A 144,179-nucleotide genomic window follows, 5' to 3' on the forward strand; every position below is an offset into this window, starting at 1 on the left:
TACCCAATTTATTCATTCAAGACTGTTCAGGTGAAAATAACACATTTATATTGCATGAAAAAACCCTAGTTTTTGCCCCAAACTGCATGTGATTATCATAAAGTGGGTATGTCTGTAAAGGGGAGACTCGTGGGTACCCATAGAACCCATTTGCATTCACATATCTTGAGGTCAGAGGTCAAGGGACCCCTTTGAAAATGGCCATGACAGTTTTTCCTCTCTAAAATTTAGCCAAACTTTGCAGCGTTATTTAACCTTCTTCCTGATATGGTAGTATGACATGGTTGGTACCAATGGATTCCTTAGGTTTTCTACTTTCATATAATAGCTTCACTATAGCCCTAAAATTTAACCTGTTAGAACCTCTGAAAGACAATAAAGTCAGTCGGGATCGCAGATCTCAGGGCGTTAATCTCAGAAGTTTGACTTGTTGTGACCTGAAGCTCCTTGAATTTTCAGGAACACAACGTTCTGCATGCAACACCTCGTTCATCTGAACATCGAGTACAGTAGTGCAGGTAGAAACTAAGAGAGTGACAGAAGTCGGTGAAGTGAGAGAGAGCAGAGCCCTTATAGGAGAGGCTGCTGATTAGAATTAATAGCCGGCGGTGCATTATGGTGCATTATGGTGGCTGGTCATAAACAAGTACGGAGTCGAGGACTGAGGTGAGAGCGCTTTAACAGGCTCCCACCATCTGCACGTCAACGTTTAATGACAGCAGAAACAGGCCTGGGTGACAGCAGCCCTTCTCTGCATTATTAAAGAAACACACACACACACACTAAAAACATTTATAAAAATTATTTCTCAATAATGATTCCCAGGGGCTTGAATTACAATAACGGGGAATTTTATTCTTTAACATTTCTTATCTTTTGCATGCTCTTCTATCATTGCTCCTCATCTTTTCTCCTCTCCTTCCTTTATTTTTACTCCTCGCATCTCCCTATTTTCTTTCTTTAATTATTTTGCTTCGCTAAAATAAACTCCCCCACATCCTCTCTCTCTCTCCCCGGCACATCTGGAGGTGTCATTTGAAACACCCATCCCTTCAGGACCTGACACACACATACATACATAGCATCAGCATGGACACGCATTACCTCTGGTGTCATTACTATAATGTTATTTTTATGCGAATTCAACATGAAAATAGACGGGGGAGGACAGGAAAGACAGAAAGGAACACCAGGAAGAAAAAAGCTCAAAGCCAAAGGGACACACAATGCCCAAGGAGCAGAGAGCAATCTTTCATTTATTCAATTAGCTAACGAGGCGAGGGAGCCAGACGCCGACGGAGGATTGATGGTGGGGAAAAACTTCTCTCAGCAGGCGACGCTTACTCAGGACTTTTACTCCTGTCTCTCTTTGCTTCTCTCTGTCTTCCTCTGTATTCAGGAGGGAAGTTCACCAAGGGGAAAGAAAGGCAACTGAAGGGAGGAGAGCTTGAGGGTGACCTTGACCAGCTGTTTTCTGCCTCGGAGGGAAAAATAGAACAAATAATGAATATGCTCTAGAGTAACCGTATCATTCAGTACGGTATATATTCATTCATATGAGGTTATCACTTCATGGTCTGATAAAACTAACCATGTAAGTGTCCCCCATAGACTGTATATAACAAGTGGACATAGTCACCAAACTCATTCTGGTGCTGCTGAGTTTTGAAGTCGGGTAGGCCAGCTTCGGATGTCGTAATACAGTGTTTGCCTTCGGATTTTGAGAGACTGCGGTGTGCGTCCTCCCCCGGAAGAAAATTTGGAACGTATTAAAGTTAAGTGCATCAATCTGGAGCACTTTCAGAGCAAAATTACAAGGCTAGATCTATGAAGAACTTGGTGCTCTAGTAAACAATTTAATCATAAAGGTTGTACGGTTATGAATGCTGATGGCAAGAAGTGACACATCAAAAGCATGGTAAACGAGACGGGGTGCCGGCGTTGCTGCAAACCCCTCGCACTGAGTGAGGACAGTCCGCCTCAGTTGACAGTCGCGCCACGGGGTGGCGCACGGCGCAGTGAGCACTCCACGGCCCCGGGCAGCGGCGAGGTCCGGGCGAGAGGTGCTGTTAAACTCCACGGTCGGACTTTTCCAAGCAGACCTTGGTTGCGGCATATCGAACATTGCGCCAGGCGAGGGCAAGCCCACCAGTTGAGAAGTGTAAAAATATTTTGGGTTCATTATGAAACTGTAGCACGCTGCAGCCTCAATTTTGGCATTTTTTTTTTGCGTCCAGAAGTGACAAGTGAGGCTGGAACTAAGTACAACCGAACGCAGAATTTTTAGGCGACGAAAATGTTACAATTAACTTTTATGAGCTGAAAACACACTGTGAAAGAGTTAAAGCTATAAGACAAAAACACGGACAACTACGAGACCAGACAACGCCGTGGTAGTGACCTGTCAATCACAAGGTAGCCACGCCCTAAAGCATCCCCTGCTTTATGGTCTATTTGACTCTAAACGGGACCATAATTTACTAAATGAACATCGTTCTGTATTGAAGAAGACTTGAAACTAGCGATTGAGACCATAAACTCATGTTTACAATGTTTACTGAGGTAATAAATTAAGTGAGAAGTAGGCTCATTTTCTCATAGACTTCTATACAATCAGACTTCTTTGTGCAACCAGAGGAGTCGCCCGCTGCTGGCTATTAGAGAGAATGCAAGTTTAAGGCACTTCAGCATTGGCTAACTGCATCTAACTCACAACAAGAAGGTGAATAAGCCTGTCTCCCAAAATGTTGAACTCTCCCGCTCTAACATAAGCAGTGGAGGTGGGTGAGAACGGAGTTTCTTCCATGTTGTAGTTTTCACAATCGAGTGGAAACACTAAATGGTCGCTGATGAAGCAGCCGACTGACTGTCTGAAGGCGGACTGGACGCCTTCCTGGCTGACGAATGTCAAAAGCAGCTTTTTTTAGCCACAATCTAGTTCTTTGGGGGGGTGAAGTGTTGACCCTTGGCCTGAGGTCATGCCCTGACATTCAGCCTGACATTTCAGAAGGACTCCGCTTTCACCGCTAGTAAAGGTCAGCATTGCTGTCCTGTCAGCAGGAGGTCGTGAACTCCGACCCCGAGGGCACACCAGGATGGAGATTGGAAAAAAAAACTGTGTGCGCTTCCGAACTGTTGATTAAGAGTGTAAAGAATAGTTCTTCCAGACATCTGTGTTGATCGAGGCATACAGCCACACACACACACACACACACCAGTGGTCCCAGTGACCTTGAGGGGTGCTAGATTTGGGTCAGGATCAGAAAGTCTCTCACAGCCCATCTGTGCTACTCTGGAAACAGGTCCAAGCAAATCCACTGGGGGAGAAGAGGACACCTTTACTGGTGTGACTGAATGGACCAATAGGAAACCCCTGTGACAACCACAATACATCAGAGGACAGAGTTTGTTAGAGTCAAAGAGAAAGACTGATGAGTGGGCAACAAAGAATTTTGAAACAGAAAAAGTAAGAAGGAAACAGAAGTAAATTTTCAATGAATAAAATGTGATGTAGTTCAGTTTAGTGCATTTGTTGAAAAAAACCTTTGCTGGACATCCAAGCGTGTGTGTGTGTGTGTGTGTCAGCAGACCGATGCTGGAAGGCTTCATACTCCCATGACAGCACTTGTGACTTCTAATGGATTCTCCAGCCAGCATTAAATCAACTTAGCCCTACTTGGGCTGGAGTTATGAACACACGCACTTAACTCTACACTTAGAGACGAAAACACAAGCTTCGGGTTGCCATTAGCCTCGCCGCAGTGGTCGGTGTTACTGGTGTTACAAAGTGTTTGGGCACACAACGATTACATTGCTTGCCCACCGTCTCTTTGCGTTTTTTTTTATAGAAATAAAACCCATTTAGTTATTTTAGCGTATCGGCAGTGTGTCATCAATACATAACCCTACGACGGACGCTTACAAACTGAAAGTTTATAGTTGGCTCTAAAGTTGAACAAACTCAGGACAACTTGCAACTAGTTACCTTATTTCATATTTCAGTGACCTGACAGTCCTGCAGGAGATCAACCTCCATGTAATTTCACCTTTGCATCGCAGAGACAACAGTTATTACACTCTATACTCTCTTTTCCTCCCCCCGTCTCACCTTTATAGCAGCTCTCCCTTCTCTTTATCATCCTCACTTCCACCGCTCTCCCTCTCTCTCTTTCTCCTTCGTATTCTCCCCTCTGTCTCCCCATTACTTCTCTTTTCCTCTACCTACCTTGCTGTGTTCTTTTCCCTTCTCTCCCTTTCCTCTTGTTCTCTCCCTCCCACCATCTCCTCTCTCTCTCCTCCTCTCCTCCTCTGTGATCCTGCTGTGTTTCTTCTTTATTTACCACAGGAGCCGCTGAGTTTTCCAGCAGGCCCTGACACTTTAGGCTCTGATGGATAGGCCTGCCAGTGGACGAGTGTGATAAACGGTAAGGTGATGGATAGATCTGCCGGGGCGGTGGAGACATCACAAAGCAGTTTTGCAGTTTCGCAGCTCCTCGCCAGGCAGCGGGAGGGCCTGAGGGTGGCCATTTTGTGCCAAGCCACGGGCCCCTAATGGAGGAGCCGGGGCCTAATGAGGCCAGATGATTAGACAGCAGAAAGACGGGGGGAGGAAGGGGATGGAGGGGGGGCCAGTAATCTGACTCTCGTGAAGTAAAGTGACTTTACTGCAGCAGTACGACGGGTGGTAAAACGTACGCCATTGAAATCACACTTAAAGTTTAAATGTGATGTGTTTGAGTAAAACGTTAATACTGTACACAGTATGAGACAGGCAACTCGGTCTCACAGGAAGGCGTATAAATAGCACAATATTACAAGGACATTCTGCACGTCATGAGGACACATTTTTGGCTTTTCGTGTGTCATTTTTACGCCACAAAACAAAAGTACAGAAACATCCGCAGCTAGGTTTAGGCAACAAAAACACATAGTTAGGTTTAGGAAAAACATCATGGTTCGGCTTAAAATAAAATAAGTACGTAAACTAAGTAAAATACGTACAGAAACAACGTAATATAGTACAAAAAACAAGTCACTAACGAACACTGGTCTCCTGGTTAAAAGTCCTGTGTTTGTTGGACCTATCCACCTCAACCTCCAACCTGCCATAAGTGGTCTTTTTTGCTTTTTATTTTACGTCACCAGCTCTGAGCATTACATTGCAGTCAGTACAGACAACATGTGACAAAATGACACACCAAACGCAAGAAAGGCGTTGTTATTGCACGCTAAACACCTTGCGCATTATCGTGTCAGAGACCGAACAGGACAATACGAACCTCACACTACTCCCTGCATTGGCACAAATACATCACATAAATCACTAATGCATAATAGTGGAATACAAATGGGATTATTAGAAGGCTGATTTTGGTTGGTTTTCTTTCTTTTCTTTTTTGAGCTGTGAGGGGGCAGAAGCATGGTGGATCGCAGTAATACACCAGCCCTGCATTACAATACTGGAATTTCTTACCTCGATACAATACCTTGAAAAATATCGATATTTGATACCATTATCGATACCACAGGGAAAAAGGGCATACAATTTTAGATTTTAATAAAAGATGAATAGCGGTGTGTGTGCTGTCGGAGAGAAGAGAGAGCAGAAACCGTTTCAGATATTCAGAACCAATATGTATCGATACTTCAATATTTTTGCCAACACTAGCGACTACACTCTCGAACATTAATTAGTAAAAGAAGAAATGAAACCAGGTTTCCCAGCATCATCAATAATTCTGTTTTCAGCACCCCTAAATAAAATGTGTACTTTTACTCCAATACATTTCCCCAAAGCATCTTCGTTACTCGTTACTATTGCAAGCAAGCAGGTTTGGCGAATCAGTGGTCCTAGCTTGCAACTTACATCATTCTTGTGATGGGCAAATAAAGTGCTCTCAGAGTAGTTAAGTTAAGTTTTGATTTCTGCTCAAGTCCAGGCAGGCTGCATGTCAGATCATGCTACGTGCGACTACGATGGAAGGAAAAAGTTAAGTTAAGTTGTGAAGACCTCATTTTTCTTCAAGTGTAATGTAGCCTCCATTTTTTAAGGTGGTGTACATGTACTGTAAATCTCAAAATTGTGACTTGCTTTTTTATTAACAGCATTTACTTGTACTTTTACTTTCAATACTTAAGTACATTTAATATCAGAAAATTACTTTTGATACTTAAGTACAGTAAATATCAGACACTTCAAGGCTTTTACTCAAGTAATATTCTAATAGGTGACTTTAACTTCTACTAAAGTCATTTTCCGGTTAGATATCTGTACTTTTACTCAAGTGTGGCTTTCTGGTACTTCATCCACCACTGCTAGAGTCACGTCCTAAACTACGTCCTCATACAACCTTTACCAAATTTACTGCCAGTCAAAATGTAAAATGTAGTCAAAATGTAGTAAATTTATACAAATAATTCATGCTTTATAATGTGTGTTTCTCCGTGAATCTTCTCAGAACAATGACAGCCGGCTTCAGAGAAAAAAAGAACTGGAGCACATTGATCGATTTGCAGCCTTTAATAATGGAAAGGTGTGTTTAGTAATACAGAGAGATAACTGATACCTTGGATTATCACACTCAGGTGGAAAGACTGCTGTGGCCAAAAAAAAAAGATACAAAAGATTTTATTTGTGTCACATTGTACACACCTAATTATTTTGCTTTTATATTATCTGAGGTTTCACAAGGAGCAACGTTGTATTGACACTGAATGTCCAGAAGAGATCGCTCTTGTTCTGCATTTGGACTTAAACTGTGGCTGTTAACTGAGGCATCAGTCAGAGTGTGTTTGTGCTTTCTGTGTTTTAATTGCAGAGGTATGAAAGAGTGAGAGAGAGAGAGAGAGAGAGAGAGAGAGAGAGAGAGAGAGAGAGAGAAAAACAAATGTCACCTTGTGCAGTTGGAGTGACAAAACTGTCAATATTTGAATGTAGGACCCGAAACTCAGAGCTGTCTAATTGCCTGATCCAGATAGACCAGCGAATTCAAATTGGACTCTCACTGTTTCTAATCATACCGAAGATTGTAGAAGAAAACAGAATTGGCCCATTCAAAAACACAATCAAATTATAATCCACCTATTATGATGATCAATAAACAATTAACATCTTTCTGAGCGGAGCCATATTGTAAATGAATCTGCACCAATAAAACATCTCCAATCTAGAAAGTAACAGATGCTCTAAAATGATCAAATCTTCAGAAATATCTCGACGCCAGGAAAACGCTGGACCTGATTTTCATATAAAAGTCATGCTAGAAGAAACATTAGAATAATTTAATGCTCAATAAATTTAGCTGATTGCGTTTGACGTAGAGACAACAAATTCTTAATAAACCTCCACTACTTTGTGGACACGAGTGTCACTCAGCGTGCTTTATACATCACCAATTCCGCCTATAAAAAGTCACTTTTCCAAACACTATGCTGATATCATTCCTATACCTCTATGGATCACTTATGAGATTGAATGTTGGTAATATCTAATAGCACTTCTTACATGTCACAGTCGTAAACGTGTCAGTCACTGGATGCTTAATGTGATGATAGCTCGGCTGCTGTAACAGGAAGCTACTATCAGCCTGCTAGATTTAGCATTCATGTTCTCAACTGGCCACTTTATTAAATAAGCAAACCTTACAGATACATTTTACACACTGTGACCTTTATTAATGAAAGGAACTCTTCAAGCACTATGTCATGTCACTTTGGAGCTCTTCAACTACAGCCTACAATATTGCTGGCTACTGAGTTGGTGGGGGTCAGTTGCCTTGCTCAAGGGAACATCAACAGTTGGTGAATAGTTCAACATTTTGGGAATTATGCTATTTTGCTTTCGTTCTTAAGGCCTTTACACACCGGGGGTGTTTTTGTCAGACCGTTCTCATTCCCAGGGCATCAAATACCAAGGCTTTGTCACGGTTGTCGGCGTGTGATACCACCACACAAGGCACCCATTAGCACCGGTGTGAAACGCACCAGGCGTTCCATTAACTGCAATGTAAACCCATCCACGGCAACAGTAAACGCTCAGAAAAAGTGCGCTGTGAGTGACGTAGTTTAAAGAGCAAAAACAAACACTAAGGGCGGAGGGGAGGGGAGGTTGAGACAAGACAAGACTTTCAACCAGGAGAGTTAAGTTTCACTTTCATTCGTGTCCCGTGTTCACATCGTTCAGTGTCATTTTCAATGTACAAACGTAGTAGTTTTAAGCCCAACCATGTAGTTCTTTCCTAAACCCAACTATAGTGGTTTTGTTGCCTAAAAAAAAGTGACGCTAATGGGCGTGACAAAGGAGCGGTATGTGACAAGTTGGGCTGAGAAAGTGTTGTTCAGACCCGACGCTACAGTGGCACCACTGCGCTCTGAAACCCATTATTTCCAATTGGCGTGTGCCGTGGTGCCGCGACAGTTTTTTGCTGCGTCGAGCAAAGCCCAACTTTGGGCACTGCGTTCTGTGATGTGCGGCGAGCACAGCTCAAACCACGTGTCAACATTTCGTGTTGTTTTATTGTTGTCCAGGTGGAAACAGGAAGGCTAAATCGGGAGAAATACGTGAGAATTGTGACCCCGGGAAGAAAACCAGGAGAGGGTAATGAAAAACAGGAGTCTCATGGGATAATCGGGAGGGTTGGCAAGTATGTCGGCAATATTGCCGGCTTCTGGGTTGGAAACATCAAGAGTTGACAGTTTTGAATAGTTCAACATTTTGGGAATTATGCTGTTAGCTGCTAGCCGCCAGCTCAGACATCAGCTCTGCCTGCACACGGCCCGTTCAGAGCCATGTGAAGGCAGGCAAGTCCGGCTGTATGGGCCGTAGCTGCTGCGATAGTGGGCCAATCACATGTCAAAATGATCGAAGAATACTCGCGGTGATGGGCTGCGAGCAAAACAGTAATCTTTTTCTAGATCTGGGCACAAAAAGGATCGATTGCAGCTATCCTGTGACTGGAGAAGTGTTGATACTTCTTTGTACTTTTATTTCGGTCGATACCTTAAAGGTGTCGAGTACCAATGCCCAGCCCTAGTCAGGCGATACCGTTATATATGCACAGCACTGTAGATGTGGGAAAATGTTTGTTTTCCTTCTTATTTAGGACCTAATTCCAGTGGAAAACTAAAAACTGTACTGAAATATACAGATAGATAGAGAGAGAGATAATTAGATGGATTAAATCATCATTCTAACACCTTTCCTTTATTCTTCTTGCTGTCACATTTTCCCTTCTTTTCATCATTTTCCCTCCTACCAACCCCTTCCCCCACATGAACACTTAGAAGACACACACACACAGAAATCACACACACACACACACACACACACACACACAGTGTGCGACACGGAGGTAACTTTTTGTGGCGGCTAGCTGTGAAGAGAGCCGCCTAATTAAAAAGATCATGAATATTCATGAGACACTTGTACTGCTGCAGCTAATTACATATTCAGAGAGGTTTGGTCGCCGGCGCTGGTGTGAGTGGTCTGATTCAACTCCGACACACTGACAACTCAATAAAACACAAGCAGCCATGTTTCAGCCCGCTGCAGATGTCATTAGTGTCTGGACATAAATTACGTCTACTGGCTACATAGATATACTGTATATATACTGATGTGTCTATAATAGTGTGACAAGGTGTTGCACCGAGCCATGCTGTGAACGGTCACAAGCAGTCAAGCTGTGGCGGCACAGTGCAAGTGTTTTTTTCCACTACTCCGCACAGCAAGGTCAGGTTGTTAACCTTGATGACTTGTTGGAGGTGTGCTGGTCACAGACCACAGTAAGAGCCTCTCACATGCTGCCCTTTTCAGCTCACTGTGGCTGTTACTGTTTGTCCTATTCCTCCCTGATCCGGTGACCAAATAGCACACAACATGTCCATATCTGGTTGACCTGTTTTTATTGAAGAATAGCACAATAGAGTGCTGCAGGGATGACGTATTTTTGCAGGCCAACCTGGACGTTAGCATTGCACTGGTTCGCTGGACAAAAAGCCAATGGGATATTTCCATTCAATTATTGCAGAAAATAAGATCTGTGGCAAAAGTTTATGATGCTTACACATTTCGTTACTCGCTACGTCTAGGATTATCAAAGTGTGAATGCATTCGCGAGAAGTAAAAAGCTAACGTTAGGCTATACAGTAAACGAACTACACCACAGTCGCATGAGTATACACAACAATGCTGTAAAGGCGGACGATGACATTTTGTTGTCTCATTTAGCCGCTTGTTAGCAACCGCCCTTTTTTGAGACATATAAAAGCTTAAAAATTCACGAGTGGGGTAGTTACTGACGTATTTTATATCGTAGAACAAAACTTTAAAATCTTTTAAGCTTGTGTTAACCACAGACGTTATATCAGGCGTCTATCTAAAAACCTATTGACTTCCAGACGAGGGAACAGGGAGTGCTAAAATGCTAACTAATTTCCGGGTTTTAGGACTCATTCTTGCACCACTCTATAGCCCGTAATGAAGATCGGCTAACTTGTTCAAAAGAACAGCAACACCAGGAAAAGTTTGCTTTCCATCAGCAGTAATTTAAAAGCAGTTAACCGGGGGCGTGACGAATAAATGGCTAAAAAATGTGAAAAACTCGCCTGCGAATATTATATATCTAGGGCTTTTATTGTGAAAGATAAGAACAGAACGAGGGGATATAGTCTGCGCTGCCTTCGTCAAGGTTGAAAGGAGTAATAAAGTTTGCCGTCCTGGTTCGGATTACAGAGCCTCCGTGTTGTTGTTTTATAAATATAGGCGCAAAATTTAACGTTCAGCACAACGTGATTGGTTGATTTCTCTATTCGTGGGGCGAAAGCTCAGAAAATCCAGCTTGTTCCGAAAAAACATTACGTTGCTTTTTCACCGCATAATATATTTTAATAAAAAAAAGTGTGTAAAGGCCTTAACACATCTCCAATACAGCTGCGTCAATGGAAAAAACAGCCCCATGTCATTCTAACAAATACCAACCCCTTGGCCGGGTTGCTTTTGTAGAGCAGTTTTTTACTCTAGTTAATGTAACTTAGTATAGTAGTATATACAGTGTATAGTATGTAATAAGAATGTAAGTTACATAGGTGGATGGTGTAACTGGTGAGCTATAACTTGATGTTTTTAACTCGCTCAAAGGTCAGCACTGTCAAGATGGTTGGCTGTTGGTTAACGGCGCTAATTCACAAGTCAATGATCAAGTTGTACTTGACATGAAAGATTTGCACGGATTTATTTCCCCATTCGTGGTCATTATGTTAAATGAATTGATTTGCTCTGAAATTCCACTGTTTTAAATGCTGGTGTGACCAGGCCTTTACTTTCTATACAGTGTGGAGACAAAACTGAAGATGAGATGAAGAAAAAGAAGTGTAATAGTCATCGTTATTCTGCAGAATAATAGAGAGAAACATAAATGTAGCTGTTTACTGAAAAAACATTAGTCTAACTCCAGTGAAATCTACAGTGCACTATTCACATTTCCATTCATTAATTCACACATATATCACAACATAATTTTTGGTTTCAAACACTAATATTATCAAAACATCACAGGACTGCCCTGAACTCAGTGCTAAGGTACTCGGACACTGTGAGCCTCTGTGAGAGGATTATATAACAGCATGAAGATAATTTTAACACATTACCCAGTGGACAATCGCTAAGGAGGGATGATAAAAAGAAGAAGAGGAAAAAGAGGGCATGAATATAAAGGACTACAGAGGTGGAGAATAAAAAAAGAGGGAGTGAAAGAGGAAAGATGGAGGAAGTGGTGATGGGAATTACAGTGCAGAGTCTGATGGGTCGGCTAATCACCACTTTGCCCTGCCTAATGTGGAGCCCCTGTGGCAACAGAACATGTTTTATTCACTAACTTATTACATCCCAGTCCACACTCACTGATAGTTAGCAGTTAGCACAAGATAGCACTGGTGCCAAGCAGGAACGGCTAAACACAAACTGGAAGAAATCTTAGATAATAAAACCCTAGCCTTAGGGTGACCTGATCCAAACAAAACAAATGTGGGACAAAGAGTATGTTTGTGTGGGACAATGTGGGACACAAGGCTGACAGGTGGTCTACAATTTTTATATAATATCTATCTAACTTAAATAATAAACATTTCTATTCTGCCCCTTATCTTGTAACATCTCTATGCTTTGCTCGAATGCATCCATAGATCGACACGTCTCTTTTTGAGCCACACGTTTCTTTTGAGACTCACATGAACTGTGTCGCTTCATGTCGTATTTCCCCTGTGAGAAATTGAAAAATAACTGGCAAATTTCAAGAAAAAACTCAGAGAATCACCTTCCACCGACATACTTATAACTAGTTCAACAGTCTTTGTTGTAGCTGCTCTTCCTTTTCTTTGCGGTAGTTTCCATCATATTCCGCCTATATTTACTTCTGTTACGTTACTTACATACTTTACTTACGCCACACGAGGTACGTAACAAACATACTTATTTTACGTAACAATTGTACTTATTTCAACCCAAACCACAGTCTTTTCCTAAATATTTGAACTTTGTAAACATGAGTTTATGGTCTAAATCGCTAGTTTCAAGTCTTCTTCAATACAGCATGATGTTCATTTAGTAAATTATGGTTTCATTTAGAGTCAGATAGACCATAAAGCAAGGGATGCTTTGGGGCGTGGCTATCTTGTGATTGACAGGTCGCTACCACGGCGTTGTCTGGTCTGGGAGTTGTCCGTGTTTTCGTCTTACAACTTTATCCCTTTTACAGTCTGTTTTCAGTTCATGAAAGTTAATTATTACCTTTTTGGTCAACAAAAAATTCAGCATTTGGTTGTACTTGGTTGCAAAAAACCAAGATGGCGACGGCCAAAAGGCCTCAAGGCTTCAAAACGGCAGTCCACAAACCAATGGGTGACGTCACAGTGACTATGTCCACTTCTTATATACAGTCTATGGTGTTTCCAAATGTTGGATATTCAGTGTGAAAAACAATTGTGCTCGTTATGTATTTTTTATCATATATTACTTTGCATTTGTTTTGAAATGTTTTTATTGGCACAAAATTCAGTTCCTTTCGGCATCTGTCTTCAGAATAGGTACTCAAGGCTTTTAATTTAGCATTAATCAGCCAATGCTGCCACCCTTTGTCCCTGTTTTTAAACAGCCTACTCCTTACAGATGCATTCAGTGTTCTGTTTTATAGGCATCACCTACCGATCTTTGTAGTGCGACCCACAAAGTGGAAAAAATGCTAATCACACTGCAGCTTTTCAGATTCAACGCTGGACCTATGACTTTAATGTGTAACAGAAACTGCAGGTTGAGCTGCAATATGTTTTTAAAACCTTTTGCGAGAGATGCTGCTGGCTGAAAGCAAAGTCCCTGACATAACAGAAATGTGCAGGACGGGAGGAAAGAAGTGGAAAATGGGCAACTCTGGATTTAAGATGAGCCCTCACAGAGCGATCCACATTTGAGCATGCACTAATTATTTTAGCTGTTAGTGGTGATGTGTGTGTGTGTGTGTGTGTGTGTGTGTGTGTGTGTCAGAGACTGCATGTCTGTGTGCTCACTGGGCATTTTGAGGGGGACATGCTGGCCATATGGAAAAGACAATGAAGCAGAGTAATTAAAACAGAACAAAGAAGAGAAGCGCCGGCACCATAATTAGAACACTGATTAATCAGCTGATAATTTTATCTTGATTAATGTGACTGATTTTCTCTTCATTTTGACCCTAGCCAGTCAGGCCCGCTCCAATTAAATTTAAATTATGCGTCGGAATCTGTCCAGTCCACCTCCCCCTCTCCCTCCTCCATCCCCCGAATACACCCCAAACACACACACACACACACACACACACACACATACAAACCACTGCATGGAGTAAAGTGTATACAGACACACACTTCTCAAGCTGCAGCTAAAATCTCACTGTTTTAAAAATGAAATGTGTAAGAAGGAAGCTGATGTAAGTGACAACAATGAAAGAGCAGGTGTGATGATTAGCTCTTCATGTTAGGCGTGAAAACAAGTGTAAGTGTGTTGTGTTGTTGTGAGTGTTCATAAAGAAATCCTTTTCATCAAGACAGTAGGGCTGGGATGATTCACCTTTCTTTGATGCTATCACGATACTTTGGGTGCCGATTCAATATGTATTGTGACTCGATATTGCGATGTATTGCAATTTCTATTAACTTTTTTAACACTAGACTGTGGGAAAAACTTGAATCATACACTTCTAGGGACTTTTAATTTGGAAAATATCTAAATTAATACAGTAAGAATTGATTGATGTGTCTCCAGTGTCCACATTGAGATCTGATTGCTCTGTCTTACAGGGCTGAGCAGAAGTCTCCGGAGGCTGCTTGAAGCATGGGCTTACAGTCGGGCACTGCCAGAGAGGCGGTGCGTAATGCGTGGACACATCGGCCTCAAAACGCAGCCGTTTAGGGGGAGAGGGCACGCAAACATGACTTTGAGGTACGTTTACACTGCACACACAGAGGGATGAGGAGAGGAGACACTGCAGACAGAGCGGTGATCTCTCTGCTCACGGCAGTCCAGTGACCGAAGGAGCACTGAGAGTGCAGGTTGAGCCAAAGCTCTGGAGCCCAAAAAAATGGTACTTGGGACAGCCCTAGCATTACGCTTTTCCGCCCACGTAGTTGTTGTAATGGTCACAATGCGTCCCTGACCACCGGCTGATGGGATCATAATCCATCCTCAATGCATTTTGGGTGCATTTACACCTGTAATTTCATGTGGTCAAGCACTATCCGATTGCAATCCGATCACCCAAAACAAATTTTAATTCCATCACTGGAAAGTCTGGATGTGACCACCAACTCTCTGAAGACGCTAATAATTTCACTGTAACTGCATGTGGCTATCAGCACTGATCTTTGTGAATTGGACTGTTTTTGCTATGAGTGTAATTTACATAGAAATTTTGCGGCAAATGTCTGCATATTACTTCATTTAAATACGCGCAAATAGCACAGGAAAATCGAGACACTATATGCTCGGCATTGTAGTTAGGGATGCATTTCACCGTTTGCGGGTGCTTTTGAGAATTACACCATTTCTTTTCTTGTCTTAATTGTCAGCTTATTCGCGCAAAAAAGGCATATGAATGCCATGATAATGTGCAAGGCGTTTAGCAAACACCTTTCTTGCCAGAAAATATTCACATTTAAGAAGCTGAAATCAGAGGACTTTATTTTCTTAAAGGTTCCATATTTTAAAAAGTGACATTTTCATGGCTTTTATATTATAAAGCAGGTTTAAGTTCTATATAAATACTGAGAAAGTATTGAAACGCTTAATCCACAGAGAAATACACACAGCCCGTATTCAGAAACTGAGCTTTTGAAACAAGCCGTCAGGATTTCTGTCCATTTGTGATGTCACAAATATACAATATATTTAGACCATTTCACAGTTTTAAACGTAAACATTCTTAATGGGTCCATGTTTATTTCCTGTTGCAGTGTATATGAATGACATCAGCTGACAGGAAGTAAACATGGACCCAAGCTGTTGCCTAGCAATGCAATTCCATTGCAATTCCATTGAAATGTACTAAAACGAAGCATTTCAGACAGATGGTAAATACAGGTATATTCAAGGATGTTCTAGTAGAAACCCAAAATACAAGTATGAACCTGAAAATGAGCATTATATGGGACCTATAAAAGACTACTCAAACTGATTAATCAATTATCAAAATAAGTAAGCGATTCATTTAATAGTTGACAACTAATCGATTAATCGTTGCAGCTCTAGTACTGACCTTATTAAATCAGGTGTCGGCCAAACATGACTTATCCATATTCATCAGCCATCATAAACTGCAGCCATACTATGTAATTTATGACCATGTGACTCATGTCTAATTGTTGGTGTTTGAGACAGTTGGGTCATAGATCAGAGACAGTAAGGAAACGCTGCCAGAAGTGATCAGAAATACCACCACATACATTAAGCTCACAGTAACTCATTGAGTAAAACACCTGCGTTGTAGTTGTAGAGTTATGTAAATGAAAGAAACGTGGGATGCACCGGAGCAGTTGACCCTTGATTTGTGCTCTCGCAGCCAACTTTCCCCCTCTGGTGTCTCTACAGGCGCCAAAACTCATTTCTGTGATGCCCCACAATGGCAGGTGCATTTATTCTGTCAATTAGAAGAAGAGGGAGGAAACAGTTGGACGGCTAACTGAAAGAGAAAATGCTCCTCTACTTTTCCCTCTCTTCATCCGTCCCCTGTTCCCTCCCCTCCTCTCTGGCTGTCTTTTTTATTTTTGGCCTGGGCTCAACTGACTGGCTCCACGCCAGGGCCTGCCGAGTGACTTTGGACACGGCTGCCAACGCGTGCGAGCCCGCGCCACGCGGCCCCGCCGCACCGCGCCGCGCCGATCCTCGTGTGCCAGCGCTGGCGGGGGCACGGCGGTTGGAGGGCAACGCTGCTGTCGCCCATGGCCCGGGTTCCCGTGGGAGAGAGCACACAGGGCGAGGGTGTTAATGCTTTCAGATCTGGTTAAGAGCAGGGTGACAGCTCTGTTACCTGGTGGGAGGTGGGAGGTGGTTAGGAAGGAGGGGAGGGGGAGTAAAGGGCATCTGCTTCCCTTCTAACACTCAGACATCCAACGTAAACCGCCGCACACAGGAACAGGCCGCGAAGGAGACTTTTATTCAACACTATATAAGCATATGTTTACACATCCTGTATGCTTGAAACTATATGACGCCCTGCAGGCTGAGTTTGGAGCTAACGTGCTGTTTACAGTAGTAATGTGTATATTAACTGTTTCTGTACTCGATGTTGTTTTGTCTAATTGACCCACATATAAGAAATTGGAAGGGAATAAATATTATCTACCTCTTTGGTACCACTTCCTCATAAGGAACCCTTTGTAGAGGGATTATAAATTGTAAGTAAAAAGTTAGGTTAGAATGCTAACACGCTAGACTTAGAGAGGTAAACACTGATGAAAACACTGATGATGTTTAAACTGTACAGAAAGGACAACCAGTACCACACTATTGTAAATAATTTATGCCCGTCATGTACATCTTTCATGCTCACAACATGATAAAGCATTCTGATATAGGTTGCCAAAAGCGTTAAAGGGGCAGTTTGTAGCATTTTGAGGGATCTATTAGCAGAAATGGAATATAATATTCATAGCTATGTTTTCATTAGTGTATAATCACCTGAAACTAAGAATCGTTGTGTTTTCGTTAGCTTAGAATGAGCCCTTCATATCTACATGAAGAGTGGGTCCTCTTCACAGAGTCCGCCATGTTGCTCCGCCATGTTTCTACAAACGGACAAACTAAACACTGGCTTTAGAGAGAACCTTTCATGTTTTTACGTTACCTGAAGGCCACCGTAGTTCTCCCGACGCGCTTGTGAAACTGCAGTAACGTGAGCCGCAGAGTGCAAAACAGTGTTACCGTCAGCCGCCATCTCCTAAAGTAGTGTGAGGCGGCTCACGTTACTGTAGTATTGGAAAGGGAGAAGTGAGCAGAGGGGCAGTCAGTTGGTTGCAATCTGCAACCATACCACTAGATGCCGCCGAATCCCAAATTATTGACCACAAGTTTGGGCTGACCTGAATGCTTTGAAGCTTTGATTGTTGCCATGGTTATAGACCTTCAAATCACTATTCGAATGCTTCGGGTTTTTTTGGGTTTGTTTTTTAAAAATATATAAATATGTAACAGTAATGTATAAATCCCAAAATAGCCCATAAAATAAGGAATAATCCCACAACATTATTCATTATTCATGTTCAACATATATCAACATAAGTTCACCGGATATTGCTGTTTGTTGTGTGCACAGTTTTGCAGCACTGAAACGGGGGAGATGGAGACAGACAGTCAGAAGAGTTAAGCTTCGGATAACTTTGAATATTTCTTACCAAAGCTTTGAAGCCCAAACAGTGGTATTCGGTATGGCCCCACCACAAGTGCTCAAGATCAAAAACAAATATGAAACCTCAACTTTTATCTAACAGTTCGGTTTTCTTTACAATGACCATTCCAGCCTCACAGATCCGCTAGTGCGACTGTAGACTCTTGTTTCGTGTCGCACCATGCTACCAATCAAGCTAAAATCTAATCATCATATTAGCATGGAATGAAATCAGATCCAGGACACTGACGGCGTCTGCATGGATCATGACGATGCCTAACGTACCGACACATTTAGAACGGTCTCACAGTTGTGGGAGGCTATTTGAAAAATTAGAAATCCTGAGGAAAAGCGATGTTGCTTCTCCTCCGCGGCTGCTGCCTTCACTGTCAGTGGTCAGCTAGTTTTCTAGAGAAATAATGTTGTCTTCTGTCAGTTCCTCCCTGTCCGAGGTCCTGGTGTTAGTGTGCCAGCCGGGCTGGGCGATAAATAAATGATGAAATGTGAAATGAATAAAAACATGAATGACTGTGGCGATGACACTGTGTGACAGCCCAGAGATGGGAATTAGGAGCCAAAGCAGTGCTAAAGCTGGGTTATTGGGCAGGGGCCCCGCTAACGAGCCGTGAGATTGAATTTGACACGTCGAAGAACAGGTGCTCGTTTATTTTTCCCAAATAAAAGGGCCGCGCCAAAACTCGCCCGTCCAAAATAACACATGACAATGCAACGCCACCAACTGTTACAGTAAGCGCGTGTGATTACAAAGTCATTTAAAAGATTTTTTTCCTTCACGTTTGTGTTTATATCCATACTCTAACTGAGCTCGATGCCATCCGTGACATTCTTCAGATGTTGTCGGAACGCCTTCCGGCGCTGTACCGGCATTTTGCCGGGCGCAGGTGTGGTAGCGTGGGCAATAACAAGCGCTGAGTAATTACCAGAGCCATATCCATAACAGCCCTAAACCCCCAAAGTGTGCTCAGGGTACCCCTCTACCCCCTCATCTCCTCCACCACCTCCCTCCACCCTTTCCTCTCGCCATCACTCTGTCTCCAGCTAAATCATAGAACTGGGCTCGGGTCCAGGGGCCTCGCTGCCGCTGCCCGGTTTTCTGGCGGGCAGGGAAATAAAGCCGGACGGGCCTCTGGGGATGCTCTAATGTCAGCGTTAATTGTGAGTTATGGGGAAACATGGCGAGAGCGCAGAGGTCAGGCCTGTCAGCAATCACACTCTTCAGGCGGAATTTACCACAACGCTTCCTGTTTATCCCCCAATCAACGGGGAAGAACGCGAGGAAATTAGCATTAGCACACCGATCTGTTTCTATCAACCCCCCCCTTTTTCTTTTTTTTTTTGTCCTGCTCATCTCAATCTTTCCTGGCTGGCTATGTCACCCTCTTGGTTACAGTACGAGCTGGAGTGGACCGAAATTTGACAGCGAGTCCTTTTATTTCAGCAGCTTTGGGAAATATAAGATTTTATAACACCTCTGAACAGGGTAATACTGTGATGTTATTCATTTAATGAGAAAAACTAAACTCTCTGGCTCAAAGGCGGAACGGGAGCAGTAACGGCTCTCATGATGGGCCATTTTTCTCTATGAGTCATTGCACACTCTGAACCCAGTGTCGATGTCCCAATCTCTCATTAGTGCGCCAGTACAGAGCCAGATTAGCTAAAACAGACGGTGTCAGACCGTGCAGAGAGCCAACTTCCATGTCATAGACATCAGGAAGAAAGCCAGTTAAAAAGTCAGTAAGTGAGGGATATTCCCTCCCCTTTAAAGTAGTCTATGCAAAGAGCGGTGTAGATTATAAGAGGGGGCTTCGTACTGAACAATATATGGCTGTAATAGTTTCTCCATAATTTACAATTTCAATTTCAGTGGTCCTACACTTACCAAAGGATAAAAGAAACACAATTTTGTACCTATAAATTTCTCAAATCTGTATAACTATCTCATATTTTGCAGTCGTCGTCCACAGTAAGCTAATTTATTTCTCTGGTTGGAATATTAGCTCTACTTTAATGAGAAAAGGTAGAAAGAAGTAATTCTGTGGACTGCATACTGGCGACTGCTTTGATTATATTCTCTAAATTATAACAAGACCATGCAACACTTGGACAACCCAGTGTTACTTAGTTTCCAAATAAAAGGAAGAAGGCTTCAATCGCCTCTTTTGGGCAGGTAACATAACAAGAAATATAATCTTTTTACAGCAACAACTAGTAGATAAGATAATAGATAATAGATAGGCACATGGGAGAGGCTTCAGTTGGTTGCAATCTGCAACCTCACCGCTATATCCATATCCTACACACTTGACCTTTAAAATGTACTTAAAGCTGCAGTATATGTTTTTTGGCTACTTGGCGAAGCAAAACAAGCTGAAAACACAACATCCTTAAAGTTATGTCAACCGTTTTAGCGAACAATTGGCTATTTAAAATCCTGCAGACCAACCGAACTTGCAAAATTAGCTCTCATGTGGAGTTGTGTTTCCGTTCACCTGGCGAATTAAGTCAAAATTTCACTCTCCTTTCAGCTCTGGTTTGGTCTCCACCATAAACTGCAAATAAGAAGTGGACGTAGTCACCGTGACGTCGCCCATTGGTTTGTGGACTGTTGTTTTGAAGCCTCGAGTTTGGCATTTTGGCCTTCGCCATCTTGGTTTTTGGCAACCACAAGTGTCACGAGAGGGTGGAGCTTAGTACAACCAAACTGAATAAGATATTTTTTGGAGACTAAAATGTTAAAATTAACTGTCATGAACTGAAATCACACTGTGAAAGGGTTAAAGTTGTAAGACGAAAACACAAACAACTCCCAGACCGGACAATGTCGCGGTTGCGACCTGTCAATCACAAGGTAGCCATGCCCTAAAGCATCCCCTGCTTAATGGTCTATTTGACTCTAAATGGGACCATAATTTACTAAATGAACATCATGCTGTATTGAAGAAGACTTGAAACTAGCGATTGAGACCATAAACTCATGTTTACAATGTTTACTGAGGTAATAAATCAAGTGAGAAGTAGACTCTCATAGACTTCTATACAATCAGACTTCTTTTTGCAACCAGAGGAGTCGTGTCATTGGCAGGTCCTGTACCGCCGATAGAGCGACGAAAAGCAGAGGAAAAGTTGGAGTGCTAAAAGTAGTCCTTTAGCAAAAGTAAATGATTGAGGAAGAATGCCACAGCTAAAATAAGCCAAATACACAGAGAAAAAAGAAATGGAAGGACTGAAGTAACGAGAGCTCCGGGAGGACAATGTGCTATCATCCTTGCATCTTGCAGGCCCTGCCTCCGGAGCGGAGGAATGAGGTAGCATTACTTTAACAGCTGTGCAAACACAGCTAATGCCTGCTACTGCTGGTTCCCCTCTCAGTCTGCAGCACATAGCCCCTGTGACTTTACCTAAAAGCCCAAAGAAGCAAACCAATGTACACCTCCAAAAATAACGTCCTCCTCCTCCGGCTCCCACCAAATGACTCGGGCTTTACAGAGAAGATTAGACGGGCCTAAACCTGAGAGGGTTTAACTGGAGGTGCTCAGTTAGGGGACTGCATATCAGGTCAGATACCAACATCTGATCTACAACCCTGACCATTGCTCTGACGTTATGCTATAAGCACATTTTAGTTTTTTAAATGACAAACGTTTTCAAACCTCATTATCTAAAGGTTGTAATGTGACATCTTTGACCCCTGAGAGTTGGAGTTAATCAGTATTCTGAGATGCAGGAGTGGACACAGTACAATATTATTATACTGCGTTTTACTATATAGTAAAAATGTTGTAGTTGATTTTTTTGTTATGGACACACTTGATCTGAACCTCTCTAAACCTCCAGTTCTTCTCCTCCTGCTGTTTCAGTGGGTTTTTCTGTTATGCTTTTTCCTTGTTTCTTTCATTCAGTCATTCATGTTTAGTGTTAACTGTTTTATTTTGTTTCTTACGTACCTCTCAGTCATCTCTTGTTTTACTTTGTTTCACCTGTCCCTCCTTCCATTGGTGTATTTAGTCCGTGTGTTTCCCCTGTTTCATTGCCAGTTCGTACTTTTTGCTCAGAGTTCCAGCTTGTTTTTTCCAAGTGGTTTTGTTATACAAGTGTTTAGCGTTCCCTGTGTTTTGGATTTTCCTAGTACCTGTAGCGGTGAAGTACGGCGAGCTGCCATGCATCAATGAAAAGATCCCAAAGAATTTCTTCTCGCCTTTAACTCATGAATACGCCTCCCGGCCGCAGAAAAATTTTAATTATCATTATCTCAACTCTAAGTTGTTGAGTCCTACACATTTACACCGCACATTGCAAAAAACAAAAACATATTTTAAAAAAAAAGATAGGAAAAGGTTAAATCATGAAAGACAGGTAGAGTGATACATGTTTCGGGATTTCTGATATACTGGACCAATATTTGCCTTTTGAATCCTCAAAATATCATATATTGTCCAATCAGCACATTGTCCATCTGACATACGATGAATATGATGCCGTTTGATATTTCTATTTGCATCGATCGATACTCTCAGTGAGGAGGCCTGGATGTGGACTCTCACCAAGTGGACACTGACACTGAGTCTCGTACGCAGAGATACAGTATGTTAACCAGACAGGGACGCTGCAACAGTCATGAATAATACACAAAGGACATCATAGACAATACTGCACACACAACTCCGCTGCCCCCCCCCCTGTACACTCCACCACCTCCTCCCTCTCCTGTTTTCCATAAATAATGCATTTAAAGGAGGAAGCGCTTGTTTACTTGCGGTTTCTGCGGTTCTTCTCAGGCAAATTATTTTCCTCTGTTTGACTGATGGGTCAACATAAGGCGAGGAGGAGACTTCATTTTCAATCTCCTTCTCTTTTTTCACTTTTATGGTGTTTTTTTGTGTGTGTACTATACTGCAAAGAAATAAAAACTAAAATAAATAGCCAACGGAGACTCCTCTGTGTTTCACAGATCCAGAGGCAAGACTGTCAAACTAACAATGCTAGACAAGGTATGTGTGTATAGTAGTGGTCTTTTGACATTGCAAGTTCATAATGTGACAGAAATGCCCACACAGCCGTACCGGACTGTTAGTGTAACAATCAGCAGGCTGTCAATTGTTCTTTCTCAAAAAAAAAAAGCAAACACTTTCTCAGTTTGTTTAACTCACCAGATGCCACACCAACTAGTGGGAAAAGTCCTTCGTCGTGCAAAGACTTTTTCAAATAAAATCCCACCATTTGTCTCCCAAGCAAAGTGTTGACGCAAAGCAAAACTCCACCAGAAATGCAATATGTGTACAGTACCTAGAGACAATTAAAACCTCAATCTATAATGAATGAAATGGAGTCTAATGAAGAGGCTCAGACAGAGCATCGCTGATCCTCTGACCCTCACATGAAAAGAGACGCAGTCGGCAGAATGCCTACAAAGCGTCGTCCCTGCCTCTTTGAAGTGACATGGAAAACTCGCCATCTGGCGTGATCATCACATTTTCACTTTGTCAATCCTCAAATTCTCACACTTAAAACCAACCGGGCTGCAGCAGCAGCAGCTCCGCTCTGCCTCGCTTCCCCTCCATAACGCCTCGACTGCAACACAACGCGGGCCCGCTGCTGTATTTCTGGGGTATACAGTCGTGTAGCTCGGCTTTTTTTGTGCTGAAAGGATGACACTTTTGAAATTAGTGTTTTTTTGTGTGAACGGCAAACTTTCCTCTCATAAGAGACTGCAGACATGAATAGAGAGCGCTTCAAACAAGGCCCTGAAATGTTAGTAAGCCTTGACTTAGAAAGAAGTGTTGCATTGCAAATAAGTCCTATTCTATAACAATATAGTGGCTCCCATTCAGCGCACGGTACTAACAGTGCAAGGCCGACATCGTGATCAGCTATTCGATCCGAGTAGATATACAACAACACCACCACACAACCTGACATGCTATAGGCTATGAAAAAAATATGAGAATACAAATATGAAATGTTGTTTTACGCATTGCAAAACAACTAAACATGAATGTAGTCCGAGCACACATGTCTCTTTAGTGGAAAACAAGAAATGTAGTTTTGCATATGGTTTGGTTTATTTGGACTGGATTTTGAAGGCTTTTAAAAAAAAGAAATTTTCGGCACATGAGATCAGCTCTCTTGCAACACATTCTCAGCCCCAACTCGTCAAATCCCGATGTCAGTGGCCCTACGCTTCAAGCTATGGCGCTCTAGGTAGCCCTCGAGCGTCAGTTTTGGACGTGTCAGGGACGGCGTGTCAGTTTCTGCTTGTTACATGCATACAATCTCTTTTCAAAATAAACTTCCACTGTAGGTTTACTCAGTTTGTAGGTTTACTTATGCAACAAAACTACTTGTTTAGGTTTAGGAAAAGATTGTGGTTTGGGTTAAAATTAGAGCTGTCAGTCGATTCAAATATTTAATTAATTAATCGCAAATTAATCACACATTTTTAAATATGCTCAGATCATAACGTGGCAAACTCCAGCCCAACAGGCAACAGCAGCTGTCAGTGTGTCAGTGTGCTGACTTGACTATGACTTTCCCCAAAACTGCATGTGATTATCATAAAGTGGGCATGTCTGTAAAGGGGAGACTCGTGGGTAATTTGGAGCATGGTTGGTACCAATGGATTCCTTAGGTTTTTGTAGTTTCGGTGATACAGTGCAGACACTGTAAGTTTAAATATATCCACATTAGCATGGAGATGACCTAAAGCACATTATCAGTAGAATTAGCGGCTCATATGTTCCTGTTGAAGTATAAACTGCTTCTTAAGTGTGAGTGATGCCACACCTCAGTGCATCTAAATATGGACTGGAACAGTGTTGAATCCAGTAGTGTTAAATATGCACAGCGAAATCCATCTTACACTGTTAGTGAAGGTGCAACCGTCACCACCACCACCCTGTCCACCCAACCTGGCAACACACAAGTGTGAGCCACATCGCCAAGCCCTCAACCTGGCAACACAAGACGTGTGATCCTCACTTCAAGGTCTATAAATTATTCAGGTCAGACGGTGACGACAACCCCATCAAGTTTCCTTTCTTGACAGCGATGCTTGATGCTGAGCGGCCAGCAGCAGACTGGAACTCTCAGCAGGTCAAAACAATGACGTTAGTGGTGTTTTACAGGCTGTAGAGTGCTGTTCCTGTATCAGCGCGAGGTGTTTATTTCATCTACTTATAATTCAACCCTGCGACTTACAGTGATCACCTGTAAAAGCACCCTGCTCCAACAACGAGACATAGTTTGCAGATAGTTAAGAAGAAACTTGAATAATCTGTGAACTGAGCTATTGTGACTGACTAGTGAGTGCTACTTAAGTTCACCAACCATCCAATAAGGCATCATAGGGCCTTTTCACACCTGAAAGTCTGAACCAAAGTTTGCCTTTTTGTTAAACTGTATAATAAATAATAAATAATAAATAATAATTGTATGTCCGGTAAGTTTTAGTTTCACTACGTACCGTCGTCATCACCTAAGTGAGCTGCGTCTCCTTATACTTTCCATAGATTGATAGACAGGCGCACATCCAACTCGTCACATACTGACGCTTTGTCGTGCCCCTTGGCAATCGGAATCCTTAAAAAGGATTTCGATCAGCCTGAGCATTAAGACCTCTGGGTATAACACATGCGCAGTGTAACTGATGACGCGTTGATGACGCGTTGATGACGCGTTGATGACGCGTGACCCCGCCTTCTTCCTCCATCTGAGAGCAGAGAGATACGTGTGTGGATGTGTGGCAAGGATCCGAGGTGTGGCGGGAGCTGCTGGCCGTCCGCGGTGAGAAAGAAAAAAACGGTAGATGACGGGATGACAGACAACGTAGTGTAACGTCATACAGACATAACAAGGCTGCTGAATGAGAGAGACATCTGCCGATACGCTACACGGAAACACACCGTTAATAATAAGCCAACCACCTCACAGTACCGCCAGCTGTGAGCTGTGATCTGTTTTTAAAGTCAGGCACCTTGGCGGAGGTTTGTGCTCTCCAAGTGCCATTCTAGTTCTGTTTTGTTGTTTTTCCTTTTCTCCAGTTCTGACGGTAGCTTGCCAGAACTTCCTGTAATTGGTCCGAAAGTCTGAACCATCCACACCAGTTTGATACGGACCGAGACCACCTCTTTTCGTTGGACCAAGGTTCAGCTGTTTGTAAAAAAAACGAGGTATGTGTGAAAGGGCCCTTAGACTCCTGCTCCGCTGAACTTTCTGCCACAATTCCAGTAAACGGGTTATAATTCATAAGAACGACATCCATGCTAACTGACAGCTAATCTCTGGGATGTGCAGCACAAATACACAGTACTCTGTTTAAAATACAGTTCTCTTTCATGTTTTTGATCTCCGTCCAACACCACCTTGTTTGTGTCCCTGCTGCCTCATTTTACCACACACACACACACACACAGCAGACTTATTCTCACTATTTTTCATTGCATGAGAATGTGCTCGTCATATTTTACTGATATTTCACTCGCCTACTGGGTGTCATTGGAATATGAATGTCTGTGGCCATCTTCCAATAGATATTGCCAGAAGGAACTTGGGGATTAGTTAGGAAATAAAAAACTTCGTGACAAGAGATGATTGCGTACGTGCGCGTGAATGTGTGTGTCTCTCATTTCCTGGTGCATGTGTGTGTGCATGTTTAAAACTTATGCACGTTGCTGAACACGTGGCTACGTGCACAGTGTGTGTGTGTATATATGTGTGTGTGTGTGTGTGTCACGTACGCCGGCGGTCACAGGTGAGTGTCATGTGTGATGATCATTATTGCCATACACCTGCTCCGCTCCCGCAATTAACTTTGCCGATGCAAATGAGCCTTATTGCATCACCGAGGCCTCGCCTCCTCCCCAACAGACTAGACGATGTTCATCTGCTGGATCTAATTAAGGTAATGAGAGAGGGAGGGAGACAGAGGGATGGATGGAGGAGTGGAGGAGCAAAAGAGAAAGATGGAGGGGGAGTGGGAGAGAGGCGGAAAGGTGGAAAAACGGGGGAAAAGGGGATGAAAGAAGCTGGCACAAGAAGAGGAAATACAGGGAGACGGTAGAGAGCGCTGCAGGTTTAGCTGGGTGTGTGTGTGTGAGAGTGTGTGTGCGTGTGTGTGTGTGTGTGTGTGAGAGTGTGTGTCTTTGGTGTGTTTGTTTTTGATGTGACAATGTATGGTATGGTGACTATATACAGTAGTGACAACAAGGGAAGTCCACTACAGTGTGTGTGTGTGTGTGTGTGCATATATGTATGCAGAATTACATGCATTTGTGGTTCCAAGGGTGTATAGGATCTTTTTATAGGGTGTGTGTGTGTGTGTGTGTGTGTGTGTGTGTATGTGAATGATGAAGTGTCGGAATAAAGGACGGAGAAGAGAGAGGAGGGGAGGAGACAGCAGGTGTTCTGACAAGGACAACAGCCGTCACACACACACACACACACACACACACACACACACACACACACATGCATATACACACACACACACACTTGCACAAAACACAGATAGAATTATGCACATGTACATACAAGCAAACACATACAGAAATGCAGTGACACATTCATTCATTCATGTGACCTCCATGTTGCACTGGTATGGTTGTTTTCACAAACACACACACAAACTCAAAATACCTCCTTTTCACACATATTGCACACCTTACTTGTCATATGAGAATAGAGCTGTGCTTCTATTCGGATATTTCCGTTAATACACTTCCGTGTAGTGCACTGTGCACACTACGTACTTACTTGCATAGTGTGTGAATTTCGACAGTGTAGAGCAATTGCGATGAAGGAATTCCCCCTGTAGTGATAATGGTTGGCTCAACAGTACGATATTCAGTATTATTGCCTTTTTTGTTTTTGCAAATTACTTCATTTATCCTGATTTTTAGTGCCATATGAATAATCTTTATTGTTAGGCGAAATGACAAAGATGACAGTTTTAAAACTATTTAAATACTTGCAGTGTTTTTTTTTGGCTGAGACACTTTGGTTGCGTCTGCTTGCTATGATACGGAATAATCGCGGAGGTAAAAATGTCGGCACAGGGTAGAGTACTTATATGCGAAATATGCGGCGCTCCCATTGCAAAGAATTTAAAAAAGAAAAACAGGAACATAGCGGTTGTGGCGGTTGCTGGCTATCCCCTGTGGTTTGCTTGTCAATAGCGCGGTGTTACAATATTGCGGTTTTTGCCACAGCCCGAGGGTAGTGTTGCCTCAAATCGCACACAGCTGGTGGACATCACGCCTTATCATCAGTAATTCAATTCACAAGGATAAATTAACCAAATAATGGCTTCTGTCCGACTACAGTATAGTGGTAGTTACTGAAAAAAACATGTATAACTTAAATTTGTATAGTTAAGTGTTCGCAGTTTCAATCGCAACCGCTGCAGCTTCCTCGCCCGCCATTTTCACGAGTTTGAAAAAGGTTGTTGGCTCCTCCCCTTCCACCACGTAGCAAAGATGGCGACCGTTGAGGGTGAGAAGTGTCCAGCGTTCCACAGTCAACGTTTTGACCGTTTTGAGTACAACATCAAACGAACGGTCATGTATCGAGCTATGCATGATTGGAATTTGCTACCTAGACATATCACACAATAAAACAGAGAAATTTGAATCAATATTTTAGTAAAACAGCATCTTTTAATTGGAGACGGCGAAAAAAATTATCAATTTTTCATGTAGGCTACTTGCTTCTTGTATGATGTATGATTTGCAATAACTGGGAACACCGGAGTGTAACGGACTACTTCAAATGTTTCTGATTATCTGATTGTCAGGAGCTTGTCTTGTCTGTGTTTCAGTCTTGTCACATTGTAAGTGTATTTGTGGACTCCAAAATGAATAGTTGCTGCAATGCTGTAGCTAATGGGGATCTTAATAAACTAAACTAAACATCCAGGTACTTAGAGTGCACTGCATTTTGCCAAACTTCTCAGTGTGAACGCATTTATGCACTCAAAATAGCAAGCGTAAGTATGCAAATTGAGACACAGCAGAGGAAACATGCTGGTGTCTCTTTGTAGCTGCTTTTGTGTTGAAGTTTGAGTTTTGTGGGATGTTAAGTCATTCCTTTATGATTTACATCAACATTTGACACTAAAACACAGTGTGCCTTGTTGGAAATTGTTGGTTCTTTTGCAAAACACAAGATAAAGTTGTAATAGTATCCCCTGTAGCATAAATAACTTAAAGATTACTAACTATGTGGCAATAATAAATAAGCCTAAAGGAACACAAACATATGCATCGTAAACGCATTAATTGGTACAAAAGATGAAGTAGAGTGAACTTCGGCTATCAAGAATGATCAGTATTTATACGGGATAACAGAATTTAACTTGCATTAAATTCACCTTGAGGGGCACCACCCATAGTAAAGGGAAAATGATGGCCAATTAATTAATTCAGTCAATCTGGAGGTTGTAAAGTGATTCGTAAAGTGGCTGTAATACTTCATACACGCAAACCACACAATCAACTGCTTACAAATGACAGGTTTATTGAACTACTAACTACACAGACAACTAATAACTACTGACGTACAACTGAATCAATGCAATGAATACAGTGATAGACAATTAATTAGTGAATGAGGACTTCTGTGTATCAGATCAAGCAGATAACTTGACGGATGAACTTGTGGAAACACAGGAGCCCAAGTGGATGAAAACGTTAAAGACCCCGACACACCAAACTGACATCAAAGAACCAGCAGCGATGAAGGCCGACTCTTGCATCGCCTCCTATCGCCTGTGTTTTGGCCAGAAAGTTTCACTTGAACACACCGTAAAGACGACAGCCGACGGCCAACTACCACGTACGTTCTGGAGAAAATAACTCTCCATACCAGTAGGGATGTGACGGTGAGGAAACCTTCCCAACCGGTTAATAAACTCTTGACAACACCGGTGTTACCGATTACACCGGACATTTTACAAGAAACGATGACGGTCCATATGTGTAGTGCGCTTACTTTGATCTTTACCGTCGGGTGGCTGTGTGTCTGGCCTCTATAATTATTTGGTTCATATAACGTACTCATCCGAAGACAGAACATCCTGCACTGTGTGGGACCATAGACTTATATAAGAAGTGGACGTAGTCACCTTGACGTCACTCATTGGTTTGTGGACTGCCATTTTGAAGCCTCGAGTTCGGCATTTTGGCCTTCGCCATCTTGGTTTGTGGCCATTGCCATCTTGTTTTTTTGAAACCATTAGTGACACCAGAGGGTAGAGCTATGTTTTTAGGCTTTCATGAACTGAAAACACACTGTGAAAGGGTTAAAGTTGTAAGACGAAAACACAAACAACTCCCAGACTTTCATGTGGGGTTGTGTTTCTGGTCACCTGACAAATGCAAATACAATATTCACTCTCCTTTTAGCTCTGTTTTGGTCTCCACCATAGACTGTATATAAGAAATGGACGTAGTCACCGTGACGTCACTCATTGGTTTGTGGACTGCTATTTTGAAGCCTCGAGTTTGGCATTTTGGCCGTCGCCATCTTGGTTTTTTGCAACCAGAAGTGACACAAGAGGGTGGAGCTAAGTACAACTGAACGCTGAATAAGATATTTTTTGGTGACCAAAATGTTACAATTAACGTTCATAAACTGAACACACACTGTGAAAGGGTTAAAGTTGTAGGAAGAAAACACAGACAACTCCCAGACCGTGGTAGCGATCTGTCAATCACAAAGTAGCCACGCCCTAAAGCATACTTATGTTCATACAGCTTTATGGTCTATTTGACTCTAAATGGGACCATAATTTACTGAATGAACATCATGCTGTGTTGAAGAAGACTTGAAACTAGCGATTGAGACCATAAACTCATGTTTACGATGTTTACTGAGGTAATAAATCAAGAGAGAAGTAGGCTCATTTTCTCATAGACTTCTATACAATCAATTTACAAACAATTTTGCAACCAGAGGAGTCGCCCCCTGCTGGCTATTAGAGAGAATGCAAGTTTAAGACACTTCTGCATTGACTTCACTTTTCAGACCCAGAGGTTGCCCGCTGTGTAGGACAAATACACTACTGTAAATATACAGGAGCTATCTGTATTTCTTCTGAAAATATTTCAGGAAAGCAACCACTGCACAATGATTTTCATCTGTGCCTTGTCGCCGTACTATCACCAACTGCTTTCCCTTAAAATAAGTAGTCCCTGCTGAGTTTCCTAGTCTTGTATACAACACTGACAGATTTAGCAACATATGATTTATGATTTTGCATTCAGTTTAAAGGTTTATTGTTGCGTCCTGTCATTACAAACAGCATTGTGCTATTATACAGTATGTTCTAAGGTGTTAATATGAAACACTACCAGGAGGTGTTCTCATCACTTACCTCGTGTAACAGGACCAAATATTTCACATGTATAGTATTATCGTCTTTGTTTCTTTGTCTCAGCTGTTTCTCCTCTAAACCTCGTCCTCCTCTGGTTTTCTTTTCTTTCTGTCAACCTCCGCTGGGTTTAATCTGACTAGCCGCTGTGGTGACTGATTGACCGGTGAATGAGCTGTTTATTGGATGCAAGGGAAACAAATTGCAGTTTGACGTGTTCCCCGAGTTGTCTAATGAGAGCCGGGATGAAGTATATCACTCTCTGCTCCTGCTCTCCTCTCTCAGCATGGGCTAAACCCAAAACAAGGTTTGGACCTCTGCCAGGGCAATCTCAATCATTCTGATGCACCAAACACTCTGTCCGTGTGTGTGTGTGTGTGTGTGTGTGTGTGTGTGTGTGTGTGTGTGTGTGTGCGTGTGTGCGTGCGTGCGTGCGTGCGTGCGTGCGTGCGTGCGTGCGTGCGTGCGTGCGTGCGTGCGTGCGTGCGTGCGTGTGTGTGCGCGCGTGCATGTGTGAAGATGGAGGAATAGTCTTGTGTTTTAACTTCAGTGCACGCTCAAAGCAATATCTGACCAGTGCTGGCCGGCCATCTCTTATACATAAAGATTTATTTCTCATTCAAGGCTTTTCTACTGTAACAGAGAAACAACTCATTGAATGAATGAATGAATCGTACAATTCATTAAATCAATTTCTTCTTTGTTACCTATCTAGTTAACGTTAACGGTTCGTACGATATCTTACGAAAAGTTTTTACAAATTTTTTTTCTTTTCAAAATAAATCTCTGTCTTCACAGGAAACAACTTGGTTAGGATTAGGCAACAAAACTACTTAGTTAGGAAGGTTACGTGACAAATAGATCAACGTTGACTTCTGGTTTCACACAGTTTACGAACACCGGTCTCCATGGTGAAAGGCCAGTGTTGTTTTTTTTACCCACCCATCCACCCGACCTCCTCCCTATTGAAGCAAATGGGTTTACATTGTAGTTAATGGAAAGCCCGGTGCCTTGTGCGGCGGTATTGAACGCCGGCGGCCGTGACAAAGCCTCAGTATTTGACGCCCTGGGAATGAGAACGGGCTGGCCCTTCATATCTACATAGGGAACGGGTCCTCTTCACAGAGTCCGCCATGGTGCTCCGCCATGTTTCTAGAGGTATTCAGTTGGTTTCAATCTGCAACCACACTGCTAGATGATGCTAAATCCTACACACTGCTCCTTTAAGTGAGAAGGTGAGTTTTTGTTTGTAGTTTTTGGTCAACTAACCCTTTAAAAGTTGTCATTTTCCTTTGAATCCATGTGGAGTTATTTTTCCCCGTGTGTATTACTGCTTGCTTCAGTCCCATCCCGTCACGGTGGCCATGCTGAGCGTGGCTATTTAACAGTAAAGATTTAGTATTCATGCGGCGTGCTGCAGGATCGCAGCACACTCATAAAAGCTCAGCCTGAGTCCATCACCAAACAAACGGGAGCTGCGTGTTTTTCTGATTTATTAGAGGAGCCCTCCCTTCTTGTTCTCCTTCTCCTCCTCTTAATCTTTCATTATTGTCTCTCTCTCTCTCTCTCTCTCCCCTCCTCTCCTTCTGTGTTACAGTGTGAGGGCGCCACACGTCTACTCTTCTCTCTCTCTCTGTGTGTGTGTGTGTGTTGCTGTCATTGTGATCATGCGTGCATGAGTGCAAACATGACGAGCGTGTGCATGTCGCGAGGATGTCACATGACGTCCTTAATGACAATCTGTCTGTGATCTCACGTTTCTCCCTTTAGCTTCTCCTGTTGATGAAGCATGATGCTTTTCCTTTCTGTTGCCCTTAATGGAGGCTTAACGTCTCTACTCACAGATCAATATGACTTTATGAATTATTTGCTCCGCGGCTGTTTTCTTTTCTTTCTTTTTTTTAACAGGGGCTACACTTGCTCATTAGCATGCTGTCTTTATTAGCCAAGGCCACCGGTGTCTACTTCCCCTCACATGTGTGTGTGCATGTGTGTGTGTGTGCACATGAAGCGTGTACTTTAGGTGTTGTGTGTGTGTGTGTGTGTAAATCGTGGTGTAATTAATCTGCTTGCCCTCAGCTCTGATTAAGCTCAGATTCTTCCACACAGCTGAACACTCTCCACCTCCCGTCTTTTTGGCTGCTGCTCGTCAACACGCTGAGAAAGAAATACACAGTCAGATGTGATGATTTATGTGTCTGTGTGTCGGGAAATACAAATACTGAGAAAAAAAACAATGAAAGTAGGGCTGGGCGTTATAGAGGAAATCAAATATCACAATAGTTTTTAACCAAATACCTCAATATCGATATTGCGATGATATTGCAGGGTTGACTATGAGATTTTTGATAAATAATCATCAGTAATGTGGATATAATGACTACGTGGGTAAAGATGAACAGCTAGAACAGTCTGGTAAGTTCAGAAAATTACATCATTTTAAGTTTTGACCAATTTGTTGCTGCATTAAAAAGGTTTACATTTGAGTTGTAATCCCTGTTAATTTTGAAGATTTTTTTTACCAAGTTACTGGTGTACCATTTATTACTTTAATAATGAATAAAATTCTGTTAGTTTTGAAGAATTTTTTACCAAGTTACTGGTGTACCATTTATTTTTTTTTAATAATAAATTAAATTCTGTTAGTTTTGACGATTTTTTTTATCAAGTTGCTGGTGTACCATTTATTATTTTAATAACAAAGAACAATTAAATAAATTGATATGTATTTATTGAATTATTTTTATTATTAAATTATTTAGTTTTTACTGTTTTACAAGTCAAGCCTGACGTTGCCTTAGACATAAAAGAATGATCCCAGTCATTTCCACACAGTGAGGCATACAGATTATTAATTAAACACTGGTATCAGATCGGTACTCGGAATCGGACGATACCCAAAGCCCAGGTATCGTATCGGGACTGAAAAAGTCAAATTGGTGCACCCTTAATAATATTGATATATTGCCCATCCCTAGAAGCATGTGTGATTTAAAAAGAAAAAAAAGCAATTTTTAAAAAAAATAAATTAAAAATATTTTTCAAAATTGTCCCTGTCAGAGGTCAAAGCATGTGGAGAAAAGTGAAAAATATGTAATTCATTTCCCCTAACAGCTTCTATAAAAATTGTGTATAAAATTAGCAACAGCAGGTGGAAAAAGGGGGGAAGCAATTCCCACATGCATACTCAATAAAAAAAAAACAATAGAAATATAATTCCCCTATTTCATGGGTGTTGCCCTTTAGGTGATATGAGAAGTCAATACGCGCTATTGTACAGATCTAATAAAAAGCTGCCTCATGTGTGAATGTGTGTGTGTGTGTGTGTGTGTGTGAGTGCACTCACGCAAACACACACACATACACGCACACACTTCCCTTGGCGTAATCTGTAATAATTGTAGCCGTAATAATCTTGCAAACAGAGGAAAAGGTCAAGTCTGGGAGGTGAATATGGGAGGAATGAGGAGGAAACAGCAGCAGAGTGATTGAGAACGAGAGGAGACGTAAACAAAGATGACGAGAATGAAAGGAAAATGGAAACAAGTCGGCGCACGTCGCCGTCTTTCACCACTAGTCTCTGCTGTTGCATCAAGGATGAGTGATCCTCTCCTTCATTGGATTGGACTCCGCAACACTTTTTCACTCCCTCTCCTTTTGCCTTTATTTCTCTGTTTCTTGAAAGCCCAAGGTCTCCCAGGCAGCGTTGGATTCCTGTTGAACTACACATCCGAGCACTGCTGCTGCTGCTTCAGCCCGCGCTGACAGCTGTATTGTTCCATTGCGGGGGGAAAACAGCACGTTGTTCACAACAATCGAGCTCCACTAAGCACGCTTCCTATGGAGAACAAAAGGTGACACTCGACTTAAAGCGTTACGTGGAGCATTATGCATTACATAATGTTTACAGTGCTCTCATTATGTTCTCGTAGTGGGCCTTAATAAGCAGGGATGGAGAGCAGGATGAAAGCACCTTTATTCATTTTACAAACCTTTTTAGACTCGCATAAGGTGAAAGATTTATTTTTAAATCAATCTCTAATTGACTGTTTGTTTGAATTTTACAAGTGAAGCATTTTATTCCCACCATGACTTCATCTTTTTGATTCATTTTCTGCACAATATGAGAGTGGTATATTTGCAAAATCACACAGTAAAATAGTCGATGCAGTTTCAGGTCAGCGTGTTAGGGCCCAAAAAAATTACACCAAATCTGGCTTTTGCAGTAGAAGGTTAATAGTTTATATTAATCCTACCATTTAGCCTTCATAAAGCAATATATAAACAATTAATTAATGGGTTATTAACACACAGTATAATGTAGTTAGAAGCACAAAAGAAGAACAAATGACTGGCAGCTCAATTTTAATCCTATTCTTTAGATTAATATGAAATATTAAGTATTAATTACCTTTATTAATGTAGTATTTATTTATTAAATTAAAACTTTATAAAAATCCCACCATTTAGTCTTTATAAGCAATGAATAAACAGTTAATTAATGGGTTATAACACATAGTGTAATGTAGTTGGAAGCAGAGATTAGGACATTTTTAAGTGTTAATTAGACATTTGTGAATAATAATTAAAGACTGGCAGCTCAGTTGTAATCCTATAAAACGTCATCAAATTAATATTAAATAATAAGTATTTATATTATATGTATTAATTATATTTGTAAATGGCGTAATTATTTATTAATAAACACTTTTCACTTTCCATGCTAACTGGGCAAACACTATCTGCCGATGAAGCCCATGACATGAAGCTGAAAGCTAAAAGCTACAGGAGAAATCAAGTAAGCGGACCTTGAGTTAAGACTTTATATTAATCCCACCATTTAGCCGTTATAAACAACATATAAACAAGTAATGAATGGGTTATAACACATAGTATAATGTAGATGGAAGCAGAGACGAGGACATTTTTAAGTGTAATCCTAAAACATCTTTAAATTAATGAAATGTTCAGTATTCATGTAATAATTATATTGTTATATTTGTTAAAGTATTTATTTATTTATTCATTCATAAACATTTCTTCACTCCTGTTCAAGAACAGCATGTCGTCATGAGTTTTATACACTTTTATAAACAGTTTAAAATGTGAATGTTTTGTCCAAAGAGAACCACATTATTTCTCCAAATTTGGTGATTTGCATTTTTCAAAACAGTCGAAGGATTAGCATCTCTCACTTGTTAAGAAAAATAAATCATTTAAAACCCATCGGATAAGATAATTCCCACAAAGCTAAAAAAAAAAAACAAGGCTGTTTTGGAGAGTCGTAATTTTCATAAGACGGCGATGTATGAACAGTTAATACAACATTTTATTACACGCTGTAAGGATTTATTCATGTGTGTAACCACATCCTTAATGCTATGTTATTATTCATTCATTAACTGTTACATATGCTTCACAGGAAGAGTTATAACTGCTGACAAAAACATTAATAAACAGATAAAATGTCCTTATATCTGCTTATAACTACTAGGACTGTCAATCAATTAAAGTATTTAATAGCGATTAATCGCACGAGTGTCCATAGTTAATCGTGATTATCTGTTCAAAATGTACCTTAAAGGGAGATTTGTCAAGTATTTAATACTCTTATCAACATGGAAGTGGACAAATATGCTGCTTTATGCAAATGTATTTATTAATAACACAAAACAGTGACAAATATTGTCCAGAAACCCTCACAGGTACTGCATTTAGCATAAAAAAATATGCTTGAATCATAACATGGCAAACTGCAGCCCAACAGGCAACAACAGCTGTCAGTGTGTCAGTGTGCTGACTTGACTATGACTTGCCCCAAACTGCATGTGATTATCATAAAGTGGGCATGTCTGTAAAGGGGAGACTCGTGGGTACCCATAGAACCCATTTTCATTCACATATCTTGAGGTCAGAGGTCAAGGGACCCCTTTGAAAACGGCCAGGCCAGTTTTTCCTTGCAAAAATTTAGCAAGTTTGGAGCGTTATTTTGCCTCCTTACCGACAAGCCAGTATGACATGGTTGGTACCGATGGATTCCTTTTAGTTTTCCAGTTTCATGTGATGACAATATTTTCACTTTAAGTTTAAAACTGAGCACGCTACAACCTCCGAAATATCGATTGCATTAATGCGTTAAAGAAGTTAGTGGTGTTAAAACGAATTTGCGTTAACTTTGACAGCCCTAATAACTACATTATAGTGTGTGAAGTGTTTATTACTGCTTCTAAATGCTACGTAAGGGGGGTCAAAGTAAGTGTTACCACTCAGCCCACATAGATTTTTAAAACACACAAAACAATATAGATCCATAGTGATCGCACATTTGTCAAAAATAGACATAACTTAAATTTAAATAAACATAAAATGCATCTTCAGTGTCACCTGAGTCACACTTAACCTTTCCTCTTTAATCCTGCCTGTTTCTATAACTACTGGTCAGTCTGGAAATACCACATATAAGCTAAATGTCCACAAGAACCAGATGTTATCCTTTGTGTTTCTTAACAAGAATCAACATTCATCTGAGGAGGACACACATGTTTTGATAAATTGTGACATCAAATCCCCCAATTTTTTTTTATCTCAGACATTGATGATGGGTGCTCTGAGACTCTGTCTTTCCATTGTGTTGAGTTATTTCCCCACAGAGTAGCAGATAAATGGGTCATCACAGATTAGCAGAAGGGATAAACTCTCTAAGTCTCTATATATGGGTGCTGACAGGAGTGAATATTCAGAAATACATAAAAAAAATGACACAGTGTTCAGTGAGTACTGCCAAAGGTAGTGCTTTTTTTATATATATATATTTTGGAAGGACAGGGTGTTTTTAAGGAGCATTAAATTCATCCCATTTAGTGAAGCTGGAGTATTTAATGCAGATGGCGTCCTCCTGCTGCTGAACTAACAGCATTTGGATGTCACAGACGCCGCGGTGCGATCCAGTTCACCCTGATTATTAGTTGGAACGTAGATCAAAGAAGGAGAAAGCAAGTTTGGATCACCTGAACCTGCACGTTAAATAATTCAAAGGTTTGGCTGAAGTGGATAAACGGAGCTTCTGACTCATGATCATTGCTCAGTATCTCTTGATAGAACTGGCTAATAGACACCATGATTTCCTTTAGGATTATTTTTTTATTGTCGATCAGTGTTTCCCAAAGCTCAAGACGACGTCCTTGAATGTCTTGTATTTTCCACAGCTCAAAGATATTCAGTTTACTGTCATAGACGAGTAAAGAAACCAGAAAATATTCACATTTAAGAAACTGCAATCAGAGAATTTTGACTTTTTTTTCTTAAATACAATACTCAAACTGATTAATATTAAGTATTACATTAATTTAATAGTCGATAATCGATTAATTGTTGCAGCTCTTCTTTCTTTTTTTCTGGTAGGAACCAACGCTCCATCATGCCTTAAACTTGCATTCTTTCTAACAGCCAGCAGGGGGCGACTCCTCTGGTTGATTGTATAGAAGTCTGATTGTATAGAAGTCTATGAGAAAATGAGCCTACTTCTCACTTGATTTATTACCTCAGTAAACATTGTAAACATGAGTTTATGGTCTCAATCTCTAGTTTCAAGTCTTCTTCAATACAGCATGATGTTCATTTAGTAAATTATGGTCCCATTTAGAGTTAAATAGACCATAAAGCAGGGGATGCTTTAGGGAGTGGCTACTTTGTGATTGACAGGTCGCTACCACGGCGTTGTCCGGTCTGGGAGTTGACCTTTCACAGTGTGTTTTCAGTTCATGAAAGTTAATTGTAACATTCTGGTCGCCTGAAAATGTCTTATTCAGCGTTCGGTAGCTCCACCCCCTCGTGTCACTTCTGGTTGCCAAAAACCAAGATGGCGACGACCAAAATGCCGAACTCGTGGCTTCAAAACGGCAGTCCACAAACCAATGGGTGACATCACGGTGACTACTTCCACTTCTTATTTGTCAATGCTCCTGATGATGGCCTTTTAAGGGTTGAGAAATGAGAACATTGACAAAATGATGTTATGTATTTAAATGCTTCTGCAGTAATAGTAGTAGTAGTATTACTAGAATTACTGCCTGTATGCCTCCGAGAACCAGTCAAGTTGCAGTTTACATCCATGTCTGTCCAAAATGTCATCACTACATCATTTTATCCTGTTAGACATTTGTGTGAAATTTTCATAATTAGCACATGAATTCTTGAGTTATGGCCAAAAACGTGTTTTGTGTGGTCACGGTGACCTTTGACCTTTTAACCATCAAATTCATCATTTTATCCTTGAGTCCGAGTGGATGTCCGTGCCAAATTTGAAGAAATATCCTGAGAATGGTACGGACGTATGGACAACCCAAAAGCACAATGCCACGGATGACGTCGGTGCGATGGCATAAAAATGTGGTAAATGGAATTTGAGAGTATAATATAATAAACCAAGGGAATAAAGCCAGGAACATTAATGTTGCTTTTTAAAATATTTATTTATTTACTTCTTGTGCCTTCCTGTTTGTGACCTTTTCAACAGTAAACGTGCACAACTTGATGCTCTCTGTTGATTTCACGTCCTTGCGAGAACAGACTGAACTGTGAGTTGAACATCACATTCATACCTCATACAGACGTCGCAGAATGTGTTAAAAATTAAGCTCTTCGCAGATATATCGGTGTCTCGCGACTCCGGTACGCAAACTTCTGTAACAGACAGAACTTTATTTCAGAGTAAACTTTTGTGGTGTGTAACGGAAGAGAAGAAAAAGGAGATGTAATGCAAGGCAAATATCACACAGCGCTGATTCACTGTGTGACCAAACACTGAGCCCAAGTTGAGACTAATGAAGTCTTTAATTTGGTTATAGTTTATTAATGTCAGAGACACTCCCCCATTAATCATATTATAACGCCCCTGAGTGTGCGTGTGCTCGCACTAATGTGTGTATAGCCTGCGCGTGCGTGTGTGTGTGTGTGTATGTGTGTGTGTGTGAATATGTGTTTGAGCATATGCCTGTGTGTTTCTTTCTTGCGTGTGTGTGTGTGTGTGTGTGTGCGAAGACAGAGATGAGAAGTGTGCGTCTCTCCACCAGCAATAATATCGCATACATTTTAAAGGACCGTCATTATCGCCGTGGGTTACCCCGCGGCCCCCCATCACAAACCCCACAAACCATTTTCATTCCAAACTCATTAATATGCAAACTTATTCAAATGAGATTGTAATTAAGCATCTACTGAGTGGGAACCCTTTTCATGATAATTTATGATAAACTCCTCGCCACCTTTGATTGAGATTGATTTTTGGCGCAGGCGAGCCGACCTGAATACAAAGCTACACCTGAGAGACCTGGAGGGAGAATAACACTTTTAAAACAGCAAACTTATTTCATGGCTGATTGTGCCACAATCATCTTGGAGGAGTAACAAAGATCTATTTGAATAATGCATTCCCACTGTGCTGGCGATGTGCTCAGCCTAAAAAAAAGAAAAAGAAAACTTGGGCTTATCTGTTCTTGGCATCGAGGTGACAAAGTGATGTGTGTGTGTTTTATAATGGAAGGTAAACCAAGCATAACTCTGTTTACCCAGCGTTTTATTGGAAGGATTACAACCTTTCTCTGAATGAAACTGACACTTTATATGAAAATATTATCAGTTGTATGTTCATAAATATGGTCTGCTAGTGATCATCATTTTGTTTACCATAACTTCACTAATTACATTTTCCTGTGAAAAGTCCACATTGTGCGTGTGTGCATAACAAAAGCCAGCACTAAACTTCTGAGAAATCTTGTTTTCCCGCCATGAAAGGATTACGTGAGGGAGACGCGTCTCCAAAGTAAAGCGGTGGTGTTTTTGGGTGGTTTAACTGATTAAAGAGGTACTCCGGTGATTTAGTATTGCTCTTCCATAAAGCTGTGGGACTCACGAGAGACTCATTTTAACAAAGAAATGGTCAAAATCAAAGCAGCAGAGCTGGAAATATCCTGACCTTTAGTTTCTGTAATGTTATTTCTTTTAAACTCCAATTTTTATTTTATTTATTTATTCATTTATTTGACAGGGACACTACATGTAGGCACTGTTACACTTAAAGTGTAACCGATGCAATGTATATAGGACTTCTAGCCGTAGGTCCGACATCAAAACTGCGTCCATAGCAACGGTCTGTTATGCAAAGCAACGGTCTGCTATACATAGCAACGGTCTGTTATACATAGCAGCGGTCTGTTATACATAGCAACGGTCTGTTATATAGCATGGGGTTGCAGCCGGGAACTGCGGGAAGGGGATATACGTAATGCGCAGAGACATCAGCAAACATGACTTTGAGATACGGCTACACAGAGGGATGAGGAGAGGAGATGCTGAGTGCAGACAGAAGCGTATGTGCACCATCCACACAAGGCGTAAAAAACTCGTGGAGTCATCATGACACATTTCGTTAGAAAAAGTGACCGGAGGATCTCTGAGAGCATGTCGCAGGTTGAAATACATCCAAAATAGGCAAACAAGCGATTTACGAGTTACTTCAATGGGAAATAAAAGAACGATAGGGCAGATGACGTTAAAAAATAATCACACTAAATGTATTTACAGCTTTTGATAGTGACAAAGGAGGTGCCGGTCCCGATCTGGGAGGTCCCGGATCATGTTCCGGCACAAATTAAGCCCTGCTCTGCAGCATAAACAATAGTCAGTAATCACATATTTCATGTCAACATCATTTTCCTTTCTCATTTCACAGCTTTGTTCTTGACTGTTTTGATATTTAAAAACCAAATATCACCTTAAGTAAAACCCACTCTCTTATCTAATCAAAAGTCCTCTTCAGAACTGTGTGCGACCCACATCAGGATCCTGGCCCACCGTTTGGGAAACAGTGGTTTGGATGCAGATGGTAATCGCCTTGGTAATTAACACTCTGCGCGTACCAGTGGGGGATGAAGGGAAGGAAGGCATTGTTGTTTGAGGAACATCATCAAAGACAAAGGCAGTCTCCAGCAAATGATAGTTGTGTAATTGCCCCGCGGTACCTGCGAGCCATATGACCGCACTCTCCGAGCTAGTTAGGAGCCCCAGGTGAGAGAAGAGTAGGGCTGGATCTCTGCATCCCCTGTAGTCTGTACACACACACACACACACCTGCATAAATTGGATAGAAACTTTGGGATCGACATCAGAGATGCTTTTGTGTTTTCAAAAGTATATTGTTTATTGGGGTCAGAATGATTTAGGGGTGGGACTTGGGATGAAACAAAAGAAAAGTGAAGTGCTGTTTGTTTCAACTACAAACTCTAGTTAGCATAACGAATAAATCAATAAATCCGTCTCTGCCAGCAGTGTTCCTTTGTTGTTGTTTCTTTCCCTTTTTTTTTATTTTCCAAAGACAGCTTTTGTGTTGGTTGCTTAGTGTTACCGCGAGGAGGTAGAATAGGTGAGTCTTGTTCGTGTGAATGGCTCGCAGGCCAGCAGCCTCCCTCCTGTTTGTGATGCAGCTTCACAGAAACAGTGTAGAAAAAAGTGAATATGAGCACAGTTTTTTCAGACTCTACCTGTGCTAGTTTCATCTTAATGTTTTTCCACGTTTCATCCCGACGTCCTCCGTGCCTTTTCAGACTCATTCATACATTCCTACTTCACATATTTGCGGCAGAAAAAAAATAAAATGTTTCCTTGAATGAGCAGACACTCAGGAGAGAGAGTTATGCCAACACGTTCTTGACTCGTTGAACTTGCATATCTTGCGTCACGTACTTGCATATTTCTCATACAGAGCTAACGTTAGCCATCATAAAGACCAAGTGCTGTAGCGGGCAAAATCCCTGAGTGTTTTGAAATGAGCAAGGCTGAATGCTTATTAAGTTGCCTTTTCATCTGTAAGAAGCAAACTATTATTCCAAAAGTTACATCTCACTTTAGACTCTCTCAAACCTTGACTGGCAAATTGAAAAGTACTTAAAAGTATGACAAATACGTATTAGATATGGGAATATAATACCATACTATATGGTATGTAAAGTCGTATATGAATATATCACTATTCAACGCAGAGGGCCCAAAGAAAAACGAGATTGTTGTTGTTGTGGTTCAAAAATGATCGAGGGTCATTTGCGCTTTTCTGGACGGAAAAACAAATCCAAATTCCAACAGTATTCTCCCCTGTCACGCAACACTGTGGGGACAGCGACTAAATGGAAGTTTTAATCATTTAATTCTTCTTCTTTGGGGGCAAAAATGATTTCAAATGTAAATAATAGGTACATTTGGTGTCTGAATAAGTTTTTATCTCTGTTAAAATAGTCATTATTGAAGGGAATGAAGAGAAACATCACTAGAACGGGTGATTCTTAAAGGAACAGTGTGTAGGATCTGGCGGTTTCTAGTAGTGAGGTTGCAGATTACAACTTCTCCAGTGTGCTAAGCGTGTTGGATTGCTACTGTGGCCGACGGGAAAACGCGAATGTCTCTCTCTAGAGCCGTTTGTTGTAAGAGTAGAGTGCTTACAGTGTGTGTACATGGGAAGTGAGTGGTGAAGCAAGAGAGAGAGAGGCGTTAAGTGCAGTAATAACCAAAACAAAATGGCATAATGTACACCTCTGTTAATATAACCTGGATAATATAAGGAAAACTTGTATATTACAGGATTATCTACTGACACATCTGTCTCACTTATCAGGATAACCAGGTTGCTTGTGTTTCTGTTGTTAAGGACCGCAATCTATTTACATTTTGTTAAGCTAACCTGCTTTGTGCTGAATAATATCTGAATCATGTCTTCTAAGACCCCCTTAGGAGCAATTAGCACACGAGTGATGACACGTGGTTAAAATTACTTTAAGACAAAATTAGCCTTGCTGTGTGTTGTTTACGGCTTGATTTATGACTCTCAGAATCCCTTAAGACCAATAAAGGATCATGTTAATAAGCTGCTTGAAGAGACTTTCAAACACAAGAAAACATATCAAGTTTTATGTGTATTGTTCTTCAATACTTCTTCAAAATAAACAAATACAGCGTCAGGAGTTCTGTCTATTAACAGGATATTTAAACTGCCTGTTCCAGAAGATAAACATCATCATATGAATGATCGGTCTATTTAAACATTAGAGACACTATAAACAAATAACTGCTCAGTACAAAACAAATTATATATATTCAAATAATTTAAGGGTAGAAATTGAGCACCGAACTATTAAGGCAAAGAAGTTTTGATGCACTTCTCAAATACTAAGAGACTTTGTCTTTTTCATCCCGAGAGCTGCCACTTCTACGCAGGGAATCTCGGACTTTGATGCTGTCAAAGTGTTTTCACTTTGACTCAGCACTGATCTGATGTGTGCATGTATCCCTTCTCCTCCAGTTTATGACTTTAGGAACATCACTATTTTTGTGGACTTTATTTAGCATATTCTGTTCATGTTCTCTTCGGCTCTTCGGTTCTCTTCAGATGTCCAAGTCCAGGTCCATCCTCTCCCACTCATGTTAACCTGTCATTTACTTGTGTCCATCTAAAAAAAATGTCCGCACAGGCAGCCTGCTTTTGTGTTCGCATGGAAACAGTCGGAGACCACCTCTCGCAAGCAGTCTCAGACCGGTTGTTTCGGTCCGCACCAGAGTATGATTACTGCGTTCACAACTGCCCGCAGCAAAGTTTGATTAAAGCGGACTGGCGCTGTACAGCGTGAAATAAAGGGTGGAGGTTGGGGACGATGGATGGGATACAAACCACAGGGTTTTCACTCAGGAGAAAGGAGTCTACATCCCATGTGAAACCAACAATGGGTAGTAGTCTTCGTGTTTGTAGTTATTTTAACCCAAAACACAATGATTTTCGCTAAACATAAATGTTTTTTTGCCTAAACCTAAAGAAGTTGTAGTTTTGTTGCCTAAACCTAAAAAAGCCTTTTTGTTTGTGTTCAAAACGTGACGTTTCATTCATTTTTACAACATGTTAGAATGTGTTGCTTTTAAGTTTCACTTTTACAACATAGTAGGCGTAGTAGGCCTATAATGACCCACATCTAATGTGCTTATAGCGACTGATGACGCCTATATAATGGCCCGATAACAGTCAAATCGGGTGGTCAATCCACGGTTTTAAGCCATATACAGTATAACCAATCAATGTGAGACAGGGACCGATTGTTTCAAAGTTTCTTGTGTATTCTTTTCTTTCTTTCTTTCTTTCTTATTCCTGTGATTAACACTAACTTGGTGTTCAGGTCATCAAAGTGAATGCATAAAACTGTGAATGTGTGAAGTGCTAGAGCATTTTGTACTGGGCATGTTGCTTCTTATGAGACACAACAAAGGCATGCAGGGAGATGTAGATTTTGTCCCATACTCCACACTGTACTTGACTAGGTGGCCCTCATCAGATTCAACTGTGATCTATTGACCAGGGTATTGCTGATCTGTCAGCAACAACAACATCTAGTCCAGTCTTAGCTGTCCATCTCTGATATGATGGATATGATGCATTATGATTTTATTGCAGAATTGATCCATATATGGTTGTTTATGTCATGCCTCTAAGCTGAATTGACTCCAATGCAACATTTTAATTGATCTTCACATATTACTATGACCTCTACTACCAGTAAAACATGAAACAAAATAGTTAATTTAGATTCAGGTACAGTCCAAATAGTATTCAAAAATCCTATATTTCTAAACCGTCTTCTGCTTAATGTGTTTGCCTGGCTAATACACACCGGAGGAAAAACCCATAAGTTATTAAACAGTTGGATTCATTGTGAGGAGGCTGCTGAGCGGACGCAGATTAACAGGACTGAACAATGCGAATCCAGACGTGCATCTTTTGTTCATGCGGCGCAGCCTCTTCAATGCAATGTTTGCATGAAACAAAGCAAATTACAGCTAAACATGTCTCCAATTTCCACTTGCTGGGCCACATCAAGAAACGTAAGGACTAAATGATGTTTGGTTTGGGGTTTTACATTTCAATTTAGCCTCAGGCCTGGAAGCCATTAAGGCCTAATCTGAATCCTGGTCAGTGCTTGCTCCCTGGAGCAGAAAGTATGGTTTTATTAGCATCAAATCATACACAGTGTTGAGAACGCACATACACACACACACTGGCATAGACCCAGCCCACGTCCAATAATGGCGAAACAGCATCTCATTACTGGCCATTAGATTTGTATTACTTTCATTTGAACTGGCAATACATCTCATATTCATAAACGGAACCGAGTCACAACATGAAATAGTGACACAGCTGCATGATGGGAGCTGAGAGACAAGGCCGGTAACAAATGATTCATAAAATGAAACAGTTTGAAAATGTCGTTTATGATACGGGGGCAGGGTGTCTATAATTACTGACAAAATGTAACGCCCACTAATGTGCTGACATGTATGACTACTGCAGGTAATTAAGCGCATACGTTTTGAGTGAATATTGTCATTTTTTATTGGAGTAAAATGTAAATATATGTGTGAAAGAGTGAGCGAGATGGAAATGGAAAAGAGGGCAAAGAGAGTAAAACCCCCTCCATCTCTTTGGCACAACGTCCATACTGAGTATCTCTTGCTGATGGACACAGCACATTAACTGGCTCATTATCAGCCTCCCACCATATGGACTCCGGCCGGTGTGGGTCAGAGCCGTGGCCGCCCCGATCCGCGCCCCCCTAATTAGGACAATTATGCCATCTCCATCACGAGGGCCAGTTACACAAAATGGTGTCGCGCCCTCGCCAAGATTGGTGTCACAGAGCCCAGACTATGAGAGGTGGCGAGAGGAAACCGCAGTGTCGTTCGGCAGGCGCCGCCGAGCTCACAGAGCAATTACCCCGGGTGAGAGGTGGCAGAGTCGGAGGGAGGAGGGGGGAGAGACAGGAGAGAGAGAGAGTGGTAGAGGGCAAATGAAAAGTGAGGAGACAACAGAGAGGAAATGGTAGAGAGATGGAGGGAGGCGAGGGTTAAAGCCTGGACCACGGTGAGAGGTTACGGTATCAATGAAGTTAACATCGGTGACTTCTGGATCGATTGGGTGTGAGGCTGTACAGCGGTAACCTACTGGACAAGGACGATGACTTTATTCAGTCGTTTAACCTCTACTGGTCCCATTGAAGTTAAGAGTCTCTTTCAGTGGAGAGCTGGTTAAAGGAATAGTTCAACAATTAGCAGAGCAAAACACCTACCAACAACTCACAAATGAACACTTATCTCACCATTTTCAGAAGTGTATGTGTATACACATGACAACTGACATACATGCGTGTGTTTATTTAGAATAAATAACTGACAGATGTAGTCAAATTGTCTTTAGTTAAATCTGAAACTTACAAGGAAATAATATTGTAGCATGATAAACAAACTTATCCATGATTGAGGATTTAAACCTGCAACCTCGGTAAAAACTGCAAAACAAAAAAGGCTTAAAGGAACAGTGTGTAGGATCTGATGGAATCTAGCAGCGAGGTCGCAGATTACAGCTTCACCCGTGTGTCAAGTGTGTACGATTGCTACGCCGACCGACACAAAAACGCGAATGGCCCTCTCTAGAGCCAGTTGTTATAAGAGTAAAGTGCTTAGAGTGTGTGTGTGTATGTGGGAAGTGAGTGGTGAAGCAAGAGAGAGAGAGAGCGGTGGCGACGGGAGCGAGTAACGTTATCGACTTCGGCCCAAGCAGGAAAAGTTATCAGAGTTTGGTTTGTTCGTTGTAGAAACATGGCGAACTCCGTGAGGAGGACGTGCTCCCTATGCAGATATAAACGCCTCATTTTACGGTAACAAAAACACATTTACAACATTTAGGGGGATCTATTGGCAGAAATGGAATATAATATTAATGCGTATGTTTTCTTTAGTGTATAATCACCTGAAACTTAGAATTGTTGTGTTTTCGTTACTTTAGAATGAGCCATTTATTTATACAGGGAGCGGATCCTCTCCACAGAGATGCAGAACGGACAAACCATCTGGCTCCACATAGTGCCATTCGCGTTTTTTGTGTCTGCCACCATAGTTCTCCTACACGCTTGGCACACTGCTTCAAAAACAAAAATAAGAAACAGGTTCATCTGTCCATGGATACTTTTCCTGTGACAAAAAAAAAGTCTAAAACTCTATAAGGACACCTTGCAGGGCTGTATTACCAGCAAAATGAAAAACGTATTAACACCCCACTGAATTGATGATGTACACATTTGTAAAAAGATGTTAGGGAAGGAATATGCAATTAAAAGCATCCCTGAGCCAATTAGATATAAGCTCAGTTAATAGCAGGTGTTCATACACCATAGGCTCTATAGTGCAATAATTAGGCCACATTCATTGTAAGTGTTGTTCCATTGATCTTCAGACAAACAGCGCCCATGACTTAGAGCTCATCTTCAAACCAAAGCAGACCCACTTTCCTCCCCAGTTTTCCTTATGACTACCTGATGTTCAACCAGTGATGTTTTTATTTTCTTCCCTTCATAGCAGAATCCTTGAGTCTTAAATTAGGCCCTCAGGGTGCCGGTAGATCGATAGGCTCACTGCAGGTGCACGCCGAACAGGAACAACAAGAGAAAGGCATTTTTCCCCCCCTCTCCTTTCATCGGAATAAAACAAGCTTGATTGGGAGCGGTGAGCGGAGAGAAATGTGCGAGTTCGTGTCCACCGCCGGTTCCAGCGTTGCGTTTTGTTCCTGCAGCCTCGCGTTCATTAGCCAGGCGTGGTATTGACCATGTTGTACAGCAAAACGGAGATCAAGCTGGGTTACAACAGGGACGCCTGAATTCCCGAAAACAAACTGCTATTGATTTGTGTGAGTAAGTTGAATAAGCAGTATACAAGAGGCTGCTTTGAAGGCCCAAATCCCATGTCAGAATCCTGCTTCCATTTTACTGCACGTTGCTGCTAACACCGGCTGCCCTTATTGACTATGTGGAGTATTTATGCATAGGTGGAGTCCACTTCACTACTGAGTGTAACAAGGGTGCACTAGGATCTGTGTGAAACTGGAACGTATGGATGACACCCTCAGCACCAGCCACACTGGAGGCTGCCTCATAACGTTTAACAATTCGGATACACAGAAGGATATCTTTTAAAACTGAAGTTATATCAATACAATTTAACAATTTTCATGCCAAAACAATAGAAACACTCAGAATTTTACTCTCTGAAATAGCATGTTAAGATGTTACAAACTAGACTAATGAGTTTATTTTGTGAAGCAGGTGACCCACAGCTTCAATAGCAGGGAAATCCCAGCAATAATGAGAATGTAATGAAAAATTAATTTAGATTATTACTGAATAATTAAATGAATGAATACATGTTTTATGCAGGGGCAGATTTCATATTGCAAGTGAAGGACACAGCCGTAGCTGTAAATAGTATTTATTTTATTCAGAGAATAAAATGACACTGATCAATAAAAAGCAGTCTCTTGCAGCTTAGACTCCTCTGGTTGCAGAAGAGAAGTCTGATTGTATAGAAGTCTATAAGAAAATGAGCCTACTTCTCACCTGATTTATTACCTCAGTAAACATTGTAAACATGAGTTTATGGTCTCAATCGCTAGTTTCAAGTCTTCTTCAATACAGCATGATGTTCATTTAGTAAATTATGGTCCCATTTAGAGTCAAATAGACCATGAAGCAGGGGATGCTTTAGGACGTGGCTACCTTGTGATTGACAGGTCACTACCACGGCGTTGTCTGGTGTTTTCGTCATACAACTTTAACCCTTTCACGGTGTGTTTTCAGGTCATGAAAGTTAATTGTAACATTTTGGTTGCCTAAAAATGTCTTATTCAGAGTTCGGTTGTACTTAGCTCCACCCTCTGGTGTCACTTCTGGTTCCAAAAAAACAAGATGGTGATGGCAAAAAAGGCCGAAATCAAGGCTTCAAAACAGCAGTCCACAAACCAATGGGTGACGTCTCTGTGACGTCTTAAATACAGTCTATGTTTCAGAGCCACCTTTATGCTCTTGAAAATACTGTAGAACAGAACCCAATACATCACTTCACACTTCACTGTGACAACTTGACTGAATTTAGGCATCATGACATTGAGAAAACCCCATTATGCTGAGAACCGTTGTGCTAAAGTTAGTGATCATGATGATTTTACACCAACCATGGGAATGGGATCTGACGTAACATACTTTATTTTTTGAAGAACATCCTGGATGTTTGAGTAATAAAGATGCAGGTGGACACCTTACATCACCAGTCCAGTGACTCCTCTAAGAGTCACACATTGGTGTATCATTACATCCTGTGAACTGATAGCATCCCTCTGGCCTCAACAACAGGATTAATCATCCCTCTGGCTTGATAAACAGCTCACATAATAGGACATTTACTGCCATATTTCATGGTTCCTGGTAAAAATTTGCTCAAAAATATCATGTGTGTTGGGTGTTCAAGATGAAAATACAGATGTAAATACACCACAAAGCATGCAAATCAACAGATGATGGCCATGTACAGCCATAAAACCATTCGTCGTCCATGCTGGAGCAGGAACAATGCAGCAATTTAAGCATAGAAATTCCAGTGCACAGAAATGACTAGATCATCTTTTTAATTTATTAGTTCACTCGTTCTTAATTACAAATCTGTGAGTGAAAAACAACATTCAGCATTCTAGCTTCTTCAGGCTCGCTCTTTACACGAGCAGCAACAGGTGTGTGCTTTTAAAGCTTCTTGTGACTCATGCAGACAATGATCAAATACAGTAACACCAATTAGTCCCCAGTAGTGTATTCAAGGACTGAGTTAGAGCACATGATGAATGAAAAACCTCTCATTTGCAAATGCTAAACAACAAAAAGTGAAAAATAAAGAGTAGTTTTAAAGCCAGAATCCAAGAAAAGTCACCAAAATGCTGCTGCGACCTTCTTCACTGGTTAAAAAGCCAAACACAAATGTGCTCTAAAAACAAGAAGGCAATCCAGGCACTCCAAAATATAAGAACAAGTGACAACGAGGAAGGAAAGGAAATAGCCTTTATTGGGCAAATGTGTTCTTTTTCTGTTTAGAGGCTTTTACATATCCCTACAGAGTAAATAAAATGCAACAAGGACATGAAATCACCAGTAACTAAGATGACATAATGAAAGTAATATTTAACCGTCAGGTTTGATTGTACTCTTGCTGGGAGTGATGGCTTTCCTATACAATATGACATTGGTTTGCCACTTTTTTTTTGCTTTTGACACCTTAAATTAATCAATCTACCTGTGAGGCATCATCGCAAGTTGGACATGGACATGAAATGTGTACAGTCCAACCAAAGGGTTATTTTTAAAAAACATATATATTTTTAACAATTTTGAGGATTTGGGGGAAAGTTAAAGGAGTTCTTTTACTTTTATTACTTTAAGTACATTTTCCTGATTATACTTACATTTTACTTATGTAAAGGACTTTGTAACTATGTTTGGAAAGGTGCTATACAAATAAAGTTTATTGTTATTATTTAATATAACATACTTTTACTTAAGTAACATTTTCAATTAAGGACTTGTATTTGTAACAGTATTTTTACAGTGTCGTATTACTAGTATAGTACTTTTACCTCTTCCCCCACTGTACTTGTATCTGACTTTCTGGGTGACACATGATTATTTGTTTTTCCAACAAAAGGAATTTCAAAATATTATTGTGAAAGTGACCACTCCAGTAGTGATGAGCATGAGGAGTGGCGGTGCTCATATTTGATCTTTCCTCTCTGATTGTTTCATTTAAAAGATTTTCTGTGACTGTTTTTCACAAGAAAAAAAAATGCAACAAGTCAGAAAAAAATTACAGAATTTTGTTAAATATATACTTTTTTTTTCTATTTTGTGAACACTGATTTATTTTGATTATTGATAGACTGGTATCATGATTTTACATACCATTACATGCATGTCTTCTGTCTGTTCTGGCTGAGCTGTCTTTATATGCATGTTGATGAAGTGCATTTTTTTTTAATCTGGATGATAAAGAGTGGCTAATCTCTCTTTATTTAAACAGTGTTTAGATAGATACATAGATAGATAGTAACTGTATTATCCCGAGGGAAATTCAAGTTTCCAGTATCACAGTTCCATAGTGCAAAACATGTTAGTAAAAAGGCAGTAAAAAAGTTAGTAGTGCAAAGTACAAAGTACAAAAAAATATACAAGATATTAAAATACAAGGAGATGAACAAAACTGCTAAAACTGAATATAGTGAAGGGTAACAACTGTGATACACGACTATTAAATAAGTGAGTATAGTGCAGAAGAGACTGTTAAAAATTAGTATAGTGCATTATTATCTGCTATAATGACAATGTTCTAACAATTGATGATTTATCAGGTTTTAAATGAAGCCCATGATTTGACATAAATAATCTAGGTTTAGCATTTAATTTCTCAGATAATGAATGACATGTAATGTCAGGATACAGCTGGTTGAATTGTCAGCATCAGTTCATACTTGTAAAATGCATGCCTCTTCTACTGCATCCCTATTGGCTGTTGCGTTGATGACATCATACGTTTCCTTGCATGCTTATTGGCTGTGCGGCGTAGTGGGAGGGACAACTTTCAGGAAGTGATGAGGTTTTGTTTTGGTTTCGCCACACCGGGCAGTCAAACGTTTCAGGAAGACTTTAGTGATAAAGTATTAATAACTACGACAGTGTAGCGATATATTTCTACACAGAAAGGCTCAACTGACGACGTACAGTAACGTACGGACTGGAAACCCTTCAGAGGTCGGTATATATTATAGCAAAAAGCTTCTCAATAACTTGGCTAAGTTAGCTGCTACTGTGTTTGTGCACGTTTCAGGAGTTTCGGTTTAATGAGTGACCGTGTTAACTGGTGTCTCTCAGCCGTTGTGGTTGCTAGTAGTGACGGCAGCTGTTGAGAACATGAATACAACATTTAGCCAGGTGTCCTTGTAAAAGCCTTCAACATTAATTTAAAGGTCCCATATTATAAAGTGAGATTTTCATGTCTTTTATATCATAAAGTAGGTTTAATTCAGGGGTCAGCAACCTGAGGCTCTTCAGCCCCTCTCCAGTGGCTCCCTGTGGATTTATAAAAAAAATTGTGCAAATGAAAAACTATTTTTTGTTTACAATTTCATTTTTATTTATCATTAAAAAAAATAAACCTGAGATTTCCAGAATATTTTGAGAAACTCTATATTTCAGCTGCTTGGCAGTAATGTTAGCTGACCAGACGAAGGTCTCTCCATGAATCACTGCTGATCCTAGTGTTGGCTTTTCCAGCTTCAGCCTCCCGACCGCGGTCGGAGGGAACAGAGGAGACACCGTAGTTTTGGTCGGAGACGATAACGTTTCTCGTTGCGGAGCCCCGTCACTTCCAAAGACACGGGAAACCTCTGTTGGTCTGGAGGAGCTGCAGCATTTATTTCTGCACAAACGTCCACTGTACATTCACTAGATATTCTCAGAGCTAAACTAACTCTTCTGCAGTGAGTAGTGTGCACATGCACGTGAGGTGGAGCGAAATAGCGAGAATGCGCGCGGTGAATGACTGAAGGCAGGCAGGCAGCGGAGCAGAGTACAGCAGAGACTCCGGCCCTGGAGACCAAAGCTACGGTCTCCCCCGCGTCCTCCGACCGCAGCCAACACTGTTTAACAGACGGGCTTCAATAGATATAACTTTGCGGTTTTGGTGCTTCCGTGTAGTTTGTGTTGGAGTCTTGTCTGAACAGCGTAGCCACACGCGAGCGCGCATGGGACACCGACCCGGATTGATTTATACGTGTAAGAAGTTACAAACAGTCCCTTTAAAGCTGATATATCAATCAATGGTGTTTGTGAACGTGTTCTTTAACTGATAACGCTACATAACTGGCAGTATACTGATAGTAGAGTGAGTGGAATAACTTTGTGTCAGTGATTTGGGATCACAGCCACATCAGAAAAGTTCATGTTAATCAGATTTTGCATATTCTCCTAGTAAATATGTTTCTAATATTTTCTTACACATACTTTCTGAAACTTGCTCAGTTGTCATGGCACCACCAAGAAAAAGGGCGTTACCCAAACCGCTCCCAGAGGGCTTCATACTGACCGACAGTGAGAAGAAGAGATGGAGGCTGGGGAAAATGATTGGTCAAGGTGGCTGTGGACTGATCTATCTCGGTAATGAGAGCACTGTGTCTGATGACACACACACACTGTACAATCACACTCTGTCACATCGGTGTGCATGCATGCAGACTGCTCTGATTGATCTGTTTTTCTCTTGGTTGTGAAAGATGTTCACAGATCAGATTGCTACAAGAATTTCAGCTCTTCAATGTGTCATGTATTTCACAACAGTTCCCTACCCCTCTAATCTATAAAGACCTTTCCAATCAGCTGTAACTCCCAACATTTACAAATACATTAGTGCTCAATACAGCGTTTTGTTGACTTCTTCCTGATTTTTGATATGTTTAAATAAATCCAAAGAGCCTGATATAGTCAAAGAGTTTATATCACAGCTTTCTAGGCTGCATTTTGTCTGATCTTTCTTTCCTCACTGTCTCCTGTTGTCACAAAGCCACCCATGATGAGGACCGACCTGTTGCAGCAGACTCCAACTTCGTCATAAAAGTGGTGAGTACATTTGTGCTGCACACAGACAGCTGTCCATCTTAAAGGACACACTAATGCTTTTTTGACATTTTAGTATATACTCCATAGGGCTCACCCTAATGCTTCAAAGCCCCGACCGTTGCCATGGTAATCAACCTCCAAATCAGTATACGATTGCTTTGTTTTTTTAATTTTATTTTTTTATATATATAAGTATGTAATAATAATGTATAAATCCTAAAATAGCCCATGAAATAAGGAATAATCCCACAACATTATTCATTCTTCATATTCAACATTAGTTATTATTAGTTATTCTCAGATGCTGTTTGTTGTGTGTAGAGGTGCTTGTGTGTACAGTAGTGCGTCAGTAGCACTGTCCCGGGCAATGACATTTGTGAGATTGAGACAGACGGACAGAAGAACATGTCAGTCTGCTGCGCCACGAAGCTTCGAATCCCTTCGAATATTTCTTACCGAAGCTTCGAAGCCCAAAAAAACAGCCCTAATACTGCAAGGAACTCTTAATGCACTCTGTGCTGGAAGCAGAAACCAGCTGTTCAAAGTATGCATGTCTAAATTGTTTACAGCAAAGTGATGTTTCCTCTTTTTTAATTTCTCTTCTTTCTTTTTTTTAATTAAAAAAATAAATTAATTTAGTAAAAGTTCAAAATACAAAATCAGTATGCAGAGGACGATATACAATTAAAACAGTAACAAAACAAAAGAGCCAGGGGTACAAAACACTGGACAAATATATTATGAAACAAATATAAATTAATTGTCTTAATAGCCTTTTTATTAGTAAAATTAGAGATGAGTTTTGCATATAGTTTAACATCCTTCATGAAAACATCAAAACAAGGTTTATTGTTACTAAATTTACATTTATGAATAAAACATTTTGCTAGGATTATCATCAAATTTATTATTAAAAAAAATATTTTTCTTTTTCTTTTTGCTGAAGAAATCAAAAACAACATTTTCGCATAATAAACTAAAGTCTTTAAAAATATGGTAAATGATAAATCTACAAATGCCTTGCCAGAATTTCTTGGTGTGAGAAAAATGCCAAAATATATGTAGAACTGTTTCTAAGTAGTTTGAGTAGATGTCTTCTTTTTTTTGTTTCAACTTCACCGAACATCACGTGATTTAGTTTGAAGTCACTGTGAGAAAGCATGTGAGAAATCTGAAGAAATCCGATGATGACCAAAAATAACTTTGAACAACGTAGCAAAATAGAATGTAAATGAGTGTGACGGTCCCTCCAACCTTTGGCACACGCACTTCTGTTTACGGGAAGTAGAATATCATAAGCTGGTACGGATGCATTGCTCAGTCACTTGTTGGTGGATTGTAATGTCCACTTTCACTTCCAGTTAACTGGCTTGAGATAGCCTTCAGTATGTGAACCCTTCATGCAAATTATCAAGCGGTGGCTGAGTGAATAGGGTGAGACTGGAGTGGCACATTTATTTCAGGCCTTGGACTATATTCAGAATTAAACAAGCAAATTGTCGTCCCTCAACATAAGCCTTTCTGTGCAGATGATGTATTATAAAGTTCAGCTGATGCTGATATGAAGCTTCAACGGTTGCAGCAGTTCCCTCTCTCCCTCTTTGTGTTACTATACTCGTGTACCTCTGCTAAAAAGACTGTAACTTTGAAACTTTCCACTGGCCCTGGCAAAGCAATGCTTCAGGTACCGGTGAGACATTGAAATACGATTTAGGGAGTCCATTGTAAGCATCAGATGCCAAAAAACGATGCACAACGGTTTATAATACGCTGAGACAGGATTTTACAACTCTGGAAAGTTATCACAGCAGCATTTCTTTTTCATCGCAATGATCGCCAGGAAAACAGTAGGGATGCGCTGTTGACGTTACAAAGTAAAATACCAGGAATGTGACCTGAAACGTATTTGATCTGCCACCGTAGCGCCTTGCCGGATGATGTTGCATGGTGTTGCGGCGAAAGTTGAGCCTGGTTCCACTTTTTTGCCGTACAACACTGCATTTGAAATGTGTGTCAAAATACCATTTTAAATTAAATATTGCCGTGCTGCAGAGATGCCCTGACCTACACATCAAAAAATTGGTTAGGAAAAAATTACACCAATCATCTTAATAGGTTTTTTAATGAAAATGAGAATAATTATTTAAATATTATTTTTCCCAATAATATTGCAAATCTTATTGCAGTTGCAACATCGATCAAAAATAATCGCAATTAGATATTTTTTTTCCAAATCGTTTCCCTAGCGTCAGCCCTAGCATCACCATACTGCATACTATCAAACAGTACTAATTTACATGAATGTAATAACATTTTCAACTTTCCTTTATGGCGTTTCTTTAAGGGAATCCTATCAAAATATGTAACGTTGATATCTCTGTGAGGGATTCTGTCTGTTGTCTTAGAGATTGACAGCTTTCGTGCGTCACCGTGACCCTCTCGCATAGTAAGGCCCGCCTCCAGGAAGAAGCAAACAATCAGTGCATGTGGAATATCTACCATCTTTGTATCAAGATAGATCTCCAAATGCTGTCTCCTCTCCTCTGTTCTCTCCTCCTCTCTCAATGCAATGATCAATGCACAACCAGTTTTATTTACACAAGTAGGTTGATGCTTATTAGTTTGGACACTGACATCTCTCACAACCCCAATTTGTGATGTATGCTAAGATTATGTTTTGACATTTTAGGCTTCTTTAACCCGACATAATGACTTTCTTAATAATGTGCTTCTTTGTGCAGGAGTACCATGAGAACGGCCCCCTGTTCTCCGAGCTCAAGTTCTACCAGAGGGCAGCCAAAGCGGAGAGCGGTGAGTAGCGCCGCCCGTCCAGCGTCCCGGCAGCTCACTGGAGCACGAGTGTGTTTGACTGATGAAGTGGTCGCAGACACAGAGGCTTTGCTGCCTGCAGCACAGTAATTAATAATAAGCCAAAGCAAACATGCACCTCAGTGGCAGTTAGCCCCCCTCTCCGCGCTTGTCTGAGCTCTCCAACGCCTTCGTTTGGAGAGGTGCGAGAGAGAGGAAGCCACTCACATGTAATGATGCCCGGGCCTCCGCTGAGCCCCTGACCACCTGCCAGTCTGGTTGAGAGCCAGTCAGGCCGGCCGCCATCGAGCCCTGAGCCAGGCCCACTGCTTTGTCTGGGGCCTCTGTGTGTGTGTGTGTGTGTGTTTGTACCCTCAATACTGTAAGATTGATATTTGCATGCATGCATTATTACACTTACAAGGACAAATCGTAATTCTGGACAAAACATTTGCCGACTTTTCATAGAGTTAAGGGGATTTTGTTCAGACTCGTCTTGGAAAAGGAGAGTGTTAGACTGGAGGTTGGGTCAAGGTTAGGGAATGATTAGACTCTGAAATTGTCGGGATAAGTAACATCAAAAGTTTTTCTAGTCGCCAACCATTCCCTTCAGACTAGAGGTGGGCCATACCACAAAAAATGTTTTAATAAACAAAGTGCAAACATGTATTTGTTGAGAAAGATTAATGTTTTAAAACTTTTTTTTAGTGCAAATAACTAATAAAAAAAGCACAAACTACCCTCAACCATCATTCACAGCTGTGAAATAGCTCCAGACATGCTCCTCTTTCTTCAGCCGTCATGTTTCAGTCAGGGTAACTACTCAGAGGGCTGCACGTGCGTGACGCGTACAGTATGTTGTTTGAATGCACACAACAGCAGTGACAAACAAACCGTTCAAGAGAGCATTGTTTGCACAGACAGTTCTGCTCTTTGCTGAAATACAAATGGGTGTAGACGAGAGAAACTGATCCCTTTTTTTTGTATTGATCCTATTGACGCTAGAATCAATCTTCAAAACGAGACGTAGGTATCGGTAGTATCAATATTTTTGGATCGATCTGCCCACTCCTACTTCAGACTGATTGTCAGAACAACTAAGTGGTCCAAGGCACCGGGGGTTTCTTCTTTTTCAATACAGTTATTGTGTTTTTGTGTTTAATTTAATTGTCGGTTTGATCATAGTAATCCTGTCTTTTCAGACTCCACAGGAGTGTAAACATAAAGACACACATTGACATATTATCTCTCTTCTAATCTTGTTCCAGTGCAAAACTGGAAGAGAAGCCGGAAACTGGATTTCCTGGGCATCCCGACGTACTGGGGATCAGGACTCGCTGAACATAATGAACTCAGGTATTGACGAAGCCACCACTTAATGGACAAATGTTCATCATCGTATGATTAGATGATGACCATAAAAACAACATCAGCATTTTCTCTGCATTTTACAGTATTACTGTGGGTTTTGTTTCTAATATGTTGCACCTTAAGATGGCATTATTATTATTCAAATGGAGGATGTTGTTGTGACGGGAGCATTTGGAGAAAATATCAGCAGGTGCAAATAATAATAGCAGATTTAGTTCCTTAGACCCCGTTTACACCCCGTTTTCTGACTGTCTTACTTAATGCTAAACTTTTAGAAGTATATAATGTTACAAATGTTAGATATTGTCTGTGAATATTATGTTAAAAATCATCCTTTTGACCTTTTTTTTACCTTGGTAAGACTTAAATAAAACAAAGAAATATGTGTTTTATAAATAAAATAAAAAGCACTGACTATTATGTAGAATTTATTGCAAGGTTTGAGAGTTTTTAGAATACTCTTAAAACCAAACAGCCATCTACATATCAGGAACTAGGAGATGGGATGTTTATTCAGAATTCGAAAAAAAAAAAAGATTTTGACCTCTGATGCTGTCCTCTCCCTCTCAGGTATCGTTTTATGGTCATGGACCGACTGGGCAGCGACCTCCAGAAAATCTGCGAGCACAACGGAGGTCGACTGAAGAAGGCCACCGTTCTCCAGCTCGGTCGAGGACTGGTGAGATTATCTTCATGTTTAATGTTCATTGATTGTTGTATAAAGAAGCTGGAGGTCACCAGCCGCTTGAACGGATAATGACCCCTCTTTACCATGAGGTGAACAGAACATGCATTCACTTCTTTTTCATTACATTCTGCTCATCATAATTGTTTTTTGTGTGTGTATTGTCTGTTTCCGGCCTGTGCTAGGTGGACGTACTGGAGTATATCCATGAGAACGAGTATGTCCATGCAGACATTAAAGCTGCCAACCTCATGCTGGGTTACAGAGACCCTGAACAGGTTAGTCCATTGTAGATCTCCACTGTGGTTTTTAACGAGGATTACGTCTCTAAGAAGGACAAGGATACATTCCCTTTATTTGTTGAGTGACTTTGTAATTAGTAATGTTTGTGTGTGTGTGTGTGTGTGTGTGTGTGTGTGTGTGTGTGTGTGTGTGTGTGTGTGTGTGTCCTGTAGGTCTATCTCGCTGACTATGGGCTGTCCTACAGATACTGTCCTGATGGAGTTCACAAAGAATACAAGGAAAACCCCAAGAAGGGCCACAATGGAACCATCGAATACACCAGCCTCGATGCCCACAAAGGAGTCGGTAAGCCTTCCAAGTCATAAAGTATAGATGACCAGTTGATATGAATATCATGTGTGGCAAACTGGTTCAACAGAGATAATACGCTGTAGTAATCACAACGTGCAGCAAGCTTCATGGGTAATGGAGTGCATTCTCCCCACACTGAAGCAGCCATGAAGTAAAAATCTGCCAAAAAAAATCCCCGAACATAATCATCAATTTGAATAAAGTGATTCATCAGAATTTTTTTTTTATTAAATCAACTTTATTTATTGAATATAACTCGTCAGTGGCTGCCTCCCTTTGTGTGCGTCAAGCGGGAGAGCAGAACAGTTATTAAACCGCAGTGAAAAATGTTGTTTTTGAAAGGCTTAACCAGTGGGCAACCTTCAGGTCTGAAAAGTGAAGCTGAAGTGCCTTAAACTTGCATTATTTCTATCAGCCAGCAGGGGGCGACTCCTCTGGTTGCAAAAAGAAGTCTGATTGTATAGAAGTCTATGAGAAAATGACCCTACTTCTCACTTGATTTATTACCTCAGTAAACATTGTAAACATGAGTTTATGGTCTCAATCTCTATTTTCAAGTCTTCTTCAATACAGCATGATGTTCATTTAGTAAATTATGGTCCCATTTAGAGTCAAATAGACCATAAAGCAGGGGATGCTTTAGGACGTGGCTACCTTGCGATTGACAGGTCGCTACCACGGCATGGTAGACGTTGCGTCGCCTCCACGTTGTCAAAATCAGCTAAATATTCAGCTATGACATTTAAAATCTTTTAGATAACACTAAGCTACGTCTTCTGTACTGCAACACAACAAACTCTGACAACACCAGTGGTCCCTTGGCACTCCTCTCTCCACTCTCACTCAACTTTCCACCGTTGTCTTCCGGCAACAAGTCACATGACATAACAACAAACAGGAAGCGAAAGGTAAGAAAAAGGTTTAATTTCTCTGTAGCGACACTTAAAATAACGACCTGAGCCTGTCGGTGACAAAAACAAGCATTTGTAGTGGACCTAAACTGATGGTACCAGGTTGCCACAAATGATTGCATTACAGCTTGTTTAGTCGCTTCAGTCTGTGTTAGCCAAATCAAGTAGGTAATTTCTAAAGTTACAATCTTTTTGTCTCCAAAATTCCTGCTTTTTCCCCTCACTGGATGGTGTTTTTCCTTGCTGAGTCACTTGCCGGAACATATCCACCTCGACTCAGCAAGGAAAAATACCAGCAATAAACCGACACACAACCACCAAGATGATTTGTCCATCCCAGACTCCTGATTTTACTACTGGTGATTTTAGTACTCCGTAAGTGTGGGAGGAATGACAGGTCCTCACAGTTGCCAGTATTTAGGTATTCTAACAGTATCTATATTAACCCTACCATAAGCTCTGTCCTTTTAGTTGGCAGTCTTTGTTTGTCAATACATGTAAAACAGTCCCGTCTCTCCGCCCCGCTGCCCTCTGCCTCCCTCGGCTGATATTGGGAACACATTAACTGGCAAATTGCCTACATGCTCCCTCTCTTCATTGACCATCGATTCTCCTTCCGCTGCCCCTGCTGAATTCCCCGGTACCGTCTCTGTTTAACAATTCCCTAATTAGCTGAAGTCATAACCTGCATCGTGTATTCATCCTCCATTAATTAAGGGCTTTGATGTTTGGTAAGAGGGGAGGCCCGAGCCACAGATAACCTCCATGAGCTCCACGCCGCCCGACTCCACTACCCTCCAGTTCGATATTGTGAGTTAGCATGGCTCAGACTGCCTAATCGCCGCGGTAGTGTTTCTATCAACACGGATCGATAAGTAAAAGAGGGGCAGAAAATGTCCTGTCAGCAATAACTATCAAACGGAAGTCATGTCAATTTTAATATGATTTTGAAAAGAGTGGGAGAAAGTTGAGCTGTAAAAATTGTGATGCACGTTTTTGCTACTCCACACGAAAAAACGAGGGCTGTTAGTCGATTAAAGTAGTTAATCATGATTAATCGCACATTATTTATCTGTTCAAAATTCACCTTAAAGGGAGATTTGTCAAGTATTTAATACTCTTATCAACATGGGAGTGGACAAATATGCTGCTTTATGCAAATGTATGTATATATTTATTATTGGAAATCAATTAAGAACACAAAACAATGACAAATATTGTCCAGAAACCCTCACAGGTACTGCATTTAGCATAAATAATATGCTCCAATCACAACATGGCAAACTGCAGCCCAACAGACAACAACAGCTGTCAGTGTGTCAGTGTGCTGACTTGACTATGATTTGCCCCAAACTGCATGTGATTATCATAAAGTGGGCATTACTGTAAAGGGGAGACTCGTGGGTACCCAGAGAACCCATTTTCATTCACATATCTTGAAGTCAGAGGTCAAGGGACCCCTTTGAAAACGGCCATGTCAGCTTTTCCTTGCCAAAATGTAGCGCAAATTTGGAACGTTATTTAACCTCCTTCACGACAAGCTAGTATGACATGGTTGGTATCAATGGATTCTTTAGGTTTTCTCGTTTTATATGAAACCAGTCACTTCACTCTAGCTTTAAAACTGAGCTCGCTACAACCTAAAAATTGCAAGTTGCGTTAATGCGTTAAAGAAATTAGTGGCATTGAAATTAAATTTGCGTTAAAGCGTCATTATCGCGTTAACTTTGACATCCCTAGAAGAAACACATACAAAGTAAGCATCCATCTTTCCACTCCTAGTGGAGCTACAATTGTGCTGCAAGCCCCATAATACTGTAGTTTTAAACACAGCTCCGTGCCTGCATTACAGTAGAAACCTGCAGCGATGGGAAGAAAACAGTAAAGTGCGTATCTCTCTGGATATTGTCATCTTTTAAGTGTTAGAGTATTTTTCCCACTGTGCATCGAGATTATGACCGAGGACCAGACCCCTTATCTGCCCTCCTCTGACCTCACGGCACCAATCCCCGCAAAGATGTTGACAGGTTGCCATGGTGAGGTTTTGGCGAACGCAGCTGGCGAACGGCGGGCCTTTGAACCTCGAGCTAAACGGTGTAATTACCACCATTCGGTGGGCGTCCAGCGGACAGAAGACCGTCTCCGAACGACAAGACTGTGAAGCGGAAGGGTTAAGAGTGTGACACTGCAGCATGCTTTAGGGAATCTGAATAACAATAGGAGATAATTAACAACAACACCATCGCCGCCTCACCTCCCTGTCTAAACGTGTGAGCGTTGCGCGCGTGCGTGTGTGTGTGTGTGTGTGTGTGTGTGTGTATTTAAGTGGGTGTTCTGTATTTATGTATTGTGCATGTGTGCGTTTGTCAAGCATGTCTCTACTCCCTTTGAGTACAGTTTAAGTGTGTATGCGAACGCACATGCATCTCTCTCCGCACTGTCCTGTGTCATTCCTCACACGAGGGCATTAAATACAGAAGAGCAGACGCACAAAACACTATTATGAGCTTTGATAACGTGCCCAGAGCACGCACAGAGGGCAGCGCCGCTTAATGTAGTCGTTGATCTTTTTAATTGTTAATCTATTATGGCACTCTGGGAGTTGCAACACTTTTTTTTCCCTGTGTCAGTATCACATGTATTTTTCATCTTTATTCTCCTTTAACGGGCTCTCAGCAGCAATGAAGTGCTGTGCAATTATTTACAACAATAGGACGCCACACTGTAACGCTGACTTAATGCATACTTTACACCCACAAGGGCAAACAGACCCAACTCTTGTTATCGGAGTTGTTGAGATGTAGCGTGGCAGACAATGGCAGTGTCATATTTGGACCTAACGTATCGTTGACACTTGTTGCTGTTGTCATTCCGTGTTTGTGCATACCTGTTTGCTTTAGAAAAGTGAAAGTCAACTCAGTCAACTCTAGTTTTACTGGTGGCTAGGGATGTCATGAGAACCAATACTTGACGGTATTTGTTTTTCTACAGTACCATAGGTATGGTAGTTACTGCCAGGGTTTAAGACTAAAGGTGTCTGATTGTCCTAGGGACGATAGAAAATTTGTTTGGGAAGCCCTGAACTCACTATCGACGCGTCCAGGGGACACACCCTACTCTTTCTCTGATAATGCTAAATTGTGAACAACAAATCAATGTTGAAATCCGCAGGAGGAGAGCTAGCAGCTAACGTTAACTAGCTCTCGTCCAGCCGATTTCAACACAGGAGTTGCCACATTATGATACGTTCAGGGACTTGTTCAGTAAAAATGAGTATTGGGGGCAAGTCATAATCAAGTCAGCACACTGACACACTGACAGCTGTTGTTGCCTGTTGGGCTGCAGTTTGCCATGTTATGATTTGAGCATATTTCTTATGCTAAATGCAGTACCTGTGAGGGTTTCTGGACTATATTTGTCATTGTTTAGTGTTGTTAATTGATTTCCAATAATAAATATATACATACATTTGCATAAAGCAGCATATTTGCCCACTCCCATGTTGATAAGAGTATTAAATACTTGACAAATCTCCCTTTAAGGTACATTTTGAACAGATCAAAAATTTGTAAATTTGCGATTAATCACGATTAACTGTGGACACTATAGCGGCACGGTGGTGCAGTGGTTAGCACTGCCGCCTCACAGCGAGAGGTTCAAACCCGGCTTTGGGCCCTTCAGTGTGGAGTTTGCATGTTCTCCCGGTGTTAGGTTTTCTCCGGGTTCTCAGGTTTCCTCCCACAGTCCAAACACATGCAGGTTAGGTTAATTGCTGACTCTAAATTGCCTGTATAGGTGTGAATGTGAGCGTGAATAGTTGTCTGTCTCTATGTGTCACCCCTTCAAACCCATATTAATTAATAAAAAATAATCTCCTTAGAACCCCCACATGGTTTCATACCCTCAATGTTGAGTTGAGTTGTTGTTAGGTTTCTGATGCCCACAAGGAAACACATCAGCCAACATCACTCCTCTCAAAGGCCCTTCCTATACAGTCAGTGTCAACATCCAGTCTTTAACCACCTCTCCCATTCTGATCTCCCTCATTGATTGTTGAGCCCCCCCGCTGGGTCCAAACACTTTCCTGTTCCCTGCTAACCCCAGAGTTTTTTATTCAGGCACACCTCTCAACATTTATTTCCTTCAAGTGATTTCCTTTCTTCTTGCACTCTCCTCATCAACACACCCCTAAACTACGTCTTGATATTCTGTCCCCCCACGTTGAAGATCCCAGCTATGATGACATAGTAAACAAAAAAAAAAAATAGTTCTAATACAAATTTGTTAGCGTGTAATCAGATTACTGCCCACCCATTCCATGTAATCTGGTCCTGTGCGGCAGTGACCACGCTTCTTCTTTAGACCAGCCTGTTGGCTTGGGGAGGATCAATGCCGGCCGTGGCTCAGGGAGGAGATTTCTCCCCTCTGATGGAGCCAGTCGATAGGTAATTTCTCCGGAGACGTGTGGCGGCCGTTACAGTATTGAGCTGCTAAAACTCCCCGGGCTCGACCCCTCTGGATGGACTTGGTCGACAAGTATTGATAGACCTCACACATTAATGTAGACCCCTGCAATCACACACTCGCAATAAGACGCAAACACACTCTGGACTTGTTCTTAAAGAAGTCTTAGTACACGTGAAATCACACTGGTATCATGCATGCAACTTTTCATGTCTTTATTAAATTCCCTAATATTGAATTGAAGGAGACATTTACAGTGCAGATACACAGCTGATTACAGTGCTCTTAATTAAGGCTGTCAAAGTTAACGCAAATTTGTTCTAACGGCACTAATTTCTTTAACGCAACTTGCGATTATTAGGTTGTAGCGGGCTCAGTTTCAGAGCTAGAGCGAAGATACTGTACAGTATTAAATACTTGACCAATCTCCCTTTAAGTTACATTTTGAACAGATAAAAAACGTGTGATTAATCACATATAACTATAGACAATCATGCGATTAATCACAAATAAATATTTAAATTGATTGACAATCCTCATTTTTTTCTGTTTGGATTATGTCAGAGGTCTGGTTTCATTAAAATAGGCTACTTTACTGTAAGAAGAAATAACTGAAAAAGTCAGTCAGAGTACTCTAGAGTGCTTTTTATCTCAGCGAGTGGGGAGCCATGATCATCATAATCATCATCATGCTATTCTACTCTATGAAATCTCCCTGTCATTGTATCCCAGCTGAATTCACACAAACAGACTGTAAATCAACAGCAGGGATCTGCTCTCAGAACCAGTTTCCATCTTCATCAGTCTCCATCTTGTTAGGCCAAACAAAAGTGTCCCAGTTACAAGAGACACGGTGTAAGAGGTGTAGTCTCTGCTCCACTGTTCTTGATTTATTCGTGAATCATAAATCTGCTACCTCATGCCAGAGCTGCAAATGGTTCTCGTGTCCAGCCTTGACTCCTCTGGAGAAAGATCTGTTGTTTGAAAACACTATACAGTGACTCTTTGTGATACGAGTGCAACAACCACTGACTTTTGTTCTGCTGCTTTTTTTTTGTATTTTCTTCTCTCGTCTTTGTGGAATTATTCTATTGATCTAAAAAAAAAACAGAGAAGAACAGCTGAGTTGAGCTTTGACCAACTCGTGTGAAAGCTTTCACAAGCACAAACCTTTAATGGAGTCAGAGGTGATTTATGGATGAAAGAATATTAATGGTAGCAGGCTGTTATATTATTATTTTGTCTGACCACCTCATCTTTTTGTCTCTTCATAGCTCCATCTAGACGTGGTGACTTCCAGATTTTGGGTTTTTGTCTTCTTCACTGGTTATGTGGGTCTCTGCCTTGGGACAAAGTTCTGAGGAACCCAACTCAGGTCCAGGAGGCCAAGGACAGGTAGGTAGCCACTTGTACTGTTTTTATAGCCCAGATTTAACAGCCCGTAGCGAAACGTGTTACGGGGGATATACACTAACCATAGACTGTATAAAAGAAGCGGACGTAGCCACCGTGATGTCATCCATTGGTATGTGGAAAATCATTTTGAAGCCTTGAGTTTGGCCATCGCCATCTTGGTTTCTTTGAAGCCAGAAGTGACCATTTTTGGAGGCGAGGGTGAAGCTGGGGAAGAGCCAGGCCCGGTGGGGCCAGGAACCGTTAGCATAGCAAATGCTAAGTTACCAGTTGACGCTAGCTAGCGCTATTAAAGCTGAAGTAGGCGAGATTGGAGCAAATATGATTAAAAAAAAAAAGAAAGTGATTTTTGTAAAACGGTGGCTATATCGTGACAGTAGTACATGTAACAGGTAACCTGAAAAAAAAATCATGTGCCTCTGTGTCCTCCGGTGCTCCTAACGGCATCTGCAAGATTTCACGTACCGGAGGAAAACAAGCAGTAAGAGCTGATCTGAGGTCTGCTGTCCATCTGCTGTCTATGAGAGCCGGCTGTCAATCACTCGCGAACTCCGACAAAACGGTTAAACTAGGCAGCGCTGATCAAATATGAATCAATATTATGTTACGTTAATGCCTATTTCTCGCCTCCAATGTTTTCAGAATCATCTTGTAGTGCACGGTTTAGCTGAAAAATTAGAAAGTTTGTGATGCGCCGCCGCCATTATGAAATCTGGTGAAGGAACGCCAAGTTCCCGTCACATGACCAGAGCACAGCCAATAGGAACGCTCTCTCAATGAAATGACCTGTGATTGGTCAAAGTCCCCCGTCATGGGCTAGATTTTTTAAAGCCTGAAAACAGAGCCATGAGGAGGTGAAGAAGTCTAGTTATCTCTCAGAACACTTGAATTACAACATGCTGAAAGGTTATTATGGGATTTTTGCCCAACGATGCCAAAAATATTCTGCCTACTGCAGCTTTAAGTACTTTGTGAAGCTTATAAACTTTATTTATTTATTTATTATTTTAGAGACGCTGATTTAACTCCACAATGTTTTTTTGAATCTGGAGATTGTGATGTTGTTATATTGTGAAGGTGTTGCAATACTCTGATACTAATAATTACAACAAGTATACTGTATGTACTAGCTGTCAGTGTTTTTCTGAACACCCTGTAGGACAGTTTGCTTTGACGTGGATTCAGCTTGTTCTCCTGCTGCGTTCTTCCCGCCCGTACTATCTACCGCTGACCTCCATCTCTCATAATGTTTCTGTCCTCACTTCCTCACTGTTTTATCTCCTCCTTTCTCTCAGACTGATGGATAATCTGCCAGACTCAGTCCAGCAGCTGTCAGTGAGCGGAGCCAGCACAGGTAAGCCGCGGGCCATCATTTACACTTCTTACGTTAAACTGAGAATTTGGAAATAAGACGGCGGAGCCCGTGTGCGTGTAATCTTCGGCTCTTTTAAAGGGAGATCCAGAGTAAAGGGCAGAGCCGAGACTAATTCAGGTAGTGGGCTGACATGCACAGGGGCATATGGGTAATATCTGTTGTACAATATTATTCCTGTATCCGGCTCACAAGCCCTGTTAGAGGTGGGAACAAAACCTTAGATATCCTCCCCAGAGATAAATAAAACATTAATTTTGGACCTGCCAATATTTTTTTTTAATGATTAATTCACATTAATAATGTTTTTTCATTTCGGTAGATATCTCTGCAATACAATACATAAACGTCTTTGACGCAACGTCACCGCTGCAACCTCTTCACATTCTGTTGATAATGTTTGTTCATTTTTTTGAATGTTTTAAACTAAAACTCCTGAAGCTCCTGAATAACTTTGTACCAATTGAGCAGCTGTCCCATTGACATGCCTTTCAAAGTTTGTCGTGTTTTTATCTCACCTCTTTATAAGGAGAGGTCACACCTGTGTGAGGGCTTAGTGTGTGATGTATGTGTTGGGTTCGGTGCTCCTCTGCTGACAAGGCCCGGCTGCCCGCCACAGATAAGAGCCGGGGTATGCATCAACTATGTGTGTGTGTGTGTGTATGTGTGTGAGATACAAGTTCTACCGCAGTATGTGTCATACACGTCGTCTGGCCAGTGTGTGATGCATAGTGGCTGTGTATGACACACACACACACACACACACACACACATACACAATGCATATCCATAGCTGTGCGCATCCCTAATCTACTCTCTGTGGGGAGATGTATTGCCAGGCTGGTTTATTATCTGGACTGTGAGACCTTCAGGTTCATCCTGCCTTTGCTGCTGCATGACTCAAGTGTCCCAGAACTGATTTTCATAGCGAGGAGGATTCAGCATTACTGAAGCTAAAATAGCATGTCTCAGTTTATAGTAGAATCAAACCAATGTCTGATAAAAGCTTGTGCAACAGATGACATATCAAACTCAGTCCATTTTTTTTTCTGCAAGGTTAAACATTCTTACTTCAATCGTGGACTTTATTAGTTCTTTCTGTTTCTGTCTTCAGATGAGGTGGCTGCGTTCCTCAGTTATGTGAAAACTCTCGGCCACCAAGATAAGCCAAACTACCAGCGTGTCAAACAGCTGTTGGCCAGTGGTGTCACGGGAAGACTGGACTTCTCCGTGCCACGAGGACCTGCAGTTGGGTCCACCACCAAGGCACAAGATCCCCCCACCAGAGAAAAGGTAAAAACATGAATTTTAAAAATGGCGTTTTCATCTGTAAACAATTTGCGTCCACTTGAGCTTTTCCATGTCGTTTTGTAGAGATCTCTGTTAACATAAAAACAGATTTATCAAATCATTATTATATGACAAAGTCTGCTGTGTGTTCGGCTGTATGACTGATCACAGAGAAAGTTCGAGGAGACTAAAGGTTGTCCACTTATCTTTACTACCAAAACAGTAATGGCCTCATGCCATCGTTTTGCAAAAGCTACGTTTACCCCGTAGACACTGAAAACACCAAGCTGGCACTTTTAAGATTTACATGCACGCTTTTGTTTTGGAAATGCTCATTTTTTTTAGGGAGAAAAACGCTGTTTTATGTCAGATTCAAACCTGGAAGCGCCGCGATGCGTGGATAAACGCTGCATCATTCGTCAAACATGTTAACCAATTGGGCTGTTAACACAGGACGCGTCGCGGCCGGCTCGACCCTCATCGCCACACGGCTGCGAGAATGTCCCCCTCACCCTCATGTTCACGAGAATCACAACCACATCTGGAGCGAGTCCCCTCGTATCAAACTAGGGATGCAAAACCGAACCGTAAAAAAGTTAAATACCCGTCACTCACGTACAAACCGAACCGTAGGCTTGTTGAACCGCTGCACCGCAATTAAATACAGGCCTGCTAATTATTTGATGAGCCAGAAACACAGAAGAGACAATTTTCTGAACATAGTCCTACTTGACCATTAAGTAGCCTGCCTTATTTCATGTATAAAATCAGTGTTATGGCTTCATATAATACAGGAATATAATTAATTACTGTCAATCTATCTATTTATATATTTTAGAGCTCAAACACATTGGAAATGGTAATGTTTTCCTTCTCCCTAATATGCAAAACAAACCAAACCGTGGTGTACATCAAACATGCTCATAATGCTAATTATGTTCTTCTCGGGTTGCCCACCCAACCATAGTATTGCCTTCCCATGAATATTTTTACCCACTGTAACAATGGCAGAGGTTCACACATGTAGTTTGAAGTCATCCTGTTTGCCCTCATCATGTACTACTCATCAGCTCTTGTTAATTCAACTAGATACAGTCAAATGAACAGTACTGCCCTGTGTGTTTAAAACATGCACACGGGTTGCTTTTTTATACTTATATGTACATCTTGTATGACGTTTACTTTTTTCTGTCAGACTAACTGACACAATAAGTATTAATTATATTCCTATATTAATTTTTACACTGTATGGAGCACATACAGTAGACAATCTGAATGTGTTTTAGGGGGTGTGTGTGTGCTTGTTACAGAAAGTGTTAACACTTATTTATATGAAATATTTTTGCATTCAGTGAACATTCAACAACTTCATTGTTGGTCACAAAGATTCCTGTTTCCTCAGTTGAGTCTCTTAACCTCCAGAGTGGAGAAACATGACAGCATTAAAGGGGAGGTTTAACCTGCTCCTGCCCCCCCCCGACCCCCTCCAGTGATTATGTGAGCAGGTCTAACAGGTCTAACGCTGGAGGAGGACTGTGATTCCCCCTCAAATTCACCAGAATCACTTCTTGACCCCTCGGGCCCAGCGAGTGCCCTCTCAATGGCCCAATTTGAAGAAGTTGATGACATACACTTTCCCCAGCACAGGGTGTCTCCAATTATGCTCCTGATTTCCTCTCCTCTCCTTGTGTCATTTAATTTCCATGCTAAAGTGCTGGCCAGTTTGATCCCTAGTTAAACAGAAGTGGCCATTTACTGGCGGTTTAGTGCGGAGAGTAAATGTCAGCAGAGATAAAGGCCATTCAACGGGCATGTTCACTGAATCATTCCCCACTAGTGTTGGATAAATAAATGATTATTTTATGGATGATTATAGTGACAAAGTTTTATTAAAGACAAAAGTCAAACAAAAACAAATCTTATATTTTAGTGTCATCTGAGTGAAGTTGCTGTACAAAAGTTCAATATATAAGTAACAACAAAGTACAACTTGATAACACAAAACCATCGTCTCAACAGAAAGCAGGACGAGCCAGAGGGGCCTCTAAAGCCAAGGCTGTGGCCACCGTGGTGGATGATGATGATGATGAAGAAGAGGAGGAGAAGAAGAAGTCTAAACCAGTGCCAGCTCGCTACAAAAGAGGACCGACCCCCACTAAACCTCAGTCACAGGTAAGGGGAGAGGGAGGTAGCAAGAGCGAGCGAGATGGGTAGAGAGAGAGATGGTAGAGTAGAAGAGGGAGAGGTAGAGGGAGAGAGAGTGAGCGAGATGGATAGAGTAGAGAGAGGGGGAGAGAGAGAGCGAAAGAATGGTAGAGGGAAAGCGAGCGAGAGATGGGTAGAGAGAGCGAGATGGGCAGAGTAGAGAGAGAGAGATGGGTAGAGTAGAGAGAGAGCGCGAGATGGGTAGAGGAGAGAGAGAGAGAGATGGGTAGAGTAGAGAGAGGAAGAGAGCAAGTGATAGATGGAGGGAGATGAGGATAGATGAGTAGATAGAGAGATGGGTAGATGAGTAGAGAGAGAGATGGGTAGAGTAGAGAAAGAGAGAGAGAGAGAGATGGATAGATGAGTAGAGAACATCACAATCAGTCAAAATAATCACAATTACATATTTCTTCACAATCGTTGAGCCACTCTAATAACCCAGTCAAACAGATTCATGAATCAATAATTAACTGCTGTTTTTTGCTGTTTGCTCACAGAAGAAGGAAAATGGAGCTCCGCCTGCTGTCAGCAGATCACTGAGGTCAAGACCTGTGGTGGATTATGGAGAGGATGACAATGATGAAGCTGAGGATGAAGAAGAAGAGGAGGAGGAAGAGGAGGCCAGTCGTAGACCCACACAGATCGCTGCATGTTATCTGAGAGGCCCTCCAGTCGGCCCCAGAGATCAGCCCAAACAGGTGTGAGGCCAAGACGCCAGAGATTGTTTTTTTTTGTTAGTAATCCTTTGTAGAGATGTTTTAAAACCTTCAGCCTTCTTCTTGTGACTCAAGTTGAAGAAATAAACGAGTTATTACAGTAGAACTGTTCAGGTTACTGCCACATCCAAAAAAGCAACCGCTTCAATCACCCTCTTTAACAGAAAGCTAAACCCAAACGGGCCGGCAGGAAAACGGACGACCTCGCCGTGACCTCAGAGAGACGGGAACGACGACTCCACTCGCCAAGGAGACACCACATATCGACAAACTGGGACGCCAAGGAACGAACACACGTGGACGACAAGGAACGATGGGATGAAAGTCTGCTCCTCCACAATGAGGATGTAGACCAGCGGTGGGTAGGTCTAAAGATGGAGGAGGAGGAGGACTGGGATCTGAGCCCTGAGGGCCAGCGGGTGCTCCACCACATCGCAGGCTACAGCCATCGCCAGCGTTCCCACAGTGGCCTCCGCTATGAACACAGCTTCGGTGAACGAGAAGCTCCCAGACACCCACAACAGGAAGCTGCTCCCACACGGACCAATAGAATGTCTTCCTGGTTTGTCTTTGTGGGCGTCTTCTTTGTCCTGGGTGCCTTTTACGGCGTAGTATTAGGACAACATTGAGGGAAAAATAATTAATCTGAGATTTTGAGAATAAAGTCATAATATTATTAAGTAGTAATTTTACGTGTTATTTTAGAGGGGAAATAGAGCAGCGCGTGTGAAAATGAGAAACGTGGAGCATCTTGTGAAGTTATACTTTAGTTTACGTTTCACAAATAACTAAATCAGTATCAGGACCTTGAAAAGATTGTGCAAGGATCTGCGTTTAATCCGAAGAAAGAACCACACGGACCTGATGGGGAAACTGCCTCTTCTCTGGAGGAGGAAATTCCTTTTCTCGTAAAGTTATGAATTTATTCTTGTAATATTACGACTTCATTCTTGTAATGTTAAGACTTTTTTTTCTTGAAATAGTATGACTTTATTCTCATAAAATTACAACTTTTTTTTCTCGTAAAGTTATGGCTTTATTCTCATTATATTGTGACTTTTTTTTTCGTAATATTACGACTTTCTTCCCCGTAAAGTTATGACTTTATTCTCGTAATATGACTTTTTTTCTTGAAATAGTATGACTTTATTCTCATTAAATTACGACTTTATTCTCATAATCTCAGATTTCTTATTTCTCAATGTGGCCCTTCTACTCCGCCGTAGCATGTAAACCCTCTTGAGCAAGAAAACATTTCTACTAGTTTCAGCACGGCCTTTCCAAGCTGTTTCCCAAAGTCGAGATGGCGCCGACGGGAACACGGAGCCACTTCTCAGGATTTCTGGACTGCCATTTTCACAGTAATGGGCTGAAATAGAAGGAGAATCCTCAGTTTATCCTGCTTAGTAAATGTTCATCACAGTTAACATGAAGGATAGCTTTTGTGGAATAAAAAATGAAGTGGGCTCTCATTTCCGACTGGACTGTAGATGAAGGACTCCCGAATGCACTCAACACCATATGCACAAATAGTACCATCTTTGAATCCATGGCACGCTGTATTCACAGTATCGCATACTTTACTTACTCCTTTATCACACGAGGAGTAGCGTCGGTAAAACGGACTGAATGCGGCATATTGTTGTGAACACACTCGGCAGCCTTTCAGCAGAGAGAAGGTTACATTATGTATAGAGCCATGCTAATTAAAGTATGCTGAATGTCTATTGACTCTGCCGCGAAGGCCTTTATGAAGGCAGCTGTCAGTCGTGGTGCGAGGCGCAGACGTACCTTGCTGCAGTAAGGACACTCTCCGAAAACAATGTTGAAGCTCTGCCTGCTGGAGGGGAGCGCTCGCAGCCACTGAAGGGAAAAAGGAAAGAGACCACTATCAAATCATTGCTTTGGATCTGATGTGTCAGCGTGTCAAGTGATAATAACGCTTGTTTCAATGTACACTTATTACTGCACACTTTAAAACGGTATATAAATTGAAGCATTTTAATAGCCTTTATGTGGAACTTTATGATGTCTTCCTGCCACTTTTTTCCTCAGCTTTAAAAAGGAGATGTCAATAAGCTTAATCTCATTGAATACAGAGTATATAAACAGTAATCCCGGCAGTTGGAGCTCATTTCCTGTGTTGTGAACTGAGGTACTTCTCCATAGTCAGCCTATTACCAAGCCCCCAGGAACAGCGCCGGGCTGTGAAGCAAATTTTCATAGCGGCCAACGTGGTACTACAACAGCAAAACATTTTTTAGCCAACTAAGAAACTCAGTTTAAAGGTGCTAAACAGGACTGGGAGGATTTCTATTGCCTCTTAATGGCTCTCAATACAGCGAGCCACGGCTCACAGCGCTAAACACTTCAAACAAGGGCGAAAGTGCTGACAGAGATAAGTGTTTACCGGATGGTGTGTGCTACGTATCAGCGACACTGCCATTGGTCGAGACGGCGAAATCAGCTTTAACCGCCGTATGAGAGCAGTGCAGAGCGGAGGCCGTAAACTAGCCAGTGGGGCATTCACAGGTAGCAAAAGCAAACGCGACCACTTGGCTATGACTTTTTTTCATTAAATGTTTCGACATATTATAATACGACTTTTTTTTCACTTATTTCGACATACATGACATTTTTCGACATTCTTTACTATGACTTTTTTTTTTTTTTTTTCCGACATACTATGCTATGACTTTTTTCATGAAATATTTCGACATATTATACTGACTTTTCTATTACCTTTTTCATGAAAGTTTGACATACTATAATATGACTTTTTTTCATGACAGTTTTGGACATATACTGACTTTTTTCATGAAATTTTTTGACATACTATACTATAAGTTTTTTTCATGAAATTTTGGACATAATATACTATGTTTTTTTCATGAAATTTTTCGAAATATTTTACTATGACTTTCTTTCATGACATTTTTCGACATTCTTTACTATGACTTTTTTTCATGAAATATTTCGACACTAAAATATTACTTTTTTTTTATGAAATATTTCGACATTAAAATATTACTTTTTTCATGAAATTTTTCGAAATATTTTACTGACTTTTTCATGAAATTTTTCGACATTCTTTACTATGACTTTTTCATGAAATATTTCGGCATACTAAAATATGACTTTTTTCATGAAATATTTCGACATACTGAAATATGACCATGAAATTTTCGACATACTAAAATATGACTTTTCATGAAATCTTTCGAAATATTTTACTGACTTTTTTTCATATTTTTCGACATTCTTTATGACTTTTTTCATGAAATTTTTCGACACACTAAAATATTACTTTTTTTCATGAAATATTTCGACATTAAAATATGACTTCATGAAATGTTTCGAAATATTTTACTGACTTTTTCATGAAATGTTTCGACATTCTTTACTATGACTTTTTCATGAAATTTTTCGACACTTAAATATTACTTTTTTTTCATGAAATATTTCGACATACTAAAATATGACTTTTTTCATGAAATATTTCGACATACTGAAATATTACTTTTTTCATGAAATTTTTCGACATACTAAAATATTACTTTTTTCATGAAATTTTTCGACATAGTAAAATATTACTTTTTTTCATGAAATTTTTCGACATTCTTTACTATGACTTTTTCATGAAATTTTTCGACACTAAAATATTACTTTTTTTCCATAAAACATTTCGACATACTGAAATATTACTTTTTTCATGAAATTTTTCAACATTCTTTACTATGACTTTTTTTCATGAAATTTTTCGAAATATTTTCTGACTTTTTTCATATTTTTCGACATTCTTTACTATGACTTTTTTTCATGAAATTTTTCGACACTAAAATATGACTTTTTTCATGAAATATTTCGACATACTAAAATATGACTTTTTTCATGAAATTTTTCGACACTAAAATATTACTTTTTTCATGAAATATTTCGACATACTAAAATATGACTTTTTTCATGAAATTTTTCGACACTAAAATATTACTTTTTTTCATGAAATATTTCGACATACTAAAATATGACTTTTTTCATGACATTTTTCGAAATATCTTACTATGACTTTTTCATGAAATTTTTCGACATTCTTTACTATGACTTTTTTTCATGAAATTTTTCGACATACTAAAATATTACTTTTTTCATGAAATTTTTCGACATAGTAAAATATTACTTTTTTTCATGAAATTTTTCGACATTCTTTACTATGACTTTTTCATGAAATTTTTCGACACTAAAATATTACTTTTTTTCCATAAAACATTTCGACATACTGAAATATTACTTTTTTCATGAAATTTTTCAACATTCTTTACTATGACTTTTTTTCATGAAATTTTTCGAAATATTTTACTGACTTTTTTCATATTTTTCGACATTCTTTACTATGACTTTTTTTCATGAAATTTTTCGACACTAAAATATGACTTTTTTCATGAAATATTTCGACATACTAAAATATGACTTTTTTCATGAAATTTTTCGACACTAAAATATTACTTTTTTCATGAAATATTTCGACATACTAAAATATGACTTTTTTCATGAAATTTTTCGACACTAAAATATTACTTTTTTTCATGAAATATTTCGACATACTAAAATATGACTTTTTTCATGACATTTTTCGAAATATCTTACTATGACTTTTTCATGAAATTTTTCGACATTCTTTACTATGACTTTTTTTCATGAAATTTTTCGACATACTAAAATATTACTTTTTTCATGAAATTTTTCGACATTCTAAAATATGACTTTTTTCATGAAATTTTTCGAAATATTTTATGACTAATGAAATTTTTCGACTTTTTTTCATGAAATTTTTCGAAATACTAAAATATTACTTTTTTCATGAAATATTTCAACATACTAAAATATTACTTTTTTCATGAAATTTTTCGACACTAAAATATTACTTTTTTTCATGAAATATTTCGACATACTGAAATATGACTTTTTCATGAAATTTTTCGACATATTAAAATATGACTTTTTTCATGAAATTTTTCGACATTCTAAAATATAACTTTTTCCATGAAATTTTTCGACATTCTTTACTATGACTTTTTTTCATGAAATTTTTCGACATACTAAAATATTACTTTTTTCATGAAATTTTTCGACATTCTAAAATATGACTTTTTTCATGAAATTTTTCGAAATATTTTATGACTAATGAAATTTTTCGACTTTTTTTCATGAAATTTTTCGAAATACTAAAATATTACTTTTTTCATGAAATATTTCAACATACTAAAATATTACTTTTTTCATGAAATTTTTCGACACTAAAATATTACTTTTTTTCCATAAAACATTTCGACATACTGAAATATTACTTTTTTCATGAAATTTTTCAACATTCTTTACTATGACTTTTTTTCATGAAATTTTTCGAAATATTTTCTGACTTTTTTCATATTTTTCGACATTCTTTACTATGACTTTTTTTCATGAAATTTTTCGACACTAAAATATGACTTTTTTCATGAAATATTTCGACATACTAAAATATGACTTTTTTCATGAAATTTTTCGACACTAAAATATTACTTTTTTCATGAAATATTTCGACATACTAAAATATGACTTTTTTCATGAAATTTTTCGACACTAAAATATTACTTTTTTTCATGAAATATTTCGACATACTAAAATATGACTTTTTTCATGACATTTTTCGAAATATCTTACTATGACTTTTTCATGAAATTTTTCGACATTCTTTACTATGACTTTTTTTCATGAAATTTTTCGACATACTAAAATATTACTTTTTTCATGAAATTTTTCGACATAGTAAAATATTACTTTTTTTCATGAAATTTTTCGACATTCTTTACTATGACTTTTTCATGAAATTTTTCGACACTAAAATATTACTTTTTTTCCATAAAACATTTCGACATACTGAAATATTACTTTTTTCATGAAATTTTTCAACATTCTTTACTATGACTTTTTTTCATGAAATTTTTCGAAATATTTTACTGACTTTTTTCATATTTTTCGACATTCTTTACTATGACTTTTTTTCATGAAATTTTTCGACACTAAAATATGACTTTTTTCATGAAATATTTCGACATACTAAAATATGACTTTTTTCATGAAATTTTTCGACACTAAAATATTACTTTTTTCATGAAATATTTCGACATACTAAAATATGACTTTTTTCATGAAATTTTTCGACACTAAAATATTACTTTTTTTCATGAAATATTTCGACATACTAAAATATGACTTTTTTCATGACATTTTTCGAAATATCTTACTATGACTTTTTCATGAAATTTTTCGACATTCTTTACTATGACTTTTTTTCATGAAATTTTTCGACATACTAAAATATTACTTTTTTCATGAAATTTTTCGACATTCTAAAATATGACTTTTTTCATGAAATTTTTCGAAATATTTTATGACTAATGAAATTTTTCGACTTTTTTTCATGAAATTTTTCGAAATACTAAAATATTACTTTTTTCATGAAATATTTCAACATACTAAAATATTACTTTTTTCATGAAATTTTTCGACACTAAAATATTACTTTTTTTCATGAAATATTTCGACATACTGAAATATGACTTTTTCATGAAATTTTTCGACATATTAAAATATGACTTTTTTCATGAAATTTTTCGACATTCTAAAATATAACTTTTTCCATGAAATTTTTCGACATTCTTTACTATGACTTTTTTTCATGAAATTTTTCGACATACTAAAATATTACTTTTTTCATGAAATTTTTCGACATTCTAAAATATGACTTTTTTCATGAAATTTTTCGAAATATTTTATGACTAATGAAATTTTTCGACTTTTTTTCATGAAATTTTTCGAAATACTAAAATATTACTTTTTTCATGAAATATTTCAACATACTAAAATATTACTTTTTTCATGAAATTTTTCGACACTAAAATATTACTTTTTTTCATGAAATATTTCGACATACTGAAATATGACTTTTTCATGAAATTTTTCGACATACTAAAATATGACTTTTTTCATGAAATTTTTCGACATTCTAAAATATAACTTTTTCCATGAAATTTTTCGAAATATTTTATTATGACTTTATTTCATGAAATTTTTCAACCTTTTTTCATGAAATTTTTCGACATATTTTACTATGACTTTATTTCATGAAATTTTTCGACATTCTTTACTATGACTTTTTTTCATGAAATCTTTCGACACACTTAAATATTACTTTTTTTTCATGAAATATTTCGACATACTAAAATATTACTTTTTTTTCATGAAATATTTCGACATACTAAAATATGACTTTTTTCATGAAATTTTTCGAAATATCTTACTATGACTTTTTCATGAAATTTTTCGACATACTAAAATATGACTTTTTTCATGAAATTTTTCGAAATATCTTACTATGACTTTTTCATGAAATTTTTCGACATTCTTTACTGACTTTTTTTCATGAAATATTTCGACATACTGAAATATGACTTTTTTCATGAAATTTTTCGAAATATTTTACTTTGACTTTTTCATGAAATCTTTCGACATTCTTTACTATGACTTTTTCATGAAATTTTTCGACACTAAAATATTACTTTTTTTCATGAAATATTTCAACATATTAAAATATGACTTTTCATGAAATCTTTCGAAATATTTTACTGACTTTTTTTCATGATATTTTTCGACATTCTTTACTATGACTTTTTTTCATGAAATTTTTCGACACTAAAATACTTTTTTCATGAAATATTTCAAAATACTAATATTATTTTTTTCATGAAATTTTTCGACACACTAAAATTACTTTTTTTCATGAAATATTTCGACATACTAAAATATGACTTTTCATGAAAGTTTTCGAAATATTTTACTATGACTTTTTCATGAAATTTTTTGACATTCTTTACTATGACCTTTTTTCATGAAAGTTTTCGACACTTAAATATTACTTTTTTTTCATGAAATCTTTCGACATACTAAAATATTACTTTTTTTTCATGAAATATTTCGACATACTAAAATATGACTTTTCATGAAATTTTTCGACACTAAAATATTACTTTTTTCATGAAATTTTTCTAAATATCTTTTTCATGAAATTTTTCAACATTCTTTACTATGACTTTTTTTCATGAAATATTTCGAAATACTAAAATATTACTTTTTTTCATGAAATATTTCGAAATACTAAAATATTACTTTTTTCATGAAATATTTCAACATACTAAAATATGACTTTTTTCATGAAATTTTTCGACACACTAAAATATTACTTTTTTTCATGAAAGTTTTCGAAATATCTTACTATGACTTTTTCATGAAATTTTTCGACATTCTTTACTATGACTTTTTTTCATGAAATATTTCGACATACTGAAATATGACTTTTTCATGAAATTTTTCGACATACTAAAATATGACTTTTTTCATGAAATTTTTCGACATTTTAAAATATAACTTTTTTCATGAAATTTTTCGAAATATTTTATTATGACTTTATTTCATGACATTTTTCGACTTTTTTTCATGAAATTTTTCGACATACTAAAATATGACTTTTTTCATGAAATTTTTCGAAATATTTTACTATGACTTTTTCATGAAATTTTTCGACATTCTTTATTATGACTTTTTTTCATGAAATTTTTCGACATACTAAAATATGACTTTTTTCATGAAATTTTTCGAAATATCTTACTATGACTTTTTCATGAAATTTTTCGACATTCTTTACTATGACTTTTTTTCATGAAATATTTCGACATACTGAAATATGACTTTTTTCATGAAATTTTTCGACATTCTAAAATATGACTTTTTTCATGACATTTTTCGAAATATTTTATCATGACTTTCATGAAAATTTTCGACTTTTTTTCATGAAATTTTTCGACATTCTAAAATATGACTTTTTTCATGAAATTTTTCGACACTAAAATATTACTTTTTTTCATGAAATATTTCGACATACTAAAACATGACTTTTTTCCATGAAATTTTTCGACATTCTTTACTATGACTTTTTCATGAAATTTTTCGACATTCTTTACTGACTTTTTTTCATGAAGTATTTCGACATACTGAAATATGACTTTTTCATGAAATTTTTCGACATACTAAAATATGACTTTTTTCATGAAATATTTCGAAATATTTTACTATGACTTTATTTCATGAAATTTTTCGAAATATTTTATTATGACTTCATTTCATGAAATTTTTCGACTTTTTTTCATGAAATTTTTCGACATATTAAAATATGACTTTTTTCATGAAATATTTCGAAATATTTTACTATGACTTTATTTCATGAAATTTTTCAACATTCTTTACTATGACTTTTTTTCCTGAAATTTTTCGACACTTAAATATTACTTTTTTTCATGAAATATTTCGACATACTAAAATATTACTTTTTTCATGACATTTTTCGAAATATTTTGCTATGACTTTTTCATGAAATTTTTCGACATTCTTTACTATGACTTTTTTTCATGACATTTTTCGACACACTTAAATATTACTTTTTTTTCATGAAATATTTCGAAATATTTTACTATGACTTTATTTCATGAAATTTTTCAACATTCTTTACTATGACTTTTTTTCCTGAAATTTTTCGACACTTAAATATTACTTTTTTTCATGAAATATTTCGACATACTAAAATATTACTTTTTTCATGACATTTTTCGAAATATTTTGCTATGACTTTTTCATGAAATTTTTCGACATTCTTTACTATGACTTTTTTTCATGACATTTTTCGACACACTTAAATATTACTTTTTTTTCATGAAATATTTCGACATACTAAAATATGACGTTTTCATGACATTTTTCTACATACTAAAATATGACTTTTTTCATGAAATTTTTCGAAATATTTTATTGACTTTCATGAAATTTTTCGACATATTTTACTGACTTTTTCATGAAATCTTTCGACATACTATACTATGACTTTTTTTCATAACATTTTTCGACATACTAAGATATTACTTTTTTCATGAAATTTTTCAAAATATTTTACTATGACTTTTTTTGATGAAATATTTCGACATACTATGACTTTTTGTCATGATATTTTTACACATACTAAAATATGACTTTTTCATGAAATTTTTCGACACACTAAAATATTACTTTTTTTTCATGAAATATTTCGACATACTAAAATATGACTTTTTTCATGACATTTTTCGAAATACTATACTGTGTCTTTTTTTCATGAAATATTTCGACAAAATATATTATAACTTTTTTCATGAAAATTTTGGACATACTATGACTTTTTTTCATGAAATTTTTCTACATACTATACTATGACTTTTTTCGACATACTAAAATATGACTTTTTTCGAAATATTTTACTATGACTTTTTTCATGAAATTTTTCGAAATACTTTACTGTGACTTTTTTTCATGAAATATTTCGACAATATATTATAACTTTTTTCATGAAAATTTTGGACATACTAAAATATGACTTTTCATGAAATTTTTCGACATACTATAGTATGACTTTTTTCATGAAAATTTTCGACTTTTATCACTTTCTGACTTTTTTCAACATACAATATCAAGTCAAGTACAGTATGTCGAAAAAAGTTATAGTATAGTATGTCGAAAAAAGTGATAAATAAAAAGTAGTATATCGAAGAATTAACAAATGTCATAATATAGTACGTCAAAAAGTCATAGTATAGTATGTCGAAAAATAAGTCATAGTATGGTAGGTCGAAAAAAGTAATAAAAAAAAAAGTCTAATATGTTGAAAAAAATCATAAAAAAGTCTTAGTACAGTATGTCGAAAAAAGTGAAAAAAATGTATAGTATAGTATATCGAAAAAAGTTATAAAAAAGTCATAGTATAGTATGTCTTAAAAAGTCATAGTATAGCATGTCGAAAAAAGTGAAAAAAAGGTCATACTATAGTATGTCAAAGAAAAATGTGAATAAAAATGTCATAGTATAGTATGTCGAAAAAATTGATAAAATAGTGATAGTATAATATGTTGAAAAAAAGTGATTCAAAAATAAACAATGTCGATATAGCATAGCATGTCGAAAAAAGGGCGAAAAAAAAGTGATTAAAAAAGTCATAGAATAGTATGTCGATAAAAGTGATAAAAAAGTCATACTGTAGTGTGTCGAAGAATAAAAAAATGTCATAATAAAAAATATTAAAATTGATTCAATATACTTTGATATGGCTAGATCGGTACAGAACTCTGTATTCGACTCAAATTTTGAGAGGAATGAAAAATTCAGACTGTTTAAAAAAAACTGGAACGCCATCTACTGTAGTTAATACACTGACTACGGGTAAATACCTCATTCAACCCCACTTCAAAAAATCCAAAATATCGCTATTGCTAACTATCTCTTTGGATTCATGTTTCAGTTTTTCAGAACTATGGAAGCCTGCCTGAGGATAAGGAAATCTGTAGATGCTGCTCACACAGCTCTGTGTTTGTATGTGTGTGTGTCTTCGTACCTCATACAGACAGGCCTGGTGGAAGGGCTGGCCACAGCGAGGGTCATTACACACTTGATCAGGGATCGCGGCTTCAAGACGATAGGAGTAACAGATCCCACACTCAACGCTGAAGCTCTACACACACAAACACACAATAAAATAAATATTAGGCACATATACTAGAGCTGCAGACGCTTAAGATTTGGTGCAGGTCCTCTGTAACTACTTAGTGTTAAACAGCCTTCTAGTTAAAACTCCAGCGCTAACATCACCCTGTAACACCCCGAACTTTCCCACCGTCACACTTTTCTCTCTGCTCTCGTTTGCATTTTGGCATAATGAGAAGCTCCTGTTTTTCTGGAGCTATCCATTAAGAGAGAGGATGGCAGGTAAAAAAAAAAAAAAAAAAAATCAACATCTGGTCAACTCAACTTTTTTGCACTCCTCTGAATGTTAATGAAGCTGAGGCATTAATCACCGCGGCGACAGCGGATAAACACGACGCCCTTTTAACCCATCCGCGGAGAGGGGAGGGGGAAAGAACGAGTGTTTAAAAAAAAAGAGAGATAAATGGTTTTGCGTGATTAAAGCGATTTGATAGTGCAGAGAATTCTGCCATCTTTGTTATTCTAATGATCTTGTCTGTAAACAACCCAATTAAAGGAGAATTTGTGCCCACCTCATGGAAAAACAAAACACAGAGAGAAAGAAAAAAATATGGAAATAAACAGAAAAATAGGCAATAGCGTATGTCCGCCCCCTTATAACTTGAAGCTCAAACACACACAAGCAGGAGTATGCATGCATAGATGTAAACACGCACAGCTCCTTGAGGTAATCGTGATGGGAACGGACATGTTTGAAATGGAAAGGGGGCAACTGTGTCACATACAGATTTTTCGTGGGTGGCAGGTGACGGGAATTCGATCTCCAAAACATCCCGGAGGTTGTGCAAGACGCTGGAGTCCGGGTTCCTGCCAGCAGACCACAGACAGCTCCTTCACACACTAATTAACCACATGCAAATGAGCCTGCAAAGACACTGGGGGATGATTAGGAGACTTTCACCATTGGTATAAAAAAAGAAGAGGAAAAAAAAATAAAAAAAAATGCACACGCATTTCTGCTGCTTTAAACTGAAGAGAGGTGGAGGGAGATTATCCTCAGACGTGTCATGCAGGGAGGCAAATGTTAAAACCTGTGGTGTAATTTTAAATGTGTACTTTACTTTAAAATGAAGTGTAATTGTTTTTTTTATGAAATCGACTAAACTCTGATGACAGTTAGACAGCAGAAATTATTATTATTATTATCATTATCATCATGATATGACTCTGCTGAAAGTCAATTAATTATTATATCGTATTATCTTACAGTCCAAAACCAAAGTCTTAGCTTGGTGATGGAGAGAACCTTACCACAAGTGCATGTTGGCGTTCAGCTTATTCCTCAGCGGAGTCACCACTGCAACAACACAAGAAAGGGAATTATTTGGTGTCGGATGTAAACTGTGCTACTAATAAAAAGCCTTGAATTTGATTCCAAGCACCTGCAGATACATTATTATTATAGTATATAAGCCCTCAGAAAATTACTGTCTTAAAAAAAAAACATATTCTGCATACCCTCAAACGCCCTCTCTTATTTGACAACAGCCCCCGTTCGCCACAGACGGCGGCGTTACCACCGTCAGATATGAAACCATCATAGCTTCCTCTGTTCCACAGGGGAGCTTTGTCTCCGTGCAGCGCTCATCACTTTCACTATTTGTTATTCCTACATGCAAAAAGCAATATTTCTGCGCGACCCCTCGTATTTGAGGGTCGCTGCCTGCCTCCCGTCTTGGTGGCTAGAAGTGTGTATGTGTTTAATATCTTTTGAGTTGCATTGCTAGGCAACAGGCTAGGAGTCGCATGACCTTGGGTTTACAGAAACAATGGCCGACAATTGACGGGGATTTAAATAGAAAGCTGAAGCTGAAGCTCGCAGTGCTCGGCTCCGGTGTCGGTGTGGTGAGAATGAAAACTTGCCATTCTGGAAGCAAGTCTTCTGACATGACGACAGACAATGGGCAACACAAACAGCCCGGTTGAGGTCTAGACATGTGAAGATCTCTGAAAAAGCAGCACTATTCCTTTTCTCATTCACGCCTGATGGCTTCTCCCTGATCTGATTGAATAATGGCGGAGCACAGGCTGAATTTGTACTTTATTGCCTGGGATAATCCTCGGCTGGCAGATTACTCTGTGAAAAACAGGCATCTGACTGCAGTGATATGGGCTTATGAAGAGGCTCGGGACAGTCATTCCCATTAGTGATGAAGCAATTAATCAATTAATTGATTCCTCTATTATTTCTGATTAATTGTTTAACTAATCTAAGAAAACGTGCTAAACGTGTGCATGTTCTCTGTGCTTCTCAGATGGGAGGATTTGCTGCTTCTCGCGTTTCTCTGTGACAAAAGTAAATGGAATACTTTGGGGGGATTTAGTTGGATTAAACAAAGAGTTTGAAGATGTCACTTTGTGCTCTGGGAAATATTGTGGTGCGTTTTTCAGTATTTTCTTTTTGATTTTATAATTGAAGAAATAATCAAAGCATTAATCGATAACCCTAAATTAACAATGTGACTACATTCTCAGTCACACCAACTTATCTAACGGCAACATTTCTGATCTAAATTAATTCAATGGAATTGCTGCAATCCGTGGAGATCCGTTGGCACTTTTGCTTTCAATTGAAGATTTGAGTTCAATTTTGGTGAACTTAAACATGTTGATTTACGCTGTTTACCAATAACAACATAATTTACACTGAGGGAAGGGACAAACATGCCCCCTCCACTTTTCAAATCCCAATTTTGTCCCTCCACTTGTATAGCTTCAGTTTGATTTTCTCACTAAAATCTCACTAAACACTGTCCTCTGATAAAATTCAGATGAAGAAATGTTCACCTGAATCATCTTCAATTATTAGCATGTGTTCCAAACAGTATTATGAAGCTTTGTGCTGGTTTCGCCTCTCAGGCCACATAGATGCTGCCCTCACTTTGTTGAGGCTGTACGCAGCCTGAGAGGAAGATCTGCAGTATATATTAACATCACTTCATGCATTTCTTTTATTTACATTCTTATTCCTAATTACTAAAAATGTAACAATTAAAGATTAATCAAAGCTAAGGCAGCAAAGGACAGTATCCCTGAGACAAGAACAGATGTTTGGTTTGTTTATTTCATTATTTGTTTTGTGATTAAAGATGTAAACGCAGCGTGATCTCAGTCTCAGTTCTCCATAAATTAAATTAAATTGAATTTTCAGTGTTAATAAGATGGAAATTTAGGCCTTAGACTTCTGAAAAGCACAAAAAACAACTTAATTTTAATGTGTCTTGTGCTAGGTTAATATAAATGTTTTTGATTGAGGGACTCAATGTCATATTAGGTGTGTTGCATGACACACTACCTAAGTAGTTACTACTGTGCGTTACAGAGCTTTTTAAGTGCGAGCTATTGGATAAACCACTTTCTGGTGTTACTGTTCACTTGCTTACTACGTCAGTTTGTCAGTTAAGTCAATGTTTCATTGGTGACTTTGGTGACTGTCATCTCAGTGTGTCACATTAAGAAACAATTTATTCCCAAACCTCATGGGCTGATAACTGTATTCTAATGAGGAGGAGGATTTCACATGCTATAATACAGTGTGTCAGTTTTGGGTGTGTAATAGTGCAGATACACTTCTTCTGCTCTTGCACTGCCTGAAAACACACTTTCAAGTGTTGCCATGTCTCTGGGGTCCTACCCACCATGCTCGGCTCCCAGCAGGCAGCACTCTGGCAGCATCTTAGGGTGTCTGGGATCCACCTCCACTTTGATGGATACGTTGTTTCCTGCACACAGATGGGAGAGCTTTTTCTTTTTATCATAAGGATTGATTAGTGTTTCCGTATGTGTGACTGTCTGACTGACTCGTCTTTGACTGTGCTGAGATATTCCTTCATAACAGTACCGATGGCGATCCGTCTCATGGTGTCGGACCGGCTGGGTTTTTCCGGCTCCAGAATCCAGGTCTTACTGTCGATCTCGTCCAAGACATCCCAGAACTCAGTCAGGGACTCCAGAACCAGCAGGAACTGGCTGTGGAGCTGGTCCAGAGTAGTCTAAAAAAACAGATCAGAACAAGCATAGCGGTCACTCACAATACTAAAGAACGCCGCGGTGCTCCAGCAGCAGCGAAGCTTCAGTTATAAACAAACTCTTCGTCATTGTTACTCAACAAAACTGTATCCAATCTGCAAATGTAATTTCTGTCATAGTAGCAGTCCAATACAATTAAAGATAAAGGTGTGTATTTAATGTCTTATGAACATGTTTTGCGGCGGTTACTTAACCTTGACTTTAAAGAAATATTTCAACATTTTGGGAAATACAGTTTTTACTTTTTTTCTGAGAGAAATTATTTCAATTTCATGTTTGTTATTAAAGTACGGAGCTGTAGCCTGAGGGCCATCAAGGAGGGTGACGAGAGGAGATGTCACGCGTCATCAACGCGTCATATCTTGGGGTAAAACACATGCGCAGTAAAATCTGATCTGCATTGCCGAAATTGAGCCAAAAGGTTAATGGTAAAGGTAACTTCTTGCAGCACTCCAATGAAGGGTTAAATTAAGCTAACTGAAATACAGAAAGAAACAGTAAAGTGTGATTAGTGACAGAAGGGCAAAGAATCCTTGATCCATGATTACATAGAAAAACCACACAGAGGAGCTGAACATCTTTGGTTTTGATAAAGCAACTGGAGTGAACTAAAAGTGCAGATAGCAATTGACCAGTTGGTTATAAACTGTAACAACTTAAGGCGCACACACATGGTCACACACACACACACACACACACACACACACACACACACACACACACACACACACACACACACACACAGAGAGAGAGAAGAGAAAGGGAGGCTGATAGAGGTGTCGGAGACCAATACAGATGGAATGAGAGGGAAAAAAATTAGAGGAAAAAATGAACCAAAAATTATGGGTCATTGTGCCAGCACAGTGCACACAATTAAGCATCGTCCAGGTGCTGAGAGCCTCAGCAATTACAGCCCAATTAATGCCAGTGCCATGATTACGGTTACAGCTCAGGATAACTACGCGAGGCCCAGTTCAGAAAGAAAAAAAAGAAAAAAGGAAGAAGAGTTGGTAATTGAATTCCTGCCATATCTGTGAGAAGAACATGAGTGAGAGCGGAAGGCTGTAAGAAACTATGAAAGACACTGAATCTGAGCTGAGATTTGCTCCTTGGCCATTTCAATCAGTCCTCTTTATCTATTTATGCTATCTCTGACCGACCTCAATTTAGCTCTTAAAAGCTGGCAGGCTGAAAGAATTCACTCCTCTTTACATGGAAAGGAATTAAGAATTATTCATTCGTTATTGTACATGTTTTTAAATCACACGACTACTCCTAATCTGGCATTAGTGTTAGTATGCCAACATTACTGAATTTTCCATGCAAGACATGAGCTAAGTACAAAACACAATCAGGTAAAGTGATCATTAATTAGCGTTTACTGTATGTCATTGAATGCACCATGGAGCTACAGTATAGAAAAGTCTGTTCCTGTTCGTCTTGATGAACAGATCCCAGGTCAGAGAACAAACGGGGCTGCTGAAATTATCATGATCAGTATTTGACATAGTCTATACTAGTATTTGAAGAAATCTACATATTCAATAGTCCCTATATGTTTCGCTGTGTGATTAATTTACATGGGAAAAATCAACAGTACGTTTGACTGGATATGATGTTGTTTATCTCTTCAAGGAAGAGCCTGTTTTAAAAAGATGCATATTTGGGAGCTACATCGTCATAATGCCAGTGTCATATGTCAAAATAAGAGGGTGTGATTGTGACTGACTGTGTGTATAAGCCACCACTTGGATGGGTTGGGATTTAGTGTTACATGTTTTTATTACACGGCTGTGTTGAATACTTGATTCTGATTGGTTAATCACGCTTGTTATTTCTTTATAGCAAACCGTTGCTATGTATAACAGACCGTTGCTATGGGCGCAGTTCTGATGTCGGACTCTGGCGGACCGTTGTTGTGTCAAATTATTGATTTCTTAAGTAAGTAGCCGTGTAATAAGCGGGATAATGTACAGCTAGCAGGTGGTCATGACACATGAGAGACCCCTCCGCTTCTCGTTGGGGTGCAGCATCACCCTATCGGGGTTTCTTTCACAATAATGACCGGCTCGCTTTACATTATCCCTTACATATATATTTATATTTTACTTTATCTTATTATCTCACTCTTAGTTTGACTAATAGATAAAAAGGAGAACTTTTAAAAGGTTTGATCTCCAAAGTTGTGTACACTTATGTATTGTGTGAATAAGTGTACACTTATTATAACATACTTATATATTAAAAAATTCAAAACGAAGCATTTGAATATTGATTTGGAGTTCGATTACCATGGCAACGATCGAAGCCTCAAAGCTTCGACGCATTTGGGTCAGCCCTAAAACTGACTTTTTTTTTAGGTGAGCCTTTTTTTTGGTGCCTCAAATACATTTGGCTGCTGCCCCCCCCGTCCACAGCAGTTCATTGCTTTGCTTCTGTGCTGATACCCCTGTCTGCTTCTCCAAACTGTAAGTAACACACTGACTATGGATAAGTACCTCATACAACCCCACTTAAAAAAAAATCTGCACTATCCCTTTAAGTACCAGCCATGACTTTCAAAACCACTTATTGGTCGAATTTACGTAACTATGTATATTAGATACAAGACAACATACACAAACACACATACAGGCGTTCAACAGTGGCTCTGATGTCCACACACCTTTTTATTCACACCGAAACCTCCTCCATTCCTTAATTCATGCAGTTTTTAGTTGTTAAAAATCACCTTTGTGTAGTCTGCTAGCACAAGACACAAGACACACACTCACACACACAGACAGAGGTTTATTTCTCTTCCCATTCTAGTTCCACACAAATGCACAGAGTGGCATGTCTTGGCCCTGCAACAGAGCAGGCAATAATTACTCATTCAAATGAACATGTCAGGACTGCCGACAGACAGGCCCTTCCCCCCCGCCACACACACACACACACACGCACGCACGCACACGCACACGCACACATCCTTCACACATCAGACAAAAAAACACACTTGGCACAGATGCAAGCACATACACACATGTATACACACACACACACACACTTCATGTTGCAGTGTGGGAGAGATCCATCAACGGCCCAGCAGGCAGACAGGCTCCATACGGTAGCGCTGTTCTAAGCTGGTCCTCACTGTACGCCTGCCATGTATCAGCTCAACGACACACACACACACACATTAGCATCTCTCTGCTCAAATTCTCTTTCTCACTGTTCTCTCCTCTCTCTGATTTTTGCCTACACCGTCACTCAACACACACACTGACAGCAGCCTTCTGTTATAGATTTGAAACACTAGGAGGAGCGGTCCAGTGCAATGCTAGCAGTACTTTTTTATGATGGACAAAGCGAATGTTGGTGTGACTGTAAAAAAACTCAAATGTGTGTGTGTGTGTGTGAGTTAGTGACACACAGACTCCGAGGCAGTGACAGAGATGAAAGGCAGAGGCAGAGTGAAAGAAGCAAGATGGCAAACAACAATAACGAGGAAGCAAAGAGATACAAAGAGCCCCACAGCTGGTTTTACATCAAAACAGTTTTACGCCAATTATAGTGGACTCAATTTGAGGGGCTGAAGGGAAAAAATGTCTTAATACAGCAGGTGGAGAAGTGTTTTGTCAAATTATGCAATCGGTAGCACAGGATGAGTCAAGTGTGTTTGTGTAAACCCTTAATCACAGTTTGAGCCTCAAAACGTCACATTACAAAACATTAAATGGGAACATCAACCCTCTCCACATTTGCGGCTCTGAGGTTTTAGCAAAAAAAGGAAATATATTTGACAAATAAATAACGTGACAGACTTGGGTGTAATGTAATAATCTCATGACATGGCAGCTGCGGATATGTGTGGCCTTGAAATGTCTATTAGAAATCTACCCAGCATGACCTTTTACAAATGCGGTACGTGATGATGATTGAATCTGGCGTTGTTATTTACTGGCATGAAACCTACAATACATAAAGGATAATTAAGGACAGGTTGTGTGATTATTGAAAAATAAATCATGAAGGAAGTAGATTACAGTTATGGTTTATGTCACTGGTGCAGGGGCATAATTTATACTGAGGATGGAGGTCTTGTTTTTTTTTGCCCTGCCTCCCACTTTTACAGTTTCAGTTTAATTCTCTCACTAAAAGCTCTCTAAACCCTTCGATGCCCTCTGACTATACAGCTGCCAAAATCCAAACGAGAGAAGAGAGGAGTCGGTTAAAGGTGTTGGTTCGCTAATCTGAGTAAGCATACTTTGTTCTTTAAAGCAATAAAACTTCAACAGCAGCAACAAGTGCATTGTGGATTTCTTATGCCCTAAGTTTCACCTCTCAGGCTACATGGCTACCCTCTTATTGGTGGCAGTTATTGAGGCCTTAAAGGTGCTAAATTCGAAATTCAGAGCATATTTATTGTCTCCGCACGGCTCTCAACATGGCGACAGCTGAGCTGGCGGCTTGCAGCTAACTGTTCTAACAGCGCAAACAATGGCAACAGTACTGACAGAGCTAACAGTGTTAATCTTGGGGCGATGATGCCGTGGGTCGGGACGGCGTTCTCATCTGTATCCGTCTGTATGAGAGCAGTGCAGAGCGGCGGCCGTGAGTTAACCAATAGGGCACTAAAAGGCACGCACGGCCAGCCCGGCCATGTAAACAAAGCACAGAGAAGCTCAGATTACAGCACACACAGAGGGAGAGCGACTTCATACTCAGGTGGACATTACCCCACTATATCTTAATAGTTATTTGCTGCTATATAAATGCGCTGGATATCGAATAGAGAACCTCTCTGGCCACATGCTCCAAACACATAAGGGGCAGCATTTCACCTCTATTACCATTCAATCTAAATTTAAAGCCATCACTTACGCAAAATTCAACCAAACTGCTGAATATCTGAGAGCCAGTCAAAATAACACTGCCATCTAATAATCTTCACGCGTTCACAGCTGCCGCTCTCTATCATAGTTAATAAAAGAACATAAACACAAGTTACCTGGTTGTAACTCTACTTCTACAAGTACTACAAACCTAGCGCACCATTACTTCACATCACAAAGTGAATGTAAGAATGAAAACACACTTACTGTGGGAAATATAATGAAAGCACTATAAGTTCTGATGACATACAGTACAACACATCTGTCTGATGTTGAGGTGATAGAGTAAAATCTGATGCTGAACTATAAATCCAAAACGCACGGTGGGTCTGTTGTTTACACTTCGTTCCAGGTATGAATGCAGCCCTCCAACCCTTTATGCAGCCTGAGAGGAAAAGCTGCAGACACTATTCAGGGCTGAAAAAACACTAACATCTGCCATCATGAAACTAGATGTGATTCTGAGGGTTAGTGCATAAATAATACAGCAATTTAGTAGAGTATCCTGATTTTACCATTATTGTGGAGAGCACTATAACCAGTTTCATCATAATTTGCTATTTACCAGATTGTTCTAAAAGGAAGGAAGGAAATAGCATTCATATTTACTGCCGTTTCTGACGTCAAGCATAAACTTTGAACCTCAGCTTTTAAGCAAAGTCCTTCATGTACTCAGATAGAACATCTACAATTCAATGACGAAGATGATATGATCGAGCTCCTGAACAGAGGTTGTTTTCTTAACAGCACTCACACAGAGAGTGATTCAACCTGCTTACATGATCGTTGCATCAGAACTTGACCACAGCAGTATCTCTATTACATAACCCAAAGTTGTTATAAGCTCCATATAATGTACAACATTTTCGGGAGCTTTTTTGCAACAGATGCATTTTTTAGTGCATTAATGTGTAGCCTTTTTAGGGATTTAATCACAATGGACCTAGCCTGAAATGCTGAGAAGATGATCATAGAATGCATAAATTCACAAGCTGCATGAAATAATTAAAACAAAATACAGTAGCATGGCCTTTACAAGATCGCTGACCATTTTGTCAAACTTTAAAGTAATAATCTTGAAGATTTGATGATCTATCGTTGAATGAGGTAACACAATGGTAATTGAGTCTATGGCCCACCCACTGATGGAAGCCCTTACATTTGCAGTATTATGATCTGGGTTTCTGTGGCAACACAATTACCGCTTATCGCCATAGGTGCAACAAAAGAGAACAAAACAGAGATCTTTTGAGATTGTATCTATAAACTGAGTCTTGTATGAACCCAAAGCACTTCTTTGTTTCTAATCAGCATTTCAAACATCAACCAAAAAATTTAAGGGGAGACACTACAGGTGAATAGGGTAAAGATTTAAACTAATAAATATCACCATGAAACTTACCCAGTTGATTACTTACATTAAGACAATTATTTTGTTGTATTATCATTATTAAGTTTTCTGAAAATGTATGTTTAAATATGAAAATGAGACATTATCTAATGCTAACTCTTGGTGAATTTAGGAGAAATCTACGGACATAAATAAAGTGTAGTAAAATAAATAAATAAATGTGTTTGGATGTTTTCTTACCACTAGTTTGAAGGAAGACGTGTTATGGAGGCAAAATAGCCCCAATTGTCCAGTGCATGAAACACAATGTTTTTGCCTGGGGTGTCTCCTTAATTTAGAAATGGATAATTAGTTTTGGTAGATATACTGTATCTGTGTACATACCTGTGGTGTCCAGGTTATGGCCAGAGGGACTGGCAGGTCAGCTGAGCATTCAGGAGCCTCTGCAGGGTGCTGTGGGTGTAGAAGATAAGACTGTTATGTAGCTTAAATTAAGACATCCTTTAAAAGTATCTAACATGAAAGTCCCCGGCTGGGAATGAGAGGCTGCTTCTGTTTGCCTCTGTCTGAAATCAAGGGCCATTATAATACAGGTAATTCCACCGCTCCTTATTGTTTTATGCCTGGCCTTTATTAGCAACCTGCCTTTATTGCTTCGTGCTTATTACCTGAATAATAGAGAACTTACAGTAAACCCTGGCATTAGTGCTGGTCATCTTTAATATGTTGCCAAAACCTCCTTAAGCCCTTAATAAGGAGCTTTGGTCCGTACATATGAGCCAGATTTCCTCTCTCTGTTCACCTTCAACATCAAGCTACTTTCTGTCCTTTCCCTCTCCGCTCTTCCTCTCTCTCTCTCCTCTCCCTGCCATCCAAGCCTCTATGTGTCCATGCCAGTGCTGCCTCCTCCCTAGCTGTGCCCAGTGAGGGATGACCTGGCGCTGGATCTGGTGGAAGCAGCTGGAAGGCAGGGACGAACTCCAAGCTCGCGGTGCCAGAGGGGTGAGGAGGGCCAGGTGGGCAGGTGGACACAGAGTGGGGTCCCCACCACCCTCCCTAGTCCCCGGTGGATGTCATCTGGGCTTAGCTAAGCACCACCTCACCATGCCTAGAATACGCAGCCCCACTGTGAGACACAAACACTACTGCCAGCTACTAGGAAAAAGAATTGGGAAGGTCCAATGACGTTTTCATGTGCTTTTGTTTGTTGCAGGGAAACTCATATCTTATCTAATAAGGTACAGTCTCAGAGTTTTCATTCACATATCTGACCTCAAGATCAGAGGTCAAGGGACCCTTTGAAAATGGCCATGCCAGTTTTTCCTTGACAAAATTTAGCGGAAGTTTGTAGCGTTATTTAGCGTTCTTACTGACAGCCTAACATGACATGGTTGGAACAAATCAATTCCTTAGGTTTTCTAGTTACATATTTTTCATTTCATTCAGTTTCACTCTAGCTGCAAGACTGAGCCCGCTACAACCTCTGTAAGACAGAAAAGTGTCCGGGGTCCGCTGTCAGATTTTTAAAAGGTAATAAAATTAAAAAAGAGGTAATAGTAAGGCTAGTGCTACTGGAATGAGTCATAAAACCCAGAAATGAGTCAGCATTTTAGCACTTTCAGTTCCCTCGTCTGGAAATCAATGTTTTTTTTTGAATGGGTTTCTATTTAGATGCCTGAAATAAGGTCTGTGGTTAAAACAAGCTGAAGAGACTTTAACGTTTTGCTCTGCGATATAAAATACATCAATAAATATCCCACTCGTGAATTTTTAAGCCTTTGTGTGTCTTTAAAAAGGCGTTTGTTGACAAGTGGCTAAATGAGACTACTAAACGTCATCACACAAGCTCGTCCGCCTTTACAGCCTCGTTGTGTTTACCCTCGCTCATGCAACCGTGATAGCCTAACGTTAGCTTTCTACTTCTGCCGATTGCATTCACACTTCAAAACTCATAAAAGTGGTGTTCATTTGTGAAGATTATCTTTCTGAACAAAACGCACAAGTATCATAAACGTCTGTTCGCCACAGAGTTTATTTTCTGCAATAATCCAAAACCCGATGGAAAAATCCCGTTGGTTTTTTGTCGAGGGAACCAGGGCGATGCTAACTTCCTGATTGGCCTGCAAAAATGCGTCATCCCTGGAGCACTCTATCATGAAAGCTCGCTACTTGACGCCCGTGTATCTATACAACATTGCCACGCAAAATATTGCAATACTATGCTGTATTGATTTTTTTCCCCATCCTTAGATAGAACTGATGAAATTTGATCCAAGTTGTAATTATCTGGAATTAACACAAGGTAATAATGTCTGACTGTGCTGAAATTTGTATAAACATACTTTTACTAGAGTAGTGGTTCTTACAATGAGGCCCTAGGACTCACAGGGATTTTGAGAATGCAAAAGTCTATTCTAGTACACTCTGACTACCAAAACCATTACGTTTTTCCAGGACAAAATATCATTCAACACACTTTGTCACCTCTTATCTGACAATTTGGGGATCTGTAACATGCAAATATTTCAAACGCTCTGTATTACACTGCTATTTCCCCCCAGACTACATTTACTTTTACCTACAGCAGGTAAAGGTTTTGTGTACTTCTCTCAACAGCAGCGAGCAGAGACAGCAGCTATGCAGATGAGTGTGGGTGTATTGGTTTTCTCTATGCATAGAGGAAGGTTTTCCATCATGCTGAGGTCTATGTGGAGATGTTTTATCTGTGCTACATCTCAGTCACAGCGGGTTATCATGTCTCTCCGCACCCTCTCCAGTTTGACCTAGATTTAGGGGCGCAGATGTAAATCACTGATTTGCTATCAGCAAATTGAACATCCCATATGCGCTTGGTGAAGTCGGCCGGTTTGGATTTGGATTGGCTGTAGGTCAACATTAAGCTGTAGAGAGTATTCCATTTGATGATGAATAATTTTCAGTGTGAAAAATTATCCAGTCCTTTACAGTAAACTGTGTGTGTGTGTGTTTCTGTGCGTGCAGGAGAGTGTGTGTCTTACCTTAGACTTGAGTTTAATAGTGAGAACGTGCTGCCTTCCAGAGGAGCCCTCCGCCTTCAGTCTCAACGTTCGGAACTCGGTGTCGATGAAGAGCAGCCTGAAGATACAAACACACAATAAATCAAACGTGCATTCACAGAGAAGGGTACGCAACACTGTAAAGTGACAGCGGCCATCATCCATCATTAATCACAGCGGCAGAGAGCAATATTGAGACATCAACTCTGCCTTTAGATTTATCACACAGGGTACCAACACGGTGACATTACATCAGGCCACAGCTCCACATTCACGCCCCCAAAACAAGCACGACATAACTACGGGCTCTGCTTCTATAAATTCTAATTTGCTTTTTCCTCCAGCAAGTGCCTTTTTAATGCTCTAATGGAGGAATATAACAAAACCAATCATGCTGATGCTGGGAACATTATTTTCATCCTGAGTCACCACAGAACACCCGGGATTTTATGCTTTCTAATAAAACTGGAAGCAAACATACTGACTGTATGTACACACTGTTAATTGCACAGTAGTCACTAATCTGAGGGCTCTTCAACGCATCAGCTGACTGATACAAAATAACTGGAGTGAGTACATATTTCACGATGCAATACAGTAAGGCTGCAATTTCACACTAATCCACATAGATTCATGCAAATAATAACTGTAATGAGGCCTGTACACACCATTTGAGAGGGTTTTTCTTCCTGTGCAGGACATGCAATTAGTCAGGAGAGGTGTCGTATTTTGCCGAAGAAAGCAAATATGATAATATTTCTGCAAAAGGATTGCTGAAGTTTGAAGCTGGAGTACCAAGAACACCAACTCAAAATGTATTTAATTGTTATTAGTACTCTAAGTGATTACTGTAGTTGTGTTAGGTTTTATTTATTATGTGAATTTGTTAAGTGTTTTGTATGTAATTATAGTCACAAATTTAAGTTAACTTTAAACTGTTGTGTTAACAGTTAATATCTTGTTCAATTTCAAATTCGCCTTAGCAATATAAAAGCCGCTCTATAATGTCGTCATTTCTTTTGCTTTTTTTTCTCGGTTCAGTCGCTGTTAAGGCACCGGGCTGCTTTAAAGAAGTCCTATTATGCTTATTTTCAGGTGCATACTTGAATTTTAGGCTTCAACAAGAACATGTTTACATGTTTTAATGTTAAAAAAACGTTTTATTTTTCTCATACTGGCTGTGCTTCAGCAGTAATTGGTGAACAGAACCTAACTTTTCGGATCCAGCTCCGCTCTAACTAGCTCTGTTTGAGGGCGTACCAAACTAGCCGTTATGCAAATGTGTTACATGGTGACATCACCGCGTTACAGAAAAAAAGGTAGGACTTCAAGCAAGGCGTTTCAGGCAGTTAAGAAGCAGTGTTTCTGCGGTAGAGAATAACTCCCTTTTACATGCACAAAGAAATAGCACACTGAAGGAAAGGGGAAAAAGCACAACATGTTCTCTTTAAAAATATTGTTTTCGCCCGGAAATGAAAAAAAAATAAAAGATACAAAACCCTACAGTCACGTGACTAACAGACTGGCGCAGTAGTTTAGTTTAGTTAGCGAACTGAAAAGTAGCTTAGTCTCCTGTGACCCTGACCTTGCAGAGTATCCTCCATTGCTTCCTGAGACACACAATGTTTGTTAATAAGTCCACCAGCTCTATCCACATAATTTGCATATCAACTCCAATCAGAAGCGAGATAAGGAGAACACTTCTTAATATCAGATGAACGTATTAATGTTTCAGTGGTTTTGTCCAGGCTGGGTGGAAGTAGGGTTTGGAGTTTGCTTAAAGACACTTCGACAGGCCACATGATTGAACAACAGACGTGAACAAACGTCAGCCAACCTCACTCTTTCCTTATTTGAGTAAAAGTGTAACACCACTATCACAACTTTAGCAGTTCCAGGGGGCGGATTCAAGCTCTTGTAAAATGATGCATCTTTCTGTGACCTTAAAGTGGCTTCACATTTTCAAGCCTGTGAGTCAACCTGTAAATCAGACCCTTTCCTTCCTGAGCTAATTACAACCTATTGAGGCTGAGGACAAAACACCGATCTGGCCCAGAGCGCGCACCAACACCGCCGTCAGATTTACTGCTGCACTATGAAGGAGTCCGATCCTCCCCCTCTCTCAAGTCCTTCGCTAGTCTACCGAGAACCTGAAGACAAAAAGACTGATCCGAGACAAAGGATTTTGGACAGTCCTCCTCCAGATTTACAGTACATTACGATGAACGCTCTGTGCCGAGGCTGACGTGGCTGTATATCTGCGGAGGATTTATGGAGAGTGTTAGAGAGGAGTGATGTGAGCACTGTGCTCGGGAATGACACACACACTTAGGGAAGTGATGGAATGATGGGAGACGGTTTCCAATGTGCCCGATTCATTAAAGTGTCCGCTCGCTCACACACTTGGCAATCAAACGCCGGCGAAGGGCAACGGTGCTGAAGTGTCATATGCACGCCAACATCTACACACACAATATCATGATCACCCCAATTCGACTCTTTGTCCCTTTCTTGCATGCTGACCTGATACATCTCTGCTCCCACGCTTACTCAATTTCGCCGCCCCCTCCCATCTCTCTATCTCTAAAACCATCTGCATATTGAGATCTCCCTAACACATTGCCATATCTGCTTCTTGTAACACACATCACACACCAAAACCGATATTAGTGCCACCTATCATGCTGAAATAATCTAACCGCAGTTTAGAACTTCTTGAATATACAACAAGACCCTGGTTATCCTCAGGTACATATTTACAAAGAGCACAGGCCCGTAAAATACCCATTACTGCTAACAGCAATAAATACACAAATCTGTCAAGCATGACCGGTTAATAGACCTACCCAAGTGAAGGAAGTGACAAGCATCCAAATGAACAAATCAATACATAAGAAGTTGAATCGTTGAAATGAAGTGCTGGTGGTTTGCACAACACGTGAATAACTGAATGTCGGTTCTCTCGAAAGGAAAAAATCTGTTTCTCGGAGTAAAAACACGCTGCAGTTACCAGTCTGTTAGGTCTAATAGGCAAACACACAGTACAAGGTATTTGCAGGTTTTAAAAAGTCAGATATTCGACATTATAAACACCTTTTTAAAGCCACCAGGAATTAAATGAATGTTTTACCACCCACTGCTCTCTACCTGCAGGGGGCTAGCAGTATGTACAGACTGCTATTACTATGAAAGGTTACATGAATATATATATATATACTGTGAGTTGGGTTTGATAGCACTTTATCCAGTCCAAATCAAGTATCAATCTGCTTGTTGGATCTAAATCCTTTTGTATACTTTATCGAATCAGGTTTTAGCTTTCAAATTTGCAAGTAACAACATAAAAATAACTAAAACTCAACATCTGTATTCACCTTCAGTTGGCTGAAGAGGCAGAAACATTATCGGTTTTGCATAAAGGTTTAACTGGGACATTCTCCTGAGATTGATGCAACACAATCCCCTAGATTATTTCTCTAGAGAGGAGTTGCAACACTGTTGGTCTTGTTGTACTACAAAGAGACACTCCGCTCACTCCGTGCGGTGTCTCTCCCTCGCTGCAACCGACACAACCCCCAACCTTTATGCAAATGACCACGCAATGATGTCACAAATATGTAAATGAGCGCATGCCGTCATCTAACGACTTTTAATGATCATGTTTTCCACAGTTACTTTGGTTGTTCCACCGTCCGCTATTTCCGCTACTGGGGAATAGCAACTGCAAAGAACTTACATTAATGCTCTTTAGCAACTAGGGATAGCTACCGGGGGAAAACAATAGCATTATCTTCTTCCTGATTTTGGTTGCGCAATGGTCGACGCACTTTCTTTGTGCCGTAAATCGAGCCTTCATTTACCCGGACAGTCGTACTCGGTGGCAAACAGAAATAACATTTAAAATGTTTACGTTTAAAACAGTGAAATGGCCTAAATATTGTATATTTGTGACATCACAAAATTACAGAAATCCTGAATACCAAAGGTCGTGTCTAGAAGGTAACCCGCAAATTGAGAAATCTGATCTGAAATCAGCAAAAACTCTCGCGAGACTTCCGAGAGAGAGTTCCCTTCTGGACATGGCCATGGTTTCAAAGGCAGTTTCTGAATACGGGCTGTGTGTATTTCTCCATGCATTGAAAGTTTCGATACTGTCACAGTATTTATTTAGCACTTAAACCTGCTTTATAATAAAAAAAAAGACATCAAAATCACACATTTTTCAAAATCACATATTTTTACAATATAGGACCTTTAAAGCAGAAATAATTTAAGTTATACCATTTATTTCATTCTGTATCAAGGAGACGAGTCAGACCAGTGCTCGGTATCAACCAACTTTAACAAACGGCAGTATCGGCAGTGAGAAAGTCTCATCGGGTATCACTAACACACACATTTCCATCTCCTCTCCTCTGAGGTCTCACACCCAGGATAGCAGGGACTAGCCGCCGCCCCTACTTGGCCATGATGGAAACAGCGTGACAGTCAGACGTCCTGCTGGCAAGACTGATGAGAGCATCCCATTTGCAACTCCACAGCCAAGTGAGCTGCTTCCAGACAGTGCACACCACGCACATATGTGCTCGTGTGTGCGCGCATGTCTTCTCTGAATGTTTTTTCTTTTTTGTGTGTGGTGTCGACAAAGTGATTAATGAACGGTGAGATCAACACATATGTACTGCAATGCTTGTGTGTGTTGCGTGAGAAATTCACATGCAAAAATGAAAGCGCACACGAGGTACGATAGAGGACGACGTAAGTCACATGTATGCAAACAATGTATGTGCAAACCAAGTGCACAAACACACACACTAATCTTATAAAGCAGAGACACCTATATATTAATTAGCCTGGTTTGCAGTCTAACTGTGCTAACCAGGACATTCTCATTACTTACTGGACGCAACTGCATAAATCCCAATACTATTTTTGATTGCATTTACATCCTGTGATTATAGGAGTCATTTATTAGCTGGCCCAATAACGTAACAAAATAAATATGAAAAAAAAAAATAAAAAATCCATGATAGCGTCTAATCCCTCAGCCCCGGGCCCGGTTGGCCCAGCAGAGCCCTGCTGTCAGAGAGCTGCTATAACTGGCCTCGGAAGAGCAGCAACGCAGTGTGACAGAGTGGTAACACTGTGATAAGAAGAGACTTTGGTACGTACACCGAGAGGCTGCGAAACATGGAGTGCCAGCTGTGCCCGTAATGAGCCCCGGAGCTTCCAGGGGCCACGTTTCGGGGCCACCGAGTGATGGCGGCTGACCTACTTGACCTCATTTTCCATTAATTAACACATGGTATGCCATCTCAAGCCAATTAAGATGACCACACTCTCAAATGCAGAAATGGAGATGTGCAGAGAGAGGAGAGAGAGAGGGAAGACTCACTTACCTGGCCCAATCAGCAGACAGAATTACAGCTGAAAACCCCTGGTGGCTATTAGCACGGCCCATACCAATTAAGACGCTAAGCGAATCTCGAGTGCTTTGGAGATTGAGGCCCACTGTGTATAATGCCTCCTAACCGTAACACGACACTGAAAATGATGTTGGTCCCATTTCCAGCATAAAGCATACCTTCACCCCCCCTTCTCCTATTAAAACCTGAGAGTCTTCAATTAGAGCCATTTGCATTTTGCTAATATCATAATTGTAGCCGTGGTCATTAATAGGAAAGTGGAAAATGAGTGTAGTAGTCAAGGCTTAATCCGAGCTGGGGGAGAATAGATATCTTCCCACTAACTCCCCCCCTCCTCCTCCTCCTCCTCCTCTCCTGACGGGTGGAGACGACGGTATTGGCTGGGCCTGTCACCGCACGTGGGCTCAGAGTTATTAAATGTGACCTGGATTTAACTATAACTCAATAACTAAAAATAAGGAAGTCATTAAGAGCCATTTGTTAATGTGGAGCTGTGTTGTTGCAGGCGCTCCAATCAGTTTAGACTGCTGGGGGGGAAAAAACAAGAACTGCTCCATATAGCGGTTTAAAGCACCAGAGGTTTCTAGCCGTATATATACACACCACGGTATGTTAATCTTACTTCTGGGGAAAATACACGAAAACTAAAAAGAATCTATATCAATAACTTACGGTTTCAATAATAACTTTTCCTCGTCTCTGGCTTGTGAGTTGCTCACAATTGCCTATTCTTGGCCTACAAACTGAGGTGTACATTAGTCCCTACAGTATGTAGCTTCTACGGAGAAAAGGAAAAGTTGATATCTAGATCATCCTTGTGAAACAGGCTCCATCAAGGGAAATTACTTCCAGAGTATCCTGGGACCGTGTAAGTGGGGTTAGGAACATTACCATGTTGTTCATTAAGAGAAAATACTTTTTTGATGATCACTTGATGCTCACTGTATGCCAATTTAAAACAACTATTTACATTTAGTGACGATTCATTCTGTAGCATTGCAGCAGCGGTTCCATCAATCATCGTTAGATCTGCAGCTCATCTTTAACGACACCCCCTTGGAAACCAGATGATGCACTCTGGGAAATGAAACTGGTGAAAATAAAGAAATTACCGCGTCACGGTTGTACGCCTCCGCCAACCACACAAGTTGCAGTTTACATCCATGTCTGTCTAAAATGTCATCACTTCATCATTTTATCCTATTAGATATTTGTGGGAAATTTTCACAATTAGAGTATAAATTATTGAATAATCGCCAAAAACGTGTTTTGTGAGGTCACAATGAACTTTGACCCCCAAATTCTAATCACTTCATCCTTCAGTCCAAGTGGAGTTTTAGTATCCACACTGAAATAAGGAACCAAGTAACACTAATGCTGCGACAACTTGAAGGTCCGAATTTTCCTAGTTGAAATTTCTAACTTCCAACCTCCAGGCATTCCAGGTGCACGAAAACCACGGCTGACCGTGACAAACTCATGTTTCTTTGGCAAATTTACACATTTGAACTTTCAGCAGTGAAGCCTCCACATTTTTTAATTTTTTTTTTCTATCATTTTCCCAAATAACTTTTGTGCAGAGAAGATAACTTTCAGAGGTTTTACCGTAACCAGCTAACTAATAACATGACGACATATTTTGACATTAAATTACATGCAGAACAGTTTTACTACATGATAGGATGTATTATTTTAATTAAATACAGTTTAATTCATGGTTACCATTAACAATGTGTGCTTCCATTGTTGTGTGACAATTGCTTCTTCATGAAGTCAGAATAGATGGATTTGCCCTGAGTTTACAAGTAGGAACTCCGACTTTGAGTGGTGTTGCATTGTACTTTTTCTAGTAGGAGGTTGGAAATTTTCGAGTTCCGAGTTGTCTGTAACGCATGATATTCAGTTTCTTTTTAGTTTCACTTCTATCCCTCTCTCATGTGCTCTCGCTCTCTTTTTTTCTCCCGCTTCCCATTCCTCGTTTCAGCCGAGGGTTTGGGGGAAAAAAAGGGAGATCATGTCTGAACCAGACTCTACATTATTTATGAGCATGCTCTTGGACCATTTAGGCAACTAAAGACTAAAACTGAAGATTTGCAGTTGCAATAGCGGTGCACTTTGTCACAATCTGAACATGTAGAGAAATACAGACACAGTTACAGGTGCTTACTCCTAAATAGAGTAAAATTAAACTTTCAGATAGTCCTATCGTTATTGTTGCAGATACCCAGCGTCGGCCTGCACAGCATGTAGGGCTGCTTGATTTTGGCAACAAAAATCATACTCACTATTATTTTGGTCAATAATTAGATCACGAGTATTTAACACGATTATTCAGCGACTTTGGAAACGTCATGCATTTAGAAAGAACATTTTGTAAAGCGCCACCTTTACCCCCGGGCCTTTCCAAGCCAACCTATAGCCAGTCGTGGCGCACCACCGACACACCCGGTGGGGGCCAGCCAGCCCTGAGGAGAGTTCCCACAAGGGGATCCTGCACCCCTGATGCGAAGGCACTGGAAGGCTGCTTTAGACGTGATTGATATTCTGTTTTAGTTCTAAACAAAAAAACAAATATTTAGGAGATTACTATTGGATTACCACAGCATACTGATTTAGATGTGTCAGAGAACATTTTGCCCGACTGATGGAAAAAATAAATAAAGAATAATCATTTCAAAAATCAGCAAGGGCATCAGCAATTGCCAATAATCGCTTCAATTGTCGATACAATCGTCAATCAAAACAACCCTAATCTTCAAACAACACAGGTAAAAGTGGTGTCAGAGTGACATGCAGAGATGGCTCCTCTACATGTCTCCTTTAAAACCTGGTTTCAGATACTGTATTAGTGCTCCTCGTAGTCACTTACTTGCCCCACCCAAGGGTCTCCATCTCAGAGATGAGCTGAGAGTAATACTGTGGAGGCGGGATGGAGCGGCACTCAGGCCGGTTCTTCAGACAAACTTCCTGCAACGACAGAGAGAATGCGTCTTATTTTAAAGGACCCATATTGTAAAAAGTGAGATTTTCATGTATTTTATATCATAAAGTAGGTTTAAGTGCTGTATAAATACTGTGAAAGTATCGAAAACGCTCAATCCACAGAGAAATACCCACAGCCCGTATTCAGAAACTGTGCTTTTGAAACAAGCCGTTAGGATTTTTGTCCATTTGTGATGTCACAAATCTACAATATTTAGACCATTTCACATTTTTAAACGTAAGCATTCTAAATGTGTCCCAGTTTATTTCCTGTTGCAGTGTATGTGAACGACATCAGCTGACAGGAAGTAAACATGGACCCAAGCTGTTGCCTAGCAACGTAATGCCGTTGAAATGCACTAAAACGGAGCGCTTTAGACAGAGTGTAAATACAGGTATATTCAGGCAGACTGTATGAGAAACAAAAAGTTGTTTTTTTTTAACATTAAAGCATGTAAACATGTTCTAGTAGAAACATAAAATACAAGTATGAACCTGAAAATGAGCACAATATGGGACCTTTAAACCCAGATTACTATCATATCACAACATCACCGCTCTGCAACATTATCTTTCTACTAAAAGCAAATAAATACAGCAAAACTGTATTGGGGTCAATAAGTGTTATGGCTTTGTTTTGTGGCAAGGTTGTTACACTTCTAACAAAATATACATGTACATGTGTGCCTCATTATCAAGGCTATTGATAGCGCCTGAAGGTTCCCATTTACTTTCTATTCATAAAGCAACAATGTCAAAGTGACCGCGCCAACCACTGTGTCATTCTCCTCCTTACCAAGACAGTCTTCAGCTCCAGAATGAAACTGACAAGATCAGTCGACTGCTGCAGCCTCTGTGAGAAGTCAAACAAGAGAGAAGAGACATCCTTGAATGGGAGGATAATGAAGTGACAGTGTCTATTTTTTTTTTCCTCTAGCCAGCCATTCAAATCAAACACAGTGTTTGTGATTAATGGGGGCTGCCACCAGCTTTAATAATTAATGATAGCTTAAAGGCTGTGAAAATAATGAACTTTGCAGCCCGGGGTGAAATATCAATCTCATCCAAATAACCCTGAGGGGCAGCATAACAAATAGGGACATTTTCCAGGCGATGTTAATTAAACAGTGAAAAATATTTTTCTCTGCTTCTGAAGTGAGGCAAGCCTGATGGGTGACAGGGAGTACGAGAACGACGCCGTGCACGATGCAGAGAACACAAAGGAGCCAAAATGACATGACAAAAAATATTAAAACACAGAACAATCAACCTGATCTCAATAAGAGCTGGCAGACACAACACAGCAAAACATATTGTGACGTAAATTTGCAGCAAAAATACACTGTGTTGGATTAATTTGGGGATGTGTGTGTAGAGTTTACCTGCTTCACTATGTGCTCATAACCATGCAACAGGTGTTTTAACTGCCAACAGCAGTGCAGCCTGCAAGAACAAAGTTATGAATAGTTAGACACATCAATATGCCTGGGTTAGGTATCTTGTAAAGAGAAAGTGAGATGATAATTTATACCTGGCCCTTTTAAACTGGCGATCTGGTGGTAGTAGAATTCTCAATCTGAAGTCTCTTTCCTGTGAGAATCATAGCATGACATGTGTAAATTACATGACAGGCACAAAACATTATTAAAAGTAAATTGAGCAGGTAGAAAACATGAATGTCATATTGCCCTTCTTTTTTATCTCTTTATCTTATTTTAATTTTATTTTTTTCATTTATTTATTTTATTTTTCTCTTGTTATAAGTTATTTTCCTAAATATTTCCCCCTGTCTTTTGTTTATTGTATATCTTTCCTTCATGCACCTAAATGTATTCTGTAACCTGTGATCCTATGGATGGATGGATGGATGGGTGGGGAAGGGAATTTGGACCTAACTTTATAAACAAATCTGAGGAATGATATCTATTTTGTTTGACTTATACATGTTTTGTATCTGTTATTTGTGTTGGATAAAATCTTTGAAAATCAATAAAACATATTTACAAAAAAAAAAATTAAATTAAGCAGAGTCACAGTCAGTGCTTCATTTAATAACCTCTAAAACTGACTCAAGAAAAACAACACGCAGTCTGCCGAACTCCATTGAGAAATTTCACAATTTAACGTTTCTGTGCTTATTTTGCAAATGTGCATATGCAGTATAACAAAACATTACACCTCATCTGAATCAACAATATGAACTCTTCAATTCGGCTTTAACCATACATAGGAAAAAAAACAATATTCTATGTAAATATTGCTTTTTAAAGTTGCTTCGCATCATTTCCCCAACTACGTTCAGCCAACGCTGACGTCAGTTAGCTAGCGTAGCGGGGCGAAACGTAGCAACGTTACAAAGTTAAAGGTTGATTAAAAGTTAAGTTTTCTAGAGTGCCTGATAATTACACGTATGCCGAACTTACCAGCGGTTTGTATACATTCATGACATGTATAAAGTTATATTCTATCAAGCATGTAAATGTGTCAATAGAGAGAAATCCTTAAAATGACATTTTTCTTAATGTAATTTGGTGAATCGTTTTAAACCAGGAAGAGCAACCCAACTGTTAGATGAACTTACCTGTACTGTGATGAATCCGTCATAGATAGTTTTCTCCTTGTTGAGAGGTAAAAGCAGAGGGTTATCTTTTACCAATGAACTCTCCATTGCTGCTAGTCTAAGATATTTCAAGTTAGGCTGTTAAATCGCAAGAAATCACTTGTTTTTAGCGGTTTTAGAGACGAACACACAGAGTGAACACGTGGAGGCTGAAGACTCCTAAGCCCGCCATGGAAAACAAAACACGGTGACGTCACGGTGCTGCCTTCAGTGACTTATACAACATATCGGAATGCAGATGCAGACACTTGTTGGTGTGACTTGTAAAATAGTTTCACTCTCTTGTTGTATATTAATTGTTTAACTGTTAATTGCAGTGATTACAAGGCCCATTTAGTCATTATTTTTTATTACCAAAAGCACTTCAATGCATTCTCTGATTTAGTATTTCGTAAGAATACTGTTATTGACATGGAGCGTTTGAACGTTGCATTAGCTGACAGACACTAGGAACTAAATAAAGCTCCATTTACTCTTCTGCTTATTTTTCCTCAATACTTTATTTAGAAAGTTCAATACAGTAGTTATATAAAGTACATATTTTTCATCACCAAAAAAATAAGTAAATATAGTTCACAGTATAAAAATAACATAAAAATAGAATAAACCATACAACAAATAAAATGTACGGAAAGGAAAAGTTGAAATAAATAAATAAACATCGGGTTCTGTTAAACAATTGGAATAAATTTAAATGTCTAAATAATATCTATTTAAAATAATAAATTATTTTAATAATAATTATAATAATATTTTTTGCCAAGTTTTCAATCGTAGTAAAATATGTTTTAAAATTAGTATCTTTAAAAGTATAAAAAGTGGGTAGTTTTTTAAGCCATATAATTTTATGGATATAATATTATGCTTTTAAGACATTAATATAATTAATTATGTAAATTTCATCTGCCGAAAAACTAGGATTGTTAAATCTTTGTTATTATGAAATCTTTTTCAAAACTGTTTGGAGAAGTTCTTCTGTAAATCAAACCAAAAAGAAATAGCATGGAAACAATCGACAAACACATCTTCAGTAGTTTCTCCATCATAACTCTTTTGCCTTTTACGAGGCTTACTTTGTTTCCTGCTGGTCTCTCACTGTCTCCCGCTCAGGTTATTACTGCGTGGGCTGATACCCAGGTTGTTCCTGAAAGGAGAAGTTGTGACTGTGACTGAAAGCTGACTGGAAGATGAATAACCACAGCACAGCCAAATTATTCTACTAAAATATGCCATAAAATGGGATATCAGGTAAAAGCAGAGAGAGCTAACGTGTGGCCCAAAGCTATGAAATCGCAATAAAATTAATAGGATAAAGGATCTCTCATAACAAAGGCTATAGATTTATGCAAATTCCAAATACTCATTTTGAGGTGTTTTAGGTGTCATCTTCAGTTTATAAATGTCTCTCATTAAATTTCTGTCTCACTTCTGTCTCACTTTCACTTTTCTTTTTGGAATAATGTTGTAATAAAGTTGACAACACGCTTCAGTTTGTGGCAGACATGGAGAATGATTCCCAAACTTAACTCTGAGTATTTTCAACGTCATTAATTAACACAAAAGATGACGGAAAATATTTAGTTGAACAGATAACTAGGAGCCAGTTTACTATATTTGCTTAATAGCGTACCATCTCCCTCTCTCTAGGTTACCCTGATTGGAACAGGCCTGCCTCAACACATGACCTGGCCATGCCGCCCACTCGGAAGACATTTTTATTTTGATTTAATATGTGTCTTTATTAAATTAACTGCTTATGAAGGAGATTAGGTGCACCAGTGTCGGGCGAGCTGGGCTGCACCGGTGGATGATACCGTCTGATGAAGTATTTTCATTATGAATGAATGAAAACTTCAACTAGAATTACCGCCTCGTTGTTGTATTCCTCTGCCAACCAGTCAAGTTTCAGTTTACATCTATGTCTGTCCAAAATGTCATCACTTCATCCTTTTATCCTGTTAGACATCTGTGTGAAACTGTCATAATTAGCATATTAATTCTTGAATTATGGCCAAAAATGTGTTTTGTGTGGTCACAGTAACCTTGACCTTTGACCACAAAATTCTAATCAGTTCATCCTTGAGTCTGAGTGGACGTTTGTGCCAAATTTGAACAAATTCCCTCCAGGTTATTCTGAGATATCGCATTCGCATATCACTTATCATGTATCGTGTATTGCATATCGCGTATCACTTATCGTGTATCGCATATCGCATATCACGTATCACGTATCGCGTATCACGTATCGCGTTTACAGACGTATAGACTGACAGATGAACAACACAAAAACATAATACCTCCGGCCACGGCTGTTGACGGTGCGAAGGCATAAAAACATGTTCACAAATGGACACAATACTTTTACATGAAATGCTTTAGTTTCTTACCATGCTGCATATTTGTTGTTGGTCTAGACTTTAGAATTATTTTGTCTCTTGTTTCTATCATGTTTCAAACTTTTCTAAATCCAAGTGTGACGGTATCGAGTGACTCCCAGGTACTGTCAGACAGCAAGTGGTTACCACTGTGTCCGTGTTTTGTATTTGAATGCGTGGCATCTAGGTGCAACTCTGACTGTAACAGAGCCTAATATAGTTTCAAATAGAGAAAATGGTTAGCAATATGACGAGGTAACTAATATCATAACCATTGTTTATTGGCACAGATCATTGAACTTCAAAGCTGCTGTTTGTTCACTGGTGACATTAATGTTTTATAACAGTTGTCTGGTTACACATTCAGCAGACACGGGGAACAACAGTAATCATTTGGAGTCGTGTTTCTGGCGACCTGATGAATATAAGTCCAATAGTCCAGCCCGTTCTCATTCCCAGGGTGTTAAATACCGACGCTTTGTGATGGCCGTCGGCGTTCAGTTTGAAAACACCTTGCGTTACGTTAACTATCATGTATACTCATCTGCGGCAACAGTAAATGCTCCGAGAGAGTGTTCCGGGAGTGTGGTGACGTAGTTTAAATAGCGAAAGAGACACACCAAGCAGGTGGATGGGTCCAACAAACACAAGGCTTTCAGACCGCTGTTCGTTCGTGTCTCGTGTTCACAACGTTCAGTGTCATTTTCACCGCACAAACGTAGTAGTTTTAAACCCAACCATGTTGTTCTTTCCTAAACCTAACTATAGTGGTTTTGTTGCCTAATCCTAAAGGGATGCCAAGGGGCGGTATGTGACGAGTTGGGATGAGAACGCGTTTGAACAATATTGAATAGGTACTCTTTTTCTTTTGGGCCATCTCAGACTTGACCCCCATTTGGTTCTTGACACTGCTGAGACACAGACTGCATGCCATATTAATCAGTGGGTTCTTGTTTGGGCCAGAGAGAACGTCTGTCTGCACGTAAACGTAACGAATGCTTTAAGGTGATTTAAACAGGGAAAACAATCGAATGGACACCTCATGATTCGGGCTCACGCGTATTGTCTGTTTGCTAACGTACATCCATCAGCCTCCCCTTAACCAGCGAGCATAAAATTGCCTCAACATATGGCAAATGGAACTCTGGAGATATAGCAAATTCCCATTCTAATCCAATCAAAACATGATTGCAACAAAAGCACACTCCGACAATGCACACTTGTCCTTCAGTTTTCCTTCTGAGCCCCGTATTCACTCGCGGAGCTGCGAGCAGAGAATAGGAATGTGTGATTATACTGTATGGAGCTGGTGAGGGGAGTGTGTCAAAGCGTGCATGCCACACAATGTGCCTGGAGAGATTGATGTTTTTGTCATCCACCTGCTTCAAAGCTGTAAAAAAGCCGGCTGATGCAAATAGAGAAACCTAGCCAGGCAGGCTCACAAACAAAAGAGGGGGAACCTCACTGCTCCTCTTTTGCACATCTGTTTTGGAGGAATATCTGAGGTTTCTGTTGTGACGCACACTGGGCTCAAATGAATCTTGTGTCTGGGAGTGGGTAAGTGTTGAATGCCTTTTTTTTTTTTGTTCTCTTAGGGAACAATTTTGGTTGTTTTTTTTAAATACGATGCATCGGTACAGTGGGAGAAGGAAGCAGCACTCTTCCCTCCCTCTTTCTCTCTCTGTCTTTCTCCTCGGCTCTCTCGTTCTCGTCACGGAGAGAGCAAAAAATCTGCAGCCGGCTTTTAATGGCATTCCAGTTGCAAAAAGGGCGTCAAAATGTAGCATCAGAGGATAGCAGAGGGGCAGATGCATATAGGCGGTGAGCTCTCTGTCGTCTTCTGTCTCTGTCTGCTTCTCCTTTCTCTCTGTCTGACCGCTCTCTCCCTTCCGCTGCCTCCAGCGCCGGGGCTCCGTCTGGGAGAGGAATGATCTATGGTGCTTTGTTTATCACTGGCCATGGTCACTTCTCTGGAATGCAATTGGCTGGAACTACACCGTGTGGGTCCTGCACCCTGCGTCTCTCTCTCTCTCTCTCTCTCTCTCACTCTCTCTCTCTCTCTTCTTTCCTCTCTCTCTCTCTCTCTTTGAAGCAAGACATGAGCAGGGGTGCCTTGTCCAACGTGCCTTTTTATCTCGTTCTTTCTCTCTCTCTCTCTCTCTCTCTCTCTCTCTCTCTCTCTCTCTCTCTCTCTTTGTGGCGTTTTGCATGTATCTGAATGATAATGGGACATATTGTTCCCTGGACCAGTGATTGATTGAATGGCTTGACAGCGAAATGTGTGGAAGACATTCAGGAATTTGTGCATGCCCGGTTGTAGATTATCTCAGGTTTTTTGTCCTTTTTTGAGCTCCATTTTGAATATGCACTTTAAGTCTTATTTTGTGTGTGTTTTTTTTACGTTTAATCTGAATAATGTTTTGCATGATTTCTAACCACACTGGGAGGTTTTTGCTGCTTTTATTCTCATTTCTATCTCTAAGAAATTATTCCCACATGTCCAGTTTTTTTAGATTAATAGACAAAGCATCTTCTATTTAAATTTTTTTTAGGGGGAAACATCTGTAATATGTCAGCACATTTGTCAAAAATGCTCTCTCCTATCAACGTCTTAGCTTTACACAAAATAGTAATATTTCTTTATTTCTTTCTTGGATCAACTGATATATTAGCACAGTACAAATTACATTCCCTTTACTTTTTTTTAGCCTTTACTGTATTATTATCCACAATAAAAGTTTCTATTTTTAGGATCCATTTCAACTCTTTTTTTAAAGCATAACTAATGCATGCATTAGTGTGTGTATGTTTGAGTTGAAGCCATGACGCATGCTTATTACCTGGCACACACACACACACACACACACACGTCGGCGTGACAACACGCTGATTCGTCCTTTCTATACATTAGAGTAGAGCATCATGTCTTTCTACAAAGACAAAATGTGAGTGAAGCGGCCACCGACTATCACTTTTCTCTCTGAGTATGTTTACGAGTGCGTGTGTGTGTTTCCAGATAAGTGGGAGCGCGGTGTGTGAAGTCTTAGCCGTGGATTACAGGCCTCACAGATAGGCTTGTATCCAGACTGCTGTCTGACATGAGTTGATGGGATTACAGGAGGCGGTGTCTGTCCTGCCACCCCCACCACCACCACCACCACCACCCCTCCATGGGTGGAGGTACTGGGGGGTCACTGTGTGTGTTTAATTTAGCATTAGACCGCTACAGGCTGATGCTGATACTTATATATTTTTAATTTAGGCTGCAAATAACTTATATTTTATGCAACTTTATGTGCAACATTTTTTACATTTGACTGCATTTACCGTAATGCCAAAAGGAATAAAAATAACACAAGTATGTTTTCTTTTAAAGTTTATTTTTTGCAGCTTCTGAAGCAGAATTTTGACACGGGGCAAAAAAAAAAAAAAAAATCTTTTTATTTGTGGAATTGTTTTATGTTCATTTCAGCATCACAGGCTACTTACAAACTGTTGATTAGAGTTGAAACAATTAGTCGATTTATCGATTAGTCAGTCAACAGAAAATTTGTTGAATTTGATTAATTAGTCAGTTGTTTAGTCAACCAAAAAATGGCAATATTTGCTAGTTCCAGCCTCCTAAATATGTAAAATGGCTGCTTCAATGTGTCTTATATTATGTTAAATTGAATAATTTGTGTTGGACTGTTTGTCAGGACAAGATATTTGTTGGCATTTATTCAATTCTTTGACATTTTATTGATTAAACAATGAATTGAAAAAAACAATCAACAGATTCATGGATAAGGAAAGTAATAGTTAGCTGCAGCCTTACTGTTGAATCTGATTATTTTATTATAATCCCAGTCTAACTTGTGTGTAATATAGTGTTTAATGTGTTGATTTGGCAGCCCTGTGAGGGACGCCTAAAAGGAGATCAATACAGGAGTTTTCTGAGAAAAAGCACATAGAGTGTACTTCCTCTCTGATGACCTCTGACCTCCCACTTTGCATTCAGCACTTTATTTTACCACTACAGGAACCCATCCCTCCCTACTATACCTCGACACACTCACTACCTCGGGCAAAATCACCGATAACCTTATCTATTGATCATCCAGACGATTTCATAATCTGAGCCGCGGCTCATCTCTGTGCGGAAAAACCAAAGCGCAAAGGATGTGGATGCAAAGCAAGTCCACTTGAGCTGATTAGTGTGTGAAGTGTGCTTGTTAGGCATACTGTGAAGTGTGCTTGTTATATATCCAGCCCTCACGCTTGATTACTGCTGGCGCTTTACTACCGACGGCTGTGTACAGAGACACTGCTGGGATCTGATGTGTCCGGTGACTAATGGAAAATCGGGGAAATATGAGCAGCTCCTGTTTTGAAAACAAGAAAGAAAATGGGATGGAATTAAACGACACGTGGCGCACATATCTACCCGCCTCGAATTGCCCTAATAAACGAAATAATAATGTTCTGTATATTCTCCAGAAAATCTACTACCTCATTTAACTTTATTCCCTTCCCTGCATGTGCCTTCTATTCTCTTTTTTCTCACCCTCTTTTGTACTTGGCAAAGCTTAAGTAGTGCCAATTGAATATGTCATTCCATATGCTGTATTATTGGACATGCTCCTCCATAATGCATGCATTTCAACAAGAATCCCTCAGTAATTGTGCGACTGAATCTAATACGGGTTTGAAATACAATGTGAATATTTTTGGGGGGAGAGGGAGGGAGGGTGAAATAGCCTGCTGTGATTCTCCATCTGGCCTGTGCTGTATTGGAATGGACCATCCTCCTGCTTTACCATGCCGGCCCGGAGTAAGCTTCACTTTAAAGGATCAATTCTTTTATTATTGAAGTCGGTCTCGGTAGTGCAGGCTAATACATTCTGCATTGATCTCACTCTCCCCTACCCCCCCACACAACACTCCCCAAAACCTTTATTGCCATTCCTTCCAGCGAGGCTCGCATTTAAAAAGATATCTTCGGCAGAATAAAGATTTTACAAAGTGACTGGAGGACAAATAAGCCTATAAACTGGGGTATTCACATCTTAGTGGGAAGGAAAGACAGGGGAGAACGAGGAGTCGGAGTTGCCAGCAGGCATTTTGAATATCATTACCAGCTTTGCGGGGAGAAATTGAAATCATGAGCATAAGGAAAGTACCTGGTAATTAAAAGTGTCTCGCTGCGCCAAGGCTTTGATACCTGCTCGCGAAAACTATATGCCAGTGTGTTTCTGCCTGGGTGTAGATACTGGGGCTGCACAAATTTCTGGGAGGTTTGACATAAAGCAGAGGATGTGAGAGTGTGTTTTGCTCCTTTTTTCCCCCCTCTGTCTGGAGGATGTCTGTTGATGACAAGCTGAACAGTGTGTGTGTGTGTGTGTGTGTGTGTGTGATGGGATGTGGCTCTATCTCTTATTACTATGCACATTCCTCTGACTAGACCTGTTTAGTCTCCAGGTGATGTTTGCCACGAGTGCTCCGGCTGAGTAGGAGTAATGTGTTTAAATTCATTAATCATTTTCCAAAACCATATGCATCAGCACGGTTTATTAATTGGAATTTATTGTGAGAGTCATAAAGAAAGAAAAACACACGCTGCCACCGCGTTTCAACCGAAACGTGTCTCGTGGCCTGTGGAGCAGCCCACAAAACAGTTCGACGCGGCGGCTGTATCAAAATCAAACCCCGAAGCATGCGTGCCAGACCCTTATTGAACAAATTTGCGCCAGTGAAGCCAGCAGTTGAGGACATTAATGATCTGGACCCACTGGGGTCTGGTGCTCCGCGCCCACAGGCTAACCGCTCGATCCCCAATCAATAGCTTTTTATTAAAATTGTTTGCGAGGCAACACAAATCCATATTGTTTTGCCTCGGACAGGGGCGCCCATGTGAAATATGTCGGGACATATTTATATATATATATTTTTTTCCAGATGAATGCGGAAAATGATTGGTTGATATGCATGAGGAAAAAAAACAGAGGGGCAGTGGTTTGGCATTATTGGAATATCCATTTCAGCATTGATTTTCATAAGAGATGCATTTGTGATTATCTTATTTTCTCTTCCCTCAATGGGGTTGAATTACATATCATATTATCCCTGGTATTAAGGCAAAATTAATAACATAAGTAATTATAATACTTATGTGTAATGATATGCTACGAGGGCCCTATTGATTGAGTCGAGATGCATCTCGGGGAAATGGCTTGGAGCTTTGCCTGACGACAGGCGCTGCCAGTGAGCTCGGGGTGTTTGAGTGCGCCTCAACCCACAATCCACGTCCCACTGTCATTTCATACTTAAAATCCAATCTGCGGCCAATGATTAAGCTTTGTTATCTTATCCGCTTTCACCTGTTTCCTCATAATGTAACCCTCTGACGCTAGTTAGTCCGGCCGCTGATTGTACCTGAAGTTTAGATTTATTCAACAGTGTGTCCCCTCTGCGCTGCACTGCTTTATTTCTTTCTTCTTTTTTTGAAGCATATGAAGACAAACAAGACAGGACAGACATGGATTTATTTTTTTATTTTTTTATTTTTTTTGCAAAAATTGCAGAAAATACACAAAAACTAAGACATCACAATAAATACCTGAAGACCTTTTTCAGCGCCATTATTAGATTACCGCGATGTGCTCTTCATGAATACACCTGCCCAGTGTCTACAACGTTTATTATCTGTATAGTGGCCATCTCTGTATGTGCCCAGTGGCTGACTGTTATATATAAATCTCTCCTGGGGCAGGTTCCCTCTTAGCTGTGTATGTATAGAAATTTAAATCCAATATGACATGCATTCTCACGGTGGATGTCAATTCCTTGAGTTAGGACGGAGTTGCTTTTAAATGTCGCTCCTTCTACCTGGAACAAAGTACAGGAAGACTTGAGATTGACACAGGTGAATACTTTTGGTGAATTCAAGCATTTTTTTTTGCATTTTCCATGTCCTTGATCAATGTTTTTCCTTCTAATTTATTGTTCTTACTTTGTTAGATCGTTTCTAGAAACACGTACCTGCGTATGCGTCTTAACTGGATATCGTTTATACCAGGGCAGGGTGCCCTAACTTTTTCCCTACTTTATTGTATTGTTAAGATTAGGGCTGTCAGCTTTAACGCAAATTTGTTTCCACTAATCTCTTTAACGCATTAACGCAACTTGTGATTTTTTAGGTTGTAGCGGGCTCAGTTTTAAAGGTAGAGTGAAGATACTGGCATCATATGAAACTAGAAAAACCTAATGAATCCATCGGTATCAACCAATCATACATACATACATAATGTCATACTAGATTGTTGGGAAGGAGGTTAAATAACGCTCCAAACTCTTTTTGGAAAAACTGGCATGGCCATTTTCAAAGGGGTCCCTTGACCTCTGACCTTAAGATATGTGAATGAAAATGGGTTCTACGGGTACCCACGAGTCTCCCCTTTACAGACATGCCCACTTTATGATAATCACATGCAGTTTTGGGCAAGTCATAGTCAAGTCAGCACACTGACACACTGACAGCTATTGTTGCCTGTTGGGCTGCAGTTTGCCATGTTATGATTTGAGCATATTTATTATGCTAAATGCAGTACCTGTGAGGGTTTCTGGACAATATTTGTCATTGTTTTGTGTTGTTAATTGATTTCCAATAATATATATATATATATATACATACATTTGCATAAGGCAGCATATTTGCCCACTCCCATGTTGATAAGAGTATTAAATACTTGACAAATCTCCCTTTAAGGTACATTTTGAACAGTTAAAAATGTGCGATTAATTTGTGATTAACTATCGACAATTGAATCGCGACTAAATATTTGAATCAGTTGACAGCCTTAGTTAAGACGCAAAATGGCACTAGGATCCCAAGATCACTTAATTTAAATGCCTTTTGTTCGTGTGTCACTGTCTCTGCCTCTCCATTTTTTTCTTACCTTTCACTCGCGACAAACTGACTTCCTGCACAAAGTCTCACTCTATACTTATGAAAAATGATTATCAGTGTCTGATAATTAGGGATTCTATATATTTAAAGAGCATTTTACCTTACAAAAAATAAAACAGCAATTTATATTTTATGTTTTTAAAATTATTATTTTTTTCCTGCTAGAAACATGTGCAGGGCGAAATCGAACCTTATGGCGGCCAAATTTGGCAGCCCTGATTGATACTATTTTGTAGCATGTTGCTGTCATCGGTTTATGTTGTCTGTGTTGTTTATACTATTCTTAAGCTGCTTTCTTGGCCATGTCTCTCTTGAAATTAATCTCTTGAATTAAAGGACCTGGTGGTTAAATAGGTGAAACAAAAAGATGGTGGAAAAAAAAGGCTGAGATTTGTGAAAGAGAGAGGAGAAACTGTAAAGTTGGCTTTCCAAATCAGGCAGAAGACAATCCATCAGCAAAAACACTATCATGAAATGTTGAAGAAGCTTGTAGATTTCTGATTCAGAGACAGGCAATGGAAAACACTGAATGTGCGTGTCTCTAAGAGTCTGTCATTTTGAGGAATTAATGCAGTTTGTTGTACTTACATGTGACTTGACTTTCATGCACTATAAATTTCTGTTTCCCTCAAGAAATTTTGCACATTTTCAAATTTTATCCACCTCAATATTCTACTCATGCATTTAATATAAAGACAGACTAATTAACGATTTCTCAACATATTGGTGGTTGCTCCACCATTCAGCTTTTTTGTCCACCAAAAAGGGAAGACAGGCTGAGTTGTTGCCTTTGAGGTGAGAGGACAGAGAGGTGCAGTTGCAAACACCCACCAAAAGAGGGCAACATGATGTCAGAAGTGTCCCCCCACCACCTCCACCACTACCTCCTTCCATAGCCGAGTGCAAGCCAGTGAGCAGGGAAGAGGGTTGGGGTGTGTGTGCGTGTGTGTGGGGGGGGGGGATTGTAGGTGCTGGGTTAAACGTGTAAGTAATAATAATTTACATTTACGCCTGGAACGGCTTCCCCTGCGCTGTCAGTCTGCAGTTCAAAGCTCCCTTCCACTCTCCTGGCAACAAAGCCAGCCGTCTTGTCACGCAGGCGCCAGATAGCGCGGCGGAGTGGATGAAGTTCTTCACAGTCAAGGTGTCATTATGGAAGACCTTGCCTCGGTGCGGCGGCCCGCTTCAAGAAACAAAAGGGATGGCAGTGCTATGGGGGTATAGAGAGAGAGAGAGGGGGGGAGGGAGGAAATTAAACATGCCACTCTCTCTTCTTTCACTCGTCGTCCTCGCTCGGAAGCGGGAGTTCCAGACCCCTAAACGTGGCTTTGGGCCTCTGCCAAGGACGCTCACACGCAGAACAGCTTCATGACGCTGGGTTGATTTTGAATTTTAATTTCTGATTTGACAGATATGCATTCGCTCTCTCACTCGGTAACCGTTTTTCCGTCCCTTTTTCCTCGCCCTTTGATGAGGTGACGCACAGTGGCCGACGCTTATTGAAACCGGCACCAAAGAGCAGTGATAGATCACATGCTAACTGATACCTTTTGCCATCCCTTGTTTTTAGGGCTGTAAAAATCCCACAGCCCATTTGTTCTATGATGTGACAGCATTGATGATAGGATGACAGATGTCTTACCAGCCCACCCCTTGGTGCCAACAACTACCCATCCACCCCCCCCCTGACACACACACACACGCACACGCTGAAACAGTTTGCCCCCGTTCGGCTGGGAGTCGACCGCAGAGCACAGCTGCATTGCTCCGGTACGGCTGGGCCCCCTTAACCCTACCCTCCCCTCCTCTTCCTCCCTTTCACCTCCCCTCCGGAGGAGAGAGTGATAGGCCTCTTTGGCACAGCGCTGGCTCTTTGTTCCCTGCCAGGTCGGCTGCAGGAGGCAGGGTCAGCTGTAATTCACGCTCTGGCCAGTAGAGGACGACGTGCCCTGCGTGGCAGCAAAGGGGCACGGGGCACGGAGGAGAAGAAGCGGGGACGCCTCGGCGGTGACATGCATTCCTCTCATTAAAACCAGCTGCTTATATCTAACACTAGTATTTGTTAGTGTTATTAATAGGCACAAGGCCTAATTACATGTACTGTAATTGGTTTCACATGCGTACGCGGCAGTGTAGTGGTAACAACTGTAATGCATGATGCTGTGCTTATAGAACAATTCAATTACGCCGGACATGCGGTACAATTAAACTTGTGGAATTCAGCAGAAAATGACTGTGCAGAGATCTAAAGCAGCAGTTCAATAATCAATTAGTTGATGGACAGAAAATTAATCAGCAGCTGTTATGATCATCAATTAAGCATTTCTTTGTTTTCTGCTTCCTGCGTTTGAGAATTTGCTTCATGGTTTTATATCATTATAAACTCTTGATCAAATGAAAAAAAGTGGTTTGAAGACGTCACCTTGGGCTGTTGGAAATTGTGACAGGCATTTTTTATTATTTTTCTGACAGTTATACGCTTTTTCCACCAAAAATAGGGAGTATATGCAGGTTTTTTTAAACGCGGGAAAACCCGCTAAAATAGGCAACAGTCTCCTTTCACATTACCTCTCTTCAAATTCGGTGCCGACTAATTTGGAACGATATTCGAGCGTTGCTCGGATGGAGACGGACGGAATTAGTGGCTGAAATGACAGAAGAGAAAGCGAAAATTAGCGTGTCACCCGGGTGTCATGTTTCCATCACTGCCGATAAATACCCATGACTATACTGCAGAGTCATTTGTCCCGGGAATGAATGCCGATTGTGACCTTTTCCGCTAAAGACAAAAAGCCAGATGTTGGCAGGTGTTAGTGTTGTATTTGTCCAGTGGGAAAGAGGCTTTATAGACCAAACAATGAATCAATTAATTGAGAAAATAATCAATAGATGAATCAATAATGTTGTTGCAGTAGAGAGATCACTTTCATTCTGTGTGTCTGCATGTTTGTGAAGTCCGCGGAGTGCAGGGTTTTGGACTCTTTGTAGACGTCATCTTGAGCTGTTGAAAATTGTGACAGGCATTTTTCACTATTTTTCTGACGGTTATAATCTAATTAGCGCGTATATGCAGGCTTTTTTAACACGGGAAAAACCCACTGAAAATAGGCGATCGACTCCTTTCCCATTGCCAATAGATGAGTATGCCTTTTTGTTTTATTGGTGTGTCACGTTCAACGTCACAAACACACCGGAAAACAGGGTTAGTAAACAGTAGAAAGCAGCATAAAGGCTAGTGAAAGTGTTACGCTGGTTACGCTTTTTTTTTATATCTGTCACTTATTCAATCTCTTTCAAACTCTGTGTCGACTAATTTGGAATAATGTTCGAGCGCTGCTGGGACAGAGACGGAATTTGTGGCGAAAATTAGCGTGTTATGTTGTCATGTTTGCTGATCCGAGCTGGAGCTGATAAATACCTGTGACTATTGCAGAGTTATTTGTCCCGGGAATGAATGCCGATTATAACCTTTCCCACTGAACATAAAAGCCGGATGTTAGTGGGTGTTAGAGGGGATTTTTTATCCAGTGGGAATGGGGCTTTAAAAACCAGACAATAAAATCAATTAATTGAGAAATGAATCGTTAAATGAATCACGATGAAAAGAATAGAGAGATCATATTTATTCTGTGTGTCTGAATGTCTGTGATGTCCATGAAGTGCAGGACTCAGACGTCATAAATTGTATATATATTCTGGGTTTTTGGACTTTTGGTCGGATAAAACATGCACTTTGGAAGAAGTCGCTTTGAGCTTTTGGGAATTTTGATGGGCATTTTTCATTATTTTCTGGTGTTTTATTGACAAAACATTTTATTCAAAAATTAAGAAAACTAATCGTCCGACTAATTGATGATGAAAATAATCATCAGTTGCAGCCCTACAGTCGACTCTGTGTGTCTGCAAAGGCCACGGAGTGCAGGGCTGAAACATTTACCATTTAACCATCACTTTGATTTGTGTGCTATTTCTATTTGTTGCTGGTAAAAAAAATGGACTTGCAATACCTTGCCAGGTCAATACCGCTGACCTCCCTGACTGTCTCACACACACACACACACACACACACACACTGTTGTTTCTGCAGCTCTCTACTCCATCTGCATCTCCTCCTGTAATATTCCTAATCCCACGCACACTACACAGGCAACAGCAGGTGCGTTTAGGCACACTGTATGTAAAACAAACTCTTTCTCATCGTACGAACACTCGAAACAAACAAACTCATTAGAAATACATATCCCCGCTCCCTTTTTTGTTCTTTGTGATATTTTATCTAGGCTAATGCGGTATGGATATTCCGCGCAGGCTTCTTGCTGAAGTCGTCATTTCGCCTCACCAACGTTTGTGTGTGCACATTTATTATTATTGCCTTTTTTTCCTACCATCTTGCCAGGTTTTTGTAGAACATTTAGCTAATTGATTATCACATGCCTTGGCCTTATCAGCAAACCGTTATTTTGTAAATGAATATTCAAGAGAGATTTCTCCTCTCTCTGTCTTTGTAGTACATTATTTGTGGACAAAATATGCAAACATAGAGAAAGGCAGCTTGCTTTTCTGCCTCACTGCCTAATTACATTTTGCGCTTGCACCTATACAGAGACGCGGCGTGTATTTATAGCGGAGGAGAATGAATTCACACACTCCCCCGGCTGCAATCGTATGCCAGGCATCTGCTTATGAAGTGGCTCTTTCTCCGGGATGGTTCTGCAACCGCTCCCCCCCCTCCACCACCACCACCTTCTACAAGAGGAAAAAGAGAGATTGAGCGAAAGAGAGAAAGAAGAGAGAGAAAGGAGCTTAATCGCTGCTGTCTGTTTCATGCATCCCACCCCCACCCCACCCAACACAAACCCCTCAAAAATCCACCGCCTGGCTCATCTTCTGTGTGATCAATTTGACTTGTTTATGTTTATGCGCCGTCGTACTTGTCGCCGTCGCCATCTTTGTGAGGAGCCTTCTCGGGGGAGAGGAAATGGATGGCAGCGACAGAGAGGAAGAGAGGAGGAGAAGGAGGGAAGGATGGACTGACAGGTGGAGAAGGCGGGATGGTGATGGTGGTGGCGGTGGTGATGGTGGTGGGGGGGATCAGAGAGTGAGGGATGGAGTGACAGAGGGGATTTGACAGACAGAAAGCAAGAGAGAGGATGGAGAGAGAGTGCGGTTTATCTGCGACATCCCTTGTCATCATATATGTAGATGCCTTTTGAAGTTTGCAGTGTGTTCCTGCCGCCTGGTAATGTGCCGTGCACCCGCGCACTAAAAAAAAAAACCCAGAGCAGCACCTTACTGCGCCCAGTTAGGCTGCGGCGGCTAATCGTTCTTGGCAGAACATACTCTGCTTTAATTTTAGCCATAATGACGACGAGAGGGGCGAGATGATACTTTAAAGAGCAGAGGAGAGTGGAGGCAAAAAAAAAAAGAAAAAAGAAGAGGGGAATGAAAAGAGTGAAAAAAAGGACAGAGAGAAGAGAGAGAGAAGCTGTGAAGGTGATTAGTTGTACTGGCGGATCTTGGCGGTGGAGGAGGTTGGAACACTAATCCTTGCTTTGGTTGGAGACATTTTCGCGCAGTAGGTCCCTTCTTCCCGCCCCCCTCCCCTCTCAATTTTAAGCCCCGTGTCAAGCTCAAGCCCTTCTTTTCCAGCGCTCACTTGCTCTCATTTCCTCTGCCTTCTGGCAAGCCCTGCTATTTATAAGAAAAATCATTTTTCTTTCTCTCTCCCTCTCTCTCTCTCTCTCTCTCCCTCCTTTAATTCTTTCCTGGCGCATTTGATTTTCTGCCCTGCTTAGAGAAGGTGCCCAGATGAGTGGCAGCCAGCCAGGCCTCGTCTCCTCTCCGCTCTTCCTCGCACCGCCCTCCTCTTCTTCCTCCCCTCACATGTGGCTTTTAACGGGGGCCCGCCGTCAGCACACAAACACATATCAAATTTACATTGAATAACAGTAGCGAGCAGGGCTGTTGTATATTGATGACTAGCTCACGTTCGGAGCATTCCTTCCGCTTTGCATAACCCAGTGTAGCAATGTGAGTTGGCGCTCTGCCCAGACAATAAGCCATAGATTTTACAGTATGACATCATTTATCCAGTGCATTATTTGATTGTTTTGGCTGGTTTCTAATTTGATGGATCTCGCCGTTGTCTCTTAAAATCATCAGCATCACTTTTTCTGCTTAATCTGTTCGGGCTGAAAAAAGAGGAGGGAAATATATGTATTTAGCACACCGCAGCTGCTGGAAGCTTCACTACGACTACAACTGCTTCACGTATCGAGCGGCGCTAATCAGGACAAAATGGCATATATTGTAGCTTTGGCCTGCCTCGCTGCATGTAAAGAAAACTGCACTTTTCACATTTACATTCATGCCAAACACTCCGGGGCCTGTCAATGCTCGGGGCCAGATATCATCCAAACTGCCATTGATTTGTTTGTCCTTTGGCCCCGTTCCATGCTTTGGGAAATGAATCATGGCTTCTTTTTTTTTTTGTTGTTGTTCGTCTTGGCATCATCTGTTTAATCCATACACTCCTCGTTTTCCATAAATAACAGGGCAGAACTCGGCTTGGACCGGCTTGTAACGCCGTGTGCTTTTGTTCTCAAAAAGGATGACAGCAGCGCTCGAGGTGCTTCGCGCACACAAACACATCCTCATAACTGCGCTTTTTAGAGGTAAATTCAATTTAGAGAGCATCCCGAAAAGATACACTTCCGTATCTGCGAGGCTACGAGTTCAAATTTCACAATGTATGCGAGGCAATAACGTTTGAATCGTGGAACTAACTCATCAACTGTTGAATAACGCAGTTTAAGTTACACAGGTCTCATTGTATTCATAACCTTTCTGCCCCCTCTCTGTTTCACTCCTTTTTCTCCATCCATCCCCTGCAACAGTGGGCTAAATTAATTTCCCTGACCTTTGCATGGCCCGAACAGCATGGGGTCAAATTCCAACGTTCATTATGGAGCTGTTTTATTTCACTATAAAAAGATGTGCAACTGGATAACGAGAGCTTGGGGAATCCAAGTATAGATTTTTATTTCATGATCCTGGGAAAAAAAAAGAAGAAGAAAATAATTAAAGGAGAATAAACAGCCACCTGATCAGATGGGGAACTTTAAAAAATGACTGTGTTTTTCTAATGAGTGTGTGTGAGGGGGGAGATGAGAGATGCAACATATGGAGTTCATGTGATGGTTGTCGTTAAACGATCTGTATGTCTTCTTTTTTTTGTACGTGCTTGAATGTAAATGCGGTTTACATGCACTCAAGATTTTTTGAAAATCCCATTACCTGCAAGCTTTGAGGCTGTTTCAGCAGCGGGACTTTAATGTTTCTCTCTGTAATCTCTTTTTAATTTGGAGCTAGCTGCTATATATCAACCTCAAACTTAAATTGTTCCTCGTATTTTTTTCAGGGAGTGGGTTGGGGCCTTGTATGCATTTTTTCTAGAGGTTGGTTTTATACAGTAACGCACACCGAGGCAATTGTGCCAGGTGTGTGCCATGGACGTAAATACTGTGTAAGCATGATAATTGTGCCACTTAGCAAGCCCAAGCTGTGTGGGTTTACCTCCAAATAACCTTCCCCAGCCATGGAACCTGTGGCCAACAGCTGCCACGTAGCAGTGTCAGGACTCGGAGCTCTGTGTTTAATATGCTGGAGGTGGGGGGAGAATCAAATCTTGCGATGTTTAGACTTAAAGACGGCAGATTGGATCTTTGGATACGTTTCTATGAGACCGAGATGCTCCGAAGGGCAGAATAATGCTCAACCTTATTGGTTCAACGTTGGAGCTAGAACTACAAAGTTGGCTAACGTATACACTCGAATGGCAGATGAGGAACTATAATGGCAACAACTTCTTTTTTTCTTTTTCTAATTATGGTCAGCAGGCTAGCGGGGTATTTTTCTTTTTATAGTTAAATGCTGGTTTTGCTGAAGGCCCATTGCTCCAAAAATACACACTCTTTGTGCAACAAACAGAAGCACATAGCTAATTATTATGCAGACTGATGTCATCAGACCTTTTTTCCTACTGGCGAAGGCATAACCCGCCACTCTGCCTCTTATTACTTGTTGCCTTCATTGGTTGTGTTGGTTAGGTTCAGGCATGAGGAGTGAGTTTAGTTAGATGTAGGGTAAGAATATCAAGGTAAACCAACCAGAGACAGAGTAGGGCGGGTCATGCTTTAAAGATGGTAGGAAAAAAAATATTACGGCAGGTAGGAAAAAAAATAACACGGCACGGAAGGTCCGATAACTTCATTTTGCCATATGCTTCTGTTCGGGATAACGGGCTGTCTGGACATTTTTCGGACTGTTGGGGTTTCGGAACTACGGGCCTTCGGAACAACAGTATGGCACCGTCCAGGCTTACTACCTAACTTGTCATGGCATGCTGTTTTTTTCTAACTTAGAAGTGTGTTATAAATCGAGGGCACCGCTTTCCTTTACAGCGGTGCACCTAAGCTCTGCTTGGTGCGCCGTATTTCCTCCGCGGTGGTGCACCGCGACCGGCTATGGAAAGGCCCGGGGTGAAGGTGGGTCTTTGCAGCACGCCTCACCTGCCGCTTAGAGCACGCTGTGAGGAGGACTGTCCTCAATGCGGCGACGTCGGCAACCCACCTGGCCCGTCTATAAAGATGGACCCGTCTCGTTTACCATGCATGCTTTTTTATTTTGCCGTGCCATCACCATTCACCATTTTTTCAATTAGCAGCAAAAAAGTAAACACTGTAATATAGCCTAAACTAGCTCCATCACTGTCATCATTTCTATTGGATATGTCAACAATGTACTCACCAAGAAATTGTTGAGATCTGGGAACACGGTGACATCGATAGGGAAGAAGCCTGAGAAACATGAGAATTCCGAACGTCAGACATATAATAAAACTAACAGATTATCTAATCCATTTTATTGAAGGTAAAAAATGAAAGTTAGCGCACATAATGCCGGTAATAACTCCTCATAGAACTGAAAAAACAACGTCAATGTGCGTGGGATTAGGAATTTTAGAGGAGAAGATGCAGATAGTGCAGATGAAATAAAAAACTTTGGGGGATAATTTTACCATTTGCCTTAAAGTTTTGCTAACCTGGGATTTTATTTAAAACCTGTTTGTATTTTGCCCAACCTTTTAGGTCATGCTGGTCGTCAAGTAATGTTTGCATGAATAAAGTCTACTAGAATATGAAGGCTATTAAACAGGTTTTGTGACTTAACTGAGATTAAAGCTCAAGGTTTTGTTTACAGTATGAAACAACCCGTTCTCACTCCCAACTTGCCAAATACAGGCGCTCGGTCAGTGCCCCTCGGCGTCTGATACGGACACACAGAGGGATTTTTTGGCGTCTGTATGAGACACACCGGGCTTTCAACTAACTCTAATGTAAACCCATCCGCGTCATTATTAGATGTCAGAGCAACTGACATAGTATAAAGAGTGAGAATCTCTGCATAGGGCCGGTTGGAGGATTGGTTGGATGGGTCAAATAAACAGACCGCTGTTCGTGTCCCGCATGAAACCAAGTCAGCGTTGACTTATTTTACCGTAGTTTTGTTATGTAACTAAACCTAACCTCCTAAACCTAACCAAATACTTTTGTTGCATAAATAAACCTAAATACTAAGTAAACCTACGTTGGAAGATTACTTTGATAAGACACTACTAACTAGTTGAAACTGACAGGATCGGCGATTCTCCAAGTATTACTTACCGACTTTGTGCGTCTGAAGAAAAAAAACAACAACAACACTTCAGAGACGATGCAGCGCATCTTACCGGTAGTCTGCAGCTGCACTTTGAGACACCATGGCCACTGCCGGAGTTGGAGATGACGGAGAAACAACAGAACTTGACCTTTTGAGTGAGTTATGTAAATAACGAACGTGTCATTGACAGAAAAACTACAGCAACCAAAGAAAAGCAAACTGTTTGGCGATTTCTCCACTTAGAAATCGATTGTGTGTCTACATCGCTTTGTAAGGTGAAGCAGGGTTTATGCTCGCGGTAGTATATAGCATGTAAGCGCCGACAGGGACTTCATGATGCATTCAGGTGTGCCTCGTAAACTCTGAAAAACTATAGCTGTAAAGTACACTCCTGAAATGTAGTGCATCTTCTTTTTGTTGAAAGCGTAAATGACAGTTGTCATAAAACCAATAATCTTCTGATCTTAACAAATCAAGACTCCATAGTAGGACATGTTTAAATCAAAAATTGAATCACCTTGAACCTTAAAATCGAAAGTCAAATTGAATCGCGACACTCCTAGTACCTAGAGCATCATAGTTTGAAGCGTAGGGCGACTGACCAAGCGGTGGTATTTGAGGAGTTGGGAGTGAGAACGTGTTGTATAAAAACATATAGTGACTGTATTCACTGATCTGTAGATCATATATAACTATAAGTCTCGTGCTGAGTCCCACATTTTCTGTCATATACAGCTAATTACACTAATGATGATATAGGCCCTACTTCCAGGTACATATACAGATACGCCCTACACGTTATCATTGCCTAAAAGACCTGAACAAGAACATCCCTTCGAATTTGTCCAAATGTCAGTCTTGCCAGTCAGTAATGGACTCCATAGGTGTCGGATACTGCTTGATTGATATCCCCCACTTCACCTCCCCGGGCCAGAATCTGCAAACTGTCCTTTTCCTCAAGTAACTTTACACATCAAAAAAAAGAGCAAATCTCTCTTAATCCTCTCACCTTTGTACGCCCGGTAATGGAGCAAAGTGAATAATGTGCTCAGCCTGCATGAAAAGAAGTCATCCGATCCAGGAATTTTCTTTTTTCTTTTTTTTTCTTTTTTTTGGAGTTGACCACTGGTGCTCTTAAAGTCACCGTCTGGCAGTGTCCTTGCCAGCCGCCAAACTCCATCAAATCGGTCCGACAGCATTGGGCCGGAAGAGCACCGGACGATAAATGGAGTGCAACTTTTAGAGGTGTGTGTCATAGGAGGTGAAGGGAGACAGAGGCACGAAGAGGAAGAGGAGGAGGAGGAGGAGGAGAAGGAGAGGGTAAGGGGGAGTCAGTCTTCATCTTTTAATGGCAGCAAGTGTGTGAGGAGAGGACGTGGAAGGAGGACGGCGGAGGGAGAAAGAGGGAGCGTTTAGTTCTGATAGATATTGATAGAGATTGTAATGAATGTGGTGAGGGCATGGCACCCTAAAGCGCTGCAGTGGTAATGCAGGGTGACAGTGTATTTGTACTAATAACCCTTAAAAGTGGTGATAAAATACTCCACTCCCCTACTGGAGCCCCTGATGGATGTGCTGGGAGTGATTAAACTACATTAGGCGGCGGGTCCACTTACCCCGTGTGCGTGTGTGAGTGTTTGAATGTCTTAAAACACCACTCCCCTCAGGGATCAGGCTATTCCAGGTAGAGGGGCAAATGTACAGCCATTGTCTGTGTGAGTGTGTGAGAGTGCTCTGTGTGTGTGTGTGTAGCAAAGCATATGTTGCTTTAGAAAAGCCTGCCGAATGACACACACTGTACATCATTTGGATCTGTGACGCTAAGCATACACCGGCTCTTCACTCCAGTGAATTCCCAAAGGTTGGGAGTGCAGTGTCAGTGTCATTGTCATCCAACACGTTGCTGTGTTTTGCTGTTGACAGGGAAGCGCATGCACTCCGCTGCTGTTTTTTTTTTTTTTTTTTACCACAGGAGATGTTTTGACTCAACATTGAGCCAGGGGAGAAGCCTGCGGCAAGACCACTGTACGAGGCTCACTGGGAATAGCAGCGGTCCTACAGCTACCGTGTTTTTACTTAGCACTCAAACACACACATACAACCACAGATGTGCACACACACACAGCAAATGCATGCACGTACACACACGGCGATGTAGCGGTTGGTACCTGCGACCTCCAGTTTGTAATCACGCAGCGTCGAGCAATAATGACTACAAATATGAACTGAATGCACTTACAAACTGCACACACACCTGCCCTAAAACAAGCGCAGAAACACACACACACACACCGCCTTTTGCCGCATTTGATTCTCGAGGCCTCGCATCACGGCTGGCACCCAGGCAGGTCCGATCTGCTTTTAATGACCCTCCTGGGAACCCTTACCTGATGGGCCAGCTTAGCCAACGTGTCCAGGTGCAGCAGCCATAAGCATTTCATTAAAAATTGAAGCCAACGTTTTGTAGAAAAAGGCTCTCAGTCGGCGCGGGGGTAAAAAGAGGAAGACGGCGAATATAAAAAAAAAAAAAAAAAGAGGAGACGTTCTGGCACGGGTCCAAAACTAGATGTATGTGAGCTTCTTCTTCTTCTTCCTCTTCTTCTTGTTGGTCTCAATCCCCCCTCCCGTCTCTCTCCCTCTCTCTCTCCTCCTCCTCCTCCTCCTCTCTCTAATCACACTCTGACTTTACTTGACCTTTCTGCGGCTAATTAGTCGGCTCGTGGAAAAGGATTGTGGGTAGTATATCTCCAGCGAAGACGGCGATGATGGCGACGCTCTGGTCTTTCTACGACTTGCAAATGTGCCGCTGATTAATTCAGGGAGGCCTTTTTAAAAAAAAAACTCTTCCCCCTAAAACACACAAACTATAAAACATTGCGGGTTGCGGTGACCTCAGTATTCCCAACACAATGGTGCATTTAAGAGAAATCTATTTTTGCGTAATCTTTCCTCTGATCACACTCTATTGAATAATTCCAGTCATTTTGTATCAGTTCAGTAGCTATGAACACATGCTTTATTAAAACTGAGTGTATGATGGCTGCTGTTTAGACTTAGAAATAATTAAACTAGTTATTTGTCTCGTGGGGGAAATCACAGTTGATTGCGTTAGTTGTCGCGAGTGGGTGGAATAGCGCTGGAAAGTATATTTTTTTTTATGACTTTATTTATGTCAAATGTGTTTTTGTATTCATGCAGTTGAAAATACTTTGTGTTTGTCTCTGTGTGTGTGTGTGTGTGAACAGCTGGATATGACTCAAGTCCTGAGCTGATGGCTGTTCTTGGCGTGTTGACGTGTGCCTTCAGGTGCATAGTGTTCTCCATTTCACGCATAAAAGAGTTAGCTCGCGCACACACACACACACATATGGTACACACACACACACACACACACACACACACACACACAGGGACAAGGTAAATGCATGCAAAACATCCGCCCACGTACACAGACACACCGGGGGAAAGGAGAGGTAAAAGCAGGTGTGTGTGTGTATGTGTGTGTCAGATGCTCAAAGTGAATCCTGTGTGATGGTGTCTGATGTTTCAGCGTCCGCTGCCTCGTTATTACAACTTGCATATGCTGTGTTTTTTTTTTTTTTTTAGTTTTTTTTTTTTTGAGATTAATAATTGATCTTCCTTTAGCTGAGAAAAGGAACGTTTCGGAAACACTTCAATCAGGCTCCGGTGGATCAGGATTTATTCATCATAATGATCTGTTGGAAAAAGGTTTATCATTAGTGTGGTCATTAATGGGACTATTATTATACAGTATGTATATGTTAGCAGCCACACACTGCACAATGCATTATGGTAACACTTTCTATGACGCCCATGTCTATAATGCATTATAAAACATACTTATAATGTGTTATAATCTGCTTACAGCACTGTATAATTATAGTTAGAAGCACTCATAAATATTCATAATGCTTTATAACAATAGTTATAACACATTGTAAAGCATTTTATAATGACTTATAAGGTCAAGTACCATAATGCTTCATAATTGCAGGTCACTCATTGACATTTTTTAAATTTATCATAGTGTATTATAATATTAAGAGTTGTAATGCATTAACATGTTGTTATAATGCATTATAATGTGAATATAATGTACTCTAAGTGCTCATTGTTTGCTTTCAGTAAAGTGAAAAAAATATCATTAAATCGATGCAAGAACACACAAAATGTTGTACATTTTCTTTTTACTTAATTACATAAATGTGTCATGATTATAAGCACTCATACATATTCATAATGCTTTATGACAATAACTACAATTATACACTGCTATAAGCAGATTATAACGTATTGTAAGTATGTTTATAATGCATTATAGACAGTGGTATTATAGAAAGTGTTACAGAGTTTACATGTTAATTAAAAATGTACTCATACACAGGTTATTACCAGTATTTTTTAGACTCAATATGTTTAAATTTGACTATTTTACTATTTATAGGCCATCACAATTACAAGTAGAATAATAAATAATAAAAATAATTTGTTCCGAAAGTATAATTAAACAGATAACTATTGAAATAAGATAGAAAAAATACAAGTAATTAGAAACTTTTGGATTTCTGGTTAAAATGTTCAAAATGTTGTGTTGAGGGGGCCGTTGGGGGACTCATGTCCCAAGGGGTTTCTTAAATCCTGGCTGCGGCCCTTAATGTGATAATGATGGTATTTATATATATATTTTATTAAATAAAACATTTCTATTGTGTTTCCACAATAATCCTATTGGGCCACATAGCTGGGTGCAAAATAGATAATGACCAGTATAAAGTGACCTTTTTTCATCTCAGTTAATGATATAATATTATATTATTATTCCTATAATAATATTTAAATTGGTACTTGAGTAGTATCCTTCTGAAATGTATCACAGGGTTACTGTAGTTATTTTTCATCAGCATCCTTTTTATCATTTTGTAAAAATACAAATTTTCTTGTGATTTCAGTTCTAATATTAGCTTATATTTGCACTACATGGATATTCTGAAATATTATTTTGTGATGATAATTATATGCAATATCTACAGCACTGTTATGACCCCTCATCACAGGTTTAATATGTTTATGAGTCGTGAGCAGCTGAACCAGAAGTGATTCCTTCTTCTCAAATTGTTTTGTTCAAATCGTTTTTTAGAGTATCAGTATTTTAAAAGATATTCTTAGAGAGAAGTCAGAAAAAAATACACATTATTTTGTATAATAGAAATGTATTTTTGATTCTCTCCTTTCACATTCATCTTTTAGTGACCCCTCAGATTTATCTTGCGACCCCTTGGGCAAGTCCTGACCCCCAGGTTGTGAACCACTGACTTACAGTATAATGTGTGTATTTTTTAGGTTAGTTCATGTTTTTCATTGCAGCATCAGATCTTATTGCCATTGTTGATTTAATTTACTGCACTCCTTCATGCAACGATCACTCACCAAAGCAACCGGCGATGCATGCTGCACCTCTCTGTTCACATCAAATCCCTATTCATCTTCTCACAGCCTCAAACAAACAAAATGCATTTTCAGTTTCTCATCCCACCACTCAAGGAAATACCTGCTACTCTCCATCAAACATGCATCAATTGAGTGTTGATGTGAGGAGAAAGGACAATCTATAGTTTGGAGGATTTATTCAATTTGCATCCGTAATTGCGTGCAATTTACAAACTCATTATTTTACAATTTAGTGCATTTAACAGCAGCTGGAGGGCAGATAATGGTGGGGCTATAGGGGGCTAACACGGGCCCCAGATGGACCCCACGAACATGATGCAAAGCACGAAAATGATGATATTCATCTGTCTGACTTTAAAAAGTCAGATTTCAGTGGAATGAAAATAATAATAATAACACATAAGAAAGTTGATACCAGGATGCAGATGATTTTTACAACCTGATGGGGATATGGTGCAAGATATCAGCTCTGAATAATTCATAACACACGTGCAATCATACGCTATCGATTGTTTTTAATTGAGTTTTGATCGAAGTATTTTGTTTTAATGTTTCATGATGAGCTTGCACTCATTCCTATCTTCAATTTCGGCGTGAGTACTACTTCTAGCTGCGAATAAATTTATGGCACATTTTAACTTTCTGGCTCAGTCCAACATTTCTGTGAAACCACTTTAGTCACTGATACTTTGAAGGTGACATACAGCCCAACAGCCTTTGTGCTTTTATTACATTTGGCATGTCCACAAGAGCCCATGAAAGAGTTGTGTTTTTTTTTTTTTTGCAGTGAAGGTGGGCGGCTCGCAGCTTTTCAGGCCCTTTTTGGATACGGGCTTGATCTGCGGGCAAGATGGCCTTGTTAAGCTCTAATAAAGTCCACGGATTTTCACTGTATGATGCTGGACTTAAAATTGGATTGTGCCTCGGTGTGTCGCACCTTGCGAGCGTGTGTGCGTGTGTGTGTGTGTGTGTGTGTGTGAGTGTGTGATGGCTTCTCCCTTCCTCTCCTCTCATAACTGATTGTTTACTGAGTGCTTTCCACCTTTTTTTCCCTGAGCCTGTAAGTATAAAATTTTAATTAGGAACACTGACAGGTCTGGCGCATGATCCACAGCCGTGCATTCATCACAGGAAAAAGGGGAGAGAGAAAGACAGAAAAAAGAGAGAGAGAGAGACTTTCTTTCTTCATCTCTCTCTCTACTTCCACGTCTCTACCTTCCCCTGTCCCCCCCCTCCCCTTTCCCTCCCCCCGTACTCGATCTCCCCTCTCCTGACGCGAGCGCCGGACTTGAGCAGCAGGTGCCATATTACTGTGTACAGAAAAGCAATTAGGCAGCATATTGGATGAATGAGGAGTGCATTAATATTAGCAAGTGCATTTGTCAGTGGCGTTTGATGCGAGTCCTTTTCTTTTCTTTCTGCAACATTAAGATTGTGGCGCTCATAAATTCACTGCTTAAACCACCATCTGCTGCGCTGTCAGCCCACACCGAGGAGAGAGGAGAGGAGAGGGGAGCCATTTATTCCCTTCTGTCTCCCTCACTGGGGGAAAGAGAGTGAAAGACAGATAGATAAGAAGAAAATGCATTCGTTCCCTCCCTTTCTTTGCCTTTCTTTTTTTCTTTTTTTGTTCCACGGGGAATGACTGTGTATTAGGATTTATGGAGATGCTTGGCGCACACCAAGCGACAATGCTCTTAAATCTGGCTCTTTTCCTATTGTCTGGAGTGCTACCTTCTGCTTACTGACACATGCGTAGACACATTGCTCCTCATTGTGCTCAATGCGGAGATAAATTCTTACGTGTGCGCCAATTCAAACAAGCATAGAGAATAACTTACAATAAACAGGTGGTTTTGCGATCATAACTCAGCGCCGTGTGTGGCGAGAGGTTGCGCTCCTCCGTGACCTTTCCTTCGTCGTTCGTTTTCTCTCTTTCGCTACATGTATTCTCATTTTCACAAAGCAGTTGCCGTACTATTCAAAGGATAAGGTTGGGGATATTCTATATTTTTCTTATTGTCAGCAAATTCCATAATTGATCCGACTAACAAGTATTGTCTGTGTAGCTTATTCCTCTCAGAGCTCCATCAACCACACCGTTGTTCCTACATTACACACCACAGACTGTGTATAAAGATGGACGACATGACAGCTCCCCAAAGGTGAGGCCGCCTCCATGTTAGCAGATGGGACAAGGGCCAAACTAAATAAATTTAAGTACACGTCAAATACATTTTTCCCACAGATGGCTTCTGGCGTTTTAGGTAGTTCTTATCATGCTGATGTTTGTTCAAGTGTTGAGTTTGGTTTTAATTAGTTATTTGATGCTATAAAAAGGGGGTGAAACGTCATGATTGACAGCTGTGATTCTTTCTCTCTAACAAGCTGCGTCCGCGCTCGGCTCGCGATTGGTTTGGGCGGGTGTGTGGGCGGGACCTCGATACCGCGTTTCTGGCTCCAAATTACGTCAAAATCTCGAGATGGCAGCTCCCGTATCCGGGATATTTTGGCTTCACCTCCGTATAGTCGGAAGAAGACGCGTCTTCCATCTATTGGTCCACAAAATGTGTATAAATCCGCACCAGAAAATAGACCCCAACAAATACACTTTTTACTCTTTTCTGAGTAATTTTTGTTAAAAACTACGTCGCCCAGCTGCTTAAGGAAATGACTGAGCCTTTTTTTAAAAACAAAACTGTATCTTTGTGACCCATTTTTAATGATTTAAGTACGAATCAAGAGCTGAGTGACAGTCAAACAGAATTGAAAGATGGACTAACAGAGGATTTGTTGATGACATCCTACTTTTGGCCTTTAGATATTATTTACGTAACACATACAGCTGTGTTTTCGTGCTACAACTAAACCTTCCCGGTGTTACATTAGTAATTTTCCATCAGCTGTGGCTTGATGAAAAAGAGTTCTCCGCACATCTTCCAGCGGTATTCAGCTGAATCAGGTTCGAGGACAGCAAAACTTCCAATGGGGAAAAAAAAGGGGGACTGGAGCAAACTGATTGATTTACAGCCGTTAATAGTGCAAACAGACTAACGTTTCGACACTACTACGTCTTCATCAGAATCAATCATCAGTGTTTGCCTGACGTCTTTGTCCATTTTTGACTCCGATAAAGACGCAGTGGTGTCAAAACGTTAGTCTGTTTGCACTATTAAAGGCTGCAAATAAATCAGTGCGCTCCAATCCCCTGTTCTCCCCTCGGTGCGTGGTGGGTGATGTTGGGGTGGATACATTACCAGGCGCCGGTGCATCATTGCATAAACCCATTATCAGATGCATTGTGTGGAAGTATTTTTAGAGGCGAGGGAGGGAAGGCATCTCTGTGCTCCTGGCTGGCTGCGCCGGTGCCGGCAACGCTCGGCATTGTGCCGCCGCGTTGTTGCCTTCTCCGGGGGCAATCGTCTAAGTGTCACGGTACCTCTGGGTAGGGTGAGGGGGTGTTGTGTGTATGGAGGGGGGGGGGTGACAATAACCCCCCCCCCCCCCCCCGCCACCATTCCCCCTCTCCACCCCCCCCATTAAAAAATAGAAACAGAAAGAAAGAAAAAACAGAGAAGTGTCACTGGAAGATTACTGTCACACCGCTGTCACCGTGACGGTGCCCCGCGGGCAGTACGGGGGCGGGACTGGCGGGGGGTCGGTTGGTTGGATGGGGAGGTGGGGGGCTATTTGAGCACCACTCCCCTTCCTTTTCTCTCTCTCTCTCTTGCCCCCCTCACCCCCCACTCCTCCCCAACCCCTTGCTTTCCTTGGTGATTAGCTCGCCCCGTGGTGAGCGCTAAGCGGCCTAATCTGCCACTGTGAGGTGGTGGGTGTAGAGAAGCAGAGACACAGAAAGACTCAGAGAGAGTAACAATATACAATCTAGGGGGAGAACAAACACACACACACACACATATATATAGACACACACATACAGTACACAAAGAATAATTATTAGAGTGGTTTGACGTTGCTTTTGAATGATCTGCGGAGCTACATTTACATTATCATAGAAATTGCGTCCGCGTTTTTATTGTATAATAAATGCTTTCAAACCATATTATCTTGACTTACACTTTGCATATTGCTTTGGCAATATTGCTTCTGATAAACAGTCACCGCAATAAAATTAAAGTATAATTTCAGTTTATTACACCTCGGGTCAGTCGACAAAAAAAATTATTCTGAAAAGCCACTTACTAGCTTTCCCCCCCCTGTGCTTTCAGACACAACTCATGGTCTGCATCAGCGGGTGGAGTCATGAGATGAGAAAGCTCTGACAAATAGATAGTAAGTGGGTCAAACAACTATTTCCAAGGTCAATAATGAACTTTTATGCTGAACTCGGGTCTTATTCTTCTAGTTTCGGCCATCATTCAGATCAGTAATGACAACAAAGTACTCCCTAAATGAATTCCTGAGATCTGGGAACAGGGGGACATTGCCAAAAGGAAGATGAGTGGTAAACATAAGCAGTCAGGCAATCAGGTTTTAAACACACCAAAAGGTTAGTCAAAAGGAGAATTAAGTTCTTACCCAAACTGTGTAAACACACCACAGTTTACATACCGACTTTCTGCTTCAACTCTGACCCACCGTACTTGCAGTAGTCGTGCACATATAGTTTTTCTGGTGTGCGATGAGCATGACCGGATTAAGTTAGGGGTCCACAGTGCTATTGGGCCCCTACTGATTCCCCACTTACCACCCTTTGTGCAATGTAGATTTACCCTGTGTGGTCTTCAAGCTCCTATTAATTTTGGTGCAACCTGTATACTCGCATGCTGGAGTATTATTCTGGTAAATTTGCTTAACCACAACCCTATTAGCAATATGCCCTATGCCAACCAAATATAAACTAAAATAATAAAGACAAGACAAGGTTATATGATTTGCTACTAATACAGGACCAGTTTTAGTTATTTCCACCAGGAGATAATGAGATCGATCATGTGTGTGTGCATCTCTGTGTCTGTCCACGGCTAATCTGGCATACTGCTGCACCAAACTGCATAATATTTTTGATATTTTGTTAATATGTTTGACACTTTCATTGATTGACTGCTGACTCACAGCTGTTAACCCGCCCCAGGCCGATAGGGGCTGCGAGCGATGACACATTTGAGTGCATCATCATTGTTCTGCGACCAGAGATACTGGCCTTTTTCATTGGGCATCAACCTCACGTTTACACACTTTTTTATTGTCGAAAAAATAGACTCGAAGCCTAAATAAATGCTTCAAGTTGCGGTTACGCCCGCGAGACGCGTGCCTGACATGCACGAAAACACGTCTGATACACTTCTAGTCTAGCCAAGTGTGGGTTGTATTCATTGAATCAAACATTACAGCAGTGGCCGTTGCAGACACACCTGGAGGAGATCTGCGCTCTACTGAGTGCACCTTTGTAGTTTCTACCCCAACAAATCTGCAACCAAACCAATGGATATACTAGGGGCCTCCTTGATGCTGGGGCCACAGGCCAGTTGCTCACTTTACCCAATTAGTAATCCAGCCATGGCAATGAGGGATTATTACCAACATTATAGTTGTGCTCACTTCTGGTTTTACCTCCAGATAAGTGGTTTCAGGTAATCTGGCTAAACTGTTGGCTTGTTTACAACCCGTCTGATCGTTTTAGCGATGTGTTCCCAGCTCTCAGCAATTGTCAGTACAATGTTATCACAACCGATAAAAAAACCATGGCAGCAGCTACAAATGTAAGCGCCAAGTCGTAATAAACTGGAATTATCTATTCTGTGAATCCAACAGAGGGAAATGAGAGGCAGGTGAGGGTGTGCAGAAGAGGCAGGCTGACCTTTTCGTCTCTGTTTGAAAGCAAAAGTTTAGAGTCATTTAAACGTTGCTGGTTGTCCAGTGGGAAGGAAACCATCCTGATGAAGCAGAGTGAGCCGTCCCCGAGTGGTTTAATCAGACCCAACATGGCTCCATGCCATGAAGTTCCCTCCATCGACTCATCTGGATGCCATCACAGGCATATGGGCACCATATTGTGTCTGATAGTGGCGACTGGTGGCGTGTGGTTTGGCCATGGTAAAGTGGTGGAGAGTGAAGTGTTGTGAATTCAGCATTTTGCGAGTGTTTGTGTCTGCGTGAGTCCCTATGGGCCGCGTACCACTGACACCTTCTTATATACACAGATTGTGTAGTCAGCCTTAACCAGCCACACATGCAGATGTACTTTCTGCACACACACACACACTTTTATAAACCTAAATCAGCCATGCGAGAGCGCTACATCTGCCTTAAATCATAACTGATCAGTCTCCCCAATCAACCGTTTTGGCCCGGTCCAAAATGCTCCATTTCCTGACCCAGCTCCTCGTCTCTCTCCTCGCTATTAGTCAAAGCCCCTCTCCGTTCCTTTTTTTTTTTTTTTTAACAATCCTTCCCCAAACACTCCTACTGCCAGGTTTTTCAGCCGGCGTAGATTTAGCTGCCTTGTCAGTAGCGCTGCTGTCCTAATCTCTATCACAGCCTCAACTCTGGCCTCGAGGAATGATCAGACAGAGAATAAGAGCGGGAGAGAAAAGGGAGAGAAGCAGATTTTGTGCCAGAAATGCTTTTTTTTTCCCTCAAATAAGCAAATGTGTAACGTGGCAAAGGCCCAGTGCAGACCTACCCGCGAGATGTTTATGACTAGAAAGCTGCAGCCTCCCCTTGGTCCTTTGAAAGAGAAAGGGTTGGGGAGGGGGGAGTAGCGGGTTAGAGAGGAGAGGCAGACTTGGCACAACACTCCGTCTAGTGTTCTGAATTAGCGAGGGTCCCTTTCGCCCCCTCTCCCGCCCCTCTCTGTACCTTCCCTCCTCTATTTTCTTTGTCTTTTCATCTTTGATATACTTTTTTTTACTTCCTCCTAATGGCTAGTGGCTTGTCATAAAGCGGGCTAATTTATGAAAGCTCTACTGTGCTGGCCTGTGATTTTTTAAGGATCACATTCGGAGCATGTGCTTGTTTTTGGCTATAGTCGAAAATAGTGTGTGTGATTATTCCCACAGCTTCGGGTCAGTATTGTGCTGCCTCGTTTTCTGTACATGACACCCTCGTTTCTAAAAGATACAAGGATGCTGAAAACAATTAGACCACCGAAACATCACATTTTCATGTAACAGGTGGACCCACCCTGTCATTTACATGCTGCTGCAGTGTTTTTGGTTTAATTTAAACCCTTTAAGCACTCATTTATCTGCAGGGTTTGGCTATAATGACTTTGTGGGTTGATGGATTGTACTGTCTAAGGCACAGATATAGTCAATTTCATACATAAAAAACGATTTATTCAACCTCCCAACCCTATATCACGCCGAAGCGTGTAATAGACCCTGTGATATTACACATTTGTATGAAGGTGCAGTACCAGCAGGGGGCGACAAAAACACTCATGAATAAACATCATGAATATAAGATATTTTATAAAAGATATAAAATAAATACGTAAAGTAAGTACAACAAGTACGGAAACAACGTTGAACACATTTAAAATGGTACAGAGACATCAGACCCCGCCATGAATTAGCAAAGGGTTTGCCGAGATGAGACTGTTCTCTCCTGGATGACCAGCCGGTCTTGCCCAGCTAGTGGGCCCTCACATGTCTGAAAACATTGGTGTCGGTTGGTGGTTGGTATTGATAAAATCAACAATCGTTAAATCACAATATTTGAGATCTAAATGATTAATTGCTTGCCTAAAAAGTAAAAACTGTGAAAAAATGGCCATTTGGCTCATATCCTCCGTCTGATTTCTTACGAATGTCTGGCAACACGTGTCAATTTCCGTTCGTTACATGCATACAGTCTTTTCAAAATAAACATCCGTCATCACAGGAAAGACCTTCCTTAGGTTTAGGCAACAAAACTACTTAGTTAGTTTTAGGAAAAGATCGTGGTTTGGCTTAAAATAACTCCGGAAGTGGCTTTACTTAAGTACGTAACTTGACAAACGTGACAAATATCATGGTATCTTGGTATACCCCAAGTCCACAGTGGTCAGCTACAAGAACATCTCTAGCCAACAACCGCCTAATTACAAACCTTGAAACGATTGTGGCCTTGCTTATAAAGCTGTTGGTTGACACTCAGTTAGAAAGAGAAACGAACATCGGTCTGCTCAAACTGACCTCATCATCTCAGCTTTGTTCTGAAACTTGTGCATGACAAACAGCACTCTTGGTAGCTATTTAACATAGTTGCATTGTGTTTAATGTGCATGCAAACTTTAATTTTTAACAGATGTCAACGGGGATTAAAGGGAGTAGAGGAGCAGGTTGTTGGTGTATACACTAAAACTCCCAGTGACAGAGATAACAAAGGGATGTGCTGGAGAGAATGTGGGTTATATTATAATAATAGGTCCAGGGAGCAGTGAGTAGTATGTGGGTTAAATTATACTGTAAGCAGGGACCGCTGGACTGTATGTGGGTCATATTATACACTTTAAATGGGGACTGGTGTGCATCGTGTGGCCTATCTCGCTGTTAAATCCAGTCAATTGAATTCAGATTTCAGCCTACTATATATAAGATTTGTGACTCTCGTGCACCTCAGAGATTCAGCCTTTGTTGGTGAAGCTTCTTGTGTGAATTCATATATCACCACATATACTAGAGGGAAATTCTCATAGTCCACTACACAGCAAGGTCATTGCTAAAAACGTGTCTCACATATTTCTAATCTTACTCAGACACACACTCACACACACACACACACAGAGAGGCAGCTCATCCACACCCCGGCGGCCTGTAAGCCCTCAGATATATAATTTTCTTCAAATGCACCTTTTCAGACTAGTTTGTCTGTATCCTCGGTGCCCTTTTTCAATCTGAGCTGCCGACTCATCCTGTCGTGTCCCGTCTTTCACAAATCACACAGCGGCGGGGCCGTGCTCGGAGAGGGACAATTTGTCAGCTGTATGCATGAGTAAGCAACAGATTCACCATCCATTACACTGACCGGACAGAGGAGGGTGGAGAGAGAGAGAGCGAGAGAGGGGATGGAGGGGGGATTGCATGTGTGTATGTGTGTTCATGCACTGCTATCCTTGTGAGAACAATTTCAAATTTTAGACCTTCAGAGGGAGGCCATTTTTGCGAAGTGAGGACATTTTGGCTGTTTGTCATTGACACAAGTAGTTTGGTGGTTGAGTTGTGGTTTCAGGGTTAAAGACATTCACCAAGGTTGTGGGGAATTGGCCCAATGGTCAACTCACGTGTTGAGCAAAATGAAGAAAACATAGCCATGGTTCTCTGTGTTGACCTTTTGCTTTTAGTGTATGATCTCTTTTTGCAATCGAGTCATGTGTTGCATGATTTTTTTTCTCCACTCTGCCCCGCAGGATTGATGATTACTGCTGCTACTCCACATCACAAGCTGCCCACCTGTGAACCACTTGAAGACTTCTATTGTGAAGCAACTACAAGATGTCCAGAGTTAGGAGCAACGGAACACAATTTCTGGTATGTTTTTACAAAAATGTGTCCTTTTATGTGATCAAATATTATTGGTTTTAAAGGGGATAGATGTAAGAATCAGAAATTGCTTGTTAACAGCGACATCTTGTGGCCATTAAGTCAATGACAGTGTGCTTTCTTCACATTAAAAGCAGTCTACAGGCTGATAGAGGAAACCCAGAAAGTCGTGGAAGGTCTCATTTTTTTTTAGGTTTGGTTACAACCTGTTCACACATTGGCAATACAAAATTATTAAAAAACATTTGGACATGTATAAACTTACATACAGTCCCTTTAAAGATATTAATTGGAAATTATTAAGAAAGAAAATTAAATTATATAATTCAAAACAAACAAAACACTTGTCTGCATCTTGATTTGAACACATTTCAGCACTCTTTTAAATACTGCACGATAGGAATTGGAAGAAAAAATTGCAATCATAAGTTGCCATCCCTGTGGAAACCAACTTAATGCTAAGTCTTTCACATTCATTGCATTTTGGCTCCATGCCCACTCTTTAATATCCACTGATA

The 144,179-nt window shown here is 40.2% G+C and overlaps 2 protein-coding genes across 6 annotated transcripts; one reads left to right on the forward strand and one right to left on the reverse strand.

The window, feature by feature from the left end:
• The first annotated feature begins 14,330 nt into the window (after nucleotides 1-14,330).
• On the forward strand, nucleotides 14,331-73,732 carry LOC119496070 (serine/threonine-protein kinase VRK1-like). Of its 4 annotated transcripts, XM_037783125.1 has the most exons (15): nucleotides 14,331-14,467; nucleotides 25,967-26,095; nucleotides 54,264-54,398; nucleotides 54,802-54,857; nucleotides 57,599-57,668; nucleotides 58,934-59,021; nucleotides 59,607-59,715; nucleotides 59,907-59,999; nucleotides 60,177-60,309; nucleotides 66,965-67,085; nucleotides 68,399-68,457; nucleotides 69,590-69,768; nucleotides 71,785-71,937; nucleotides 72,471-72,668; nucleotides 72,851-73,732. In XM_037783125.1, exons 3-15 carry the CDS (start codon nucleotides 54,269-54,271, stop codon nucleotides 73,313-73,315), a joined length of 1,854 nt encoding a protein of 617 aa, XP_037639053.1. In that variant the 5' UTR covers nucleotides 14,331-14,467; nucleotides 25,967-26,095; nucleotides 54,264-54,268; the 3' UTR covers nucleotides 73,316-73,732. The 4 variants fall into 4 exon arrangements, with proteins under 4 accessions (XP_037639053.1, XP_037639054.1, XP_037639055.1 ...); XM_037783126.1 differs by lacking the exon at nucleotides 25,967-26,095; XM_037783124.1 differs by lacking the exons at nucleotides 14,331-14,467; nucleotides 25,967-26,095 and adding an exon at nucleotides 52,830-52,994.
• Nucleotides 73,733-73,774: 42 nt separating this feature from the next.
• On the reverse strand, nucleotides 73,775-108,839 carry fancl (FA complementation group L). Of its 2 annotated transcripts, XM_037783424.1 has the most exons (14): nucleotides 108,623-108,839; nucleotides 107,573-107,631; nucleotides 107,424-107,484; nucleotides 106,838-106,894; nucleotides 105,929-106,026; nucleotides 97,616-97,712; nucleotides 94,983-95,051; nucleotides 88,183-88,333; nucleotides 87,980-88,063; nucleotides 85,593-85,638; nucleotides 85,067-85,148; nucleotides 84,193-84,309; nucleotides 74,478-74,549; nucleotides 73,775-74,055 (listed from the first exon to the last, which is right to left on the reverse strand). In XM_037783424.1, the coding sequence occupies exons 1-14, from the start codon at nucleotides 108,707-108,709 to the stop codon at nucleotides 74,020-74,022; spliced, it is 1,116 nt and encodes a 371-aa protein (XP_037639352.1). In that variant the 5' UTR covers nucleotides 108,710-108,839; the 3' UTR covers nucleotides 73,775-74,019. The 2 variants fall into 2 exon arrangements, with proteins under 2 accessions (XP_037639352.1, XP_037639353.1); XM_037783425.1 differs by lacking the exon at nucleotides 106,838-106,894.
• Between the last annotated feature and the right edge of the window lie 35,340 nt (nucleotides 108,840-144,179).

This window comes from Sebastes umbrosus, chromosome 10, assembly GCF_015220745.1.
Source record: "Sebastes umbrosus isolate fSebUmb1 chromosome 10, fSebUmb1.pri, whole genome shotgun sequence".
Classification (NCBI taxonomy): domain Eukaryota; kingdom Metazoa; phylum Chordata; class Actinopteri; order Perciformes; family Sebastidae; genus Sebastes; species Sebastes umbrosus.

Coding starts and splice junctions, on each gene's coding strand:
- LOC119496070 (XM_037783125.1), top strand. CDS start 54,269: ATGGCACCACCAAGAAAAAGGGCGTTACCCAAACCGCTCCCAGAGGGC. Junction 60,000..60,176: donor GTTACAGAGACCCTGAACAG/GTTAGTCCATTG, acceptor TGTGTCCTGTAG/GTCTATCTCGCTGACTATGG. Junction 60,310..66,964: donor CGATGCCCACAAAGGAGTCG/GTAAGCCTTCCA, acceptor GTCTCTTCATAG/CTCCATCTAGACGTGGTGAC.
- fancl (XM_037783424.1), bottom strand. CDS start 108,709: ATGGAGAGTTCATTGGTAAAAGATAACCCTCTGCTTTTACCTCTCAAC. Junction 107,485..107,572: donor CGCCAGTTTAAAAGGGCCAG/GTATAAATTATC, acceptor TTGTTCTTGCAG/GCTGCACTGCTGTTGGCAGT. Junction 84,310..85,066: donor CTGCCACCCACGAAAAATCT/GTATGTGACACA, acceptor TTGTGTGTGTAG/AGCTTCAGCGTTGAGTGTGG.